This window comes from Lycorma delicatula, chromosome 1, assembly GCF_047948215.1.
Source record: "Lycorma delicatula isolate Av1 chromosome 1, ASM4794821v1, whole genome shotgun sequence".
Classification (NCBI taxonomy): Eukaryota; Metazoa; Arthropoda; class Insecta; order Hemiptera; family Fulgoridae; genus Lycorma; species Lycorma delicatula.
The window spans coordinates 350,921,454-351,065,632 of NC_134455.1; the positions used below are offsets into that span (position 1 = coordinate 350,921,454).

The 144,179-nt window shown below is 32.8% G+C and overlaps 1 protein-coding gene across 1 annotated transcript; it reads right to left on the bottom strand.

Annotated features, from left to right (window-relative positions):
• Window positions 1–1,061: 1,061 nt before the first annotated feature.
• LOC142318416 (RNA-binding E3 ubiquitin-protein ligase MEX3C) lies at window positions 1,062–83,999 on the bottom strand. The gene is made up of 2 exons (XM_075355000.1): window positions 83,918–83,999; window positions 1,062–2,550 (listed from the first exon to the last, which is right to left on the bottom strand). The coding sequence occupies exons 1-2, from the start codon at window positions 83,976–83,978 to the stop codon at window positions 1,526–1,528; spliced, it is 1,086 nt and encodes a 361-aa protein (XP_075211115.1). The 5' UTR covers window positions 83,979–83,999; the 3' UTR covers window positions 1,062–1,525.
• Window positions 84,000–144,179: the final 60,180 nt, after the last annotated feature.

A 144,179-nucleotide genomic window follows, 5' to 3' on the forward strand; every position in this document is an offset into this window, starting at 1 on the left:
TAATAAAATATAGATATATATATATATTTATGTATATAAGAAATGTATTTATTTACAATTGTCAGCTATTTAATTCTATTTTTTTTTTTTTAGTATAACAATAATAAAAATAATAGTAACATGCAGAGCATTTTTGGAACAATATTTTGTTATATTGAAAAATTGCGTTAATTTTTAAAAATTTTAATTAAATTCATTATTTATAAAACTGATAATTTTTTTTTAATTAATTTTTACAGGTAATTGCTATTATAAGAAAAATGAGGGGTAAATGAAAATAAAATTTAAAAAAATAGAAAAATAACTTTGGTTATATTTAATGAAGAAAGAATTAAATAAAACTACTTTACACATATCAGCGATTCCCAAACCGTGCGCCGCGGCGTCCCTGGGAGCCGCGGCCTCTTCATAGGGGCGCCGCGAAATATTGTCTAAAAGCTCCATAATTAATTGAACCAAGACATTTATAATTATTAATTTAATGTTAATAAAGCAAAAAAAAGAAAAGATATAAGTGTTTTATTTATTTTTAACTCTTACTTACAAGTAGTCATAATTTACTTAGGGTAGGGCGCCATTGAAATATTTTCATTGAAAAAAGTGCCGCGTCTCGGAAAAGTTTGGGAACCACTGCATTATATTTTATACAAAAAAGCATACTGAAGTTAAATTAATTGAAAATATGCATATATATATATATATATACATATATATTGTGGTAGTGTAGTGGCTAGGAATCTCACAGAATATCGCACCATTTTTTTTTTTTTTTTTTTTTTTTTTTTTTATTTAAATGCGCTAATCATGAGCAATGTATCATTATTATAAATACAAATTATGAATTATTAAACAATAATTAATACCTAAAAAAAAATTACTGAAATAATGATAAAACTATTCGCAGACACACATAATACAATAAAATTATTAAAAAAAATATATATATATGATAAACCAAATCTTAATAAAAAAGAAAAAATAATAATAAATGTACAAAAATATAAAAACAATATCAATCATTTATTTATAAACTAAAAAGAAAACAATAATATAAATCCAACATCAATAAAAATAATAATACACACGAATAATTTAATAAATGTCGTTGTAAACAGAGATAATATATGAATAATAATAAAAGATAAATCTTTCAATCTTACATTACGAATGGGGGGAACTGGCCACATTCTGTGAGGAGGATATTAATATAATATAAATTTATATATTAATAAAATTATTTTTATCAGCTTCGACTTTTGATTCGTTTCCATTCGTTATTTACATACTTTGGTTAGGCGATATATAATAATAATAACACTGCAATGAAAAAACAAATCCTTATGAAAGATAATCACCAGAAGTTCTGTCCATTATTTATTCATTAAATTTAACAAGAGGTATTTATATAAAAAATGAGGTCTGAACGTCGTACTTTAAATATAAACTTCTAATGATTACTAACAATTAAAAACACGACATGGAAACGTCCAAAAGTCGAAAGGACTACGACTGACGCGTAAGAAAATTAAGAGATGATTCGTATCGCCTGACAAACCGGCATCGTGCAGACAGGGCAAGTCGGTTCAGACGCTTGACAAAGACGTTCACCGCAATCCATACAGAAAAAATTATGACCGCAGGGTACTAGAGCGGCTGTAACTTCACGTTCACCGCAAACGACGCATTCTCTTTTACCTCCAGTAATAGATTCAGCAGGCGATGCGCTCTGAGGCGGCGAAGGCCTAGTCGTAGACGGGAACGACCAGATGCTCGAAGATGCCGTTGCGGTTTCGAACGACGGAGATTCACCGATCCCTTCGTCCCTATCGAGTGACATACTCCAAATAGAACCGAGATCGGCAAGTCCTGTTGTACCCGATGCGGAAGAACTAGAAGAGGCCGAGCTGCAACCCGAACTACCAGCAGAGAAGTCCGACGAGGAAGACAAACCGCCAACGGTGGTATTGTCGGTCAAAAGATTATCCATGTAACTGAACAGACTTCCGATGCCAGATTTGTAAAGATCGTTCAATAGATTTTGCGGCGTATTACTCAAGAAAGATGAAGCGTCGGCTGCAAACAAGGAATCCGGAACCGTACCGGTTCCGGTCCTTACGGCGATATGGGCTTCTATCTCTCTTTTAGCGGCTTCGACGCTCTCTGGTAATCCGGTGACATCGAATACCGGTTCCTTATCTCGGGATGGAGTCACTATGTAAGTATGAGTCTGATGCTGAATTCTCTTGATGGTAGCTCCTTTAGGCCCGACAACCAACCCGACGACTCTGTACGGAACTCGTACCTGGATGGTAACGTGTCCGGGTACGTTAGCGGGCGGCCCGGGAGGAGACAACGATCCTGGTCCTCCGGATAGATTGTTCTTTCTCGACGCACGAATCTGTGAAAAGTGTTCGGCTGCAGATAATATTTCCCTTTTTGCTTTGGCTACGTCTTCTTTCCTACCGGTTACCACAAAAACCGGCTCTTCCCCTCGTACCGGTGTCTTTATGTACGTATTAGTCTTTGCTCTTAAAGCCTTGATCTTGCAACCTGCAACAAAAAAATAAAAGGAAATCTTAGAGCGGTTAAAATAATAAAATTAAAATAATACTTTAGTTTATAAAATAACAAATCTAAGATGATTTTGATTATCGTGTTGTGCGATTCGAAAAATACAAAATAATTATAATAAACAGTTCTATTTCAAGAAACAGCAGAAGAAAAAATGAGGCAGACGTACAATTTTTGTTTTACGAGACAAAAATAAATATAAGTCGTATCTATATGATTTTTTAAATTTAATATTACTAAACGTTAAATTAATAATATTAAATATCTTCCTCAATGAATTATGAAGCTTTTACAATATTTCGCGGGGCCACTGCAGAGGCCGCGGCGCAGCTTGGGAATCACAGTTTTAACTTTTTAAAGACTGAAAAGAATTCAAATATCTAGGAAGAATTATAGGATGGAACGACCTAGTCTTAACACAAAACATATACAAGAAAAAAGCCTATCTACAAATCCAAAATTATGCCGTTCGATCGAAAAAATTACTCAAATTCATACAGATGTTCAACAATGATCAAAATATTTTTTTTTTCAAAAGAAACCTAAAAATGCAAAAACGTTTAAGGAAAATCCTCTTAAAGAACGACACACTTAATATAAACTCGTCTCCCTCCCCTCCGGAAAATGCTAAACTAGGACAAAAAATGTATAAGGACTTTCAAAAGACACATTTTAAGGGCGTGTGATAAAAGACTTAAGAAAATCCTCCTGCCAGCCTCCGTGGCGCGAGTGGTAGCGTCTCGGCCTTTCATTCGAAGGTCCCGGGTTCGAATCCCGGTCAGGCATGGCATTTTTTACACACGCCTATCATAGAGTTTATGATATTCCCTATGTAAATACATTAAGATATTAAATACCGGCTGATTCAAACAGTACTTCACAACTTAAAAACGCATAAAAAATTTAATTTAAATAACCTCTACTGATTCGGTTGAGGTGTGTCATTTCATAGCAAAACATACCAAGATTTGACTCTTGTAGTTCATTAGTACATAATTCAGCTACCAGCGCTGTCAGCAATGTTGTTAAAATGGATACATTTACTGGTGCGGAACCTTCTGTTGGCTTTGCAATCGATAACTGCAGCAACGTAATTTTCGTAGCGTACGGTATTAGGCGTAAAATTTGTTCTGGACACCAAACCTTCGTTGACAGAGTTTGTTCTGTAAACCATACAAAATCTCCCGGACGCCCACGCGGCCCTGAAGCTGCTGGGTAACAACTCAAGAGAAAGTTCTGCACGTAGTTCAAAGAAATCAACTCGACGTGTCAAGTGAGACTGGTATTCCACTAACGACTTTTTGGAGCGTATCATGAATTGCTCTTGAAGACGTACAAAATAACCTGGTTCAACACTATATTTTACGATAAAGTTGTTCGGCTGCAGTCATCTGTAGAAATGATGGCTAGAATTGCAGACGATACATTTTTACACTACGTAATTTGAGGTTATGAGTCAAAAATTTCACATCAGTGGCAAGGTGAACACCCGTAACTGCCGAATAGGGTAGCGAAAATCCTCATAAAACTTTCGAGCTCATTTGTGATAGCCGTAAGGTCAATTTTTTTATGCCCTAAGCAAACAGACCCTACTGCACGTTTTTTTTTCAAGAGACAACCGTAAACGGTATCGTTTATCTGGATATGCTTCAAAATTCCTTAATTCTTCAGTTAAACGATGATGACTAGGATGGGCGCTACTACTGTCGGCAAGACGGGGTACCACCTTTCTTTTTCCTGTTTAGTCCGATAATTACCGTTCAGATAACACTTCAGAGGAGAAATAGGATGATATGTACGAGTGAAAAATGAAGTGTAGTCTTGTACAGTCTCAGGTCGACCGTTCCTGAAATGTGTGGTTAATTGAAACCCAACCACCAAAGAACACCGGTGTCCACGATTTAGTATTCAAATCCGTGTAAAAATAACCGACTTTACTAGGACTTGAACGCTGGCTGTCGACTTCCAAATCAGCTGATTTGGGAAAACGCGTTCACCAATAGACCGACCCAGTGGCTTACTTCAGTACCAGCTAGAAATCAAGAGATTTTCTTGATACTAGATTCCCAGGTCGGTGGTTCGGTCGTGAAAATCCAATCACACAGCCAGCTAACTCCCCACATTTGAACCAGCTAGATATTTTCTTGTGGTGGTTCATTAAAAATCAATTTTATGTACCGATTTGCCTGCCGATCTTGTTGTGCTAACACTTCGAATTAACGCCGCAGCTGCATTGACAACGCCAGATTTTCCGATTATAGTCTGGAATGGAATCAACTTCAGGTGGGATGTATGAAGCATTAAGCATGGAGCCATATCCAACCAAAGTGAATGTTGCGGGAAAAACTTGATGTATTTCTGTATGAAATAAGAACTCAACCGAATCTTTAAATTACTCAATAAATTTTTATATGCTTTTAAATTTGTAAAGTCCTTTTTGAATCACCCGGTATAACTACAAATACTCGTAATCCAGGAGTTAATAAAAAAATATTTGAGCACACATGCAAGTTGAACTAGATGCATAAAAATTGGGATTCTTTGATAATTTCTTAAGGAGTATTATTTAAAAATTTCATTGGCAAAATTTCTGTAAAAGAAAATCTTTTATTTAATTTTAAATATATTTGAGGAATTTTTTTTTAATTCTTCGATAGATAATTTTTTAAAAATGGCAATAAAAGCATCATTATAAGACTACAAAGAGTAGCGTTAAACGAAATCTTTTTTTTTTTTTGACACTATAATACTTACGGGCGTTAAGCAATATACGGCCAGAATAGATTTACCCATATTAACATGAATTAAAATTACCGGAGTTTGTATAATTTAATTCTTTTTAATGTGACCAGCACTTTCGGATATTTATAGCTAATGAATTCCTAAATAAAATGATTTTACATAGACGACCTGATCTTAATCAAATTTTTGCAATAGTCTAATTAAGTAACAAAAATATAAATAAATAAATAAAGATAATCGGCTCGGTGCAGTTTTTCATCGACAGAATAATGTTGCATTTAATAAACCCAGTCCAACCGATACATGTTTTTTGCTTCGTATTCTTAGTCTGTCTGGTATAAAATACCCCCACTACACAACCGACAGAAAGAAAGCAACAACACGCGTTGTTGTGCGCGGCTCACCTCGCCCCGTTCAACCTCTCGACATTGTCCGTCCGTCGATCTATCCGTCGGATCCATCCGGTCCGAGGTCCCTTCCATGCCAGACGAAGAAAACGCGCCAGGAATGTGCACAGCGCACTTCTCCCACCATAATATATCCACCTAACCGTGGTGGTATACTACGCACGCACGCAAACACGCGTAAACTAATGGAATTATTTATAATCCTTTGTCCTTTCTATAACTAAACTACCTTAAACAACATCTAATACAAAAAAGTACAAAATTATTAATCAGAACAATGGAGTACGATTTTGCAAGTTTCTTATTTTTTATAAAGCGTTATAAAAATGTACCTCTACATCGATCACTATGTATATATATATATTTTTTAACGTTATATTAATTTCAACAAAGAATCTTATAGAAATATTTTTCGAGATGAGATTTGTAATATTTTTTTTTCAATTTATTTTTTTTATTTATCCGGTTATTTATTTAAAAGTGTATACGGGAAAATATTATACTAATAGTTAACATTTTCACGATCGATAGTTTTAAAAGAAATTAATTTTTCATGACTAATTAAAAAAAAAAAACTTGTTAAGATGTATAAACATCATTTGGCCTTTTTTTGCTTAACATCTACAAAACTGGGTGAACAGATTTGGATTAAATTTTGATATATTAATTTCTGTATATAAAGAAATTTATAGTTTTAATTTTGGTAACGATGCCCGTGGGTGGACAAAGAGATAAGACCTAATTGGTCTCGTATCTCAAAATTTACACAAAACTATTGGTAAACTGCATTTGCGTAGTAATTTAAATACGTCCTTGGTAGCTTAAGATGCTTTCTGATGGTGTTCAGTCTCATTTAAAATCTCTCCAAAGGTATAGAGAAAACCCCTTTTTTTCTGTTTTTTTTTTTTTTTTTGTATTTTCTTAAAGCCACATACATTTTTGTACTAATTAGACGATTCCCTTTTAGTAGTATAGTATAATAATTATACATTTGGGTAATTTCATTCTAACTCAATTTATTAATTTTTGATGGCTTTCTTGTCAATATTTTTCCTTATATCATCAGAATGGATTTTCAGACTTACATGAAACTTTGAAAGATTTCTGATTGGGGGTACATCGGTCATTTATTTATTTTTAACCTCTGGGAGCTTCAAAGAATGAGATGAATAATTTGTAGCATGTGTGAAAATGCCATGCCTGACCGGGATTCGAACCCGGGACACCTCCGGATGAAAGGCAGAGACGCTACCACTCGCGTCACGGAAACCGGATGTCATTTAAATATTATATGTTTATTTATTTTAATCTCCGGGACCACCGTTAGGTATTGCTTCAGAGGATGAGATGAATGATTTGTAGCGCAGGTGAAAATGCCATGCCCGACCGGGATGCGAACCCGGGACTTCCGGATGAAACGCTACCACTCGCGCCACGGAAGCTGGCTATCATCTAAATATTAGATTACAATTGGTTAACGAGTGAAAGATACCTCACCTTGGGTGCAGTACATTAAAAAAAATTTTTTGATATATTTACTTTTCTTATTTAATAGCTAAAATTAATTACATTTTTATGAATTTAAAAAAAAACGAACAAAAAAACGTGAATTTATTTATTCAAATCTATATATTACAGGAGTGTTGAGGTAGTGTTGCATACTTAGGGATACAATTAAAAATATCTGACAGTACGTCAAACTCTTAATTTATAAATTTTACACATTTAATAGGGTGTTAAAAAATGTACAGATTGAACCGGGAAATGTATTCAAGTCGTCAGTCTTTACTACATAATTTTAAAAAAGAATAAAGGACAACGAAAAACTGATAAATACGAGAAAAACAAAAAAGGAAAGGATGTAGGGGTTGGTAGTTTTATTAAATATGAAGTATTTAATAATCTAAAAAGAAAAGAAAATAAGAAATAATTAATTAAAACTTACTTAGGGGAATAAAGAGATTGTTAATTTATTGTTTAAACGTAAAAATGTTTATCTGGTATGTACGTTTAACAAATTAAAAATAGTAATTTTTTTTAATCTTTGTACCTCAAGAAATGGCATCGTTTAAATATAAGTAAGAAAAAGTTCTTTTACGCTGACGTCAATAAAGAAACAAGGCGTACGACAATACTGGTAAACACAGAAGGATGAAACATTTATATTTTGTTCTTTAATGTTACCTGTGTTGCGATAAAACAAAATATTTTAATATAATATATTTAAAATTAAATTCTAAGTTAAAATACTTAAAAAACAAAAAAAAAACAACACGACAAATTCACCGAGTACACAAGGTTAAGTTCACAGTAATTTAGAGTTCATTAATCTATACCGGCCGCACCACACGCATAGCTTTAGTTGAAGTTATATTATACAAAATAGCCTTGAAATGAAGAAAGAGTAAAACGAGCAAGCGAGATGGAATCACAGTGAGGAGGGTGACGTTCCCACGACTGAGAAACAACAAACAAGCCGGGCGTATCATTAGATAGACAGTTTTTAATAAACATTTAAATACGTAACAAGTAATCAATTAATGCCCTTCAATAATATTTTAATTAAATAAAACTTTATTTTTCTTTTTCAAAAAAAAGTAGATTACGAAAGCGCCCGTTAAACTTTTTGAAAAAAGAAAATTGGATTATAAAATTTTAACAACAAAAGAAGCCGGCAAAGTTACGTAACTTTCCCTACAAAGCCGGGTATATTTATGCTACTTTCCTGACTCGAAACAGAAAAAGTAATGTCTCCTCCTCTCATCTGTTCACCCCACTACTTTTTTAAAAAAAGATATAAATGCTTTTTGCTTCCCGAAGTATAAGTGTAATATTACTTTTCTATTGCAGTGTGTAACAGCAGTATAAATTTCTTACATACAGAAAAAACTAATTCTCAAATATCAATACGAAATGAAATAAAATAGTTTAGAAAATTCGTTCTCAAAGTGAGCGATACCGCTCCCTCGTAGGCGCTGGAGGCCTTAGGGTGGGGGGGGGGTTTAGAGGACCACAGAAGATTGGGGGGGGGGGGTTTCAAGTGGTCCAGGATAGCTGTGGCTGATTAAAAAAGAAGGCAAGAAATATGTTTTCCTGATATTTCAAAATAAAATTAAATACCTACTACACTAGTACAAAAAATTAAAAGGACACCTATATTTTATGATAAAAAGTGATAGTATTCAAACTACTTTAACTTTGCAATCAAGAGGCATAGAGCGGAATAAAAAAAATTAAAACTTGAATAATCTATTTTTTCACAGTATACTTCAGATCTCAAAAATCAAAATTTAAAAAAAAAATCAGTAAGAAGAAAGGGTTTTACAAATTCGATTTTTTCTTCGTGTTTGATCGAGCGCATTGGGGAAACTAGATTTTTTCAGTAAACTGCATTAAAATAGTTTAAAAGCTTAAGACATTACCTTTAATTTCTTGTTTTATTTGTCTCTCTACGATTTTTCTGAACTGAAATATCCCATTTTAAAGAGAAAAGATCACTTTTGTCTTAAATGCTGTCTATCTACCGATCTAAGCAACGTATTAATACAAATAAATATAAAAGTTAAAGGGTTTTGAAATAGGAAATAGGATATGCAACGTTTAAAAACAATAACTGCAATAACTGTTTTTAACAACGCATCTTAAAAACAGCAATTGCAACTGAAACGCCTATAGGTGCTGGAATTGGGGGATTGAGTGGCTCTTAAGTTGGTTCAGTATCACATATGTGATTAGAACCTTTCGACGCCTTGATGAGGAGCCTAGCCTATCTTCTTATCATTTATCTCTAAGGTGCTTGTTACGTTACTTATTTATCTTTGTCTATTGCTTAATGATGCTGTCAATTTTTGTTTTTTTTTTTTCATTAGATCTACGCGATCACTTGAATTTTTGTGGTCTTATTTAGTGCATGTGTTTTTATGTATATGTACGTTTTATTGACGGTTGTCGCTGAATACCCATCTTAGTTTTTTGAAATAGGATTTACTTCTGGTTCCTTACTCGGAATAGATGATAAATACTTTCCCTAACAAACTTGAAACAATGTTTAACAGATAAAAAAAAGCGGAAATGCGTCTAAGTTAGCCCATCCGAAATCAGCATGAAGATCGATGATTTTCTACAATGTAGTACCTCTACTGATGAAACCTTTCTTTTTCCTGTTTAGCCTCCGGTAATTACCTTTCAGATAACACTTCAGAGGATGAACGAGGATGATATGTGCGAGTGTAAAGGAAGTGTAGTCTTGTACAGTCTCAGTTCGACCAGTCCTGAGATGTGTGATTAATTGAAACCCAACCACCGAAACACACCGGTATTCACGATCTAGTATTCTAATCTGTGTAAAAATAACCGACTTTACTAGGACTTGAACGCTGGAACTCTCCACTTTCAAATCAGTTGGTTTGGGAAGACGCGTTCACCACTAGACCAATCCGGTCGGGTGGGTTCTACTGATGAAACCTGGGTACATCACTTTTAACTCTGAAAATAAAGAGCATTGACGCAGTTATGATTAAAACATGATAAAATGGTTACTTCAGAAGGAAAATCTATTATTTTGGGATATAAAATGTCCTTTAAAACGTAATTTAAAAAAAAGGAATCTCCAATTTATTAAACGGCAAGGTAAAAACAGACAGACAGCTGTCCTATAGATAATTTAAAAAGCCGAGTCACCACTCATGACCATGGTAAAATTCAAAAACAAAAGTGGAGTATCCTCTTAATAGTCCTCATCTCAATCAATCAGATTTCAATGAGTTCAGAGCTTAATTAAGTTTCTAAGAGAAAAAGTTTCATTGTACTAAAGAAATCATCAATAAATTTAAGAAGTACATTTATTCGCCACAGTTTTTTCTCAAAGAATGGAAGACAGATAATACTACCACGGGTATTCAAAATAAGATTCAATATTAATAACTTTCACTTCTTTTTTTTGTGTGTGCTATGCTGTTGAATAATTATAATCGCTCCTGATATGATAAATCACAAAAAATAATAATAATAATAATAATAAAAGGTATGACTGGATATAAATGGGAAACTCAGGGCAAACAAAACAGTTAAATTATTAGATTGAAAAGGAGAATCTGTTTTAAAGAACACTTCATGACAATGAATTCTGGAAGATTTACTAAAAATGTTTTGAAAATTTGTAACAAGAAAATACAAGAGTGAAATGATTAAAGAGGGCACTACATTGACTTCCTTGTACGCCTTAAATTACATACCCTTTTTTTTTGAAAATTGACATATAAAATTCTATTTTTTTGTGCTTGATATCGCCACACAAGCTTGAAGCTTGTGCATGGGATATGGAAATGGAATTTTTTAGTGTATGAAAATGCCATGCCTGACCGGGATTCGAACTTGGGACCTCCCGGATGAAAGGCAGAGACGCTGCCACTAGCTCCATGGAGGCCGGAATTATTATTATTAAAACGCGGCGTTATTTCATAAATTATTTATGATATTTTTTCTTTTTTATTGTTATTGTTGAATTATTATTTATCGATTTTTTTTTTTTTACATTTAGAGGTTAATTAATAAATCGATATATTTAAATAAATAAATAAAGAGTTAAAAAAAACGGAGAAGTCTGATTCGAACAGATGTGACTTCCCCCTTATAAGATCCAAATATTTCATTAATTAAACCTTTACTTGTCTATAACTAAAACCAAAATAAGTACCTCTTATGATATATTGTTGAAAAGTTCTCAATAAGGGCTTAACTGCAGTTAAGAAAAAATCCAAATCAATTTTTTGGGGGGAGGCTTTTTTTGAACACTTTGTTCTGTCGATTGCAATCAAAAGGGGAGGTTGCACAACTAGATGTTACAACAGTCCTAAACCCAAAATTGCAACATCCTACGGCTAGGTTAATCGTTTTTTAGTTTGTAAGATACAGATGTACGTACGCCGAAACTAGTCAAAACGGATTCAGGGATGATTAAAATGGATATTTCCTTTGAAACCTGAAAACCAAAATTTTACGCAATCACAATACTTCGTACCAGGAAGTAAAAATGTAATTAATACTGGATAGTAAAACTTTAAGCAAAAGAAAAAAAATTATGATGAGGTAACCAAAGAAAAAAACCAAAAATATCAGGACCCACCTGCATATAAGAAAAAATAAAGAGCTAGATAATAATGAAAGTGAGAAAGAAAATTTAACAAAATAAAATTGAGTTGCATTTCCCGTGGTCCAGTTGGCCAATTTCGGGGGGAGGGAAATTAATAAATAAATAAAGGCCTAATTGATATCTATATTCAAGGATTTATTAAAAAATTATATTCAAGGATTTATTAAAAAATATGTTTTCTTTTTCTTTAATGAATAAGAAATTTAAAGCGCAGAGTAGCTAATAATTTTAAATTGAATATCAAAGTTTTGGATTCACAAATTTTGTTTGACTACGTGGTAAATTTAAAATAAAATTTTAAAAAATAGGAAAATTATTTTACACATAAATAAGAAATTAAAAACGCGCCTGTCTTAAAATCAGATAAATAAAGTTTATTACGAGGGAGTGTAAATTAAGAAGACATTGAAAAAGAAAGAGAAGGAAGGGTCTGGGCCTGTCTGACAGTCTAGCAGTAGACGTTTCATTCATTAAACCGGTGAGATCACCCAACTATTCACTAACGACAAACAATACAAAGTCACGTGTATAGTTGTTATAAGGAGTCAAGTCATTCATTCTAAAACATACATCGCTAGACTAATACCACAATCGACTGTTAAACACGTCTATCAAAACGTATTTACTATTCAATATAGTTATCGCGTCGTAATAATACGCGCTTCAAATAAAACACGAGTAATCTTGTTAATACAGAATATGCACATACATTTTTAAAACCAAAGTCTACAGAACGATAAAAAAAATTTCATGTACCAAAAACGCCGACAACAAATACTTTCCTGGCATTGGTTAATTGTTCCTATATAGTGGAGAAATGATACATCAAAACAGTTAACTAAGACTTCTTTTTTGGGGTGGAAAGAATTTATGATTAAATTTTACAGTAAAATCATTATATCTTTAAATAAAAATAAAAAAGTTGAAAAATAAGAGAAAAAATCGTTATTTTATCCAAAATCACCTTCCAAGAATTTTTTTTTTTTCTATGCTTGTTAAGTTAAATAGTAAGAACTAAAAAAAAATTCCACTGAAAAATGTATGACCAATAAAAAAACTACGTATAATTTCTTTTTTGGTGGTAGGGAGTTAAGTATCAATTTTATTGTAATATAATTAAACATTCATTTATTTAAACTTTTAATTGTGTAAAGTTTAAATAAATAAATTAAAAAATTAAGAAAAAACTTTTTAAATTTTGATTGCCCCCCCCCCCCCAACCTGATGCTGCAAAGTATTTTTGTTGGTTCACGTCCACTTCTTTATTATGCCTAGGAAGATACGAAAAAATAAAATAAAATGAGTTGAAAAATACGCAATAAATAAAGACAGCCGTTTTAAATTTTTGGGGAACGGAAGGAATTTTGGAATATTTTTTTTTACTAATATAAGCATGGACACATGCACGTACAGAGCTTAATATCAAGTGGCGTAATGTTTGCAAAATTTTGAGAAAATTGACCCCATCCCTGGATATACTGACGTCAAAATTGAGATAACATATTTTCCAATATACATAAGCTGAAGTTTTTTACCCTTCCCCAACTGTTGTGTCTAGATACTAATCTGTTGTGTTTGCAATTTATATCCAAATGCGTTATTAGTAACCTGATGATATCATCTGGTTAGATAGTAGAACAAATCTCGCTAACCCGTCACGGCAAGGGCCAGATCACAGTTCGGTTGGCAGACAGGTGGGAAACCTTCACAGCTCACTCAGTGTACACCAAATTCTGTACAATTTTCAACAAAATTGGTATAACCAGGCTTCAAACACCTCAACACACGTACATATGAACATTATCCTTATTTCTTTTTTTGAAGGGAGAGTCCACGGGTAATGAATGTCGAGAGATGAAAAAACCCAACCCGTACCCCATTTTTTGACTGAAAACCACACATTCTTGCAGCGTAAGTCTAGAGTTATAAACAACGAACATTAGGAAAGTATAAACAACGAATTAAAAATAAAAAACACCTTATCGTAACGCAAGAAACGAAAACCATTTAATTTGTTTATGGTTTATCCTAACCACAAACGAAAAATAAAATACACCGGGAGTTAATACTGTAAAGTATGACAACGATAAAATACGTTTAAAAATTAAATAAAGCAAATTTTACCGCCAAACGATCTATTTCTTCAGTAGGAAAACCCACCAAAAGTATTCATGAGGATCCAAGTCACAAATTCTAAATGCAAACAGTAAATGGGTTTTGACATACCCTTTTAAAAAACAAGGAAAAAATAAAATTTTGATAAAAATGTACAAGCATCCTCAATCCTAACAATTATGGTACACCATTTAATAACATTTCACATCTGGTTTCATAACTGAACTACAGTACAGCTGAAGTACTCTCACACCGAAAAATAAACAATTTTCAGATAGGCGCAACCGCCAATTTTTTTTCAAGTATTTTTTTTTTTAACGTTGAAATATTATTTTGTTCTTAAAGGTCTTTTTTTATAACCTTCGCGACCACCGTTAGAATTCAAAGGATGAGATTAATGATTTGAAGCGTGTGAAAATCTCATGCCTGAACGGGATTGGAACCCGTACACCTCCGGATAAAGAAAATTAATCTTAATGGTCATTGAAATTGTGTATCATAACTTTACTCTTTTAACATTGGGACACATTAAAAATATATCATTTTAAGAGTAGGAACATTTGATTAATATCATTCTTCTACGGTCAACGGTTGATAAGCTGTAAATAATGAGAGTACTCATACGTTGGTTAACAGAATATATTTTATTTCTTAGGTAGCAAAATGATGAGATCGATATTTTATTTTTGTATTTTGTTTTTATTTTTAACAAGATAGTTATAACGTCATGTTTGTTTATTAAGCATACACTAGTTCTAATTCCACGAAATCTGTCTGGTAAACGGGCAGGAAATTTGCGTGATGAGTTTACAGGATGTGATGACTAGTAGTACAGTCAATTTGTATTTTTATTTGAAAATCCTTACCTACCGATTGATGTTTTTTTCCATATGTTAGGGGTGATGAGGGAAGCTTAACTGCAGATTTTTAACATCCCCTACCATAGATTTTTGAAAAACTAAAAAAATGTTTGAAATACGTTTTTCTCTGAATCTATGGATTTAAGAGAAAAGTTTTTCAAACAAAAAATGTTGTAAATTGGGCACGTGTTCGAAACCGGTCTAGTCGTTTACAACGTGTTTTAACAACTTCAGCGCCACATAGCATTTCAATTTCAAATTATACTGCATAACTTCAAAGACATTAATTGTAAAGGAGAATGTCCTCTATATCTTTTGTTTGAAAAACTTTTCTCTAAAATGCATAGATTCAGAGAAAAACGCATTCAAAAACTTTTTTAGTTTTTCGAGTTTTTCAAAAATCTATGGGAACGGATGTTAAAAATCTGGAGTTAAGCTTCCCTCATCATCCCTAACGCATGGACAAAAGATCAATCGGTAGGTAAGGATTTTCAAATACAGCCTATTTTGACGACAAATTGCCTGTACTAAATATTATATTTAATTTCTTAGGTAGGAAACATGATGAGATCGCTATTTTATTTTTGTATTTGGTTTTAATTTTTAACAAGAATTATAGCGTCATGTTTGTTTATTTCATAACATACACTAGTTCTAATTCCATGAAATCTGTCTGGTAAACGGGCAGGAAATTTGCGTGATGAGTTTACAGGATGTGACGAATAGCGACAACTCCAGAGTGGTCTAATCACTCGTCCTTACTGTTTTTGTTTTTTTTTTTAACCGCCCTAATAAAACGTTTGAGGATTGTCTTTATTATAAAATATGTATTACTACAAAAAAGCGGGCCTATGGCCCGCCCCGAAAATGTCATATGTTTTATATTTCATTACACATGATTTTGTAAAATGTTTTTGCCAACTAAATAACGATTAGAAGCTTTTGAAATGTGGTGCTATAGGAGAATGTTAAAAATCAGATGGGTGGATAAAGTGACAAATGAAGAGGTATTGCGGCAAATAGATGAAGAAAGAAGCATTTGGAAAAATATAGTTAAAAGAAGAGACAGACTTATAGGCCACATACTAAGGCATCCTGGAATAGTCGCTATAATATTGGAAGGACAGGTAGAAGGGAAAAATTGTGTAAGCGGGCCACGTTTGGAATATGTAAAACAAATTGTTAGGGATGTAGGATGTAGAGAGTATACTGAAATGAAACGACTAGCACTAGATAAGGAATCTTGGAGAGCTGCATCAAACCAGTCAAATGACTGAAGACCAAAAAAAAAATAACGATCATTAATTTAGCATACTAAAAACAAAAAAAAAAATCTTTTACAACGAAAAGCGTCAATATTCTGTAACATTTTTAACCGTTTCTTGAGTAGTGATTTTTAAAAAACCTCTAACCGCAATGTTTTCCTTTCTTCTCCCCAAAACACAAATATATTTAGGTAAATCTTTCGTATCAATTAAGTATAAACTGTTCGTGCACTACGTTCAGCCGCCCGGCGCACCATCCACACCATTGGGTCCGCTTTGCGCCAGTAGAAACTTAAATAAAAATGTGAACACATACAAACAAAACCCACGCACCATTCTTTTTTTACGGGAAAGATGCTTACGTCTTATTATATTCAAAATATGATACCTTTTTCAGCTCTCGATACAAAAAATAATGAAAATAAAAATAAACTGATCGTTAGATCATGAATCACACAGATCGATATACGAAAAAATTAAACATGTCAACACTTATACTTTAGTTACATTTATAAATCTGCGATTGTTGGTTAATAAATAAAATAGACCAGTATTCTTACATTTTTTGTTTATTTTGATTCCGGAACCACCGTTAGAGGTATTGTTTCCGAGAATTAGATAAAATGAAAATTTTTTACCGTGTGAAAATGCCATACCTGGCCGGAATTCGAACCCGGGAACTCAGGATGAAAGGCTACCATTCATCCCACGGAGACCGGCATACTACCAATGTCTACCTCTAATAAACCACACAAAAGAATTTTTTTCTTTTTCTGTTTAGCCTCCGGAACCACCGTAAGATATTACTTCAAAGGATATCTTACTTTGTAAGATATTACTTCAATGAATGTATGTTAGTCTTGTACAACCTCACGTCGACCATTCCTGAGATGTATAAGGTTAATTGATATCCATCTACCAAACAACACCGATATCCACGATCTAGTATTTAAATCCGTATATAATTAACTGTCTTTACTGGTATTTGAACCTTAGAACTCTCGACTTCGATTCAGCTGATATACGATGAGTTCACCACTAGACCAACACGGTGAGTTAAAAAGAACTCATTTTCATATACTTCCACTTATTAATGTTACCAATATTAATAAATTACCCAGCTATTTAAAATTTTTTTTTAAAAGAAACAATGTTAACGGAAAAAACCGTGAATTTTCTGTATCCTATTCTCCAATATCTATTTAAAAAGTGCTTAAATAATTTAAATAGTTATTTTTATATATTTAGTACTTTCATTTATTTACTTCGTTTATTTACGTTTATTTACAAAATAATAATGGTCTTTATATTGCTATTGTGATCGTGGTTACGATCACATGAAACGTTAACCACGGTTTCCCTTGATCTATCCACGCAAATGCTGAGCAGTTTCCATTTTTTAATCTATGAAGTAACATACCTACTACTTATTTATGATATGTTCACATATAATGAATTATGCCCAAATAGAATAAAAAGATTTATTTATGCCCTGGATCCTCTTAAAATTTATATGTTGCCCTTCTAATTTCCCTACTATGAGAATATATATTAAATCCAGTCTGTTCTGGTAAAGAGTACTCTTAATTTTTGTGGCATTATCTACAAATCTATCTTTATATAGATGAAAGAAGTTACAAAAATATTTATTTTATGTCCGTTAGTTTTTTTTTAAATCCTACTTACAAAGAAATATTTTTAAGATTCTTAAACTGAACGTAATAGATTTTTAGAATTGAAGATTGTTTAAATACAAATTTATCTGTATTTTCATATATATATATATATATATATATTTCCCCACCACCACAAAGAAACTAAAAAAAATATATACATTCATATGAAATAAAATTAAATTAAATTTCTATCACCCTGCAATCACCTCGTTTAAACCAGAAAAAAACTGTGCAGAAGTATTAAAGTTTTAATTCTTAAAGTACGAGGATAAATAAAAATGCAAGACACAAAAAATCACAAGCTATAAATAAATCACGGAAATGCTACTAGATACAAGTTACAATAATCTTCTTCTACGAATGACTAAACATCCACGCATTGAGATTTTTCTATTCTCTAATCTTATATTATAAATTCTAACAATTAAATGTTAGTATAATAAACATCCTTTTTATTTTTCTGGTTTCAATAAACAAACAAAAAAAGAAATTAAAACATCAAATAACCTAAGGCACAATCAACCCGTAATGTGAACGACATCGGGGATACTGAGAGCGCATGCGTTAAAAAAAGATCATGAAACAAACGCTATGTAAGAGACCACTGGCCTAATGCCCAACATGGTATTCTATATTCGCATATGTCTGACACCATCGTAACGTCACAGTGAAGGTGGGGAAAAGTATGTTAATATAAGTTTAAAATCCACATGGTCGTTTTAAATATATATCTATCACATCAAGTTGTTCATGTCTATCGATTTGGAAAAAAATTGTCCCGTGATTTCTTGTATATGGGAATCGATGCCGTTCAATTATAGTCACAATTTATCAAAGAACAACGAGATACAGAACACCTTACGTACCATATTTGTATATCAATGGTAAATATATTCGCAAAATTTAATGCCTCTTAGGTAGGTAATATATTTCTTTTGTCTCCATCTTAAATCCCTTTTAAGATGGATCTTAAATCCCTTTTAAGATGGAGACAAAAGAACTTTTTTTCTCTTTTGTTGTTTCTGTACTACATACAAAATTCTTCAACTAATCACAAATTAATGATTTCATTACAGGCATGTCTCCCTTCCAGGTCATTTTATTCAGGAAGGAAGATAGCATATTTTTTTTCTCCATAACTCGGGGTTTTAATTGCATACTAGATATATATTTTCAAACTTTTTATTTTTAACGTTTTACGTTCTTGAAAATTACAACTGAATAACATTTTAAATAATTTTGTACGACGACATTCGAGAATATAGCGTACTGAAGCTTCTAATTTTGTTTATAATTGGTCAAAGGGAATGAAAAGGTAAGTAACACCATAGGTCCCATAAGTCACCATGAGTCCTGTATCTCACTTTTACTCTAGTACGATGTTTTTTTTTTCTTTTGAGCAATTCCTTACTTACGCACTTTGAAGATATATATCGGGTGACCAAGATTTCAAGAAAGAATGCAATTTTTATGTTTCAGTACTTAGAAGTGTTTTATTAGTACTATTAAAGCTACAACATTTAGGTTTTAGTTTACAGTCTTCAGCACCAGCCGCGTTAGACTGTTTCATACGCCAAGCTTTTATGAGTCCAGGCTTAAATATAATGTCGTCACTGCAAGAAGACAGCACAATGTGTGTACCGGTTCGCAGAAAGGTTAAAATCATTAAAATCAGGGTCGTATATACTCAAGTCAGTCGTAGAAATTCTCCAAGTGACAAAGAATACGTAAATTGTACGAACAGTTTTTGGAAACCGGAAGGAGTTTTGAAAATGACACTCGCTGGATAGGCCTAAGACACAAGAGAGCCCCTCGAAGAGGGGTTCGACTATCTTTCCAAACTTTTTGGATTAAAACGTTTAGTTCGTAGTAACAGTGGTAAAGTAAATATTCAAAAAGAAAGCACTGTCCAAGGCGTTATTCGCAACTAATAAAACACTTCGTAGTTATAAACTATAGCTACAACACGTAACGATAAGCCAGAGTACAATTTTTTTTAAGACCACGTTAGACTTCATTTCTGCTGATGAAAACAACGCACTTTATTATCTGATGACGTAGCATTTCACGTTCATGGAATCGCTGAGAAGCCGTAATTGTCGAGTGAAAAGCTCAGAAAATCTACACGAATCTGTAGAATTCCTCCACAATTGTTCGAAATTGAATTATAACGGAAATCATCAGAATAACATTTTTGAGCCACTCTTCACGAGCATAGTATATTCTGACTTATACATTTCCGTAGCCTGAAAATACGAAAGGCCTTACTTTTAAAACAGGATGAAGCCCCTCCACATCAACCAAAACTTGTGCAGATTGCGCTCAACTACAGGTTCCCAGAAAACTGGATAGGCAGAAAAAAGCTTCCATCGTTCGGCCAACGCAAAATCCCGATTTGATTCTTCTTTCTGAGACTATGTAAAATACATAGTATATGAAAAAAAAATCTAGTCACTTGAGCATTTGCGCCAAAGAACAGCAGCAGCCATGGAAACGATTCTACTCGCCAGAATGTGAATTGATTTGACTTCAGCAGGGCTGTAACTCAAGTTTTAATATGTAGCTACATTAAAAGATTAAAAAAAAACTTATTTTGTACTTTCAAGAAATAAAACATATATTTGTAATTTTAAATGTAACAGAGTGAACTTAATTTAAACCCACGAGTTCTTGCCGAACACACACACACACACACACACACACACACACACACACATATATATATATATATATATATATATATATATATATATATATATATATATATATATATAAAGAAGTAAAATTGTGTACGTAGAAGTGACAGTCATTAATATCAAATAAAACAAGGAACAAATAATTTCATTATTAAAATGAAGTGAACTAGGACATCTAAAAGCAGCAATTAAGTTTTATTAAAAAGTTATAAGGAAGAATTGTAGAGTGTTTTATATTATAAGTTGTGTGTGTGTGTGTTTTTGACCTTGGAACTAAGAATAGCGCGTCGTGGCGCTCCAGCAACGAGCGTCGAACGACTAGCCCGGAGGCACTTACACAAAATGCACGATTGTATAATAGATATGACACTGCTGGGATTCATCGCGTATGTTATAACTTATTTTAAAACAGTCTAATATAAATTTGTCACTAAATTTCCTCCTAGCGGAGTATATAAATCGCACAATAGAAATTTTATTGTTATTTTGCCACTTCGTTTTTTTTATTATTATTATTTACTATTAAGGTATGTAAGTATATAAATAAAGGAATTACGTTTAAAACATTGTTCTACTTTTGAATAAAAGTTGAGATTCGGTAACATTAACCCCGAATGTCCCTCCCGTTCACTTGACAACTTGTGATAAAAATTAAATCCCATCATGACCCATATTACAGACGTAATCATCAAACTCAATTTCATTAGAATCAGTTTTATCTAGTCTGAAAATAAAACAGAACTATAAGGAACTGTGAGGAAAGAGGGAAATGAAATTTAGCTTATTGTTGCATCCTCAAAATGAAAATTCCTAAACATATAACAAAAATGACAATGTAAAAGAATCGTTTAATTTGCATAAAGGATGCAACGGAGGTTTTCGTCAGAAAGTACAAAAAATGTTTCTTGCCCCTCATCTTCGTATTTCCCTTTCTTCATGAGCAAGACCAAAATTTAATTCCATAATGTACAGAAATCATTGCCGAATTTCATCCAAATCAGTCGAACCATTAAAAGGAAATCAAGCAAATAACAGACCCAATGTATGTAAAAACATTCCAGAATTTTTCAGTGCTAAATTAGTGTTTTATGATAAGAAATCAATTCGGTTAACACAGTCAAAAGATATTAAGCAAAACTATAATCGAGAAAAGAAAAAACATAACTTATCTTTCACACCTAAACGTTTTACAACATGCGTAATAAAACTGACTATTAATCTAATGAAGTAATGCAATTATTACAAGGACGTAAATTGCAATTCGGAGAACACAAAAAAGAAAGTGTTTTCCTCCCCCTCCGTAAACCTTTTTAAAAGAATCTGAGCAAGACCAAATAGAATCAGAAAATGCATTAAAAGTTACCAGGGGCATGGAATCAAATTTTGAGTTGGGGACATCATAAGGTTCGTATAAGCCATACCCAGTGATCGATTGTGATGAACAATTAAATACTATCAATAAGAAATATGGAAAAAAACAAGGTAATATATATTATATAACATCGTTTCGAATTTTTCAATGCTGTTTGAAGACGGTCATAAGAGGAATAAGGGCTCAAAAATCCCAAATATGCAAAACTTTGATCTGATTATCCTACTTTTCCTAATATATAGTTATACTGACTCTATACAGTATAAACTGGATAAGAAAAGATTAATATTTTTCCCCCGGAAGGGGAGGGGGGTTGTTTTGTTTGATATAATAATTGTATATAAATATTTTAAAATGTTGAGATGATTAAACAGACACAATGGAAGAAAAGGAGGAGCGAGACTTCGGAGGTCAATAGTAGGGGCAAAGCATTGTATAACACTAGAGCACAAGTCATATATAAAAACAAGACAGCACTAAGGATGGATCTAAGTAACTTCATTAGAATGTACGTGCTGGCACACGCCGTACCTCTATCCTAGGTCAAGGCCTTTTGACTGTTCTTTATAACCTATCGTCATACTTATCAATATAATATCATACTTAAAGAGCAGTAATTAATTGTTCACTAAGCTCAAATAATTGTTAGTACTCTTTGTTTTATCTAAACAAAAGTTACTACTAGTGTCTAATAGCCTACTACAATCATTTATTACAAGTGTTGTGTAAAAAAAAAATCTGATTTGGAAAACACATGACTTCCTTGTACGCATATTAAATTATTTACACATTTTTTTAAAATGAAAAGCACGTAAAATTTTAATTAATTAAAAACTTATGATATTTTATTTTATTACTGAATTATTCATCTTAGAACGTTTTATTTTACAATTAGAGGATAATAATTATTAATAAATCAATATATTAACATAAAAAAAGGAGATGAACTCTGATTCGAACCGATCTCTGTCATCCCTTTGTAGGACACAAATATTTCATTAATTACAATTTTATTTGGCTATAGCTCTGGAACCAATTAAAATAAGTACAACTTATGTTGAAAAGCTCTCAATGAGAGCTTATTACTGCGGTTTAAAAAAAGCCAAATACCCCCCAAAAAAAAATTGATTTCGGGATTTTTTTTTGGACACTTGGTTCAGTCCACTGCAATCAAAAGGAGGTGTACAACTAGATGCTACAACAGTCCTAAATCCAAAAATTTTAACGTACTACGGCTAATCGTTTTTTAGTTAAGCGAGATATATACGTACGCACAGATGTCATGCCGGAACTAGTCAAAATGGATTCAGGGATAGTGAAAATGGATATTTCCGTTCAAATCTGAAAACCAAAATTTCTCGCGATCACAATACTTCCATTACTTCGTACATGGGAGTAAAAAAAAATAGGTACCAGATAGATAATTTTTTTTTTATAAAATGCCGGATATTACATAATTGAAGTACGATAAAGGAAAGTGTTTACAAAAAAAGGTGTAAAAGTAAAGAAGGGCAAAAGATAAGATGCATAAGTTTGGCTAATAATATATTAATTCTATACTACTATAGAATTACATGCGATTCAAAGATTGCTAACGGCCGTACAGGAAGAAATGAAAATAAATACAGGAAAACGTAAAGTAAAGGAGTAAATAACAAAGATCTAGTGATAAGGACATATGAAGGAAGAATAGAAAAAGTTTAAAATTACAAATATTTGGGAATAACGGTAAAAAAGAAGTGAAAGAGCCCAATGGAAATAAAAAGGAAAAACAGCGAAAACAAAGGAAGCCTTCAGTAAGAAGAGGAAATTACTAAAGTAATAAAAGTTTGTATTTTAGAGTTAAGGAAGAGGTTAGACATAATGCTACTATGTCTTTTTGAAGTGAAACGTAGTTGACAGAATGGGAAAGAAGAGGAACTGGTCTGAGGCTTTTGAGATGTGGATATAGTGAAAGATGGATTGACGAAGTAAGGAATAAGGAAGTAATTAACAGGATTAAAGGGGAAAAAATGATGTGGGAAATATAAATAAGAAGGAAATTGGTTTAGACAAATGGTTACAGCAAGTGGAATCTTGACGACTGCATAGAAAGGATTAATAAGAAGCTGAAAGAAATCGAGGAAGAGAAAGATGAAGTTAATAGATGACATGAAGATTGTAAACCAGAAGGGGACGAAGGTTCTTTCGTCTTCAAATAGCCTGGCTTGGACAGATATAGATTTTATAAGACGATGGCGTAAGGGACATGAATGTAAATGAAGTTCTTGTACAGCTTCAGGTCGACCGTTCCTGCTGACATGTGTGGTTGACTGGAACCCAACCGAAAAAAAACACCGGTATCTAAATCCGTATGAAAGTAAATCTATCTTTTATTGGGATTTGAACCTTAGAGCTCTTAACTTCGACATCGGCTGGTTTGCGATGACGAGTTCACCACTTTACCAACCCGGTGGATGCGCAAGGGACCTGTCGTCAGGCAGAACACCAAATATTTACGACAGATTATAAAAAAATAAAAATTTCCTCAATGGAATTTCTCAATTTTACCTTTGGAAAAGCAAACCATATCTTTTTTGTTATACACATCAAGCGAATAGTTTTTAAACTGTCACCGTTTGGTGCCCTTAAGAATGAATTTAATAGATTAATAGAAGGTAAATAAAAATGTTGTATTTATCAAAGTATTTCTATTTATAAGATTACAATCTTTTCTAAAAATAATAACTCTAAAAAAAATATATAATTTTACTACTTCTATCAAACCAGTTACAAGAAATATTTTTGTAAAACTAAAAAACACTTCCGACAGTTTTTTTAGTTTTTGTTTGTGTGTCTGCATTCTATATTTTTATCTTTAAAATCTTCTTCTTTTTAAGCGTTTTGGTAGCTATCTTCCTGTAGTTTCCTTGGTCAGAGTTCATTAGTTAATATGATTTTGTGAATTCTCATTAAGTGTCCGTGTAACGCAAGTCAGAGTTTCCTAATCGCATGTGTTGTTTACGTTCTGGTTAAAAATCACTTTTTTGTCATTTCTAATTATCTTCTACTTTTCTGGATCATATTTTCCTTTCTATACTTTCACTTTGTGTATTTTTCACAGTGGTTAGACCCAGAGTCTTACCCACTGTAGTTTAATATCTAGTTTCCTCGTCCTTTAGATTTCTTTCTTGTTACGTATATTTTTCGTCACTCCATAAGTTTTTGTTAGTTTTGTTTTGTGATCCCTGTGAATGTTCGTGTATTCCTTGTTCATAGTATTTGATGCTGTCAGCTATCTTGATTAAACCATATTTTGAGTTTGGGTACTTTTTTTATGTTCCTTTCGAAAAATATTTCTTAAGAAATTTTTGAACCACTTCCTTCTTTGTTTTGATTTATTTACAGGCTGAATTAAATCATATTCTGGAATTGTTAGATCGTCTAAAAATGTAATCTATCCAGAAGCCTTTAATCCTTTCTGATCCTAACCTTACTTCTTCAAATTTTTTCCCCCTGTTTTTACTGGTAATTAATTTTTCATTTTTATAAATCATTTTTTTTATTTTTGTCATTAATTGTAGTTTTGTGATACCGCTATTATCAACATTTCAACACACAGTTTCCATTTAACCATCCCGATAAATGCTACGGATGCTTAATTTTTAAATCGGCTACTGATGCGATCTTTTTATTATTATGTAGCAATAAGATTGAACTATCTTGTTATTACCAATTCATATGTGTTAACCGATCAAAATGTTACGCAAGTTTTTGCTAAATACTACTAAAAATTTTAAAGTAAAATTAATATATAAATAAATTTTAATAAATTAAATTTTTTACCTAATAAATTAATAATTAAAAACGAAATAATATTCCAAATAAAATCGAGATAAAAAAACTCGATAATATTGTTGAAATCGATTGACGTTACGAAACAAGATTATCTCGCGCATAATGAATAATTAAATAGGTAGAAAGTAAATAGGTATACAACGTGAAAAATATTTACATCTGAAATTAAATTCAAAATAGATAAATCCACCCAAACTATACGAAAAGTAATTTCGTAAACAACTCTAACGTCTTATCTTCTACAGATATGGAAAAGTATATATTTTGTGCAGGCTTGTGAATAGCCAAAATTCCTTTTAAAAATTACTTCATAAAAATAAAAAATAAAAACTTATATAAATTATACGTCATAATTAATTTAGAAATCTTGCTGTTGAATTTGTTCGTTTTTTTTAACAGACGTCAATGGAAGTAACATTACTATAAAAAAAAACCTCTTAAGATAGGTTAATAACCTAATGTATAAGTTAATAAGATAAACAGTACGCATTAGTTGCAACGTAGTTAGCCTCCTGGATAATGTAATAGCAAAGTCAAGGTCAACGGCGTGAGAAAAAAATAATAGAAGACAGAAAATGTAATGAGTAAAAAAATTAATACTACAACCAACAAACAAACGAACGAACGATCAAACAAACACACACAGAGAGAGAGGGAGAGAGAAAATATAGATTTGCTTAATAAACAAATCTTTATATTTAAATATTACATGCTTACATTCTTAAATTTTATTTAGGGAAGCAATTACAAAATTCGTATGTTACGAATGTTAAATATATGTTAAATACGTATGTTAAATATGTTACGCTAGAATTTAATTAAACATCAATTATTTAAAATATATTAACAATAAAATGTTGTTTATTATTTATAAATTACAAATAGTTTGCCTGGACGGATTAACGAAAACTATAATTAAGCTATAAATCAGAGTAGCATCATCAAAAAAAAAAATACAAAATATACAGGTTGAAAGAAGTTAACAACAAAACTGACATCACAGTTTTAGGACTACTTTTTTCTGATGCACGGCTTACTAGACACAACTTAATTTAAAATATTTATAATTTTAGTTAAATATATTTTTTGTACAGTTAAACGCCACTGCTACACTAGCTTTTCTTGCGACGACAGGAGGTATTGACGCAGTAAACTCTCTTAGCCACTAGTTCAGAGCATTTTTTTAGGGTGGGGGTGCGATTGTGAAAATAGTTCTTTGCAACTATTTTGTTTTTTTTTTTTTTTTAATTGTTAACAAGTGTGCCTAAGAAAAGACAGTCGAAATGTCGAAATCACGAAATGCAGACGGTAACCTTGTTAACGTTAGGTGATATGTTAACGTATTTAATTCTAAAAATATTGATCTATATGATTAACATACTTAAATAATGGGGTGAAAAAAGATTAGACAGCCATATTCTCGTGTCTTGAAAACTGGTTCTGATTTTATGAGGGAACCTCAAACGAAAATATTATACTTTACAGAGTAGAGTAATAAAGTTTTCAATAATGACCATGTTAACGTTTTATTAAGCGCTGCAAATCGAATTTGAAAGCTATTTGTTATATATAAAATACAACGATCTATCAATTATTAATAAAAATTCATTCGGGTTTTAAGATAACCTTGTTTTGTTTCAATAATGAAGTATTACTCATCAAAACTTTGTAAGTTCAATTGACGCGCCGCGCCGGGTGAAGATAGATTGCTAGACCTATCTTAGTATCTCTAACCCTCCATAATATTACCAGCGAGTATAAACCAAATCAGACGCCTGCGCAGAAGGTAGAACTATTGCGCATGACAAGTAAAGCTTTGATTAATGATGCTTGCTACGTGACTGGCCAAGTTATCCCGGAAAAATGTTAAACCCCTAACCAAATAAGTCAAATAATTTGCGCCCACAGGACTAATGACAAAAAAACCATCCACAGAAAAACAGGTATCTTTTTTTTAGTAGAATAAATCCAACGACAAATGTTTTTAACTTACGCTGTAAATCGTCTCTTAAATGATAATCGAATATATAAAGGGGAAAGCTTTATTCTACATAATCATAAAAAAATTGTAATTCACCAAATATTCGTTCCCCTCTTACACGTTAAATATAAATACAATACAATCAATTTATTGGCCAAACTAAAATTTATACAATACATAATATGAAGTATATTACAATAAAAGATAAATTTCCAACAAAATAAAGAATAATATATAATGAAATCTTTATATGGTTAAATATAAACTGCAATACGATTATAATATAATCAAGATAACTAAATAATACAAATAAGATTTTCCGAAAATATAACATTATTATATTATTAGAAGTCATACCTAAATTTACAAAATAAACTAATAATTCATTTAAACAAAAAATATTTATACGAAAACAAATTTTCCTGTCGACCAAAACTTACGGTTTTGTTTTATACGGAATAATAAGATCATCTCATCCGCCTGACCTAGATAAGTAACTGCTTCAGAATTAAGTAATAGCACGATTAAGAGATTGCAAATACTACACATTCAAGCACAGTTCAAAACGTCGATAAACCATTTTCCAATTATATACAACCTTATTTTTATCCTGTACGGTGCGGTCTGTACCGAAAAGATTGTGAGCGACCAGATGTAAGGCAAAAAGATATTTTCCATTGTTGTCCGCAAACAATAAAGATATTAAGAGAAAATGATTTACTAGTTAAGAGATTTAATGGATATACGGTAAATAAAACAATACAATTAATAAGTTTTACCATTTATAATATTTTGGCGAAATTATGTGTAGAAAATGTAAATTAAAAAGCAAACAAATTGTAGGGGAAACATTTGGTAGCAATGTAAACAAGTATTGCTATTTTTCGTGTAGCAATCAACTTGTTAAAAATATATTTAATTCTTTTGTATGCGCGCGCGTGTGTATATATTTTATTTCATTATAGAAAAGAAAATCTATTTTTACACCTCAAGTTTTTTCCCGAATAAGTTGACCGATACATGGTATTACACTTTTTTTTTTTAATTCTATCCATTATTGAAAAACTAATATATAATCACTAGCCGGAACCTAGACCATCAGACCCTAGGTTGCCCAGGCGAACCTCGGCGCCAACTCAGGGGCTCCTCGGGGTTTCACGGGGCCTACCCCAGGGACCGCAGAGCTCGCCATTCCTGTGTTGCAGGGGAACGACGCCTTGGACACGCGCAGAGCTCGCCATTCACGTCTAACCCAAAGGGCTCCGCCCCCTGGATCACCGTACTGTTCGTTATCCCCATGATTGTAAAAATAATACTGATAAATAACCATTAAAGCATTTAAGGCTTTATAAAAACCTGAAAAAGAAACTTAATTGCAAAAGATAAAATAGTATTATTCTAAATAAACGCACATCTTTGACGACGAAATACTCTATTTCCGAAACTTAAGAAGAGATAATAATGAAGTAAAAGAATTAATTTAATCTCCTTAATGCATAACTTCACCCTCCTTGGGGGCGAAGGTGAAGAAATAATGAATATTTTTAATCTTTTAACCTTTAAGGGAGCTAGGACCTCGTTGTTTGGCTTAAAAACCACTGATGCCATGGTATACAAAAATATCCTGAAAATTTGTAACTAATCGATCGGTTGGTTCTTCGAGATTTTTAGAGATGAAATATATAAAAAAAAACCTCAATTATGCCAAGAAACACGGGTAAAAATTTAGATGCGATTGATCGAGTGGTTTTTTCTTTATCCCGAAAAAAACAAAAACTTTCTTTGTCATTATAAAATAGAATAAGTTGTTTGTCACATATTGGATTATTTTAATAATTTAAAATGTAATTTCAACGGTCAATAATCAGTGATTAATACCAATATTTTTATATTAAATCGCACGCGCGCGCACTTCCCCTCTCATTAAAAGCGTTAATCACACCCATGCGCGCGTGTCTGAACATTGTGCGTGTGTTGAATTTAATGTGTGCTAGCACAACCTACTTAAATCTTTTTATTTTAAAAAACAAAAATTACATACCAAATTACCAGATAAAAACTACAAAAAAAAATTCTTCCACGTGTAAAGCATACATAAAAAAAATAAAGGGGGCCACCAATAGATGGTCGAATACTTCTTTGTTTAATGGTGACACAAACAAAGAAATTTCTTTGTTCTTTAAGAAAAGAAAAAAATAAGTTGAGCAAGGCAAGTGTAGAATTACCGCTGCTGTCTGCTCTGCTCGATCTAGTCTATTGTTGAGTGGGATCGGGCGGGGGAAGGAGAGGAAGACATTTCAAGCGGGAATATCTTAACAAGGAAAAAACAAGTATGTGACAACTAAAGGTTTTTTTTTAGCCAAATTCGGATCAATATGCATTCCTATCAAATAACAATGATCCATCCTGTCTTCTAAGTACGCCGGCAGTTTTTAACAGACTTGACCACCACACACATATAGTAATTTAGTACGAGGGCATATATATATATATATAAACGCCCTTGAACGTCAAAACAGTTCAGCCTCCAAAATAATAATAATAAACAATGGAGGACAATAGAAAAATAAACTTAAACATTTATAATTTAAAAGCATTTAGAAAATTTATTACCTCAATAAATTAATTATTCCATTCAAAGATTTATTCATTTTTTTATTAAATGTGGAAAAAATAGAGATTTCGCTTTGATAACAATTTAATAAGGCTACTGCGAAATAGCTTAATGGATGGATGGTTAAACAAAAATTTAAAATAGACCTTCACAATTGAATATATAAATAATACTCGTAAAATAAATAACCTGTCAATGTTATAACAATTCTACTCGTTTAGATTATTATACACAATAATCTATTCATAAAAAATTATCTGTGATTGTTAATTCATAAAATAAAAATATAGAAAACTACCATTTTAACATAACAGCTAAATAATTCTGTCGGGTTCTGTTATTGATCTGGTCAGACCACTTTGGGAGAGCTCTTGCTTTATAGTACTAGTATGAATACTACTACTTTAGTCACAACCCAATTCCCTACGCACATGACACCCCTCTTTCAAACGAATCGGTTAAACTCGTACGGCTTACAACTGCGTATAGATTACATCATATAACTTCACACCAAAGTTAAAATATAACGAAAAAATGGCTTCACTAGATACAAAAGAATAACCGATTAATCTTTTATTTGGATTGGAACACGATAATACGTTACAAAGATCACATCATGAACGGATATATATATACACACATACACACTACTCCCCGGCATTTGCCTAGATGAATAAAAGGAAACCGCAGTCAAATCAATTTATTACAAAATATATTTTATAAATTAAAAAAATGATGTACTTAAAATTCATGTTATTTCAAATATTAATATATGAAATAACAGGATGCATAAAACGACAACTGAAATAAAATGAATATAACAAAAAATAGCTTATTATCCCCCACTAAGGAATGAAATTATCTAAATACACAACCAAAGTGACTTACTAATGTAATGGAATCATCTAATTAATAAACCTTCGAATCCAGAAATTACAAAATAGTAAAAAATGTTTATTGTTCCAACCTTTATGTTTATTGTTCCTTTGTGGAAGTTTGAATAAGACCAAATGTATTCTGTCAATGTCAGAATATATCGTTTACGGAATATTTATATTAGTTTTGCAAAAATACATTAAATAATATACCACTGTGGCAAATAGGTTATTAGTTGTAAGTTTTGCTTTTTCTTTAATATCGATCGGTATTAAGACATCTCTTTATCAGAAGCAAACATAATTAAAAAAATAGATAAAGAGTGTAATACAGAAACTTAGTTACACAACAAACCATATTAATTGTTTAAAATAAGAGTATAACATAAACAATGTTAAAGTAAATACATGATGATCTAAATATACAAATCATTTCACACAATTCAGAAAGTTAATGAAAATTATTTGAGACCATTAAAATTTTCTTAACAATTTGAATTGGATGCAAACAAAATTAGGATTTTTTTAAATTTTAATAAGTATTATTTAAAAGCGGTTGAAGTATTGTTACTACAGAAAAAAAATCTCTTTCGGCACGCCGGAAGACGGAGGTAGATTTCACCGGTGCTAAGTAGAGGACAAAAAAGATTTCTACCTTAAAGTAAAAAAACTTCAAATTTGCTCGATACGACAATGGTTGCATGTGAAAAAAATTTCACATGTTTAGCAACCAAGCCCCCATCTTCTTACAATTCCAGCAACATTTTTGTTATCCCTTGCCGTAAGAGTGTCATATCAAAAAAAAATTTCAGAGTTTTTAGGTAATACTTAGAGAATTAGTGATCACTTTAAACAGATTCGATACTGTGCCCTTAAGGGAGGAATGATTATTTTTTTGTCTCACAAACCCCATTTTTCCACTTGCTGGGCCAATGGTTGGTGATATCAAAAACCGTTACTTAGATAAGTTTTAGGCTCTTATCCAAAGAATAGTAGGAAGTTTAAACGGATTCGATATTTTACTTAATAAGAACGTTATAGCGATATTTTGTTTTTCGAAAAAGCCCTATGGTTTGATTTTGCCCATTAACGAAATCTACCTAAATTTTGGATTGTTATATTTTACGTATCAATTTAAAAGTGATTGGCGCAAAATTACGGCAGTTAGAGTCCACAAACAAGTGAAATATATATATATATAAACCTTTAAACGGACGGTGGGATTTTGGGGTCTGGGGGATGTGATACGAAGATACATCGAAATTTTCCGAATAAAGTCAAATCATGGAACCCATTACACTAAAATCTTTCTTCTTTAGACGAGAACATATTTAAGACATGAATTTTCTGTTCCCATTCGACGAGTAAAAAAATATATGCTTAAATTAACGTCTTCTGATTTGGTTTTTTTAAACTATTTTTTGTATTCATTTTAATATTATTTGATGTAATTATATATTGTGCATAATTAATATGGATTTTAATCAAATTAATTTTTTAATATTATAATCAACTGTCTATTGTGTCATGCTATTATGATCAATATTATTACAATTTTTCCCCCTGATCCAAACACGTAAATACTTGAACAGCTTTTTTTTTTTATCCTTTAATAATTCTGTTCATTTCTGATGTATTTCTATAATATATAGTTATACCAGAGTAAAAGACTTATTTATTATCATAATATCTTTTTAACGATAAAGGGTTTGTGATAGAAAAATAACTCTTTTTTTTTTCTTTTCATTTTGAAATTTATGATCCTAATACAAGGAGTCATACTATTAAAAAGATTCTGTCTAAATAACATTCTATATATATATACGAAAGAATCAGAAATATAAACAACCAGGGTTAAGTGGAAGAACTGAATCTTGTCTAGTTGACAAGACGAGAGAAGCAACGGTGTCAGTCTCTATAGAAAATACAACTGGTGCAGTATCGCCAAAGAGCTTAGTTGATAAAAGTGGTACCTTGCTCACTCCACTCTACTACAGACTGCATTATTGATTGCTGCTTGCAGCAGTATGGGTAAAGAGTGGTATGGTGTATCTGCTCAGTCAACCCCTCGTTCAGGAGAGTTGGCGTATATATATATGTATTTCTCCTCGGTTTACTTCCACCTCTATTCGTTATACTCCTACGTTTCACCCTTGGCGTATACAAAACAACCCTCTCCTTTTTTATCACATGACACGTGGCTGTCCTAAGCAGCAATCAAATATAAAAAATATATATTTTTTTTAAACTACGTTTGCTTTCCTATTCCAAAATATGTAAACATAATAATTGTATTACTTATTTATTCATAAATTCTATCTCACAAGCAATTTTAATTTCACACTTAATTAAATTTCCGGACATATAAATAAAATAAAAATAAAAATTCAACCAATTTTTCTTTAAAAAAAAAAATAATAAAACTAAACTTCTTTTTCATAAGTCGTTCTTTCTTCTCTTAAAACACAAAAAGTCGTTGCCTTCGTAAACAACATGCTAAATATAATTATTAGATAAGCAACTACGACAGATATATAATTTTTAGGAAAAAATGTATAGTTTAAAAATAAAAAACAAAGTACCTCTATAAAATATTACAATTAAGAATTACTTGTGAAGTATCTACATTAAATGTCCGTAAAATAATGGTGAGGTTTTTAAGTGTCAAATAGTTTTAGAATAAAAGCACGCTAGAATATCAGAATTATACATCAAAATTAAGAAAAACTTCAAGATTTTGTTACGTAAACAATTTCTAAAATCAGCACACTTCAAAGAACTATCAGAAGGAAAATAATATTTGCCGATGCGACAAACTCAGAGGAACAAGCAGCCCGACTGAAGCGGTCCCGTCCAATGCGACTATCAATATGTATAGAGTTGTTGAATCCATGTGAGCAAGTTATTTGCCAAGTTAGGGAACCCTAGCCCACCAGAATTAGCCCGATAAAACTCATCACCGTAAATCAGCTGATTTCGAAGTCGAAAGTTCTTAAGGTTCAAATCCTAGTAAAGAGGGATACGGATTTAATACTAGACCGTGGATTCCAGTGTTCTTTGGTGATTGGGTTTCAATCAACCACAAATCACAGGAATGGTCGGCCGGAGACTGTACAAGACTACATCATTACATTTACATTCATACATATCATCCACATTTAAGTGGAACTACCGTATGTTATTATTACATACGGTAGTTCCAGAGGCTAAAAGGAAAAAAAGAAAAAAGGGAAAAAAATTACGACTTAACGTTTTTAAAGTACTGCTATTAGTTATATGAAATTTATCCGCAAAATAGAAGTAAACTGGTCTATTTTCAGTAATGAGAAATTTTTCATGATTTGGGACAAGTATATTTCCAATTTGTCAGAGAAAACGAAAATACTGAACCTCCACCATGTCAATGTGGAACATCAAAAGTGACAAATTAAAACTGTGTTGCGCGCATTCAGTCACAGACGTAAAAAGTGGCTTCTTTTTGTTGGTAACATTTTAACTGGATAAAAATTCCTGGATATGGTATAAAGATGTGCAGTGTCCCGAATACCGGAAGAATTTCATTGTTGAGTAAAATTAAATAGAGGTATCTCAAATTTGACGCATAAACCACATAAATAACTAAACGAAAAATTTTCTAAACGTTGGATTCGGTCGAAAAGGATCATATTTTAGTTTCCGGGGTGTCCAGATCTTACTCCTATGGATTTTTATTTGTGGAGCATGTAAACTGTTCCCTGTTCAAAAAGAAACAGATCATTGAAGCCATTCGTCTATTACACCAGTTGTTCTCCCTTGTGTATGGTAAGAGGTTAAATAAACGTTTCTAGGATTTTTGGAAGTTTCTCTTTATTTTGACGTATACTCCAAGTCTGTCAAAATTTGTTGCAAAACCATGAATATTTGAAACCCTGCCATTTTTTATGCAGCCCCTCCATCCCTCGCCCTTCCACCCTAACTCTTTCTTTCTATGTGCTCACGCGGAAATAAAGATAAAGTAGTATATTAAACAAATTAAAATGTAAAAGAAATATAGCAAGCCAAAATCAAAATATAAATTCGTAACTAGAAATATTATACAATTCACAGAAACTAGTACAAAAAATTGAATGAATTAACACAACCCAAGATTTAAAAAACCAGTCAAAGATTTAAGTTGAGTCCAACCCTTTTTTTTTGTCTTCAGTCATTTGACTGGTTTGATGCAGCTCTCCAAGATTCCCTATCTAGTGCTAGTCGTTTCATTTCAGTATACCCTCTACATCCTACATCCCTAACAATTTGTTTTACATATTCCAAACGTGGTCTGCCTACACAAATTTTCCCTTCTACCTGTCCTTCCAATATTAAAGCGACTATTCCAGGATGCCTTAGTATGTGGCCTATAAGTCTGTCTCTTCTTTTAACTATATTTTTCCAAATGTTTCTTTCTTCATCTATTTGCCACAATACCTCTTCATTTGTCACTTTATCCACCCAGATGGGTGGATAAAGTGACAAATAGTCCAACCCTATAAAATAAAATTAACAATTTTTTTAGTGATTTCTATTATACGGAACGTGCTCTTTTTAATTGTGTAATTATTTTTTTCTCCGTTGATCACAAAAATTTTAATTAAATTATACGCCTATTTCCATGACAATATCTATTTTCTCCGTGTAAATACGAAATTCAATACCTTGTATCTCACGAGTGAAAAATGATATATAATGAATATTTCGCTATTTTAAACCTAGTTTTTTATTATATTTAGTTCACATTTCATCCTACAGGTTACGCCACTTTCAAGTTCATGGGACATTGTTAAAACCATGCGATACAATCGGCAGGTGCTATGGTATATTGTAATCATTAATCTATGTTTTTCGAAAACTTTAATTTCTGTTTCGTTAAAAATAAAAAAACACATAACTTTAGTTTTAAATGTGATAACTGCATGAATTTTTTTTTTACATTGTACAGAAAATGTTTGTCCAGATGTATGTGTATGCATGTGATAGATAATCCTCTTGTATACGAGAAGGGGTTGAAATTAAAATGGGAATTTTTCTTTAAATATTTTTAACAAAAATTCAACAAGATGGTATTTTTTGTGTATACACAAGGCGATAGACACTTATTTTCTCTATATTTTGGTGTTTTGTTTTTGTTAAGTTTTTATCTTTAGTAACAAACGGGATAAATTTTTTCTTGTAGAGAACTGTTTTATCAACCGAACCCCTATTTTAGGGGTTGCAATGAATGTAATTCTATGAAAATTTACGAAAGTACCCCTCACTGTAAACTAAATAAACTGACCAAGTGTAAACTTCCTACTCCCAGTTCTATAGAAAAAAATATTTGAGTAGTCTCCCGCTCAAGACACAAAAATAAAGGTAAATTTTATCCTGTGTATAAAATATAAACAACCTGTTTTACTCAACTGTATATGATAAAAAAGAGTCCGGTAATCCTGGTTCGTTAAGCATTCAGGTAGCAGTGTACAGCCTAAGATTCACCGTACTAAGATGTGACTGTAATTAGAATCTAATAAAAGATAGATAGTCTACATACAAACAGAACAGAAAACGTGACACTAGATATAAGATTTTATAGCATTTCAAATAGAAAAAAATAATCATCTACCAACCGCTATACTACCAAATGAATTTTTTTTGGTTTAATTTTACTTTTCTACCCTATATTATACTCAAGAACTCGATATTATTAATAATTCAATTGTTATCTCGGTAAGCGTTTGGATATATAAAAAAAGGTTGGCGAAGTAATGCTGGTACCAGTAACTCTGGAGGGTTTCGTCTTCGGGATGATTACTACTTAAGAGGAAAATTATTAAAGCTTTTTATACTTTCGTAAAATCGCTTGGCATATTTTTTGACTAATTTTATTACGTATTCTAGATGCCACAAATTAGTCCGATTAATTGAAAAACCCAACCACCACCAAAGAACATCGGTATACACGCTCTAGTACTCAAATTCGAATAAAAGTAACTGCCTTTACTATGATTTGAACCTTCAACTCTCGACTTCGAAATTAGCGGACTTGCGATTACGAATTCACCACTAGACCAACCCGTGGATCAGCCAAATTTCACCCAAATTTGTCCATCCTATCTAGATGTTAAGAAAAAGAAAAAAAAGATCAACATATGCACTGGTATTCTGCCTTTTAAGATCGACAAAAACCCTACCACTTAACCAGTTTAGCATAATTTTAACTTGCTAATGTACGGTAAAAATTGTTCAATTCCCCCAGGCTTAAATAAATCATTTTTTAGTAATTTTTTTTAATCTGACGAAGTGTAACTTCCTCTTCCCAGTTCTAAAGAACAACATATTTTGTAATTTTAATTTCTTGTATATCAAAATATTTAATCAGTCTTTCTAAAGGAGAAAAAAATTTGAAGAAACACAAAATGGAGAACGCAAGTTGAAAATTATCTAATTGCATGCAAATAATTAATAATACTACAAAACAATTACTTACGTAAAAAGAGCCGGGTTTTACTCACTAATATAGATTAAATTCTCAAGTACATCTTTTAAAATTACCAGTTACTTTAAACGTTGAGATAATAACTGTTTTATCAAGAAAATCGTTCGTACATTCCTAAATCGTATCGCATAAAATTCTGAATTTGGTTAAAAATTTAGAACCATTTATTTTTAACAGTTTATTAAGTGTTTTTTTACGGTAGTATTTAGCAAGTTACGTTTTCAATTTTGAAATACAAGTAACTTTAAAAATAAATAAAATAAAAACCTAATTCTAAATATTACTACAACAAAATGGGAGCTGTCGTTTAAAATAAAGAAAAAGTAATAGTAAATGACGATAGAAATATTTTAGTAGCGGTTTTATTAGAAACAGAGAGAGGGTTGATAGCAGAGGAAAACCGGCAGGGTACGAAGCTAGACGCTAAAAGGGTGAGAAGAACATAAAGAGAGGGGAGGAATATGACCTACAGATCAATATAGCGTCATCGACCTGACGATAGGCTGTGTTAAATGCGAGCGTATACGCAAGAACGTATATCTGCGCCATCAGACGTACAAGTAAACACGCACAAAAAATATAAACCGAAGTCAACCTACTGTTTTACAAACAAATTCTCCCTACCACTTCTCTACACTCACCATTCTGGTAAAATTAATAACTCCTTTACTAAACAGGAAAGAAACTGAAGAAAATTTAATGGTATCAAGAATAAACGAGAAATGTTTTCTCTTTAGATAATTAAAACAAAAATTTGATGTGTACAGTTCATGACTTCCTTAAATTACCTATTAATATAATAAATTACATATACACAATTTTTTCAGCACTTCATTTAAACTTATGTCATTTGAAAGCGAGATACGATCCTCCAGTACTTTAATAATCCGGCCTACGTGGCGCAAGTGGTAGCGTCTCGCCCTTTCATCCAGAGGTCCCGGATTCGAATCCCGGTTAGGCATGCCATTTTCACACACGCTATAAATCATTTATCTCATCCTCTGAAGCCAACACCTAACGGTGGTTCCGTTAGTAAAAAAAGTGGACTGTTACACAATTTCATTGTAGTAGACACCAATTAGCAAACACTTTGTGGTGTCCGTATCAGCATATTTTATTAATTTTGTTTCACGTCGCTCAAGTAGTTATGTGGTGTAAGTGAGACCACTGTGTAGTAATGTGGTGTAAGTGAGACCACTATGTAGTATTTACGTGGTGTCAGCTCCGAAACAATGCACTGTGTAGTAATGTGGTGTAAGTGAGACCACTATGTAGTATTTACGTGGTGTCAGCTCCGAAACAATGCACTGTGTTTGTAAATACTCGCATCATGCGAGATCAAACCTCGATAGTTTGCTTTCAAATTTTCAGGATACATTCCTGTTATCCTAAGGAAACGTTTGAGCCCTACCGAAGTTGTCAATTAAAGATATTTATTACAGAAAAAAATAAAATTAATTTTCATCATGACAACAGAAATAAGTTGTAAACTTTCCAAAGTTTACAACTTATTTCAGACCTTTGATGAGGGATCATCAAAGGTCTGTGTAGTATAATTACCATAGTTACTATTGTCTTTAATAGTCAATTTTCTTTTTGAGATTTCTGTGAAGCCTGAATTACTTTTATTTGTTATTTATCAGCATGCTTCTCACAACCATGAGGCTAACGAACACTGCGCGGGTCCTGACTAGACGGGAATGGCGAGCGAAGAGAGCTCTGCAGCCATGCGGTCGGCCGGAGGGTTCGCCTGTCCTGTGTCGACCTTTGTCACGGGGTCCAGGGGATGGGAACTGAATCGTAACATGGATTCTATTATAATAATGTTAAATCAAATTGAAATTATGGTTTATTATAGTCATATGACGGTCGTATATTCAAAACTATGGAATAAAAAAACTTTCAATGAGGGCTTACTACTTAAGTAGAAAAAAGTCCCAATTTTCTTTTTTTTTGGGGGGGGATTTTGGCAACTAATGTTACAATAATCGTTTTTGAGTTATCCGAGATACGTACAGACGTCAAGCCGAAACTAGTCAAAAGGAAGTCAAAGGGTGGTCAAGATTGATATTGCCATTGAAATCTGAAAACCGAAATTTTTGCCTTTACTTCCAACAAGAAAGAAAAACGGAAAGTTCTGTCATGGTTACATGCATTATGTATCTACAATTTTTTTTTATTCTACTATGAACTTAAATCGTGCTTTATTTCTTACATTGGTACGTATATCCAATTGAAACTATCCCTTAAATGAACAAGACAACACAGCCGTTCCAGGCAGGCCTTTTAAATTCATAAATATTCAAATATACATCTATTATGCATCTCCATCATTTCACATTGATTTTTCAATTTGTTATATCAGAACTCACAACCCGTTTACGATCGTAACTATACTAAATTTATAACAAAACGGTGTCAAAATAGTGAATTCGGGAAAGCGAACCGAACTGTTCAATTAGCAAATGTTATGGTCATCGTCTTTTGTGGCACTCATAGCATAATCTTCATTAACTTTATGGATAAGAAAACGAAAAAGGATGCATATTTGCTGGATCGTTCATACCAGGCAATAAAAGAAATATTACCACATTTCATGAAAGAAGAAACTCTATTTTGCCTAGAGACAACGCACCGATTCTCTCTTTTGCCATGGGGGGAGAGGCAATAACGCTAAAAAATTGGTCCGTATCGCCCCTAAACGCTAAACTTAGCACAACTGAGGTTTTATTATATGTTTCTTAAGACGAAAAAGAAGACTGCTCGAAAGCGATTTACGCGAAATATTATTTCCAACAAATCTATCAGCATTTTTAAAGATTTAATTAAATCACACTGTAAGGGCAGGAAAAGAAAAACTTTAGCTTCTTTGGACTGAGAGTTAGGCTTCAAAGATGGTTATCATTACATACAAACAAAAAATGTTTGTAAGGAAACTTGCGCATTTATTTTGCACCAATTTATCAAACGCCTCATATATTTTAAGACAATTTAAAAGAAAAATAATTTCAATTTAATAAAGATGGTGGTGTTGAACGATTAATTATAATTTTTGTAATAATTAGAAAACTAATATTCTTCGTGTTGTTTTGAATGAAGCCAGAAGAAAGAAATTTTGTAATAGGATATATATATATACATATACACACACACACGTATTATAAACATGAATAATAACATCATCTTAAGTGATCAAATTACAACAATGTTTATATGCACAAGATTAAGGCCTACTGAATGAAATTGCAACGTATGAAATATGAGCTATTATCATCAGTTATCTACTGTGAAAAACAAACATAAAATTATTACACGAGCCTACATGTAAATTAAAACTTAACACTGATCACAAACATAGGAATGTGCTAAATTATCGTAATGCAAAACTCTCTCTCACACACACACACACACACTCTCACTCACTCTCTCTCACTCTCTCACCCTCTCTCTCTCAATCCCTCTCATTCTCTCTCTCTCTCACTCTAAATGTGTGTGTGTGTTCGTAAACTTCCACTAATATATCGCGTAAACATTCATTCAGCATTAAGACATTGTTTATATCATGCCCGCATATAAAAAATATAAAATATCTAGGAGGTGTGTGTTAAAAGATTCCCACGATCGACAGTGGCGACACGCAACACATACACTATACTCTTACTTTGTATTATTACAAATAAAGCAGTAAAATACACCCACTACCCAGCTGACACCCAGGAATTAAATATAAATGATGAACACAAAGTTTGCAACAATGTTACAGCCAATGCTAGCACAATTAATTGATATCTGTTTAGCAAAAATGTCTCTTTTAACGCCCACATCTAATATAAACGTGATATATAACATGTATCATTGTAACAGAAGAAAATTTATAGTATATACATTTTTTTTAGTTTTATTTAATCGAATAAGAAATAAAAACCTTGAGTTTATGCAGTATTAATAAGTTTATTTAAATAATTCAATAAATGATTGCATGAATAGTATATTTATATATAATAGAATTATCTTACAAATATATTTGCAATAAATAAACGGTAGCACAAAAAATTATTTCTTTAAATTTTATAGATCGGGAAAAAATCCGAAGATTTCTACAAAATAATTTTATTATCACATATCGATAAATAAACAATTTTATTTTGATGGGTACAAACAATACATTTATTAATTATATAAGAATAAGCCGACGGTTAGAAAAACTGTTCCAATATTTGCCTGATGGATCAATGGAAACCGTGGTAAAACCCATGATTCAGAGCGGCATTATAAAATAAATAAAATAAAAAAGAGAACAACATATATGCGGATTGTTTCTGACGCACGACTTACACACATTAAACTAAAACATACAACTTCATTTAAAATATTTATAATTTTATTTAAAATATAAATAATTTTTTTTTTTCATTTATTTAATTCGATGATTCGAACTAAAGCGCAAGCGAATACCGTATTTAATTCGCACGTGTGTGGCGGTACTAGCAGCAACGGTCGGCATAACTTAACTAATGTAATTTTAGAACTTGCATAGAACAAATGTTGCGTGTACGGTCGGCAGACTGGCACGGCTTAACACACCAGATACCGAGTCGACCGGGCGATCAACTACGAGACCTAGGCGGACCGAGTTACTTTTTTACACTTTAAATATTTATTATTTATGTAATTCTACCTCTCACTTGTAACGTCACAACATAGCAGAAGATTACAACAGAATTTTTTTGCAAATATTGATATTTTGTAATTAACAAATGTACCTAAGTAAAATATGAGCTTAATTATACAAAGTCTTGAAATACTGGAGGTGACCTTGGTCCTATAACCTTTCCCCCTTGGCCTTTTACAATGAAAATGTAATAGCATAAATGGCCCATGTATAGAAGTAATCTACGCAAATTTGGTCATAATCGGTCCAGTAGTTCTAGAGATATAAGGTGAATTAGAGGCGGACAAAGAAAACATACACGTACATACGAACATTAACATTCGGAAAATTTCCATTCAGTTTTCTGGGTTTCTTAGGTGTCAAAAAGTCAAGATCCAGTGAAAACCGCATATGCCCAAACGGGACCGATTAAAATACTTTCCGTTCTAGAGGTATAGTGCTATCTACATGAGAATGTAAGTTTCTAATTACAAAAGAAAATTCACCATTCAGAAAGAATTAAAACACAAAATGTATAAATTTAACAAAGTGCTGAAGATTCAAAGATTTTTTATTAATATTTTATCGATAGAGTAACACATTTTCTGTAAAAATAAAATCGTTTTAATTGTATTTTAAATTGTGAAAAGATTTTTTTTTTATTTTGTGTAATTATTAAAAATTCCACCGCAAGCACAATATAGATTTTTCTCGTGTTATTTTAATTGTTATTGTTTATAATTAAATATAAACAAACTATAACTTTTTTAATTTTTTTTATTAATATCGGTCGACTCGATTCATATTTGTCGGGCTGATCGATGATCTGACAATCCTATATTTTTATACGTAAGCAGACGTAAGGAGACGTAAGCAATCACATAAGAATTCTATGCTGTTATATGAAAAAAATTAAATTCCTTGTAGTTACAAATTAAGAGGAGATAAGAAATTGTATGGATGATAAAACATAATAAATCCAAAAACGGAGAGTTTTCCATCCACCCGACCACCTCAAAATCATTTTATCTCATATGAAAACCAAACTCGTAATATCATCGTTTGAAATATACTGAACCCTTCGCAAAGATGTGTACTCAAATATCTTTATGAGGAAGAGGAATTGCAGTTTTTAAATTCCATACTTAGTGGAAATGAAAAATAATATATTATCTATTAAGTAATCTTTCAATAGTTAAAGAAAAATGAAATTAACCAAATACTTCTACCTCGAAAAAAGTTATTTTTCGATATCAGACACGAAATCCCAAGCACCAGACAGGGCTTCACGGATGGGTAACTCAAAACTTAAATATGATAAAGAGTAGGATGGGTAAGAGATATCCTCTCAAAATTATTTTGAAAAACAAAAATGTCGCTTAAAAACCATCCTGCTACGACAATCTACCAAAAATGACAGCCATTTAAAATTTGAGGTTTAGTTTCTCACACGTTATCCTCAATACTTCTTAAAAATACTACCTCATCTGTAAAACATTACTTTTGAAAAAAAGGGGGGAGAAAGGAATTTAACAATACTATATCTCTTTTTTGGCGGAGGAACAGTTATTTTCTAGTGTATTGTAGGCGCCACTTGATACAGTTGTAGAAGCATTTTTTCCTTAATTCCCTTTAAAATGATTTCCACTTAATTTTTTAGTAACCTTCCTCATTGGGAGTGGACATAAGGGATCCTTAATGTTCTCAAACTGAAAAATAGATAGTTTCGAGGTTAAGGCGACTTGCTAAATATTTTTTTTCTAGGGTGTACAGTGAAAAGTTTATCTAAGGTTTCCATACCTGACTACTATATATATAATTTATTGTAACCAGACCTGTATAACGGACCTGAGTAACGGATTCCTACAAATTAAAAAGATAATAGAAAATATAATAACGGGAGAAATCCGGATAGGGACTAAAAGAAACCCTTTTAGTAGAGGTAACAGGTCAGTTTAACAAAGGTCCTTTGAAATACTGCCTACTGACGCACCTAAACAAATGTTAGTTCCGCGAGGACAGAACTGCAAAATAAGTCTATGCAAGACGTTATGATGTCAGTCTGCGAAATGAGAGTCCGCGAGATGTCAGTCAGAAGAGTATTATGCTAGGTCAGTGAAGAAACGAATTTCTAGTTTAGGTTCGACCACAATTACGATTACGTTACTCCAGTACATAAAAACAAGAAATGGTTCCGGTGAGTTACTGTTAAGACTGTAAGTGAACGAGATAATTAAATTTCATTCATAAACTATTAGGGTTAATTTTATTTGCGAACGGCAAAGGTATTTGTAGTTGAAGAACTATCTATTGTACTGTTGTTAATACAAGACTAGTGGTTAAAAGTGTTAAAACTAGCAGTCATGCAATGTCTTCTGTCGATGGGACTGAATTCTTGTTTTTATTATTTATCTACCTGTGAATAAATCTTGATTACTTTAAATTCTGTTTTGTATGTAATCTATTACTATTACTGACACTTATGATTGTTATTGACATTTACGATTATTATTGTTTTCTGTTGCCGTTATTGTCATCATTCTAATTATTATTGTGGTAGTTATTAGTACACATTTTTTTATTTGTTTTATTATTGTCGTTTACTATTATTTTTATTACCATTGACAATAATGTCTTGTTTTACTTGTTTTTAAACCATAAATTCTAATTATACGAACATGTTCAACTGTCAGTCTCTCAATATCCTGATCGAGCCGCGAACCCGCGAAATGTGTGAGTGCGAGTGGGAGGTGCATATATAAAAAACTTCGTTCAAGTTAAAAAGTACTAACTTTTGGAGTGCGCGTGTTCATAAAATTGGTAGTTATCAAATTTATATAAGGCTAACGTAACAGTATTAAATAAGTTTTTATGGTAATTAAAAAAAAAATGAAAAAAGTTAATTACACGTATTACAAAGACCGGGTTTTTTTTTAATATGAAATAACCGGTGTGAAAGTGTAAATAAAAACGTCAAAAATATCAATATTTGTAAAAATTAAACGATAAGGATGCATCAACTATATAATCAGAATTAATAAATTGACGGTCGTATATTTTACCTACAAAATGCTACGTACAGTATAAAATAAAACACTGTATGAGTTTGCAACGGTTGTTTTACTGTACCCCCTCTACAATTTATTTCTCACCCCTTCAATCTTTCCAGTTGTACGCAGTGCGGCTGAGTTGACTCACACCCAAAGCAGTTTCTTGTAACCATAGTAACAAACAAACGTCGCTTCCACTGCCGTTCGAGCTTAGTCAGTCCACCGACGACAGACTCCATCCATTAGACTCATCATGAACCCTGTTACTGAGCGAACCTTTTTTTACAATAATATTTTTATTTTAGTCATTTACATTTCAACCCTAAAATTCCATTAATGTGCCATTTTGCGCGAGCTGGGCGTATAATTATTAACGAAAATCAATTTTAAAAAATTCAACGCCAACAACAGGAAAATCCTATACGCATTCCTCATACGTTACAACAGCCTAAAAGTGTGATCAACGGGAATAAAATAAAATTGATGAAAACATTTCATTCTTCTCCCACTGACAGAGATATAAAATTACTAAAACATTTCATATATATCTGTGTGTGTGTGTGTTCGGGCGCGTGCACGACTTATCCATTGAAATTATCACTTTAAACAATCACAAAAATGTTATTTAAAAGCTATTGCATAAAAAATAACTCACAATTTAAAAACAATACGAAGTAGGAAAATGGAACAATATATTTTCCAACAACCCCTATTAGAAATATAATAAACATTTCTCGAAGATTTCTCGCTAAGTTCGCGGAGTTTACTGTCGTAATGAGACACAAGACAGTATAGAATTTAGAAAAGTGCTAAATTTAAAAAACTGGTAGTTATTTATGTAAACATGAAAATATTACAGCTGTAATATTTGAAAGCGCCCATGAAATCCCAGGTTTTACAAATGCAAACAGTTTCACAACATGAACGATCTCAAAGAGTTACCAAAATCGCATTTACATAAAAATTTTCGATAATTACAAAGCATAAATGACGCATACATTGCAGCCACCACTACATCATGTTCAATGGTACGAGTTTGTCGACAGGTAAATGACTGGAAATGAAATCAAGTAACCCCCATGTTTAAACAAAATTATTCATATGGTACGATTTCCAACCGCATGGATAGATTCATGAATAAACAAAACTTTCGAATACGGGACTCCAAAAACAGTAAAATAAGAATGGCGAGCGAGGTATCAGTGGTGATAACAAGTGAATGGTATTGCTTTTAGATAGTGTGATCTCCTTATTTTTATTGTAAAACAATGAAAGTGCTGCGGTTATAAACAATGGAAAGCGCTAATATACTATGACATAACAGATCTTTTGGTCTACATCGGATGAAGGGGCGAAGATTGCTTCCAGCAGAATGGCCGCTACGAGTCAAACGATTGTGTTATTGCGCGATAAATTCAAAGATAGGTAAAGAGAAAAAAAAATACGAAAAAAATTAGGCTTATACACGCCAACCCCGAATAAAATTTTCAGCAAACGTAACCAAACATACAAACATAATGGAATCATCGAACTGATACAAGAATGTGATTTTGAATCTAGAAACTATTAAAAAAAAAAACTTTTGCCGCAACACTATATGCGGATTTTGAAAAGAATCTAACAGCAAAATCTAGGATTATTCTCCCTACCGGGGGTAGGTCTAGTGGTGAACGGGTCTTCGCAAATCAGCTGATTTCGAAGTCGAGAGTTCCAGCGTTCAAGTCCTAGGTAAAGACAGTTACTTTTATACGGATTTCAATACTAGATCGTGGATCCGGTGTTGTTTGGTGGTTGGGTTTCAATTAACCACACATCTCAGGAATGGTCGACCTTAGACTGCACAAAACTACACTTCATTTACTACACTCACTCATAAATATCCACACATTCATCCTCTGAAGTAATTCTGAAGGTGATTCAGGATTATAAACAAAAAAAGAAAAAGAAAATCTAGGCCTCACATCACTGAACACAAAACTCAAGCGACACATTAATGTAACGGAATAAGCGAATTAATAAAAGAATGTGATTTTGAGCCCAAAAACGACGACGTTTGGTCCAAAAAAAGACCAAATAAATACCATAGAAAATATCTTAGCAAATTAGGAGGCATTAAATTATGCGAAATGTTTCGCAACTCTGAATAAAAACCGTTGAAGGAGTCAATACTCACATTGACCGAAATCAAATAGCATCAATATCCTAATCTACCGGTGTTTGGTCTAGTGGTCATTCCAAATCGGCTGATTTCGAATTCGAAAGTTCTAAGGTTCAAATCCTAGTAAAGGCATTTCGGACTAATACGGATTTGAATACTAGGTCGTACATACACCGGTGGTTCTTTGGTGGTTGGGTTTCAAATAACATCAGGAATGACTGACCTGAGATTGTACAAGGCTACACTTCATTTACATTCATGAATATTATCTTCAACATCTTCTGAAGTAACACTTTACGGTGGTTAGAAAAAGAGGCATAAAAATCCTACATATATGAATCACAGTGTCAAATAATATTAAATTCTAGTCAAAATTATAGGTCCCAAACTTTGAAAAATCGAGCCTGGAAATATAAAAAATACGAAAAGTCCTACATACTTGTACATAAATCCTTCCAGAATTTTTTCAATGCCAAAACCCCATTTTAAGAAATTCCTTTCGGCACGCCGGAAGGCGGAAGTAGATTTAACCGAAGCTAAGTAGAGGGAAAAAAAGATTTCCACCTAGAACTTAAGAAAAACTTCAAATTTACTTAATACAATGGTTGCATGTGAAAAACGTTTCACATGTTTACCATACGAAAAGCCCCATCTTCTTACAATTCCAACATTTTGGTCATCCCTTGCCGTAAGGGTTGGTCATATCAAAAGTTGTTTAACAAAAAAGTTTCAGGAAATATTTAGAGTACTAACGACCACTTTAAAGCGGTCTGATACAGTGCTTATTAGAAGTATGATCATTTTGTCTTCGAACCCCATTTTTTCGATCCCCTGGGCCCAATGGTTGATGATATCCAAAAACTTTACTTAGATAGGTTTTACGCCCTCATCTAAAGAATAGTAGGAACTTTTAAACGAATTCAATATTTTACTTAATAGGAATGTTAGTGAAATTATTTTTTCGAAACAGTCCTCCCATTTCCACCCACCCCAATGATCCGATTTTGCCCATTAACGAAATCGACCGAGATTTTGGGTCGTTATATTTTATGCATAAGTTTTAAAGTGATTGGCGGAAAATTACGGCAGTTATCGTATCCACAAGAAAATGTAATAGGTATATAAATTTTTGAACTGACGGTGGTTTTGGTGTCTGGAGGTGTGAAAAGCGAAGATGTCTAAATTTTCCGAAAGTCGAATCATGGTACCCATTGCAATACGTAGCTTTCTTATGAAATCTACCTAAAATCAAGACCGGAAAAAATATCGTATGTATATAAAAAAAAAGGTAGTTGGGCAATAAAATCAGCTAAAGTAATAGTAAATATGTCATAATCAACAGATTCAAGAAAATACAACAAAATACTTTACAACTTAGGCTCTATTCAGAGTATCTCTTTTACTAAGCTAGTATGAATACAAAAACAATGCACCTAAAAGAGTGAAATATTGAGAAATTCCTATCGCAAAGTATAATTACAAGAAGGAATAATGAATTTATTATTTATTCAAGTTCAGTGCCAAGTATTTCGAGAATATACTAATATTTTACAAGTAACAATAAATTTAAATAAGGTAAATCCCATGCTATAACAAATGGTCCATCGTAATATCTATAATCATGTAAAATATATTCAGTAACTACTCATAGTAATTAACCAATTGTTTATTGGGGAATGACATTAAATCTCGACTTAAGTCATTATCTACAACAAGAAAACATAGTGATTATCTACAAGAAAATATTACTGCAACAGATATAACTAATTTCATTTTACTCTGTGTGTATATGTACACACGCGCACACACACAATTACACAAGACGTCTCTTGAAGAAACAGAAAGAAATTTCAGAACATTGTTCTAAAAGTGAAAATAAAGAAAAAAATTACAAAAAGTAGGACGAACCAATACTGAAATACTCCTAACTTGAATTAAGGAGTAATTTTGATGACATGAATAATTCAATAAACCAGGACTTAAGAATCTAACGAATTAACTATGATGTTTGTCATGTATGAATGTATTGCGAAGTTTTATAAGCATGCGTAGTTACCTATCTATGGTGATCGAATAAAGCAAGAAAATTGCATTTTCTGAAAAATAGATAAAATGGAAATCGAACTGTTATAAACTGCTTCGGTTTTAAAGTTTTTACTAATAAAAATAAATTTGAAAACGTTGGTATTTTCAGTGATTTTTAAAAGGATACAAAATTCGATTGCAGTTATAATTTTTGTTTACAAAACTTTAACGTTAAAAAATGTCTCAATTTACTGAATAATGGCATCATTTCTTTTAACAGGAATGTTCTCAAATTTAGTAAATGCTCATATGACAAAACTAACTATGCGTGATTTTTAATACAGTAAAGACTATTTATTAGAAAACTATAAAATCTCAGAACTGAAAAGGAGGAGTAAAAAAATTTAAGGGTTTACTACCCTTAAAGTTTTACATCAAATTTAAAAATTTTAACTTTCACACCTTCTGTGGAGGCTGGGCTAAGCCGAATTTTTTTTTTCCTTTTAAAACCATTTACTAAATGTTATTTTTTCATGGTAAACGGTTTTTTAACAGAGTGTGCGTGCACGCACTTCAAAGATCAGACAGTCAATTGTTCTCAAAATTAAACGTAATGACCAATTTGAAACTACGTGTACAGAGTGAAATATGTAACGTGCAAGACTTTAAATATAAATTGTTTAACTCCATAACAAAAATTATTTATCTCCTCAATGTTTTAAAATAAAATTTATGTAAATTTTTTTATTTACCAGTAAGCAACCAGTTTTAAATCTGAAAAGTTTAATATTGCAGAAACGTACTCGCTCCATTTAACAATCCTCCAAATAAATAAACGCCGGTTCAACTATTAAACCCCTTCTATAAACTGAATAAACGCATAAGTAAAATACTTCAAAACGTAAACTGCATTGATAAGCAAATGCCGATATTAAAGAAATTTTAAATGTTTTCTTTTGAAAAAACAAAATATACAATTATATAATTATATAATATATAACACTTTTTTTGTTTTTTTTTTTTAGAAGACAAAATATATAAACAAGTTGACACGCAACACGTATCAACCGCATCTATCAAGACAATTAATTTTAACGATCCTATACGCGTCATGCCTTTATAGACAACAAGAAACAAGATACATTTGGAAAGTAGTTGACGTTTATTTTTCACTTTTAAATAATCTTAACAATTGAAAATTAATTATAATTTTGTCAACTAATTGTTAAAAAAAAAAAGAAGGCAACAAAACGTATTACCCCCACCATCAACATATCGCGCTGCCTCCCCCTCGACCACCACTTCACCTTCCGACGGTATGAATGAAACGAATTACATGACCTTGATAAACTAAGCTCTTTAACTAACAGTTGTCTTGCGTAGTGCTTCGCATATCATAAACTACTAAATAGAAAGATGATAGGAATTATTATCTCATCAAAGCGCGTACCTTACGCATTCATTCACTGTTATTAATAAAATAAAATAAACGGTAATACTTCTCTATTTTATAAAACACCATATTTTTTCTAAATAAGGTCGTAAAATTAGGTAGAAAAATTTCAAATTTGTAAAATTACCAGAAATCCCTGTGCCATATAAAATCTTATTTAATTGGTTTTTTTTTTTTGGTTCTTAAATAAACTTAAATTATAATGATTTTTTTTTTTATTAAAGTATTTTTTCTTAATTTTTTTTTTCATTGACAGCCCTCTCGGCCAGTTGAAAATGAAAAACGCAAGAGTCGCATAATTTTCCCGTCAAAGCTAGACCCACGGTCACCGTATTTTCCCACTCTATTGACACATTGTAACCAAAATTAAATGACATCAATGATCCTCTCTTTTTTGCTGTTTAGCCTCCGGTAACTACCGTTTAGATAATTCTTCAGAGGATGATATGTATGAGTGTAAATGACGTGTAGTCTTGTACATTCCCAGTTCAACCATTCCTGACATTTGTGGTTAATTGAAAATCCAACTACCAAAGAACACCGGTATCCACGATCATAGTATTCAAATCCGTGTAAAAATAACTGGCTTTACTACGACTTGAACGCTGTAACTCTCGACTTCCAAATCAGCTGATTTGGGAAGACGCGTTAACCACTAGACCAACCGGTGGGTTGACATCAATGATCCTGTATTCAGAAAAATATACAAAATGTTAAATTCAAATTAGTACAAAAAGTACTAGTTCCAAAATAAAAACAAAAGAAATAAGTTCTTTGACCTCAACTTATACGGAATTTACATAACATTAAACATCATAAGAAAGTATCTTTTATAAATAAGGGACATTAAATTAAGAGAGAAAAAATAGCTACTTTCGTAAAGTTTGCGATAGGGGAGCATCACGGCTAAGGTCCGTATTACCATGTCTCCTTGACAGATTGTGACCGAAATTAAAATGAAATCAATGCCCCCCCATTCATATTCAAAAATCATCGTACAAATATCCACCCAAATCTGTTAATCCAGTCTTAAAACATCAAGCAAAAAAAGCCAAACTATATGCATCATTGTGAAATGTGTATTTATTTAACGTAAAAATGGTTTTTACAATCAGAAGTTAATAATTATTAATAAATCTAAATCTAAATCTAAATTTAAAAAAAGATGTTCGATTCGAACAGATGTGCCTTCTCCTTGTAAGATCCAAATATTTCATTAATTAAAATTTTATTTCGCTATAACTCTGGAACCAATGAAAATAAGTACCACTTATGATATATCGTTCAAAATCTCCCAATGAGAACTTATTCCAGCAGTTAAGAAAAAGTCCAAAATCATATTTTTTGGGGATTTTCGGCTTTTAGGACACTTTTGGTTCAGCAGATTAAAATCAAAAGGGGAGGTGCATAACTAGATGTTACAACAATGCTAAATCCAAAATTTCGACATCCTACGGCTAATTGTATTAGTTTTGCGAGATACTACGCACATACGTCCGTACAAGTCAAGCCGAAACTAGCGAAAATGGTTTCAAGGATGGCCTAAATGGATATTTTCGTTCAAATCTGAAAAACGAAATTTTTCGAGGTAACAATATACTTCGTACAACGAAGTAAAAATCTTACGCACTTCTACGCAAAAAGACAGACTTTTTCGTTATTTTGTTTTGTTTCAGCGTTCCTTTGACGTTAAATTGACCGCAATTCTCAAGAACGAATTCGACTGATCATCAAATTTTCAAATGCACAACTTTCAGATACACTAGTATAGCATATCTAATTTCAATTAAATTTATCTAGCAGTTTTGTAGATTTTCGAGCCACATAATTTATACATACCCCTATAAATAAATCTACATGGAAACCACAATTCAAGTGAATGGTATTTTCGTTCTCCTACTCATACCTCAAAAACCTAAAGAAGATTAATTTTACTACCCATTCCCACCATTCGACCGAAAATAATACCGTACCTTTCTTCGAAAAGTCGAAATATACAATCCCCTAGAGCAAACGCTAAATGCTTTATATATATATATATAGACTTTTTATTTTTAATTAAGTGTATATGCAAAATAAAATCCATATTTAAATCATAAGAGATAATTTAATCAGCAAAATTTTGCATTTAAATATGCGGCTTCAACAAATTTACACAAAAATATTTTTCACAGAATAATTAATTTGTTACCGCAATTATTTGTTATACATTTTAAAAAACAAAAACCATGAGAACTTATAAGCGGGGGCGAGTAATATTATCAACGGAAATAACGAAAGCAAGAACAAAATAAAACAAAAAAGAAAGAGAGAATTTACATGAATAGAGAACTTAAAATCAAGGCCAGTTCGCTACTTAAAACAGAAGACGGGTGGAAAGAACAGAGGGCAACGTTTGATTTGGCGGGAAGCATGGTTACGTCATGTCCTGCGAGGCCATGCGGTCGAAGCACTACTGCCGCTGCTGCTACTCAATCGTGCCACATATCAAAGCAGACAATAATAATTAGAAGCAGGTATAATTAATATAAAAGAGAAGAAAAAGCGAATAAATATAGCCAGCATTATAATAAAATTGTTAAAAAAATAACAGCTAATAAATAGTCGGGAGTAATGAAAAATAAAACTATTTATAACCACCGCGTTGTTATAAAACAAAGAAACTAAACAGAAAGTTAATGTTACGTTACGTACAACTTTACAAAGAACATCGATTATAATATAACATCGAAACCGCGTAAACTGTATTAGAAGATAAAAACTAGAAACCGAGTTCGATTCCCGTTATACAGTACAATTGTTTTTGTTTTATAGTCCCATTAATACTTTATACACAAAATATGAAATAAATGAAGGGGCACACACATATTTATGGTCTACTACGTAAGCACGAGTTAGGTCAAAGTAATGAAATGCAGTGAACAAATACTGAAAATACCTTTTTAAACAGCGATCCTACCCCTCCTTTATTGAACTAAATAAAAACCTAACACGCACTACGGTTAAGCAGATATAAAATGTCCATATACAATATAATTGTTTTTCCGATAATGAGAATTCTATAGAGAAACTTTTATTAATATTAAATTTTATTATAGATTTTAAAATTAAAATCTTTGAAAAAATTTTCAATCGTAAACAAACATAAAATCTGAAACAGTTGTAGGACTTTCCCATCATGCAGCTTTTTTCTGATGCAAGACGAGCGCGCACGCGTACACACACACACACACAAACTTCTGAGAAAAAATGGTCATATTCTTTTTAGTCTAAATAAAACATTTTACATCGTATAGACCTCGTTCAAATTGTGTAATAAAACTGATTCCTTGGTGAATATAACACAAAATAACCAACTTAGATACCATATAAAATGATTTTGTAACAGCGTTTTGAAACGCCGTACAAAGCCAGTTTAATGGCTATTGATCAGGAAAGGTTTAGATTCCTACTATTCTTTGGGAAAGAGCCAAACGGTGGAAAAACGGGATTTCAAGGACAAAAAAATTACAGCTCCATCAGTAGAGACAGGCTCGAATCCGTTTAAAGTGATCTGTAGTTCTCTAAATATTACCTAAAAACTTTGAAACGATTTCAACCCTTACGGGGTTGAAATATGACCAACCCTTATGGCAGGGGATGACAAAAATGTTCCTGGAATTGTAAGATGGGGCTTGTCGTATGCTAAACACTTGACACTTTTTTTCACATGCAACCGTTGTACCGAGTAAATTTGAAGTTTTTGTTAACTAAGGTGAAAATATTTTTTATCCCCAACTTATCACCGGTGACCTCCGCCTTCGGGCTTGCCGGAAGGGATATTTTTTATATGTAACTACATCCAGTTTTTTCTTCTTTTTTTTTATTAATTATGTATCATTTTAATGATGCTATTTTTATCAAGGTTTTAGTTTTACAACGATTACCCTTTATCCATCTAAATCCTGGGCCAGTTCCTATACTTTATCTTGAAGTATCATCAAATCTGCTACCACTCAAACCGTGATTTATACAGATAGTTTCTAAAATGGTGGGCTGGCTATACTTTTTGGGATTCTACTTGTAAAACTAAAAAAATATTCTTACGAAAAATGACAATTTCTCCTTCGTTATCCCACTCTGTACGCAATTGTTATTTTTATGAAGATTTATATCTCAAGTTCGGATAGACGATCGCATTAATATTTGGTAAGCGTCTTTGTAATGAATTTTTAAAATTAGAAAAAAATCGGGACTTAAATAACTTCGCAAATAAAAAAAATGGTGACGTTTATTTTTTAATGTGTAATATCTTCATAAATATTAGTTTTATCAAAATTTATGTTATTTGCTCAAATTAAGCCTTTTATTTTGAATAACGTGACTTTTTATTTTTTTAAATCGGTTAACAAATAGTCGAGTTATGTCAGAAAATTGATTCTGTAATTATGTGTCTGTTTTCATCTCCACCATCTTACGTTCAATTCGTCCAAACTGAGTCACATAACTTTTTTTTAGCCAATTATCATCTAGATCGCCCATGAGGACGATCTAGTGATTTTTCGAAGTCTAAGGATCTTAAATTCAAATGCTAGTATAAATTAGTTGTATTTATTTGGTTTTGGATAATAGACCCATGTAGTTCGATGGTTATGGTTCAATTAACTAGTCTCAGGAATGGTCCACCTTCTTTTCTTTTTTCTTTATCTGTTTAGCCTCCGAGAATTACCCGTTCTGGTATTACTTGAGGATGATATGAGCGAGTGTAAATGAGGTGTAGTCATGTACATTCTCAGTTCGACCATTCCTGAGATGTGTGGTTAATTAAAACCCAACCACCAAAGAACACCGGTATCCACGATCTAGTATTCAGATCCGTATAAAAGTTAATTGCCTTTACTAGAACTTGAACGGTGGAACTCTCGACTTCCAAATCAGCTGATTTGGGAAGACGCGTTCACCACTAGACCAACCAGGTAGGAATGGTCCACCCTATCTTTGTACAAATTACACCTGATTTATTACATGTCATACTTATCATCCTCATCTCATTGGGCCATGGGAGAGGGGCATATTGTTCACTAGATGGAACAGATTACAACGTATACATCAGGAAAGGGGGAAAAAGTAGAATAATACATTACGAAAAACTATTTGTTCCTTATTAAATTCGATTTGAAATTGTAATAGTCGAATTCTTAATGAACTGGGAAAAATGTTTGGGCAATTTAAAAATAATTAATTTGTATACAATAGAGTTAAAAAATAAGGGTTAGTTGAAAATGTTATATCAAATTTATACCGTCGTTGAGAATTTTTTTTGTAGCTCTAAATTTTAGCTTTCCGATATTTCTTTAAAACTGTTTTTTTTTTTCTTGAGATTACAGGCACCAACTCACTGCTATTAGCCCATTATTTTTTTTCACACCAATAAAAATAAAAAGTGAAACAAAACTTCCGTCTTATTTTACAGATTTTATGTAAAACTGACTGGCGATTCTAATTAGGTAATTAAAACTTATCTTTTTTTTTTTTTGTTAGTAATAGAATAAAACGACATCGTTAACAAAGTTAAATGGCTCTTTGTATAACATACAGAATAATACAATAACGGGTAAATGAAGAAATACGTAAATAAAATTTATAAAATAATAAAAAGGCAAAAAGAATTTGAACTTTTGTTAATAAGAATAATATGTAAACTTGGCTATAAAATTAAAAAATAATGAATATCAATCAAAACAATAAAACAAACTAATTAAATTGTAATTAAAACCCGGAACAGTATTTTTTTTTTTTTTTTTTTAATTTCATATAAAACATAACTGAACAGTTAAAAATGTTAATAACAAAATTATTTTAAAAATTAACAAAGAATACATTTACACAATTAAGTATACATCGATATCGAAACCGGGAATTTGCTTTAACTACTTATAGGTACTTAAGTAATGCGTTGTCAACAAACTGTTCAGTTTTAAATAATAAAATCTGTAATCTATCTTTATGCATTCATTAACAAACATCCTTGAACAAATCGTAAAAACTGATTTCATGCCGTAACATTATCAACAAATACACGCACGCACAGTATTTCTCTTTTAAAATAAACTTAAATCTGAAAGCAACATAAATACATAACGCCACGTAAACTGTACTAAACTGCGCCGTGTTACGATTCTTTAAATTTTATAACGTTTAATATATATATATATATATATATATATATATATATATATATATATATATATATATTTTTAGATCAATTTTAAAAAGAATTAAATATAAAAGTGCAACATATAAATATGATGTAAAACTAAACAGAAAAAAATTGGAAAATATTCTAACACATGACTATAACAGACACGTGGATATAATATCTATTTTTAGTAGTAAAAATACGACGCGTTAAAAGAAAACCTGCTGTGAGGGCTGCAATGGCCTAGTAGTGGTGGTGTGTTATCACACTTAAGTAGGAAAAATGCTCTTTCTTTCAGACATTCTGACACTACCTCTCCGTCGATCGCTAGCGCTCTCTCTCTCTCTCTCTCTCTCTCTCTCTCATTACTGCACGTGATAGAAAGTACTTTAACTCGACATAACCTAACCCAGTAATAACTAAGCAGACACGGTGAATTAAAAAAAATATAAGAGTATGTTATATAAATACAACAAATTACACACGTTTCTTACCTAGCTAGTACATTACAAACACATGTCAAAAAAAAACAGAACCACGTTTGACGTTTATTTAAAAAATCCCTAACAATTAGAATAGCGGTATCCCATTTAAAATTTTAAATAAATTATTCTGATCGGAACAGGAACATAATAGTAAATTTTATATTTATATATATATATATATTCACACAAAAAAAGTTAAGATTTCCTAACTGCTCTATTATTATTAAAATCCATCTGTCAGAGAATGCGTGTACCATGGATCGAAAAATTGAAAAAATTTGGGATTTTTAGTTTTTTATTCTAAAATGTAGTTTAAAATGTCCTCTTTCCAATGCAAATTGAATCATCTTTTTTCTTTCTTTTTCATGTTTAGCCTCCGGGAATTACCGTTCAAAGGATGAATGAGGATGACATGTATGAGTGTAAATGAAATGTGGTCTTGTACAGTCTCAGTTCGACCATTCGCGAGATGGATATGTGGTTAATTGAAACCCAACCATCAAAGAACACCAAGTATCCACGACTTGAATGTGACTTGAATAGTATTGAAGTTCACATAAAAGTTGTATATGCATTTACTAGGACTTGGAACGCTGGAACTCTCAACTTTCAAATCAGCTGATTTGTGTTGTTTATATTTGTGTTCACTTATCTGTTGTATATAAAAAGTTATGATTTTTTTTGTCAACACATATTTTTAATTTTATCACAATATGTCGACGTTCAGCTGTTTTCGTTTATTTTATTATTTTTCCCTTTATTATTTTTATGTTTTACTTACCGTATTTGTTTTTCAAGTTAGTAACTTTACTTTTCGCTAGTTTATAACATAACCTTATTGAGTTTAGTAGAATATTCCGTTGTTGCAATCTTACTTGTTTGTTTTCTTAAAAGTGTTTTGTTATAGATATTATTTATTATCAAAGGGGATTGATATTGTTATCGTTCTTTATAGTGTAAATAGTTGTACTTGCTAATATGTCTAGACTGAATCTTCGTTTTAAAAAATCTGATGTGGATAACCATGACTTCCTCGTATGCCTAGCCTATCAAATTAAATACAAACTTTTTTTAAAAAAATAAAGTTATAAAATTTTATTTCATTAAAAAACTTTCATTTTTTTGCCATTGAATTATTCATCGTAAAAATTTGTTTACAATGAGAGGTTAATCATCATTATTAATAAATCAATATATTTAAATTAAAATAAAATGCTAAAAAAAGGAGATTAAGTCCGATTTGATCCGATGTGCCGTCCCCTTCTAAGATCCAAATATTTTATTAATTAAAATTTAATTTGGCTGTTCAACTCCGGGATGAATTAAAATAGTTACCACTTATTACATATAGTTGAAAAGCTCTCAATGAGGGCTTATTACTGCACGTAAGAAAAACTCCAAAAAATGTTTTTTGTATTTTGGGTTTTTTTTTTAACACTTTTGGATTAGCCGATTGCAATCAAAAGGGGAGGATTACAACTAGATGTTACAACACCCATAAATCCAAAACTTCAACATCCTACGACTAATCGTTTTTGAGTTATGCGTGTTTTTGTTATACGTAAGTACATACGTCACGGCCGAAACTAGTCAAAATGGATTCAGGAATAGCCATTTCCGTTGAAATCTGGAAACCGAAATTTTTCGCGATCAGAATACTTCCTATACTTCGTACAAGGAAGTAAAAACGAAAAGGTTGTTTCAATTACACGACTCCAAAACAACCCAAAACATTTCTCCTGTTTTCTCTTTGGTAAATACTACTATTTCTACGTGGAGGGAAGTAACGAAGTACGTGAATGCTGAAAGAAGTAAAATACCTTACGACCATAATCAGCACTTTCATTTGAATAAAATAATCATGGATGAAATTAAGCCAATTTTCAAGAATTTTATCTAATAGTTTATTGCTAAAATTATTTATCTGGCAAAAATGTCAATGAATACTTGAACAATACGATTTGGTCGAAAATACCAAAAAGAACTTTTGTTGGTACTAAAGCTCTTCATTTTGGAATATACGATGCTATTTGCAAGTTTAATGACTGCAATATAGCAAAAGTTTTTGGCTTTAGAAGAAATGAAGTTAGATCCAGGCAAATACACACTTTATGAAATGAAAAACTAGCTGAGGAGCGAGTGAGATATAGTGAGCGAGACGAGACGTCTAACATCTATAGAATCTAACAATCTAGAGATTAGGCAGAAAAGGAATCTCAGGAGAAGAAAATTAAGAGGATAATTACGAACAGCAGGAAAACCAGGAAACACCATTTTATAGCGGTGGACAGTAACTAAAAGTATGTTTTCTGTTTATAAAATCTTTAGATGCAGTTTTACGAAACTTGTTTTTTTATAATTAGGTACGCTTTTCTTAGAGGTACTATAAAAGAGAGAAACTTGAAATTTTTTGAGGATGTTTAACTCGCTTTGCTCTTTCAACTGAATGTAGTTTTAAATATTTTTGAGGAAAAAAATTATTTTTTAATTACCAAAATTTTATTTCTACACTAAATGTGAAGTTGTAAATTCAAAATATGTAAAACATATCGACCTTTAAAAAAAATAAAAAATTAGGTATATACCCTATTTGGTTCAAGAGAAAAGTGTACCAACGTTAACACTGGTTAGATACGGATCAACGGTGCCCTGAAAAATAAAAACCGCAGTAAACCTAACACAAAATTCACAATAACATAAAAAAATTTGATGAGTTCATTATTAATCATTAGAAATACAATCACTAGAAATAATGGTAAAGGAAATGGCCATATTAATTATTTTATTCAAACACTGGAAATAATCCGATACTGATGATACCAAATATTAAAAAATAACTACAAAATAATTTAACAATTCAAAGGCAAAATGAAAATTTTGAAGGCATACTTATATATACACATTAAACGGGAGAACAAACATATTTTTTTTAAATTAATTATTTAAAAATTCAACAACAGAATAATAGTACTTCTGCAAAAGAAACGTTTAAATTGTCTTTTAAATAAATTGATTGAGAAATTTTTAAAAGGTTCGGTAATTTACAAACAATGTTTATATTTCAATTAATAATATATTTATAATTTATAGCTTAATTTATTTAAATATAATTTATTATATATATATATATATATATATATATATATATATATATATTTAAATTATAAACTAGTATAATTATAATTTGTTATAATTTATTTAATTTATAATATATTTATTAATTATAATAATAAAAGTAATTTTCTCACAAACCGAGAAATTGATGTTTGAGTTATATATGAACAATCCCGTTTACACAAAACAGATGATTTTAACATTATTAATTTTCTAAATATCTGTTTATAATTCACACGAACAGATGCCAATCAATATCTGGAAGCCCTTTATATATCTTGGACACTCTTATGATTTGTTTAGGGAGTCCCTTACCGTGAAATTATATTTTAGATGTAATTATACATCTAAATATAACAGGCATAATAAATATTAAATAATTATGACAAGCTTTGCGTTTTATTAGGGCTCTTCAGGGCAAAATAGTACCGATTTGTGTTTTTTACAAACGAAATCAATTTCATCCCAAGACAATCTAATATTTTTACCGGTAACCGTAAATTCATTAAACGTGTATGACCAATGAAATACTTTAAAACCTTTTTTTATATAACACAAAAGACAAACGGAATTAAGTAAATACGGCTGTCCGATCAAACAGTTTGTCACAACCTAACTCATTTTTAAGATCACAAATATAAATACTATATAATAGGTAGTCTAAAAACTACAGAGCGCTTTTTACGCAATAGATAGCGTTAGCGATTCTGCCAAAAATCTAGAAAGACCGTCATGTAAGCAATCATGACATCGACAGTGATCAAAGCATCCATCAAAAAACAGCAAAACCATTTGGAGAAAGCTGGCTCCAAAAAAAAGCTCGACGTTTGGGCGCCGTATGATCTAGCTCATAAAATTTACTCTTAATTTTTATCTGCCAATCTCTACTGAAACTCGTAACGAAATCGAACAATTTCTAAGGCGGTTGATCACGAGTGATAAATGAATAACGTACAATGAAAGTGCGAAAAGATCGTTGTCAACGCGAGAAGAAGCTCCACGTGTGGTAAGGCGTGCCACAGTAATACCCAGCAGGAAGGTTATGCTGTGCGTTTGGTGAGATCGGAAGGGCATCACGAGCTGCTACCGCCAGGCAGAATAACTCAGACCTTTACTGTGGACAACAATTAGCGCGACTGCAGCTAGCAATTCAAAAGAAACGACATGAACTGGTTACAGAAAAAGTATCGTATATCACGCTGATAACGCTATACAGCATCCATTCTTTAAGGATCCGTCTGAAAACGAGAAAGTTAACTGGAAGGTTTTAATGCATCTACCGTATAACCTGGACCTGGCACAATCGGATTATTTGTTAATCTGTAGAACTCCCTGAATGGTGTTAAGTTAATTTCAAGAAAGGCCTGTGAAAACTGTCACAATTTTTTACCAGATTCTATAACGACGGGGTTATGGTTTTCGGAATTTGGCAGACGGTCATCGAAACAAATTGTGCATAAGTGGTCTAATAATGTTATTTTCCAATAACAATAAATGTATTCTCAATTTTTTGTGTGCGCGCGCACGCACACACCACACACACGGGCACAAATTCAGAAACAAAAAATAAGCCCGTAAAAAATTATCAGACGCTAATTATAACGTAGTATATATATATATATATATATCTCCTCTCGGTTCTCACCCCTCCTAAAATCTCTCACACTCGCATACACACACTCTTCCTTTTGTGTGTCTGCAACCTCACAATTGTAATGTTAGGCTTTTAGCTCCCCTAACATGAGGAGGATGACTGTCGTACAGCAGCAGGCTGTTACAATACATCCGCAGTTCCTCCCACGAATCACTTCCTCCTATCATACTCTACATATATACAGAGACATACACACAACTGTTGTTGAGAGTTATATACAACTATATACTGATATAAAGGAACGTTTATTTAAATTTGCAATTAAAAAATGAACGACAAAAAATAAAAGACAGAAAATTCAAGCCTTTTATACGATTTTTTTTTAATTTAAAATTACGTAAAAAAATATTTAGCTAAATAGATAATAAAATTTGGATAAAAATGGAAAAATCAACGCAGTTTAGGTTTCACGCTTCATTTGTACCTATTTGATTCATATACATCTCTTAACAAGGGACAAAGAAACACTGCAGTAAGGAGGAAAACAGGTAGAATTAAAGGCAATCGCCTCATGTAAAAAAGGTCGCGCGCGCGTGTGCGTGTAACTTCAAGACAACTTATGTAGCGCCGATAAAAACCCATAAAATCGATGACGCAATCATTTTACTAATAACTGAAGACAAAGAACCGACTAACACAAAGGGAACGAGTATATTTGTGTGCACACGCGCGCAAGTGTGTGGGAATGTACAGGTATCGGAGGTAGGTAGGTAGGTATGAAGTATCACCGAAGGTGATGCGATGGTTCTAGTTTTGAGTTTTAATTGGAAGGAAGGTCATAAGATAGGTCGGTCGCCCTCTTCGGCTCGACGACTCGGAGAACTTAAGATCGCGGCTGCGGCTCTGCCCGTGAATGTATGCGGTGTGCGCATTCTTGTGAGACAAAGATAGCTCTCCTCCACACGACGTCCTTGACGTACTAGTTCAATGGCCGGCACGCTTGAGGCGTGGAAGCCGCGGATTTCCTCCCTACCCCTTCCCACTGTCATCGGACATGTCCTGCTGCCCCGGCCACTACAAGGCTCGGCGGACCAGACCGGCCCGGCTAACAGAAAGGGAATGTAGACTTGACCTAGCCTAATGCCTAAGTCATACCATCTCGCCCGTAACAACATAAGCGAACGGATCGCAAAGTATTATTAAACGCGTGGACACAACATTAAAATTGCAGATTCGATGTCGCATCGATCGAATAATTTTCGTATAAATAGTTGTACAGATCCTTGACCCTTCCGGTTCATCAAAATCATTTGTTGTTTTATAATCGCCTGGATTTTATATCTAACGATGGGCGACACATTTTAAGTTTCTTGATAACGTTAATAATCTAGCAAATATTTTTAAAAAAGTAAGCGATAAATATATATCTCGATAACAGTGACAGAAATTAAGTTACGCTGGAAAATACTTTTCTTTTTAATAGTTTCAATTTCACATTTTATCTAATTTATAAAGAATACATTTAATATATATTACTGTACCTATATCATCTTAACACTATACTCCATATAAGAGTATATAACTTACAAATATTATGCAAAGTGGCTGGCCTACGATTACGACAGAGTTGTGTATACAAGGATAATAGAGCAAACGGCACTACTGCACTTATAATTTTTTTATCTAAAGAAATTTTCAAAAAAATAGTCAATAACTGAACAATATTTTATTTAACGTAAGTAATGCTAATCAGCTTAAGTTTTGTACGTCAGGATTTTTGCAATCTTTACGTTTCAAGATCTGCTCAAACTAAAATCACAATTTTGGCATTGAAAAATGTCGAAATTATATATATATACGTATTTCTTAGTGTGATATCTCCAGGCTGCATGGACCAGATTTAAATGAAATTTGAAACCTCCTTCTACCACGCTCGCACATTCAATCTCTTTCTTTTTGTTTTATCCTGCGGAACCAGCGTTAATGTATTAACTTTAAAGGATGATACGTACAAATATAAAATGAAATGTAGTTTCGTACAGTCCCAGGTCGACCATTTCTGAAGTGTGTAGTTAATTGAAACCCAACCACCAAAGAACACCGGTAACTACGATCTAGTATTCAAATCCGTACAAAAGTAAACAACTATCTTTTCAAGAATTTCAACCTTACAACTCTCGACTTCGACATCGGCTGATTTGCGATGACACGTTCACCACTAGACCAACCCGGTCGTGATTTCTGTATGAGATATTGCTATCGTTTAACTTCAGTCTGAATTCGTCGACAAGTAAATCCGGGTTTAATAGTTCCTATGCCTCAAAATTTTATTTAAGGGTCGGTGTAATTTTTTCACGTAATTTAAAATCCCTCAGGTAGATAAGGTACCTTTTAATTTTTTCAAACCATATATAAAGGGGCGAGACAAAACAATCGTATTTTTTTGTCTTCAAGAACTCAGTCAAACGGTTACAGTAATGAGATTGTTGTTCCATTATGTTAGTGTCGATTCGAATATGTATTTAGTTAATTTCAATAAATTTATTAATTTTGGTTACAATAGATTAAGTGGGAGAAGACCGTGGAAGCTCATCACATCGTGGATCTCATACCTCAAAATTTAACACAAAGCGAAAAGTATTATTTTACATTATCTTTACTCGCAAATTTACAACTCGCTTTAATGTTCTCGCTTACATTCTGCCCTCGGTACTTGATCACTTTTTTCTAAAATATTTTCTATGAAAAAATTAATGGAAAATTCTAAAAACAAATCGAAACGGCCACTGACCAATAAGGCAATAATAAAATATCGGCTATTTACAGATTCTGGTCAACTTCATGTAAAAATCAAGAGACCTACATAAGATCCATACTTTGAATCATATGTCAAGGTCACATATGCAAGGATGACATCATAAAACGATGAATTCTTTGATCTAAAGACCGGCTAATTTAGAAAGGCCGGTCGGTATGTATGCAAACTTTATTCTCATTCAGACACTGTATATTTTGACATAAAAATGTAACCGTCATCTAGAGGACTTCATATATCACAATTTTATCACCGGTCGTAGAACGTTATATAATATTACATAGATTATATAGCATAACATTAATTGCAATGGTCATATAAAATATTTTTATTTTTTTTTACAAAGGAAGTCCATGATAAAATTCTGACTAATGTCATATTCTCGGAATTTATCTATTTATTTTATTAATTACTATTAGTATTATTATAAAGAACTCAAGAACAAAGAATAGTATAACAAAATCTGTTATTTAGCGAGGCTATTAACAACAAACTAACAAATCTTAAGTTTTTAAAGAAATAAATTCGGGTTGTTAGTTGATTGTTTGGTGCCCATAAATTAGATGTTTATAAATTTAAAAACATTAACTGACTTTTAATATTTATGTATGTAACCTTGCTAAATTAAAAAATCACCCTATATCGTAAAAAAAAAAATTAACAATATCGACCTAAACAAAATAACAGAATTGTTAAAACAGTACTTCAAATCACAAGAAAACGAAAACACCTCGTCAAAAGATTTTCTTTTATAAACACAATATTAGATGTCAGTGAATTTTTATATAATAATTACAGTGATTTTTTAGTTTTGTTACCCAATTGTAAATGTCTGGTAATTTTTTTTCTAAGAAAGGGAAATTTTGTTTTGGTAGCGCTACTCAACCGGTATAGATACGGCAGTGTGAGCTGATTCTCTTGAGCTGTGTAAACGTCTGTGCAGTTTCCGGTCGTGTTACGAACAGAATGTCTTTTACCATAGAACAACGAGTTTTCATTCTTGAACAATATTTTGCTACGAAATCGTACGCGAGTGTAAAAGAATCATTTCAAATTAAATTTTTTGGTGTTCCTCCGCAAGAAAAAATGTCAATTTCTAGGATAGCAAACCGATATCGACACAGGAGGTAGAGACAGGTGGTAGTGCTTGCAACAGAAAACGTAGTGCTCAACTAATTCGCTTGACAGATGACGTTTTAGAGAATGTGAAAACAAGATTGCTCAATTCTCCACGGAAAAGTTTACGAAAACTTTCAACGCAAGTCGGTTTGTCATATTCGAGGGTTCAGAAAGCTGCTAAAAATTTAAAATTGTATCCGTATCGCGTACGATTAGTCCAAGAGCATCAGCCTCGAGATTTAAACAAGCGATTGCAATATTGCCGTTTGTTTAGGTCTCTCGTAAATGATAACGGGAATCGAATTTTTAAACACAGTGTTCTTTAGCGATGAAGCTTGGTTCCATCTCGACGGTTATGTGAACAGTCAAAACTGTCGAATTTGGGCGGTTGAAAATCCTAACGCTTTACAATACAAATCTTTGCATCATGAAAAAATTGGTGTCTGGGTGCGATATCTCGTCATCGTATAGTCGGACCCACATTATTCGAATAGACAGTAAATGGTGAAGTATACAGGAATATTGAGCGCCAATTTGAGTCCCTCTTGGAACCTCAAGAACGGTATTGCTGGTTTCAGCAAGACGGCGCTACATGCCACACGTCTCGAGAAACCGTGGATTTTCTGCAAGAGTTCTTTGATGATCGAATAATAAGCAACGGCTTATTGGTCTCCAAGGTCCCCAGACCTCACATCTCCTGACTACTTTTTGTGGGGCTATATTAAGTCCGAGGCCTTCAAAAACAATCCTCACATTATTGATGAACTTAAAAGTCAATATTACAGACTTAATCACGAATATTTCCAATGCAACTCTTAAAATGGTTTCTGCTAATATGCTGAAAAGAGTCCGTGCGTGTATAACCGCAAGGGGTGGGCATTTTCAGCATATTCTTTAACAATTATGTAAGTAATAGCTTTTTATTAAATCTCTTTTGTAAGTAACAAATATATTTTTTTATTCCACCTAAATGTCCCTTTCTTAAATTACATTTACAATTGGGTAACAGGACTTAATCACTCTGTTTAAGCAATCTGAATTTATTGCATCCCGTACAACTTTCAATAATCAATATGACCTAAATAAGTTTTATTAACACCTTATAAAATGTGAATTATTTTTAACATTTACTTCAAGCATTTAACTTAACGATAAAGGGATTTTACTTTCCTGGTAGCATAGCTGTACATTTTTATACGGATTTGAATACTAGTTCGTGGATACCAGTGTTCTTTGGTGGTTGGGTTTCAATTAACTACACATCTCAGGAATGGTCGAACTGAGACTATAAAAGACTACATTTACACACACTCCTACACATCATCCTCATATGTAATATCTTAACGTTAGCTAAACACGAAATAGAAAAAGCATAGTTCTACAGTAGCGATCATCAAACTTTTTGATCACATTCCCCCCTAAAGACGAAGATAATTATAGGTTGTACCTCATATGAAATATATATTTATGTATGTATGTATTTATGCGTGCGTGGGTATTGCCAAAAATTAAAATTATTTATTCTATTTCTTTGGCGTACCCAAGTATTTAATTTGCATACCCCCTAGGGTACACGTACCCCATTTTTTAGACAACTGCTTTAGAGTTATGCTGTAAAAAGGAAAAGATAAAATTATGCGGTAAGAAGGTAATCAGTCAAAAAATTTGGAAAGGGTTTTGCATTTCTAGACTTTTCATGACCAAGGGATCACAAAAAAATGGGGGGAAATGTTTGTACGTAAGTATAAAATGTATCCAATTATGTTGGCATGTTTAAAACTTAATAACGTTTGACTGGATAAACCGATCTTGAATATCTCCGATTCAGAAACTGATTAATATGGGGGGATCAATTTCTTGGTGAAAGTCTGGGGTTAATAGTTCAAAGGATTGGGTCAGAGAGTTTCTTTGCGTACACGCTTATCTTACCATTTAAAAAATATATACTTGCCTCAAAATTCACCCGATCTCCAAAAAAATCGAAAAACCTTATCTATTTATTTACCATTTTTTTTTAATGTCTTCCTAAGCTTATTAACAATCCATGTGGCCCAAAATAAATACTTTGGGAACAATGGCGGTGGAATGCCCATCAAAATTTAAAAATATAGATTTTTGGATTTTTAATTTGTTTTTTATTATGTATCATTTTTTCACTATACAAGAAATGCCAGGGAAAGATTAACAAGTTTGTTGTCAATCTTTTTTTAAATTTAATTAGATATTTTTAATTTTAAAATTATATATTTTATGATACTAGTCTGATCAAGATTTTCACACAGTTTCCCCAAATATATCCAGACAACAAATTCTGGACAATTTTATTATCTACAGAACTGAACAGGTTTAACTAACTGAAATTGTCAACAAGGCTGATTTGGTACAACCGAACGATTTTACTTGAGTTTTATTTTATATAAATTGCAGTAAACTTTCAAAGATTAAAAGGGAAATATGAAAAATGTATTATCTTTACTTAAATAACAAAACCGAGAGGGAGCGCGTCTTTGTGTAGCAACTGTATTAAAAATTATATAATAATTCTACTGACTAGGTATAAAATACGGGCCTGCTCTGGCACCATATGATGCTTGAAACAAACATCTGAACGTTACATAGACACACGATGGCAGTTGTTTTTACCCCGCTATCATTCCGTCTCACTCGCTTCTCTTCCGGCCAGCTGGTCTTGTCAACGTTCTTTGTCTGCTGCACTTACACGGCCCGCAGCATAGCACAGCATAGCCCATAGCTCGCTCTCTTCTGGGACTTCCAGACCTACGTATGTATCTAAACGGCGCTTGTTATACAACACCTTCATCGACATATCATTTCTCACACAGTACGATCAACTAACAGTTCACAACATAGACTAAGCGATTATATACATCCCCCGATAACACCGCTTATTTTTTTATAAAAACCACAACGAGAGAAATTATTGTTATACAGCCGGCATAATCTTAAACTTAAGTACTAAATTACTATCTAGGTATATTCTTTCCAATAAATTTTAAAATAAAGTGTGTGTATGTGTGTCGAAGAAAAAGAGATTATAAAGAGGACATGTTCTACAAATAACAAAAAAAAAACAGAAAAAATTTATATAAGCATGGAACCCAAAACACTTTTCTAGTTATAGTTTTCTTATTCAAGGATACAATAAACATATGTACTAAAATTCTTACAATTTAAATTAAGACGTAGATTTAATCATTTCATATAGTTTTTGATTTAAAAAATTGAATAAATGAGGTCTCAGAACTGTTGTTCATAGTAATTTTAAAAAATTAAAAAAATTGACAAAAAAACTTTGTGTTTTGGGTTTGAAAAAACCTTTTTTGGGTTTGACAACTTCGTTAATTGCGGTAAACAAATTAAAATTTTCCAACAAAATTTAAAAGGAATTTATGATAAAATCGAAGTAATTAGTATAATGTACAAAAGTTTATGAAATTTACCTTTTATTAAAAACAACAGACCGAAACAAAAAAAGATACCGGCGATACAGAGGCGTGTGGCGATTAATGTAGCAGCCTGCTATAGAACAGCGTCTAAGAACGCAATTGAAGTAATTACAGGTATTCCTGCAGTGAAACTGAGGGCTCAGATGCTATCACGTTTATATAATGGGATGCCTAAGACTGAGGCTAAACGTATCTTACTTGATGAGTGGCAAGACGAGTAGAGTGCCTCCGCAACGGGAGAATGGAAGAGGCGAATAATTCCACGGGTACATGACTGGGTGAAGATAAGCTTTGGCGAGGTGAGCTTCTACCTTTCCCAGCTTTTGACTGGACATGAGGATTTTGAGGCCTACCTCCATCGCTTTAATATTATATTAACACTGAGAATCCCTGAGTGCAGGACACACCTGAACATACTATCTTCTATCTGTGTAATAGGTGGGACCGTTACCTTAAAGTCTGGGGTTGAGTTGGCTCACCCCTGAATTAACTTGTGAGATTATACTTAATGGAAGGAGACAGTGGGAGTCAGTCATGAATTTAGCAACAAACATCCTCAAAACTAAAGATCGGGATGCTAGGGAGTGGGCGGCGTATGATAGGTAGGACTTTGAGGACAGCCTTGCGCAGGAGAAGGCAGGTCGCTGAGGCGGGTCACCTTTGATGAGTGACCGAGGACCCCTCTTGGCTCTGGGGAAATAAAAACCGTAGTCCCGACTGGAACCCTCTCACCGGAGGGCACCGGTTAGAAGCAAAGCAATGCAGAGACCGGAGTCCCGCCCCACCCTCTTGGGAGGGGGCTCCAACCACCAAAGAACACCGGTGTCCACAATCTAGTATTTAAATCCGTATAAAAGTAATTGCCATTACTTGAACGCTGGAACTCTCGACTTCTAAATCAGCTGATTTGGGAAGATACGTTCACCACTAGACCAACCCGGCGGGTTGGGTCATAAACTATGAAAAAATTGGTTAACGGTTATCGTTTTGAAACCTAGGAATATTTAACAGTAAAACTTGGTTTTTTAAATGTCCTTAAAATGATGTCGCATCTTATACCTTTCATTTAAAATTCTTACGTTGCCCCTACCATATTAAAAGCCCTCTGAAAACTTGGAAAAATCTATTTAAGGCCTGCCATCTTTTGTTGAAAAAATAATTGCATGACAAATAAAAAAATTTGCTATACAGAAGAGTTGGGTATCGTTTGTTTAAGTACTATATTATCTATTAGAATTTATGTTAATTAGAAAAACGGCGGGCCGCCGCAAAAATGTTACATGGACAAATAAAAAAATTTGCTATACAGAAGAGTTGGGTATCGTTTGTTTAAGTACTATATTATCTATTAGAATTTATGTTAATTAGAAAAACGGCGGGCCGCCGCAAAAATGTTACATGGTTTATGTTTTATTAAACATGATTTTATTAAATGTGTTTGCAAACTGTAACTTAATAAACATCATGAATTTAGCGTACTAACAACAAAAAACTTTTACAACGAAAAGCTTTAAAATTCTCAACAATTTTAGCTGTTTCTTGAGTTGTGATATTTTAACACAGCTCTAACCCCAAAGTTTTCTTTTTTTACTCTCAAACATAATTTTACATAAATCGTTAGAACAAATGAATCGTTCGAGAAATATAAATCGTGCGCCACGCGCAACTGCTCGGCGCATCACGTGGTCCATTCTGCGCCAATAGCAGCTAAAAAAAAAAAATGTGAGCACAAACAAAAAGCAGACAAACCCACGCACCATCCTTTTTTATGGGAAACATATTAACATTTTAATGATTAAATAAAAACTGAATGAAAATAATTTCCTTATTTTCATTAATTGATGGTTGTTTTCTTAATTTGAAGTTATTTTTCATAACAACTACGGTAAATAGTAATTTTTTGTTAACCGCGTAACTTTGGTTTATTTCTTAAAAAGACTTAAAAATTCCTATATTGCCGCGCATAATTTTCATTCAAAATACATGAAAGGAAGAATACAAAATATATGTATATATTGTATTACAAAATAAAATTATTTTTTGTTAATAAGCTGTTTTTGTAACATTTTGGCGAATTTTTTGTAACAGCTGGCGAAATTATTGCTGCTCATATACGTTGTCGGCGTTCCGTTATTGATGTCGATACGATGTTTCGTTGTTAGTTGATGTATGCACACCTGCGTCATCTGTAAGCATGTTATAACTTAACGTATTCATCGAATGACACTTATTACGCAACGTGTTTTGTTCTACTTCAGTAATTCTGATGAACTATTTCTCTATTGTTACATCAAACAACAATTGAATACTATAGACGTCCTACGGATTGCGTATATATATATATATATATATACACACACGATTAATCCTTTTTTTCTTTTTTTTTTACATTTAATATTATATATACTAGATTAATAATACAGCCAGCTTAATTTTTGCATATTTTTTTTTTGTATTTTGATAAATAATTTTTGATTACAGTAGTAATCAATTTCATCAGTGGGAATAAAATGATCCGGACGGAAGTATTTACATTTTTTGGTTATTATTTTCTTGATATTTTCTGATTGCATAGACCGAATCAGTTGAAATTTGGCATGAAGATATCTGTATATTCGTATCGATGCCTTTAATCAAGGAAAAGGGGAAATAATAGAGAGACCTTATGGATTCCGTAACTTATATTGTTTGAAGTTATTCGAATAGTAAATTTTTCAAGTAATTTAATGCCTCTTACTTAGTTTGAGATATTTCTCAATTGTCTCAATCAAATGCCAATAAACGGGTTGAGGACAAAGAATTCTTTCATTTTTGTAGTTTCTGAACTAGTCAAATTTTTATAGTAATCAGATAATCCATTATATTTGTATGTCACTGGTCAATTTCATTCGCTGGTAGAATGATAAAACGAATTTTTTTAAGTTTCTTAAACCGGTTAAGGTTTTGCTTAATATGTACTGACTGGATCACCAAATTTTAATGAAATTTTCTACGATGACTTCTGAATATAAAGTTACGATGCCATTTACAATTTAACACGCTAACTATGGGATCAGCATCTCGAGTAGAATAATTTTTTCTCCGGCTCGGTCTAATTTTATTTTTGACAGCTCTTCAAATCATCCTCGTTAACTTTGTACTTAACAAATTCTGATGTGGCGATTTATATCTATACAAATATTTTAAGCTGGGAGCGTTATCTCCATACAGGTTCTGAACCAATAACCCACCGGGTTGGTCTAGTGGTGACCGCGTCTTCGCAAATTAGCTGATTTCGAAGTCGAGATTTCCAACGTTCAGTAAAGGCAGTTAGTTACTTTTATACGGATTTAAATACTAGATTGTGGACACCGCAGTGTTTTTTGGTGGTTGGGTTTCAATTAACCACACTTCTCAGGAGTGGTCGACCTGAGATTGTACAACACTACATTCACATTCATACAACATCCTCATTCATCCTCTGAAGTAATACCTTACGGTGGTTCCGGAGGCTAAACAGAAAAAGGAGAGGGAGGTTCTGAACCAATAAAACTATATATATATATATATTAAAAATAAGAAAATTTCGGAATATTATACATACTACAAATTAAAACTTTTAATGAAAATATTTGTTGTAAAAATCTTATAAAACAGCCGAAAAGAAAAGTAACAAAAAAATAAATTTGAAATTTTACTGGGATTATGTCCGTTAGCAGTTAATTTTTTCTGTCGACTGTTCAATGGCATTAATTCTATACACAAAAATTTAATTCTGCAATGATCCTACCTCGAAACGATCTGCATTCGTTCAAATAACAAGTTTCCTATATTTGAACGATTTAGTTTTTCAGTTCCGGGAAAGTATACGAAATCCGTCGTATGTTAAACGGCATTAATTCTATTTAGCCAATGTTTATACTACACCAGTTCCCATCTTGCAATTGAGCCACTTTTATCTTGAAAACAGTTTATATAAAGTATCTTCACGGGCTCTATATATATATATATATAGAACCCCATTTTATATGATTATAGAATGTTATAGTTAAGAGAGATATATTTTTGGGTTGGGAAATGAATGCTAGATTTTTGATTTTTTTTTTTGTATAAGGTATAGCAGTCCTCTTGTATTTCTGTGACTGGCGCCTGTTTTGCCTTAAGGGTATGCCTGCCGCAACCTATGTAAGGGGATCGAGGTCGAGGTTGTTAGAAATAATCAAAAGGGACCGCACTCTTTCCGCCTTTTCTTGCCTGGCCTTCTAAGAAACCCGAAACGGTATGTGACCTGACAAGTTCGGTTGTCGATTATCTACAGTTTTTTTTTTTGCAGAATCTTTCCGTGTAGTACATATTTTCTCATTATTAGGTACAAACTAAACCATTCGTCCTTGAATCACAATATTATCTTTTCAATAATCGAATGTTTTTAGTCGTAGTAAAAAAGAAGGTCCGACTAATTTTTTTACTTTTTAAGAATAAATTTACGAAAATACATAACAAGGCATAAGAGTACAGTCCAAGACGCAAGCAGAAATTACGCCTCATATTAAAATATTTTTTTTCCAGGGTAATGACAATTCCTTTGTGCATTGTCCTATAATACATACATACACACATATATATATATAGAAAGAGAAAGAGAAGAGAGAGAGAGAGAGAGAGAGAGAGAGAGAGAGAGAGAGAGAGAGAGAGAGAGAGAGAGAGAGAGAGAGAGAGAGAGTGAGTGGAGGGGGGAGAGAGTACTATTTACGTGGTTGCCTCACTATAAAATATTGTACTTTATAGTGAGGCAACCCAAAATAACTTTTCAAAAGTTAAACATAAAAAAATTAAATTTAACAAATCTCTGGACAGGAAAATATAACGAAACAAGTCAATAGTTTTTTCGGTATGATATCACCACAATTTAAATAATCAGGGAACCCAGCCCTGCAGGAAGGAAAGTAAAGATTTAAAATAAATAGAGGGTCCTGCACTACTAGATTGTTTCAAAAATGGTTGAAACTAGATGAGAAGGTATTTGCGAGAAACTAACTTTGAAAAATAATAAATGATCGACATTTTGGTTCAACTTATCATAATTAAGTGTTTTGTTTTTTTTTACAAATTTTTGATTTTCATTTTAGTTCTGAATAATACGTCACATTTTTACCTTTTCTGTTTAAAGTTTCTTAATGGATCCCCCACCAAGGAGGCCTCGTTGATCCTTGGGGTGAGATGATCTGTCTCTTTATCCGTTTAGCCTCCTGAACCACCGTAAGGTATTACTTCAGAGGAGAGTCTAAGGTCGACCGTTACCGAGATGTAAATTAATTGAAATACCAAATAACTACTAAAAAACACTGGTATCGACGATCTACTATTCAAATTCGTATAACTGCCTTTACTATGATTTGAACCTTAGATCTTTCGACTTCGAAATCAGCTGATTAGCGATGACAAGATTTTAACCACTGGACCAATCTCCGATGGGTTGAGATCTCTCCGAAAAAAATAGTTTTGAAGTAGAAGCATTTTTTAAATTACATTTTTCTAAGTTTGATGGTTGAAATATTATTTATTTCGTCGCCATACATTTATATGCACTGTAAGCTCAACGAAGAAACGTGAAATTTTTGTTATTATATAGCTAAGATATATTTAGTAGAAAAAATGAAATATATATAGAGAAAATCCGAATATAATAAAATTAAAAACGTATATTAATGTTTAATGCAATTAAATATATAAACTACAGGCTTTGCATTTTTATTAAATCGTAACTTTTTATTAGCAAATTCACATCAGTATGTGTATACACACACACACACATATATATATATATATATATATATATATATATATTATCAATATTAACTACCTTAAATCCATTATCCTAGAAATACAGACTAAAAATGTTAATACCTAACACACCTTGTCGACATAATAGTGAACAAGATAAAAAAAGAAATACAGCGTTACCGAACGAATTACGACCGTGCGCGGGCGTTCGTGCATTTATGTGTGTGGTATGTATGTATGTATGAATGCGTACGGGATATACATTAAGCGGAGAAAGAGAGAACTCTTGTTATCAGTCGCAACAGGAAACCGAATATAACCACAGCTTCGTTTACACAAATTATATTTATTTTATTTAAGTTATTTTTTCTTCTCTAGATCTTGTTCGTAGTTTTGCCCTTACTAAAATATTTATGATAATAAACGATAAGCGTTACTTTGAGAGAAGGAAGCCATCAAAAAACTTGCACTCTATTTCCCTAACAGGTCGTTGTGTTACTCTTAAACATTTTTTTCTTCTTTGAAGTTATAATATATAATAGAATATAATAGGCATTTTAAAACTAAAGATTCTTTTATTTCCTAATAAAAGAAAAATACATTATATTTTAGGCGGAATGAAGAAAAAAATTTTTAATAATTTCATTATACTAAAAATTCTACCAGAGTGTATATAAAAATTAATAATTAAATTCACTAAACGAAATCAAAGAAATGAGCGTCACAACACACCAAAATTATATGAAGAATTAAGCGGTAAAGAATTTTATAATTTTGGATACAGAAGGCTTTACCCTCGGTAGAATATTAATAACAAGCCCTTAACTTTTGAATTCACGCTTTAACATACTTATTAATTTCAACAGTATAAAACTTCAATGTTGTAGGAAAAATCTATATTGTAATATACAATGTACGAGGTCTGTTCAGAAAATAACAGATTATTTTTAATTACTCCCTAACAAAAATATTTAGTGACGTGCAGTTGGCAGCAATGTGTTCCGCATAACCTTCTCTTTTAACACATGTTCTTGGATAGTTTATATAATTTAGTTTTCTTGTTACTGTTATTTGAGCGCAACGTGTTTAAGTGTAGTAGCATTTTTATGCGTGATTTTCGGGAAAAACTATACAACATAAAATGGAACCAATGAAAATAAGTATCTCTTATCGTATATTCTTGAAAAGCTCTCAATGAGGGCTTATTACTGCAGTTAAGAAAAAAACCAAATTTTTGGGCTTTTCTTGGCCACTTGATTCAGTCGATTGCAATCAAATGGGAAGGTGGAAAACTAGATGTTACAACAGTCCTAAATCCAAAATTTCAACCTACTACGGATAATCATTCTGAGTTATGCGAAATACGTACACACACGTACGTACATCCCAACTCCGTAGGGGAAGACTGCCTAGTAAACGGTAGCCCCCCCTCCACTAATTCACAGCCATGAAACGGGAGTCGTCTATCGCCCTCTGACTTTGTACACCTCATAGTAATAAGCCTAGCCTCGTACACACATACGTACTGACGTCACGCCGAAACTAGTCAAAATGGATTCAGGGATGGTCAAAATGGATATTTCCGTTGAAATCTGAAAACCGAAATTTTTCGCCATCACAATACTTCGTACATGGAAGTAAAACAAGATAAAGGATCAAAACAAAAATTAGACATCCATCAACCATGAATGCTCAAAGGAGCATCCATGCATCAATATTAGGATTGAGCATCCATGCTCAATCCTAATACTAATACAAATGATTTCTATAAGAACGCGACAGTCAAGAAATAACCAAAAAAATTATTTACGAGAGGTTTGAAATAAAACCCACAAAGCTACTTTAGCTAATTTCTTACAAAGCTATTTAAGGAGTATTCATGTTAAACAAAAAATGTATATACTACTTTTCTGAGTAAAATTTTGAGATACTACACCCATAAGATCCGTTATCTTTCAGCCGTTGTAGTGACTAATTTTAACGAAAATAAGTTTTTGTCCCAAGAGGCATATATATCGATACATCGAACTTTTTTTAAGTTTCAATTTTTACAACGGGAGAATGAAATAAAATTTTACAAACATTTTCAGTTTTTGAAAGGTGTGGGTCTGATTTTTTTACGTCAAAATACAGGATATTTGATTATTATCTATGATAAGAATGATAATGATATTAATAACAATAAAAAAAAACCCCTGATAATGGGTAGTTGCAAGTTTGAATAAGAGGTAAATTTTACTAACATGAGTACTACATTTGAATATAAAATTATAATAGGCATACACGATTCTAGTTCAACGAGCGTAAAAACCATCTCGATGAATGCGGCGCGAGAGAACGAACCCTATCTATTTCTTTGTCTAAAATACTATATACCTTCCTGCATGTCTACTGACAACGTATAAGCGCCATTCTTTTCGAGTTGAGCGCCAGCTGTCAACCACACATAAATCATACGCACGCACATACACATACACATAAAACAGCGTAGATGTAGACTATACAGAACGGAAGCACTTATCATATGCCCTAGTTATTTATTATTAACAGCATATTTAAAAAAAATTAAAATTGAAAAAAAAATTATTTAACACTGATAAAAAAATTACTCTTCCTTCTTTAATTCAGCTTCGTGTCGCTCAAATAAATTTTTTCGTGATGAATTCGTAGTCAGATATTCCATTAAAACAGTAAAATAATTTATAAACATTAAACAAACCTTCGATTCTGAACAATACATAATAAACACACATATAAATATATATATATGACATATTTTACTTTAAAATATTAACTTTAATCTCTTGAGTTAACCAATCAACTCTAAACAAACACATACATTTTAAGTTACAAACTTATTAAAGTGAATTTAATTTCTAAGTTTGTATAGTTGATTGGTTAACCAAAGAGATTAATAAAGATAATATTTTTAAGTAAAATGTCTTACTATATTTAATTCTATCCAATCAAGAGGAAAATAAACTTAAATTACATTTAAATTAATTTTATATATATATATATCATATACGGAATAGATAAATATGCTACTCCAGGAATAACAAAAAAAAAAACATGAACTGCTCAATAATTATCTAGATTGACAAAGAGAAAAACTATTAATCAGGATTAAGTCCATATTAATTATCTAAAATATAAGCACATGACTATTAAGTAAATAAATATACGAAGAAGTTAAATGCATTTAACATTTAAAAGAGCTTATGGAAAATCATTATTTAAAGATAAAATGTATACAACAAGAATTTAAACTGGTGGAATAAGACTGGGTACTAAAGGACTAAAGATTAACTGTAACTTACGCTAAATACTAAATAATATAAAAAATAAATCAATTCGGTAGACGTTAATAAAAATTATTTGAACACGTACTTACACCCAAGACGAACCGGAAACAGGAAATTCAGGGTATTTTAAATCTCTTTATTTTAAAATTGATCGACACAGTATTATCGTTCTTATAAAGACAAACATTTTATTTTAAATAAATTTGTAGATCAATTGAACGGTTCGATAATCAACTAAAAAACTGCAACGGAAGTATATTAAAGTCCTTCCTCCGAATTATACTACAGTTCTCTTATCTGGTTTGATAAGAAGTGGATATTGCATTGGTTAAGAATAATTTGTAACATTGAGCAAAAAGATTGCACACGTCCTTATAAATACTAACATACAGTTAAATTAACTTACTTCTCTCAAAATCGGTTTACACGGTTGAATCGAGAGTTCTCGGGTTCGAATCCTAATAAAGGTAGTCGGACTTGAATTCTATATCGTGGATACCGGTATTATTTGACAGTTGGATTTCAATCAACCACACGTCTCAGGTACGGTAGGCCTGAATTTGTAGACTACTCACACTTGACGCGACCGCCAAAGACCCAGAATCCAGAAAGCTTTATCCAATATAAGCAGGCTTCCGGAATAAGAAAATACTAGATTCATAAGAACTAACGGGGCACCATATTTTCATAGCTTGAAAAGTTGGTTTGACTTTTTCAGGGAGCCCTCTTTTATATAATTTTTTTTAAATTGAAGCTACGCAAGCATTTTTTAAAATAATAAATCAATCTACTACTTTTCTTCTTTTGTTATTATCGATTTCTTTTACACGTTAATTTTATAACCTTAACATAATTACATTCTTATATTATTTAACTAGCTTATGAAATTTATATATATTTAATTTAGATTTTGGGGGAGGGGGGGGGGGTAGATGACGGACATAAGATTGCTTCGGTGATTTAGCTTTACGAGACTGAGAATCTGTAGCGAAAATTCTTAGTTCTTTTTCGGAATCAGACGGCTACTTTATTTTTATTCAATTCTTTTCTTCCAAATCGGTGGGAATTTACAGAGAAATTATAAATATCTAATGAAACTTAACCTACGTTCGCTTCGCACGCTAACTTATTTTTTCATTTCTAGTCATCGATTTTATTCAAATATGGGTCTTCCAAATATACCCGAGAGATGTCCATATAAGTATTACGTTTATAATTATAATTTAATCTACCGCTCATTTCGTTCACTAACCTAACAAGCGAGCATAGGTTAAGTTTGACTAGATTATAATTTCTCTGCAAATGCCTCCAAATACCCACTGATTTGGAAGAAAAAATTGAAAAAAAAGTGGCTGTCTGATTCCGAAAAAGTACCAAACTTTATCAAACAATTTATTACAATTTTAAAAAATTAGAACAAATATAATCGATAAACATAAAAATGGAGTCATAATTTATTAGAAATATGCAGTTTTTAAATGCAGATGTAAAAAGTAAATAAAGAATCTAATAAACAGACATCATTATTATTCGGCCTACATATTCCATATGTACAGTAAAAGCGTACTACGATGCAAGATAACTTTAAACATAAGATTTACTTTATTAGCAAATGTTAATAACAGTACACCGCGGAAATATAATTGTTTTTAATGAGCTTATCAATTTCCGTATTACAGATAATTTAATCAAAATTTATAACTAAATTATCTTTACAAATTTTTAGACGGAAATAAACTGATGATTTTTGTACGCGTATATTCTGATCAATCCAAAATGGTAATACATTATATAAATCACGTCAGAAATTGGTAGATAATAAAATTAAAAAATAAGGAGGTCCTCTGAAGGACTTGCATGGATGGTAAAGGGAATCCTTAAGATTAAAAGGGATTTAAAAAAGCAATTAAAACAAAATAATTCAAAACAAGTTAATTGAAATTTTTTATAGTCGCTCATTTGCGAACACGCTGGACGAGATGCAAAAAAGTTTTTATCATCTTTCAAAATTAGTATTATATAAAAATCCGTAAATAGTAACATTATTTTTTGAGAAAAATAAAATCTATCGGATTGTATTTTAAATATATCAATAAATGGTTCGGTAATCTATTAAAAATGACAACGGAAAGATCACAAGCTTTATCTTGTAAGTTTTGTTGACATATGAAAACAGTCAAGTCCATTGTGTTTAGTTTTTAAGTAAAAATATTGTTTTCTTTAAATATTGGTGACCAATCTTTTAGCAAATATTATATAACATTTAAATATAAAAATACAGGGCCAAGTTAAAACTTTTAATTTTACGACCCAACAAAAATTCACATTTATGGACGCCAGATAATGATTTCATAACATTAAAAACTCGTTATGCTTTTGCAGTCCAAGAAAGGAACTTATGTAGGTAGATATAACATATATTAAATAATGAATAAATGCTCAGAGTTTAAAAAATATATATTTATATATATTAAGGTAAAGGCAGTACGGATTTGAATATTAGATCGTGGATACCGGTGTCTAGGTGGTTGACATTTTTTTCCGGCCCCCGTGGCGCTAGTGGTAGCGTCTCTGCCTTTCATCCGGAGGTCCTGGATTCGAATCCCGGTCAGGCATGGCATTTTCACAGCTACTTGTCATTCATCTCATCCTCTGAAGCAATATCTAACGGTGGTCCCGGAGGTTAAAAATAAAATAAAAGTGGTTGGGTTTCAATTAATCATTCAGCTCAGAAATGGTCGACCAGAGACTGTTCAAGACTACACACTTCATTTATATTCATACATAAATCATCCTGATTCATCCTCTGAAGTTTAGCCTTTACGCTGAACAACCGTAAAATTAAAAAAGAATGTTTTAAAGAGCATGTATTGCTTACCCGCTAAACATAAAAAGAAAAAGGGGGAAATTCAAAAGGTGTTAATGAAAATTATTTAAGCAAATATTTATGTACACGATGAACGGGGTGCAAAATGTTTCTTTATTTTTTTATATTATTTAAAAATTTATCTAGAATAATATATTGTACTTTCTATAAAAGAAAAACTAATAAATTTTAAATAACTTCGTGGGAAGATTTTTTTTTAATCTTCAAGTGGCAGGCGGAAATATAATAAATAAGCCTACGTATAATAGTAGGCCCTTTCTCGTAATCTTAATTAAAAACAAATGAATTATACATTTTAAATCGATTTAATTTATAACTGGAAGAAATGGAAAATTAAAAAAAAATTCTTCCCAGAAAATCGAAACTGTCGAAAAAAATAGTTCTTAAAATAGATTACTAGATGGGATTTTTACCGTAATTATTTTTTCCTTTTTTTTAATAATTTACTTACTAACATTAATTTTTATTAACTGGAAACGAATTTTTTTTAAATCGAATACTTTAATGGCAAAATTTCTGGGGGGAAAACAGCTTTTAACAAAATAAGAATGGAAAAGTTAGTAACAAAATGTTTATAATTCGATGGCTGCTTAAAACAAGCGCGCATACATTTTCTGTTACTTTTAATATTCAAGGTACATTTCACAAAAATTATAAACAAAATAAATTTTTAAACAAAAAGGCATAAAATTTTAATGAGAAAAATTCACTGGAGTTTAATAGTTTATTTATTATGGAAACGCATATAAGCTGAGTATCCAAACCACTAAACATTTATCGATCAAAATGAATTTTTAATGTAATATCATGACCGATCAGGACTCGAACCCGAACCTATGAATGAAATCCAGACTATACCATTACGCCTTAGTGATCTAAACAGATTGAGATTTTTATCAATATTAGAATAACTACGTTGATAAAGACATTAATTATAAAATTTTCAAATATTAACTGAAAAATAAATCATTTACACTCTTAAACTTTTATCTATTTAACCGATAATCAGATAATACTATAATTATAATTAATATTAAGGCAGAGTAAAAATTTGTTTCTATCATATAATAATAAGTAATTATTTGATAATTTCCTTCCCAAAACTTATCTAATTGAATATATTATCTAAAAACAATCGACAATCTACGTGACATGACATTTCTTGAATTAAATACGCAAATAATTAAATACAAGTAATTTCTTAAAAATATAATTAAAATGTAAGATAGCTTCATAAATTTACAACAAAAATTACAGTGGACTTGAATATTCAATTATTTAATTTAAAATAAATAGCACTTTGTAAAAGTACTTCTTTAAAAAAAAATAAAAGTCCCTCGAAAATTTATTGTTAATGAAATAAATAATTAAATTTGACCGTTAAATCTTATTTGTATTAAACCTACAGCAAAAATTCATGCCGTTTCAAAAATACCTGTCAAATGAATTTCATACATTTAAGTAGTAGTAATAGATAAAAACAAAGTTGAAGAAAAAAAATGTTTAGACAATTAAATTTACTTAACGAACATTACGGTTCACTGACATTTACTACGGCAATATAAATAGACAATGACAACCAGACAACGTATTTTAACAATTCAAAAGCAAAAATCATCCACACTGTATATTAAAATGCATGCAACTACAGTTAAAAATATATATATATTTAAGTAGATACGAGAAAACCTAAACTTAATTATACAGTAACTTTTTTTTTCTTATAATTATTTCAGTTAAAATTACGCTTTTTGATAATAAACAGTAGTTTATAAAAAAAAAAAATAAAAAAAAAAATAGTAATAACTTTTTTCCTGTTTCGATATTTGTATAATTGCGTATAATAATTTATCAGATGAAAAAACTAGCGGGTACATTTAACTATAGTATAATCGATTTTTTCACCTATTTGCCACCAAAATGTAAAAACTTATTTACAAGCCACAAAAAAAATTTCAAGATTAAATATTTTTATGTTCAGTGTTTCAGGAATGAGTAATTTTAAATTTAATATTATAAATGTTCAGTTTTCATGAAATAAATTAAGAGTAATTTTAAATTTAATATTAAAAATTAATAAGCGAATTTGATAAAATAAATTCGTACAGACATTAGTTGCAAAATGAAAAAATATTATCGAAACTACACCGTAAAATACGTAATTTTTTTTTATACGTAAAAAAATTAAATCATACCTTGTCTCCCAACAATTTCAGCGACATGTTCTGAGCTAGGTACAGGAACACATTCTGTCATATTTTGGCTTTTCTTGCTCCTAGTTTCATCAGGAACAACGAAAGTAGTCGGCAGGATAGACGGAGGCTCCGGATCTGATGGTGTAGCAGGATTTGAAGTGGGATCTGTAAGTCCGAGCATAGATAATTCGAATGCTAACTGTAGCGCTCTTTGATCTTCAAAACCGTTACCGCCGCCCCCAGTATTCGTCTGTCCGGGTCCGGTACCCCGAGAAACCGGGCTCTCCATATCGCAAAACAGACTCGCAGGCATCACAGTTTGATCAGACGGCGAACAAAAATTAACTAACACCGTTAACAAACGAAAAACAGCGGTATACTTTTGAACGAATTCCTTAAATATTAAAATTTATTTACGATACCGCAAATTTACTTACTACGGTACAGAACGCTATTTATTATTAATAAAGACGATCTAATCGAGTCACGAAGTATAAAAATGTTCAACACTGTACAAAAATATAGTATTAAATGACCGGCTAGTATTGTTACAATTATTAATAAAATAGAACTGTTGGACGACCGCACACTCCTTTTAAACAAACCACTCTCCCAAAGCCGGCAGAAGCGACTGAGACTAAACGAGTAGACACGGTTCGACCACGAGGCATGTGCTTTACGCGCTTAGTCGCGCCAACTTCAAATCCGGCTGCGCTATTGGTCGATATCGTATCCCCACCGAAAACATCAGTAAGTAGTGGGAGAAGTCGGGTACCGACCGCGACCGGATGGAGGGAGAAAATGTGTTCCAAAATAGCTCACCATATCGGCCTACCGTATGAAATAACCACCGCACAGACCTGTCCTCTCGCACAAAGGATTTTCAGTGAAACACGTGTTTGTTCCGACCATGCTACATAACCTATACGTAGTTCTCAGCCGTCTTATAAAACAATTAAATCGAATCGCAATAGAGGGGGTTTCGTCTCTTTAATAATAATTTTAAAAAAAATATCATTTTAATTCCCATTTCCGTGTTTGATACTTCTTTTTTTTTGGTCTACTGTTAAAGGTTTGCAAAATTAATATACTGATGTATGAATATTTGAAAACTAAGTTAAAATATTTTTTTAAACTATATCTATGAAGGGTTCGACCGCTTTGAAAAATAAAAGTAAGGATATGATTATATCTTTTAAATCGATTGATAAAATAATTTATTCATAAAGAAAAATTACTATATACATCTATCAATCCAGAGTACAGATTTGCTGTCTGTAACTCACAATAGGCTTACGAGAAGCACCTCAATATGTTTCCATTGTAATTTTAAAAAATTATTGAACCAATAAAAAATTATCTTGGCCAAATTTTTGAATGCAAGATACAATTTCTTTTGTAGAAAGAATTACTCAGTTAATGATTTTCATTAAACGTAATTAATTAAAAAAATCCCTCAACTTTCTGCATATTTTTACTTTCTTGTACGAAGTAAAGGAGTATTGTAACCGCGAAAAATTTCGGTTTTCAGAATTCAACTGAAATATCCATTTTGACCGTCCCTGAATCCATTTTGCATAGTTTCGGCATGACGTATGTATGTACGTATATGCATACGTACGTATTTATCTCGCATAACTCAAAAACGATTACCCGTAGAATGTTGAAATTTTGGATTTAGGACTGTTATAACATCTAGTTGTGCACATACCCTTTTGATTGCAATCGACTGGACTAAAAGTATCCAAAAAACGCCCAAAATTCTTAAGAATTGTGTTTTTGATTTTTTTATAATGCAATAATAAACTCTCATTGAGGGCTTTTCAACGATATATCATAAGTGGTACTTATTTTCATTGTTTCCAGAGCTATAGCCTAATAAAAATTTAATTAATGAAATATTTGGTCTTACAAGGAGAAGGCACAACGGTTCAAATCACACCATCTTTTTTTAATTTAAATACATTGATTTATTAACAATTATTAACCACTGATTGTAAAAAAAAGTTTTACAATAAATAATAATTCAAGAACAACAAAAAAGATATGAAAAAATATCAGAAGTTATTAATGAAATAAAATTGTACGTACTTTTCATTTTAAAAAAATGTGTATGTAATTTAATAGGCGTACAAGGTTGTCATGTGGTGCCCACATCATATATTTTAAGTAAGGTTTTTTGTGTTAAATATATACATATGTGTATATGTGCTTCTTCTGCATGCATAACTTTCGTTAACGCGATTCTGAACTGTAAATTATTTTGTAGTTATTTCTTTATATTTAGTATCTTCTTGTATTTATCATATTTTAAATAATTACTATGGACATTAATCACATCTATCTATCCGGCTACATAGTTTATACACATTATTGCTTATCAAATCAAATCAGATTTTATGTCGAGGGTTTTGCAGATCTTGAAGTTTCATGATCATCCTTACTATAAAATATATTTTAAAATTAAAAAATTCCGCTAGGTTTTTACCTAGCGGCAAAAACTGTTGGCTTCTTTTCGGTAGATATCATAAGAAAGTTACCTCTTGTAATTGATACCATGATTCGACTTCCGGAAAATTTCGACATGTCTTCGCGATTCACATCCCCCAGACCCCAAAACCACCGTCAGTTCAAAAGTTTTAATATATATTTCACTTTCTTGTGGACACGATAACTGCCATAATTTTGCACCAATCACTTTCAAATTGTTCGTTAAAAATAAATCGTCCCAAAATCTCGGTCGAGTTCGTTAACGGCTAAAATCGGACCATGGGAGGGTTTTTTCGGAAAAAAATATATCGCTATAACTTTCTTATTAAGTAAAATATCGAACTCGTTTAAAATTCCTACTATTCTTAAGAAAAGGACCTAAAACTTATATAAGTAAAGTTTTTTTACATCACCAACCATTGACCTAGGGGGTGGAAAAATTGGGGTTTCGAAGAGAAAAAAAATCACACCTCCCTTAATAGGCATACTATCGAATCGGTTTAAAGCGGTCGTTAGTCCTTTAAAAACATTACCTAAACCTTTTGTCTGAAACAACTTTTGATATAATCAATCCTTACGGCAAGGGATGACCAAAATGTTGCTGGAATTGTAACAAGTTGGGGCTTGTCCTATGCTAAATATGTGAAACTTTTTTTCACATGCAACCATTGTTGTATTGAGTAAATTTGAATTTTTTCTTAACTATAAGATGGAAATCTTATTTATCAACTACTTAGCACCGGTGAAATCTAACTCCGCCTTCCGGCGTACCGAAAGAAATTTTTTTGTTAGATATTTCCAGGTTGGATGGATCAATTATTATTAATTTTGGCGTGATTATTTCTGTATATCTGACATTGACATCATTTAATTTTGGTCATAAGTGCTCAAGGATGCAGGGAAATACGGAACTTGTATGTCCCGTATCTCAAAATTTTACTAAAAAGTTATAAAATGTTTTCACATGATTTAATGCTACTACTTAACTAAAATAATATCTGATGTTTGTTCTTATCAAAACTCCCATACAGGAGTGAGAGCAGAAAACCAATTTTTTTTTGGACAGAAACCACAAAAATAATAAGAATTATTTAAAATGTTTATCGATTACGTTATTCCAATCTAATATACTGCCACTTGATACCATTTAATTTTGGCTACAATGATCAAGCGGGTGGGGAAAAAATTTCACCATGTGTCCGGTATCTGAAAATTTTAATTTAAGAATAGAACATTTTTCTCATTTAGTCTTTTTATGTGGATACTTAAATTTATACAGAGTGTTTCTAAAATGGTGGACTGGCTATACTTTTTCGGATTCTACTTGTAAAACTAAACAAAAAATATCCTTACGAAAACTGGCAATTTTTCCTTCGTTCATCCTCTATTTGCCATTTTGTTATTTTTATATAACATATAACTCAAGTTCTGAAAAACTAATTACATTACATATTTGGTAAGCAACTTAGTAATAAAGTTTTAAAATTATAAATAATCAGAACTTAAATACCTTTGCTAATTACAAAATGGCAGCCATGTTTATTATTCAATTTGTTATGTCTCAATAAATATTAGTTTTATCGAAATTAGTTTGTTTTTTTTTTGTACAACATGAAATTTTACTTTTTTAAATCGGTTAACAAATAACCGAGTTATGGCAGAAAATTGATGTAATTATTTGTCTGTTTTCATGTCCTCCACTTAAACTTTCAATTCGATGAAACATTTATTAATTGTTTTTATTTATTGCTAATTCTAATATTGTAAATTAGTATCAAAATAAGTAATAATTTTCTCATTATAACAGACCTAATAATTATGACACAAAATTTTAACTTTTTTATTTTCATTGGTTCCAGAGTTATAGTTAAAAAAAATTTAATTAATGAAATATTTGGATCTTAGAAGGGGATGGCATATCGGTTCGAATCAACTTCATCTCCTTTTTTTTAATTTAAATATATTGATTTATTAATTAAGTATTAACCTCTGATTGTAAACATTTTTTACGATATATAATAATTCAGTATTAACAATAAAGAATATGAAAAAATATCAGAAGTTATTAATGTAATCAAATTTTACTTATTTTTCATTTAAAAAAAAAAATGTGTATATGTAATTTAATAGGCATACAAGGAAGTCATGTGCTGTACACCTATTTTTATGTTCGTTCTTAGTCCTTTCTGTTTTCCGAGAAGGAGCCCTTTGCTTAGTAAAATTCGGACTCTCGGACTTAGTAAAATTCTATTTATTTTTAGTTAAATTTTAAATATATATAAAAAAAGTAAATTATAAATATTTTATAATTTTGAAAAACGTTTTAGCTCTGATATTAGTTGTAAGTTTTTTGTTTAATTTTTTAGACTGTTTCTAGTTAGGTTTTTTTATAAAATCTTTTTATTCCGGCCGATGATAATGCTAAAGCGTTTTTAGCCCTCCAGAAAAAAAAACAAACAAGCCTCATAAATTAACTGGTCGCCGTAATATTCGTGTGTGAAAGAAACTGCTCAGTGGAGTGGTATATCTACCCATTCCTGGCGCGATCTATTTGTTACGCGTGCTATGTGTACCGATCAGAATAATAGATTTATTTATTTAATGAACCTTCGCTTACGTCCTTTAGTAATTCTCTATTAAAATAAAATAAAGAAAAAACGTAAGACAGTATACTCACCGTATAGAGTTTCTTTAAAAATTATTTTTCTACCTGACGATAACTTCTTTCATTCTTTTCCTGTTTAGCCTCCGGTAACTACCGTTCAGATAATACTTCAGAGGATGAATGTGGATGATATGTATGAGTGTAAATGAAGTGTAGTCTAGTACATTCTCAGTTCAACCATTCCTGAGATATGTGGTTAATTGAACCCCAACCACCAAAGAACACCGGTATCCACAATCTAGTATTCAAATCCGTGTAAAAATAACTGGCTTTACTAGGACTTAACGCTAGAACTCTTGACTTCTAAATCAGCTGATTTGGGAAGACGCGTTCACCACTAGACCAACCCGGTGGGTTTTGATTTGTAGTTAACATAAATAAAACAGTGGGAAGATTTTTCAAACGGTTCGAGAAAAAAAAGGCAAAGGATCCTTTCTAAGGCTACGTACACATGAAAGCGATTACAACCGCGCGATTGCAGTAGCGCGGTAGTGTAAATGAAGTGTAGTCATGTACATTCTCAGTTCGACCATTCCTGAAATGTGTGGTTAATTGAACCCCAACCACCAAAGAACACCGGTATCCACAATCTAGTATTCAAATCCGTGTAAAAATAACTGGCTTTACTAGGACTTGAACGCTAGAACTCTTGACTTCCAAATCAGTTGATTTGGGAAGAACCCGACGATAACTAAAAGTAAATTACTGCTTGCAATAAAAATAGTGTCACTCTAAATGGATATATTTGTCAATATATCTATATCTGAAGATAATTATTTAAAAGGAATTGAAAATTCTACGATAACATTACAAAAAATTATTCATGCTTCGATTTTAATCATCTAACTTTATATATAGATAAAACCACTGCATTATGCTCCTCGGAGTTGAGTATCGTCGCGTGAGTAAAATTTCCATGAATGATGACGATGGTATTTTTGTTGCCCGTAAAGCGAAATTTCTGGTTGTTTTATTGGATAATAAGTTCTCTTGGAATGTGAAATCAGTTTCGTTTGTAACAAAATCAAGCCGTACTATTTCTTTTCTGAAACACCTTAATAAACGTTAAGTTTAGCGTCATTATTACGACTGCATCTACTCCCTTATAATGAAAGTGTAATCATTTGAATTTTCCTTCAAAAGTCAGATCGAGTTTTTAAAATACAAAAATTGGCTTTAATATCATTATTTGGCGCCTGTGAGTTTGACGTGTAAAATTTCAAAATTCTAAGTTTTCCTTGTGTTTATATCAGGGTAAATGTACATTCTTTCCTAAAAGGAATATTCACTTATTGTTAAAAAAAATAACGACATCCACCTTTAACCAAAACAGACGACAACGGAACTTTCTTTATTAATTTTTCTGTTTAGCCTCAGGAACCACCGTAAGGTATTACTTCAGAGGATGAATGAGGATGTAAATGAAGCGTAGTCTTATACAGTCTTCAGGTCGACTGAAGACTTCTCAGGTTCCTGAGAAGTGCGGTTAATTAAAACCCAACCACCAAAGAACACCGGTATCCACAATCCAGTATTGAAATCGGTATAAAATTAATTGCCATTACTAGGACTTGAACCTTAGATCTCTCAACTTCGAAATCAGCTGATTTGAGATGACGAGTTAACCACTAGACCAGCCCGGCGGGCTAGACGACAACGGAAGTGTTTTCATACAACTCAACTCAATACCTCAACTTAAGAAAAAGCGTCTTAGGGCTCGTACACATGAGGCGACTGTTGCCACGTTAACCGCGCGACTAGAAAATAAGACGTGCATACACATTCAAGCGTAAATCGCGCGATTGCGGAATAGTACTGTAGCTGTCCACAGTTGGGAATTTCATGTCATTTTTAAATAAAAATGGAAGTTGAAGAGGTTGTGAGTTTGAAGCTCTGTTACCAGCGATACCGTAATTCGCAGGCAAAGACAGAGGCAACATTGGGTGCATCTAGTTTTAAGAGATAAACTGACGCATAGTTTATTCGTAATACTGTATCCAAAATTACGTGAATACAAACCTAAATTCTTCTATAACTTCCGAATGTCCACAAAAACCTTTGATGCTTTATTAAACTTGATAGAAGACGATATTTCACCGAGTATGAATTCTGTGAGACATGCAATTGGAGCTGAAGAAAAACTCGTAATAACTTTGAGGTAAGTCATTTACTTTATTAATATTTAAGATATTATTTTAATTAATATTGTACAAAAACGAAATGATTCTGAATATAAATAATAAGAATACAATTATTATAAAAATTATTAAAATACAAAAAAAAATTAATATACCTGATCACGCCCGAATGAAAACAAACATTCTTGTAGTCGTGGGTAAAATGAAAGAGGAATAAGAAAAATATGAAATAGAAAAAAATGTTATCTTGAAATACGAAATAAACTTACAGTAATACTAGTAACTAACACTAAAACAATAAATTCTCATTATTGTAGTGAGAGTTGAGTTAATTATACATATATTTTAATTGTATAGATCTATTTCAGAACTAAGATTAGAAATTACGCTTTCTGCTGGTGACGGTATTGGTGCAGCAGCAACTGGATTAGTGCTTGTAACGTCGGTAATTATTTGACTACATTGTATAGGTGTGTACTGTGTAGATGAGTTGGAAAAATTGGATGGAAATGTTGTATACCCTTGACTGTACAGATGATTGGGATTTTGATTGGAATTGTTTGAGTAGCATGGATGAATGATGGGTGACTGATTGGGGGGCGGATTATAGAAATCCTGCGCTCGTTGTAAGACTTCCATTAGCTGTATTTTCGTTCTCATTCGGGCACGATCAGGAACCTTTTTAAGTTCTTTAAACAGACATACAAAATAGCTTATCATCATCCAGATTATTCAGTTGTTCTTCCCGTTTTTTCCTTACTGCGACACTCCTCGCCAAAATATCTGCGAAGTGCTTGTCCACAGGGTTCATTTTGATTTTCTTATTTTTTGGAACAGGAAAAACATCTGAGTTACAACCTTCATTTACATGACGTTCAGTGTCGGTCGGAAGAGTTTCAGCTGTGTCGTCGTCTAGATTACTAATTGTTTCCTTATTGTTAACAGAGTTTTCAAGAAAACATAAACGAGTAAAGCAAACGTAAGGATTAAAGACGTAAGGAGTTTTAAGACGTAAGGAGTAAAGCAAACGTAGCTGCGGACCCTGTCTTGCCCTTTTTTCTTGTTTTTTTCAATTCCCTGTCAAAACAGTGTCTAATATTTTTCCATTTTTTTTTTTTTTTTGTAAATGAGAACCTGAAAATAATAAATGCATATAGAAAAATAACTTTACTAATATTCAGTAATCAGAAAGACATCTGTTTAAGGAACAAATTTGAACGTCCTGAAACAATTGAAAATTGAAGTCGTGAAAACAATGAAAACCTATTTTATAGCCTTTTAAATTAAAATTTATTACATAATTATACATAAAGATTTCATAGAAGTTATTCACTTACCGAGAACTTTCTTGTGTTCTATAGAATCGCCATCTTCACTGAACAGTTCCACCAATTCTTCCCAAAATTTACTTTTTTTTTTCTCTGTTTTTATACACTTTGTAAGTCCCAGAGAGCTGGCTGGCCTTTTCTCCATTTCGTCTATGAAACGTTCTGTATCAAATCGCTCTGTGTCCATTTTGTATGCAACAATGAAATAAAATAATATAAATGGATGACAAAAATTAAAAACTACTATCGTGCCATCAAACCGCGCGATCACATGTACAAAGCAATATACCACAGTGTACTTGAGAACGCGCGGTAGTCGAGCGGCAACAGCTACAGAACTTCGAGTCGTGCAACAGAACGGGCTATCGGCAAAAACGTGCGATTGAATGTGTACGCCTCATGCAATTCGGTGTACCTCACTACCGCGCTACTGCAATCGCGCGGTTGTAATCGCTTTTATGTGTACGTAGCCTTAGAAAGAATCCTTTGCCTTTTTTTTCTCGAACCGTTTGAAAAATCTTCCCACCGTTTTATTTATGTTAACTACAAGTCAAAACCCACCGGGTTGGTCTAGTGGTGAACGCGTCTTCCCAAATCAGCTGATCTAAAAGTCGAGAGTTCCAGCGTTCGAGTCCTAGTAAAGTCGGTTATTTTTACGCGGATTTGAATACTAGATCGTGGATACCGGTGTTCTTTGGTGGTTGGGTTTCAATTAACCACACATCCCAGGAATGGTCGAACTGAGACGGTACAAGACTACACTTCATTTACACTCACACACATCATCCTTGTTCACGCTCGGAAGTATTACCTGAAAGGTAATTACCGGATGTTTAACAGGAAAAAGAAAAAAAATTTATTTTTGTTCATGAATTTTTATGTAATACTAAATAAAAACAAAACAAAAAAAACATGGTTATGTGCATCGCGTTTAACAAGTATATAATAAATATTTCTTTAAAATTATTTTCAATCTTCTAAACTGTGAACTTCTTTATAGTAATTGGTACTGACGTATTAGCTTGTCGACCATAACCATAACGATAAGTTCCCGTAACTTTGATGTATTTTCAAAGTTACGGGAACATTAACATATTTTACATTTTTAAAATATAAGTATTATTGCTTATAATTATAGATATAAATTAACCAAACCTAACTTAAGCTCGCTAACTTCAATTAATTAACAGTAATGTTCTCATTATTTAAATAATAAATAATTGCAATAATTACTGAATTTATTATTTAAATACTCAAAACATAACTGTGTTAATTAGTCAAAGTTAGCGAGCTTAGGTTAAGTTTGGTTAAATTTTATTTATAAAAGAAAAAAATATAAATTATAATAAAAATGGTAATATAATGGTTATATGGGGTGATATTAACAATAACCCAAATGTTTGCAATTTATTGGTCGAAGGGCAATACGTAGGTACCTCTCTCACACTCTCACTCTCTCTTTCCTGTTTAGCCTCCGGGAATTACCGTTCAGGTATTACTTCAGAGGATGATATGTATGAGAGTAAATGAAGTATACTTCATTTACACAGTCTTGTACATTCTCAGTTCAACCATACCTGAGATGTGTGGTTAACTGAAACCCAACCACCAAAGAACACCGGCATCCACTATCTAGTATTCAAATCCGTGTAAAAATAACTGACTTTACTAGGACTTAAACGCTGGAACTCTCGACTTCTAAATCAGCTGATTTGGGACGACCCGTTCACCACTAGACCAAGCCGTTGGGTTAATACGTAAGTATCTAGTAATCTTTATATTTACTTGCTTTATTTCAAATCACAATGTTTTTTTGCAATTTTCAATTTTTTTTCATGTTTGTCCTTAAATCTTGCATTCTTAACTTAACATACTTCCTGACATTGGCGTTTGATGTAATTCTTTTATTAAGGTCGGGTGACAATACAATTTTCACCATTACTTTTGCAATCATCCCCCAGTAAGGGGGTAAATTAAGAGTGCGGGTGTAAAAAATTGCAAAATCTGCAAAACGGCTAGGCGGGGTTTTAAATCCAAATTAACCTAATAATTAAACCCAAGCAATGTATGGTAATAATTTTAGAAATGTATGACTAAAAATATAAAGCAAGTTTTTAAAAATCATTAAACATTTTTGTAATATTATTTTTTTTTCTCTCCAACTCCCCTGGGCCGGACATACAATTAAGTAAAGCTCGATTCTATGTCCGGGCCAGAGGAGTAGGGGAGAGAAAAAATATATATTACTAAACAATTATTATCTAAATACTAAATAATATTACTTAATAGATAGATAATATTATTTATTTACCTTAACATTATTTCACTTTAAACATGTAGTTTTCCTTTCTTTGTATCATAACTCCACAGTTATGCTGCAAGAAGGAAAGTATGGTATCCTAAAAAAATGGGGTACGAGTTTGTTTTGCAATTCGACGTTTCTTGGCACAAGACCAAAAAATAAATTAAATAAAAAGGATAGATATTTGTACGTACGAATGAGTAAGATTCATGATTTGGAACATTTTTTTTAATTTCTGATTTTGAATTTTCTTTATGATTTTGACTTTAGTGATTTCTCTTTAAATAATTACAATGGACCGCAGCCCATTATTGTGTCTTCTTGTGCGACAGCAAATGCAAATCTTTTGCTCGACCTGTTCAATTTTCAAAAGCATTGAAAACACAACAAGCACACCCACACGCTAAACAGCGGAATCGTATGAAAGCTATAGTCACGGTTACGTACCGTGATAGTCCTCCTCCCACGCTACAACTAGTTACCACAATAAAAAATTGAAGTGCTAGAGCGAATAAACAAGAAACGCGTATCACAAGTAAAGATATAATAAAGTATTGATAAGCAAAAATGTTTTATATGTCCATGTAGAAATAAAGAAGACACAATTTTTCGGAAAAAATATTTCTACTACTCAGTATAAATTTATATATTTAATACAACCGATGTTCACGTTTATCGATGCTGTCCTTGTAGTATGGTTTATACAAGCGTTCAAAATAGACAAATATTTCGGCAATAACTTCATCATTTCGCGTGAATCTCTTTCCAGCAAAGCGATTTCTTTATATTTGAGAACAGACAATAGTTCAACGCTGCTAAGTCTGAATTTAGGAGGTATACAGGCAAATTTCGTAGCCTAATTTAAATAATTTTACCGCTAAAATCGCAGCAGAGTTAGTTGGTTAGTCATTTTTTTTTTCATTTACTCATTTAGACGTTCCAGCAAATATGTTCATATCACCCGGTCACCGGTCAGTATCACCCGATTATCGTTTTATCTTCCTTCTGAAGGTCGCCGGTTAATATCACCCGATTATCGTTTTATCTTCCTTCTTAAATTCAATGAAGATTGTAACATGAGCTTGCGAAAAGATAGAGGCCATTACCTTTCTTGAGGATGGAACTAACGGGTTTCCCTTTCTTTGAAACGAATTCATCCTGACAGGCAATCCACTGTTTTTACCGTATCTCGGTTTCAGATTCCAGTGATCTTAATCCCTACATAAATTCGATTATCATAAGTTTCATCATCTGTTAATGAATCGAATTATAATGGTTCTCGATTATGTTGAAAGTGCCAAAAAGTTGCATAGAAATGTTTGTTCACGCTTTTGATAGATTGTGGTACCCATCTTGCGGAAAGTGTTTGAATATAATCGTATAAAATAAGATCCATCAGTTCGTTTGAGATATCTATCGAATCAACGCAGTTTCGATATTCTATCTTCCATTAGCATACCTTGAATTTTTCTAATGTCTTCTGTAGTTAATATCTTAAGAGGCCGTCCGGAACATTCAGCGTCGCGTCGTTTATACCCATATGATCAACTGAACCGCATGTAAAATGTTGTAATCGATGTAGCCGACTCTCCAAAACACATCGGTGAGAAGTCGATTATCCGAAGGCCGATTTTTAGCTGTTAAATTCTAAAAAAAATAATACACTAATAAAAAAATTAAAAATATTATTCAATTCAAATAAACCTTTGCTTCAACAGGAAATGTCTTTTTATCGATGTTTGTTTTTACTGGATGTTTAATTGACTTTTTTACAATTCATATATAGCAGTTTGAGTTCTGAAATATATATTTTTTTTAATATTTTCATATTTTTATTAAGTACGATACCCATTAAACATTAGAATTACATGTCCAGTATTTATGATAAACATTTTTACTTTCCCATCTAGATGACGCTGTAGAAGAGCTATAGTTGTAGAAAGGAAAGTATTGTAATCGGTCAAATTTGGGCATATGCGGTTCTCACCGGATCTTGACATTTTGACACATAAGGAACCCAAGAAACTGGATGGAAAATTCCGAATGTTAATGTTCGTATGTACTTGTGTTCCGTGTTGGCCTCTAAATCACCTTACATGTCCAAATCTACAGGGGTGATTTTGACCAAACTTGATCCGACTACTTCTATATATGATGCATTGATGCTATTAAATTTTCAACTTAAAATGTCAAGGAGGTGAGGCAGTAGAGCAAGGTCACCCTCAGTATCTCGAGATTTCGTCTAATTAAGGTCATATTTTTCTTAAGGGCACATTTGTTAAAAATGAAAAAATTAAATATTTTCAAAAAAAAGTTTTGCAAAATCGCACCTCTTCACCAAAACTCTAAAACTACTATTATGTTGTGACGTCACTGGTAAGCGGTAGAATGGTTTCTAGTTACCCGCGAAGTTCGTAGAGTAACCCCTGCTGTATTATTACCAGTGCCAGCACTATTTCAGACATCTCCGATAGAACTACTTCTTTCTTTTTCCTGTTTAGCTTCCGGTAATTACCGTTGGATAATACTTCAGAGGATGAATGAGGATGATATGTTTGAGTGTAAATGTAGTCTTGTACAGCCTCAGTTCGACCATTCCTGAGATGTGTGATTAATTGAAACCCAACCACCAAAGAACACCGGTATCCACGATCTAGTATTCAAATCCAAGTAAAAATAACTGACTTTACTAGGACTTGAACGCTGGAACTATCGACTTCGAAATCAGCTGATTTGGGAAGATGCGTTCACCACTAAACCAACCCGATGGTTTCCGATAGAACTACAAATCATCTAAGTGTTTACGTTTTGTAAACGCTTACGAGTAATTGATCAGTGGTGTTTAAAAATACAGAATAACTGAAAAATTACGAGATAGGTTAAATTATTTATTTACCTTTTACTTCCTTGTACGAATTATTTTGATCGCGAAAAATTTCGGTTTTCAGATTTCAACGGAAATATCCATTTTGACCAACCCTGAATTCATTTTGATTAGTTTCGGAGTGACGTCTGCGTTTATGTATCTCGCATAACTGAAAAAGGATTAGCCGTAGGATGCTGAAATTTTGGATTTAAGACTGTTGTAACATCTAGTTGTCCATCTCCCTTGTAAGTGTACAAAAACCCAAAAATCAACAAAAAAAAAATGAATTTTGGACTTTTTCTAACTGCAGTAATAAATTTTTATTCAGAGCTTTTCAACAATAGTGGTATATATAAGTGGTACTTATTTTCAATGGTTCCTGAGTTACAGTCAAATAAAATTTTAATTAATGAAATATTTCGATCGTACAAGGGGACATCGGTTCAAATTCGACTTCATTTCCTTTTTTTATTAATTTAAATATATTGATTTATTAATAATTATTAACATATAATTATACATATTTTTTACAATAAATAATTCAAAATAACAATAAAAAAAAGAATAACAGAAGTTATTAATAAAATAAAATTTTATGTACTTTTAAAAATGTATATGTAATTTAATAGGAGTACAAAGATGTTATGTGGAGTCCACATCAAATTTTTTTAAATTCATCTACAGTCGATTGCCTGCTTTTTTTTAGATCATTAATAAATCTTTCGTATTCATATTGTTTATGAAAATCTTTTATTTATTTTTTTTAATGTACTAAACAAGATTTTTTTTTTAAATTATTGAATTATTTTATGTTGTTATATTCACAAACTGCTCAGTCGTCTTCATCCGATTCTTCACTTTAGATGAAGAAGCGATGCTTCAAAAATGTCTTCCTGAGTGAGTTGCCCCGATAGTAATAAATTCAACTATTGCCTTCCATTCTTCGTACACGTCTTTTATCAAATTTCTTCAAAGAATTTTTCTATAATTACACCGGAAACATAATTCTGAGAACAGTAACCCAAGTGGGCGATTCCAATAAACAGAGTATTATATTTAGACTATTTTTACATCCGGTCGGATTTAAATAACGTAGATAGTTCAATAATATTTTCCATGATTACATTAAGTGGCGACGACTGTACATATCAATGGTCTATGAAATAAAATGATTCAAAATTCTATTTTATTAATTTTAATAAATTATATTAACATTTTATCTTCTATTGATTTAAAATTTAAATGACTTATTTATTATAATTAATGAATGATTTGTGCTTAACAAAATTGTATTATAATGATTCGGTAGTTAAATCAAGGAGTAACATGTTCATATCAGTACGCGAACAAAAACATTTCCTAATAAAATTGAATAACAGGAAAAGTAGAATAATAGTATTACTTGATATATAATTGATAACAACTTAATTAGATTTATATAAATAGATAATAATATCAGAAAAACCAATTATTCTAATAAGTAATACATTAATTCGAAGGAAATTTATGTTAACAAAAGAATGCAGAATATAGTTGACGAAAAAGTAAGCTATTTACAATATAAATTATTTAGTGATATAAGTTATTTAATATTTTTAATTTTAAAATAAAATATATAAACGGGAGAACCATGCGAATCTTTTCTAATCACAAAAGTGTTAAGACTAGGTGATGGATTATAAATGATCCCGTTCGACTTCTTTTGGACAAAATAACGAACTCCTTTTGGCAGATAAATGATACGGGTGCAGTGATCGGATCCAAAAACCGAAACGTCAAAATAGGATACCTAGCCTTTGCCACGACCTGGCTCTTTTAGCTGAATGAAGGAAAATACAGTAGTAAAAATAGAAAAATTAATAGGAATAATCCAAAAAGCAGTCGTACAGGTATACGAAAATCATGACAAACATCAAATCATTCACACAAAAGACAATAGGGACTAAATAAGGAAAAATAAATGTCACCAATAACTCTTAAGCACGTAGGAGATATTATAAGCAGAACAGTAATAGGTAAACCGTCACCTGAAAATAGAATATTAAAACTGAAGAAACTTAGATATCTCTTTTTTTACGTTTTAGCCTCCGGAACCACCGTAAGGTATTACTTCAGATGATGAATGAGGATGATATGTATGAATGTAAATGAAATTTTGTCTTGTACAGTCTCAGGCCGACCATTCCTGATATGTGCGGTTAATTGAAACCCAACCACCAAAGAACATCCACGATGTATTATTCAAATCTATATAAACTGCCTTTACTAGGATTTGAACCGTAGAACCTTTGACTTCAAAATCAGCTGATTTGCGAAAACACGTTAACCAATAGTCCAACCCGATGGGTTAAGCTTAGATACCTACCTATTATAAGAACGCTACAAGATCGCGAAATTAGGCCATTATACAAATATAACTGCAGCAAGACCGGTAATCTTATATGGCGCTGAAAAATTACATTAACCGATCTTGAAAAATTGTTTAAAATTGAAAAAAGCTTACTAAGGTAAATCCACGATCCAAACGTAACAGAGGAAGGATACAGACTGAAATCTACCGAAATCAAGAAGACGTAGAAACAACGGTAAGGCAAAATAGGATAATAGGAAATAAATAGGATAAGGAAAAATAGGTACGATCAGGATGACTCCCAACAGATTAATAAACAATTCTTTGACAAGCTGTGGAATACGAAAAGTAATCGAATTTTTGAAACGGATGGAAGACGGAAATGTTGCAATAGAGATAACTTCCGAAGAATAATTTAGAATATAAAACTTCTTGTTGCAGAAAAGAAGTGATCCTGACACCACAAGACTTTCTTGTACGCCTATTAAATTATATACACATTTTTTTTAAATGGAAGGAACATAAAATTTAATTTCATTATAACTTTTAATAATTTGTTTTGTTTGTTATTGAATTATTATTTATTGTAAAAGTTTTTTAATAATTTTTAATAAATATTTAAATTTATTATTAATAAATCAATATATTTAATTTTTAAAAAAGTTAAAAAAGGAAATGAAATCGGATTGAACCGATGTGTCTCCCCTTCTAAGATGAAAATATTTTATTAATAAAAATTTCATTTGTCTATAACTCTGGAACCCATGAAAATAAGTACCACTTATGTCATACTGTCGAAAAGCTCTCAATGAGGGCTTATTACTGAAGTTAACAAAAAAGTCCAAAATCAAATTTTTTTTGGATTTCAGGCTATTTTGGACATTTTTGGTAAAGTGGATTGCAATCAAAAGGGGAGGTGCACAATTAGATGTTACAACAGTCCCCTACAGTTAATTGTTTTTTATTTATGCGAGATACCTAAATACATACTTTCGTATGTACAGACGTCACGCCGAAACTAGACAAAATGGATTCAGAGATGGTCAAAATGGATATTTCCTTTGAAATTTGAAAATCGAAATTTTTTGCGATTACAAAATACTTCCATTAGTTCGTATAAGGAAGTAAAAAGGACAGGAAGAAAATGGACAAATGAGCAGAGACGAAACCAAAGGGAACGAAACGAAACAAAAAGGAAAAAGTGAGAAACGCATAGAAGAAGAGTAAAAACACTAGAAGTAATTTTATTTGCGTGGACTGCCTGTTTCCATAAATTAAAAATAAATAAATAAAACTTTTATAATGTATTACGTGTGCGATCAGTATGCAATAATAAATTATCGCGAGAGGAATGAGTAGATATGAAACACCGTTATAAAAAAGGGTAAATCCTGATAGATCAAGAAAAATCATGGTAAAGCCTTGATCAGAGCAGCATCACAAAATATAAAATTTATAATAAAATAAAAAATAGATATGATTTAAGTATAAGTTGATTATTTAAAATATAAACACATGAAATAATATTATTGAGATAAGCGTATGAAAATACTAACTATAAAAAGTAACTATAACGTAATTCACCATTTAGAAATCGTTAATAAAAAATAATTTTAATACATGTATACACGTTGAACGGGATGTAGAAAATTATTTATTTTTAAAAATTAATATTATTTTAAAATTCACCGATATTGTTTCTATAAAACAAAGTTTTACTTTCCCAGCCGTAGTTATATCGCTACTGCAGCAGCAAAAGATGTGTAAGCGAAAATATAGCGATCGGAAAATACTTTGGATATCGGAGTTTATCCAAATCTCGACCTGTCAAGACGCTCTGAGTATAAAAACATAAAAAGGTTATGGAAATTTCCGGAAGATATGTACTTACAGTGTATATTTCCCTGTATTTTGATTATTATCTCTGGACTTTTTTTTTCTCGGTTAGTCCACCAGTGGGACCGACTGATTTAATATGAACACAGCCCTGAGGGAGAATCAGGGGGAATTATTAATACCTGCACTTCTTCCCCCAACTTCGTAGTGATAATCTTGATCGACATCGTAGTCACCACGTGCACAGCCGTTCGGTCCGCAGCGTACTCTTATGATGTTATGTGTTAAAAGCACAACGAATTTTTTCCAGCATGTTTCCTTATGCTGAATCGATCGTACACGAACACAGAATCTTCTGCGGGTCTGAATGTCCGTGCGCACAGTTATACGATTTAAAACACCTGCAACCGGTAAAGAACTGGGTCAATTCATACCCCAGTTCTCCGTGTATGCGGTCCATCAATCTCTGGTCCGGGAACAGACTGTAAGTCCATCTGCCCTCCATCGACTGATCTCAATATCTCCGAATATAAGTACTTCGAAAACTGTTAAAAAAATTCTATAGGGGTACTGATGCAATTAGATTTTGAACAAAATTAAAAAGGGGGAGTAATTTTCGCGATTTCTAATTGTTTTTTTCGTACATAAGTATGACAGAAAAGTTACCGTACCCCTGAGTTAACGAAAATATAAATCAGGATGTGTGTTTACAATATACGGTAGTTTCGTTGGGGTCGGTTGGCAACAGTGTTTTACAACGTCACACACTGATTAAAAGACAGTTAAGCTAAAATGGCTGAGACAAGTTGTCACAGCGTCGAGGAGCGGTTAGGGACAAGTATATGGGTTCATGAACGACAACACACAAATCAAACAATGAAGCTGATCAGTGATATGTTTCGGCAACGTTTTAATAAGCCGCCACTACGAAAAGCAACAATGTTGGTTTGGGGAAAACGTGCGTTTGAATTAGGCAGTGTTAAAGATGGGCTGCGGAGTGACGAAAGTTGACGCGATTGGAAACATGTCTTGCTGTTGCAGTCTCCATTGAACAATCTCCGATGAAATCAACTCAGCTAAATAAGGGATAAAAAAGATTTCCACCTTAAAGTTAAGAAAAGCTTCAAATTTACTCAATACGAGAATGGTTGCATGTGAAAAAAAATTTCACATGTTTAGCATACGACAAACCCCATCTTCTTATAATTCCAGCATTATTTTGATCATCCCTTGCCGTACGGGTTGGTCATATCAAAAATTATTACAGGCAAAAGATATAAGTAATGTTTAGAGGACTAACGATCATATTAATCCGATTTGTTACTGTCTCTATTAAGGGAGGTATGATTTTTTTTTGCCTTCGTAACCCCAGTTTTTCCACACCCTGGGCAGGGGTTGGTGATATCAATAAACTTTGCTTATGTAAGTTTTAGGCCATTAACCAAAGAATTGTAGGAACTTTAAACGAATTCGATATTTTAATTAATAAAAAAGTTATAGCGATATTTTGTTTTTTTCGAAAAAGCCCTCCCTTTTCCATCCCCATAGTCCTATTTTGGCCGTTAACCAACTAGACCGAGATTTTGAGACGAGTTATTTTTAATGAACAATTTGAAAGTGATTGGTGCAAAATTACGGCAGTTATTGTGTCCACAAGAAAGTCAAATATATAAACTTTTGAGCTGACGGTGATTTTGGGGTCTGGGGACGTCAAACGAGAAGATATGTTGAAATTTTCCGGAAGTCGAATCATGGTATCAATTACAATAGGTAGCTTTCTTATGAAATCTGCCTAAAAAGTGTTACATCTATAATGTCTTCTTTTTCATTTATAAAAGCCAAAAAACGATTTGAAACATTCCACACTTCAATTTTACGAAAATAGTATCGTGGATCCGATGCATTTCTGTTATTTTGTATGGGTGTAGTTTTAAATATTCACTCACTGCTTTGTGCGTACTACTCCTTAAGATTTTTTCTGGTATGAATTTTCTTATAGAAAAATTTCCCTTCTACAGCTACAGCTGTAACCTCAACTTTTCCAGTTTTTCACCACATTATAAGGAACTAATTGTTTCTTAACTGTCACTTTCCTATCTTCCAAACACCATAAATAAGACATATCACCATGGTTTATCGAACTTGTGAAAATGTTAAACTTCGTGCCCGTAATCAGAATTCTAAACTACCATGTCTTTACATTCCTTCAATTATCGGTTTTTAAGAAAATCAAAGTACAAAGGTATGAATCATGTGGAACAATATTTATAAAATTAAAAATGTACACTTATCCTTGTGTTTATATTTTATAAATATACAATCTTGGCTAAAAGTATTGGTTACAGATTTAAAAAAAATAAAAGTTGATCTCCTTGGGGGAGCGGTAGCATCTCGGCCTTTCATGTAGGGGTTTCGCGTTCGAATCCAATATTATACCGATGAATTCTTAAATGTAGTATTTAAAAAAATGAAATATAAAAACCCCAGATTTCTCTCCATCCTATTTATATTTGTACATAAATATGTGTTCAAATAATTTTCATTGTTGTGCTCGGAGTTGTGATTTATTTAATATCTTTACCTTAATATTATTTCATTTGTATATATTTTAAATAATTAATATAAGTTTTATAGAATTGGCCCAAACTTAAGATGTTGACATTGAAGAAAGGCAGATCTGGAATACTCTCATACGCTGTGCAAGGGCTGTGCCCAACCACGACATTGACTGCGATCGTGAATATCTGACCAGTATCAGATGAGTAGGTAGGTGAGCGCAAACGAGTCAAGCCAGTAAACTTTGAACGACATCGACAACTCAGTAAGGAGATCCGCTGTCGCCTGAAATAAGAGCGGGAGGCATACTGGAACCAAGTGGCGACTGACTTGGAGGAAGCAGCCTCGAAACATCACACACTCTACCGAACTCTCCGAAAATTGAGTGGAAAGGCCAAGTCATCAAAAAACAACATCCGATAAGATGATGGAACTTTTGTTAGATCAACAAAAGCGCCTTCAGCGCCGGAGGCAGTTCTTTGTAAGACTTACAACCACGACTCACCAGAAAGACCATCAATTGAGCCACCGCATGTTGAACCATTTGAGTTCCAAATGTCTGATGCCTAACCAACTATTAAGGAGGTGAAAACAACCATCCATCCCTTGAAAGATGGAAAAGCGCCTGTGAAAGATCACCGCAGATTCCATCAAGGCCGGAGGTATTGTTCTGCTTCAGCGACTTCATGTGCTCCTTCAAACCATCTGGCGCATGGGAAAGGTACCAGCTACCTGAAAAAGGGCTGTCATCATTCCAATCCACAAGAAGGCGATAGTTAAGACTGCAAGAACTACCACCGCATAAATCTTCTATCAATTGTTGGCAAAGTTTTCATGAAGGTCATCCAGTCACTCACCCCTGGAGAAATTTCGTGAGCAACAAGCCGCGAGGAACAAACCGAGGATGCTGTGACCAGATATTCGCCATTCGTCAACTAATGGTACAAAGAATTCGATGTGGTAAACGAGCAGTTAACGTCTTCAACGATTTTCAATCTCCCTTTGACTGTACACATTGACCAGCACTTTGGGAAGACATTGGAGACAAGAGCTTATCCCTTCAAAAGTTATAAAGCTTATCCAGGAGAGCTACAATGGATCATCAAGTCAGATACGCATTCGAAGTGTGAGCTATCTGAGGACTTTTCTATCCGGACAAGAGTCCGCCTGGGAGACGTTGTCTCCCCACTCCTTTTTTATATCGTAATTGAATCCTTAATGCGACAAGTTTTCCAGGGTAGAAAAGGAATTCAGTTTGGGGAGGATGGTTTTTTGACTGAGTTGATGTTTGCCGATGATGGCGTGTTAATCGACAGTGATGCTGAGGCCACTGATATTCACAATATTTCCCGCATTCCCCTTCCCCTCTCTAATCTTATGGCCTGAAAATAAATGCGGAGAAGACATATTTACTAACAAAAGACGGCTCACGCGTCATCGTCCAATTGGATGGTATGCAAATTAAATAGTGCAAGAGTTCAAATATCTGGGGTCATTGGTCCAAGAGAAAAAAGTAGAAACTACGGCGGAAATTCACAGTCGAATCGGACAAGCAACCGCAGCATTTGCTTCCCTAAAGTGGTGCTTATGGAAACAAAGCAATATCTCGCTGAAGACCCGAGTTCGTATTTACCGGATCCTGATCCTGCCAATTTTATTGTATGGAGGAGAAACATGGATACTATTTAACACGAACCTGAACAAACTTGAAGTGTTCCAAATGCGATGCCTACGCCAGATTATCAGTCTTACTTCGCGATCACATCCGAAATAAAAACATCCACCATCGCTGCGATCAACAGCCAACAATCGAGGAACAGATTCAAAAACGAAAACTGCGATGGTTTGGCCATGTCTGCAGAATGAGTGGAAACAGATTACCATACCAACTCCTCTAGCATGAACGACCCGCCATTTGGACAGTCCAACGAACAACTCCAAAGAAAACATGGATCAATCTGAATCGATGATGATATAAAAACCCGAAGGCTAAACCTTAATAACAACGGCCATAGATCGCCATGCATGGCGATGGTGGTCTTGTTGATGAAATCAGACAACCAGTGGCACCCACAGCAGCGGATCGGCTTACGAGTCGATCCAGTCCAAATGCCAGCTAAGGATCAGGAAGAAGAAGAAGAAGAAAATAGATTTTAATCGTATTTACTTTTGATTTAAAAAGTAATTGCGTATTTTTATGATGCTGCTCTGATTAATGATTTTCCTATAGCGTTTCCCTTGATTATCCAGATAAATGTTCGAGAAGTTCCTTTTTTGTTATCTTTGGAATAATAACATTCTTGGATCTTATCTACCCATCTATATAATGTATACCGAACAAAATAAAATATTTATTTACAGATAAAAAGGAAATAATTTGATAAATTTTATAAGAAATTAACTTCTCGATCATACCAAGAAAGGAAGTAAAAAAAAACGTACGATTAGCAATAAGTTTGTTAATAATTGAATGTGGATAAAACATTATTTATATTTGCAGGAGTATAACAGCGTTTAACTACGCAGAAAAAAATTATAAAAAAAATATAAACCACAACAAATATATCAATTTCGCAGAAATAGTTGGATAAAAAAAGTAGTTTTTAGACCACATAATCATTAAGAACAGAACACTACTGCTTAACATATTATATGCTTATTTAATCGATAACAACTCATCTGCCCACGTATAGAACACACAACGGAGAAATCACTACGTCAGTGTTTTTCATTAGGATGAAATCATCATCAGTGTTAGCAAAATAGTGGGAAAGAAATCGCTACAAGAGTCTGGCGCCTTCATGTCCGTCGTTTATCTTAAAAGTTTACGTGACTTTACGCGATGACAAAATAAGACTAATATCGGGTATATAATTACATTATTAGAATTTTTATCTTAAAAATGTTTTATAAAAATAATATATACTAATTACATTATGCAGTATGTTTTATCCAAATACGTAGAAAATGTTATTAATTATTTTTTATAAAACCAATCGCTTAATTACTTGTTTTAGTTCTCATACAAAATTTAAATTCTATGAATCGTTGAAGGTTATTTTTGTAATATCAACTGGCATTAATATTTAAATTTATATTTATTTACGCAATAATCGATTGGAATTATTCATGAATCATCTTACATCTTTTTACAGATACGCATTTTTATTCTTATTATTAAATTTTTACCGTATGCTCGTACTATACGACAGTGTTTCTCAACCTGTGGGGCGCGCCCCTTCAGGGGAACGTGACAATATTAAATGGGGGAGCGCAAACATATCGAAAAGAATATATTATTAAAAAAATGTATTAATTTACTGAAAGGAAAGCAAAACAAAATACATTCTGACATAATTTTTTTTTTTGTCTTCAGTCATTTGACTGGTTTGATGCAGCTCTCCAAGATTCCCTATCTAGTGCTAGTCGTTTCATTTCAGTTACCTTCTACATCCTACATCCCTAACAATTTGTTTTACATATTCCAAACGTGGCCTGCCTACACAATTTTTCCCTTCTACCTGTCCTTCCAATATTAAAGCGACTATTCCAAGATGCCTTAGTATGTGGCCTATAAGTCTGTCTCTTCTTTTAACTATATTTTTCCAAATGCTTCTTTTTTCATCTATTTGCCGCAATACCTCTTCATTTGTCACTTTATCCAGCCATCTGATTTTTAACATTCTCCTATAGCACCGCATTTCAAAAGCTTCTAATCTTTTCTTCTCAGATACTCCGATCGTCCAAGTTTCACTTCCATATAAAGCGACACTCCAAACATACACTTTCAAAAATCTTTTCCTGACATTTAAATTAATTTTTGATGTAAACAAATTATATTTCTTACTGAAGGCTCGTTTAGCTTGTGCTATTCGGCATTTTATATCGCTCCTGCTTCGTCCATCTTTAGTAATTCTACTTCCCAAATAACAAAATTCTTCTACCTCCATAATCTTTTCTCCTCCTATTTTCACATTCAGTGGTCCATCTTTGTTATTTCTACTACATTTCATTACTTTTGTTTTGTTCTTGTTTATTTTAATGCGATAGTTCTTGCGTAGGACTTCATCTATGCCGTTCATTGTTTCTTCTAAATCCTTTTTACTCTCGGCTAGAATTACTATATCATCAGCAAATCGTAGCATCTTTATCTTTTCACCTTGTACTGTTACTCCGAATCTAAATTGTTCTTTAACATCATTAACTGCTAGTTCCATGTAAAGATTAAAAAGTAACGGAGATAGGGAACATCCTTGTCGGACTCCCTTTCTTATTACGGCTTCTTTCTTATGTTCTTCAATTGTTACTGTTGCTGTTTGGTTCCTGTACATGTTAGCAATTGTTCTTCTATCTCTGTATTTGAACCCTAATTTTTTTAAAATGCTGAACATTATATTCCAGTCTACGTTATCGAATGCCTTTTCTAGGTCTATAAACGCCAACTATGTTGGTTTGTTTTTCTTTAATCTTCCTTCTACTATTAATCTGAGGCCTAAAATTGCTTCCCTTGTCCCTATACTTTTCCTGAAACCAAATTGGTCTTCTCCTAACACTTCTTCCACTCTCCTCTCAATTCTTCTGCATAGAATTCTAGTAAAGATTTTTGATGCATGACTAGTTAAACTAATTGTTCTGCATTCTTCACATTTATCTGCCCCTGCTTTCTTTGGTATCATGACTATAACACTTTTTTTGAAGTCTGACGGAAATTCCCCTTTTTCATAATAAAATACCTCCTCCGACATAATAAAATACACATTTTCACTGATATAATACACTTATAAATAGGATTGTATCAGTACTACACAATGTATAATAATTTACTTATCAATACTAAATTAAAAACAAGTTCAATAATTATTAGTGACTCTCTTGGGCCTATTTTGCAGGCAAAGTTTTTCAAAGGAAGGTTTAATATTATAGACACTATTGAATTCTTTTTCTATATTTAGCTGAGATCTATATTTTGTCTTAAAGCAGCCACTGCAGAAAATTCGGTTTCGCAAAGGTAGGATATTGTAAACGGCAATAGTATACGAAATTCTCTTGTTTTCAGAGCAGAAAACTCAACATCCACCTCTGCCGAAAATTAAAAGAGTGATTTTATTATTAAATTGTCTTTTAATTTCGCCACTTGCCATGAAGTCTATGAAGATTTCTTCTTCGGCAGTTGAGAGCCCTTCGGGAGTATTTTAAAATGGATCCCAAACCCAATCGTAACTTGCTACCAAGTTATCATCAGCAAGAAAATACTTTTTAAAATTCTTTGGTAGCATAGCTAAATGATTTTCAACGGTTAAAAAACAACTTTCACATGTTGTTTATCAGCCTTGTAAATTTTAATACATTCATCCACATTTGCAAACATTTCCAGGTTTTTTCTTTAAATTTCTGCTCCACAATTCCAATTTTCTACAAAAATCATTAACTTTATCACTAGTATCCAACATATGTGTATTTTCTCCTTGGAGCTGAAGATTCAAGGTATTCAATTTCTTGAATATGTCGACCAATTCACTCAATTCCAGCACAAATAAACCATCTCGAAACTTCTCGGCTTCCGGTGGGTTTTCCTCTTCTAGAAAAATGGTGATTTCCTCGCTTTATTTATAAACACTTTGCAAAAAATTCCCACATAATAACCATCTAACCTCGCAATAAAATAGTAACACTGAATGTACTGCACCCATGTCAACTCAATTTACCTATTTCGGGTAAGTAGTTTCAGTTCCTTCACTTGTTAGTTTTTCAGTCTTGTTTAAGACTTGAGACTTTGTTTGTTAGAGTTCTTAGTTAATAGTACACCGATGTGAATGTTGTAGCATTCGCATCAGTGGCATCCTAGCTGAGGTTAAGATTAGATGTCATAACCGAGGTATTGAGGATGACCTCCGGTAAAGCCCATAAGTGCTAGGTACAGAGGGGGTGGCTTGGCGTCCGTAACCGTCACATGAAGGGTGTCTTCACCTACGGGGTCTACATGTACTGCATCCATGTCTTTACGAAGTGCAGAAACGTTTCTTGATTTTAGGGGGTCTCATTTTTATATAATTTACTACGGTTAAAACCATCGTTAGCACAATAATTAGGTCATGACTCAGTTCTTTGGAAGCTTCTCTGTGGATCATGCAATATGTCCAGACACAGAGTGGAGATTTTTGTTTCACAAGTGCTTGTGTACCTAGGAATCTTCCAGACATTGAACGAGTACCATCGAGTGCATATTCCGACGGAATTTTTCCACTCTATGTTACCTGGTTTATAAAGTTATTAAAGATAGCAAATAATGCGAGTGCTGTTGCTTTGAGTTCTATTGGTTTGCAGAAAACTAGTTCTTTTACTCCTGACATACCATCACAAAATCGAATATAGGCGATGAAAAGTTATCTGGTCTTTACTGCTATCTGTTGCCTCATCACACTGAACTGAAAACAATTTGTCACGTAACTTCCCAAAAAGCTGTAAATCTTCAGCTATATCACCAATTCGACGGGCAACAGTATCATTTGATACACGTATCGATTGAAATTGTTTGGTAAAACTATCTCCAAACATAGTTTCTACAGCCTCAATTGCAGCCGGAAAGATAAGCTCTTCACCACTGGTATGAGACTTTTTACATGTGGCTATTTTATATGAAACTTTGTAAGAGGCAAGTAAAGCTTTTTCATTTACAAAGTTTTTTTTTAAATGATTTGTTTTGCATATGATTTTAATTCGAAGAATTCTGGGGGTTTGTTAATGTACTCACTATGAAGCGTTTCCAAATATCGTTTAAATTTATTAGGTTTCATGCTGTCTGTTGTCAAAAGTTTTGAGCAAATGACACGCAGGGGCCTTTCTTCTTCATTTACTTCAATATTGATAAACCCAAACTTTAAGTATTCACGAGAATATTTTCTTGCTTTTATTTTCGGAACCACACTCGTCTGTGCACTTGTTGATGCTTCACTATCATCTAATGCTCGCTTAAGTCCACTTAAAAATTTATCCGTGATTCTGTATAAATTTACTGCCGTGAATATTTAATACCTTGAATTCCAATTAATACATAAATTTAACCGATAGATTCGATAGCGATAGAACTATCGACTCAGAGAGCAATAGAGAGGCATTGATTCTGGTTTTATCATTGCAGCGGATCGGTGTTGCGAAATATCAATAAATTTACTTATTCTTGATAATTTGTACGGTTTGTAATTAAGTTCGTAGTGTAGCTTTAGCATCAAAATACGTTATCATTGTATACATTATTATTGTATGAGAGCGGGGTCGCGATGAAAATTATGATAGAAAATTGGTCACAAATACTGAAAAGGTTGAGAAACGCTGCCATACGGTATACTCGTACTATATAGTACGATATAGAAAGCATGCTGATCGGGTCAAATTTTTGCATGTCGAAGTTTTTTCGGATATTGATGTTTAATGACCTCCCTGTAGCAAAAAACACAATTTTAGTATTGAAAGATTTCGGATGATATGTACGTACGTATATGTATGTATAATGGTCTGTTTTTTGTTTGATATTGCTAGACTAGATGGACCGAATCATATGAGATTTGTTTCTGTGATTTTTGTCTGATGCAAATTAATTTTGATTACAGTTGACCGAGGGTGCGTGGGGAAACGAAACTTCTAGGTTATGTATCTAGCGGGATTTAGGGCCGATACCACCTGCTGAAAGGAAGAGGCAGACTGGAATGCTGATGGACGAACTTATGAAATCGTGGCAGCGGCGTTGGGATGGTGATGATAAGGGACGGCGGACGCACCGTTTGGTGTGAGATATCAGGAAATGGTGCGATCGATCCCATGGCTCGCTTGATTATTATTTGACTCAGTTCCTGATAGGCCGTGGGATATACAGATCCTACCTATTTAAATTTGGGCTGGACTATTATGATTCTTGTCCGGTTTGTGACATGGAGGAGACTCCTTTGCATATGTTTTTCTCCTGCCCCAGATTTGAGGATGCGAGAGTGGAATTGCTGAGTAACATCCATAAAGAAACTACGTTCATGCCTGAGGAGGTTCAGGCTGTGCTATTAGAATCGGAGAGTAACTGAAAGGCGATGTTTGGATTTACAAACAAGGTCATGGAAGAACTAAGGACCTGGGAGGAGTCTCGCTCGAGAACGAGGCGTCGGAGTGTACGGGGGCGGGCAGGTCCTCAACTGGGCGCCTAGGAGGTTCCCCGTGCATGTAGGGATCGCCTGGGTGCGATGAGGCTGGGGGCACTCCGCCCGTGTACTCGATGTTGGCCTGTGGTAAGTAGTATGAAAGACTTGTGTGCTTGATGTGTATGATACGTGTTTGTTGATCTGTTGTCGTGTGCTTGTGGCGTGATATTTTTGATTCTGTTTTCCTTGATCTGTGCATTTGGTGTATCTCTGTGTGTGAGGGCGTATCACCCTCCCCTCTTCTTGATGAAATGCTTCCTTAAGCTGTTCCAGGAATGGTGGGTAGTCACTGGTGGAAGTTTAGTCGGTAGTGCGCAGGTATACATACGCACTTAATAACACCTTGCGGAACCTGTCAGAGAGCCCGACACTGCGCCCGTAAATCGGGTTCCTAAAAAAAAAAAAAAAAAAAAAATTCTGTATATCTGTATTTTACTGAAAGGGTAGGTAAAACACATAATCACATAATTTTATGCCCATTAGATAGCTTAATGTATTTACTGTATCTGGTCTTACTCAAGAACTCATAAAGGGATGGGAGACAAAAAATTACTATTTTCTTTTTTTGTCGTTTCTGGACTCAAATTCAAAACCTTGTGTTGAGTAGATGATTCCATTACTTAATTTATGTCACTTGAGTTATATATTCGGGCAATTTTATAGAGGGGAGGGGAGTCATAAGCCTATTTTTTCGGTTATCATTTTGTTTGGTATGTTCAGATTGAAATTTTCTTGAAATTATGTACGACGCTGTCTTAATATTGATTAAGGGGGAATTATCTAAACGGTAGTTACCGGAGGCTAAACAGGAAAGAAAGAAGAGTCAGTCAAATGACTGAAGACAAAAAAAAAATTAAATCTTTAGTAAAATTTATGAAGGTGTTCAATATTTTAATTTTGATTCAGTAAAAACTTAAATTATATAGTTAATGGAAATATTGTTTTTTTTTTTATTTAATAACTTTATCAGATTCAGTGAAATGATACTACTTAGAGTATATGTTAAGATATCAGACCATTAATTTAATATTTGTACAAAAACTAATTAAAATGATAAAATAAAAATAATAATGGATATTTGTTCTTCCCTAGTCTGCCATTATCGGATAAATATTAATTATTAAATACAAAATTAATAAATAAATTACTTTAACAATAAATAAATAATATAACATTACTTTATTTAAACACATGTTTTGTGTTAGGAATCCTAAATAAATTTCATTAGAAAATTTAATTATATTATATGAATAAGTATTTCTTTAATTATTCCCATCAATAGTCAAAAAACAAATAACGTATTTTCTTTAATCAATTGAAAATAGACGAATGTAAATATGATATGTTCTGTTTTGTCCGGTCACGATTTTTACATATAAAGTTGTAGTTTAATTCGCAACCCCCTCGGTGGTCGCGATCCCCAGGTTGAGAAACGCTGCAAGACAGAAAAACATTCTTGCTCCATAAATTCATAAATGAAGCATCTCAGTTATTTTCGTTTCATTACCAACTTATTCAGATATTCCTATCATTTGATGCTTATGAAATAAGAGTGACATCCAGATATTTAAATATTTTTTAGTTTTTACAGTATATTTTTAATAATAATTATAATATCCCTTCCGACCCGTCAATTAACTCCGTATCATTTTGATACAGGTCTAATTAATTACATTGTCTGAGTATATCCTCCAATTTATATTTAAATATTCGCTAAAAAAAATAAAATAGGAGATATATAGCGGAACAACATTTTAGCGTGCGTGTGGGTTTTATAACATATTCACTGGACTGCACCCAAGAGCATATTTAAAATACCTGTGGGGTTTAATCGAGCCAAAAATTTAAGCGTTCCCTGTTTAATAAAGGTTATTCTTAACTCGATCCTTTTGGCTACTGGTGATTCATATATTGTTATCACAAAAAAAGTTTAACTATTCCTTAGTTGTCTGATACCATTGTGAAAACATTAAAGAACCATATTCAAATAGATCAACTTTATACATAAGATTATAATACATAAAGTCGCGCAACCGAAGTATAAAACAAAGTATATTTATTTAATGACACGAGTAATTTAATTATTTGATGCAGGAAACTAAGTAGAATTAATTTTTAATTTTTCTGCTTATTTACCATAGTGTCAACCTTGAGGTTTGACGCAAGCATTAAATTATTTTTTCATGTTCAATGCAACTTTCCTTACAGTTACTGTTCTGATGTTCATCCAAAATGCGCGGGGTTGTCCTTGAAAACAGTACCTTTCAGACGACTACATAAATAAAAATTTGGTGAGAAATCTGGAAACCGTGAAAGCCATAATCCGTGAAAAGTTTTACATTCATTAAAAATTTAGATAACAAATGTATTATTAAATCGACAGCGCAGTATATATGTAATTGAAGTTTCACTCTTGAATTCAACCTAGGATACGAAATTTATAACGATAATTTCTGAATAACGTACTGAAAAAATGGATCCGACTAGTCTTCGCTGTGAAATTGCACACCAAACATGAGAATGCATATTTTTTTAAAACAAATGTGAGGATTCTCAGAACTTCACACTCTGTTATTTTGCTTTCATAAAGATGAGATCATGCTTCATTTGAATAAAATATGTTGTCCGAAACACGCATATCAACTCGAATGAAACCATTTCAGCCACCTTCGTAGAGTTATGAAGTGATCTGTTAAAAATCAGAAGGTTCTCCAAGTCCTTGAGCTACTCGAATTCATTAGGGTATAACTTGAGTTTTTTTTTGTAGGGTAATACACGATCTCACCCAAAAGCTAAGTCTATCGGGAAACTTTCCAAAATGATTTTCCTGGAGAACATAAAAGCGATATGAGTATCATGCAAATTGATGTCATCGTGCAACATTGATGGCGACCGTTACTTTCATGAGCGGCTACATTTCCTGTCGAAAGGCATGGTAAAAGCATTGAACGCTTTACTAACGTCGAAAAGTGCGCCAAAGACGTCGAAGAGGAAATTGGTAGTGTCAACAATAACATCGTCAATCTTATATGCAGCACCAGTGTGGGGGACATCCTTACGCATAAAAAAGAATTTGACTTGAGTTAACAGAGTACACAGGAGAGCCCTAATACGAGTAGTTTTCGCCTACCGCACGGTATCGTACGAGGCCCTCTGTGTTCTCGCTTCAGTTCCGCCAGCCAACCTTCAAGTGGGAGAAAGCTGGCTATAGCTCATGGCTCGAGCAGGAGAGACGCTAGAGAACGTATGGTGACCGTATGGAAGAACAGGTGGCGCGCAAGAAGGGTGGCACAGTGGACCAAGCGAAGTATACATGACCTAGACCCGTGGAACGGTAGGAAGTTTGGTGAAGTAAACTTCTACATAGTGCAGATATTAACGAGGCATAGTAATTTTCAAGATTACCTGCATAGAATAGACAAACGCGCGTCACCGTCATGTATGTTTTGCGATGACGAGGACTCAGTTGAACAAACAGTCTTCAAATGCCGAAAGTGGGAAAATACAACGGAATAGGGCGGGTATCACACAGTGCACACCAGATACCCTTGTGAACTACGTGTTACAAAGCTAGGAACATTGGAGGAGAGTCAATACATATGCCACGGAGGTAACCAGGAGTAAAAATCGAGAGGAACGACGCCGGGGCTATTAGTATAGTGACTGGAGGACAGCCCCAGAGGTGAGGGCTAGCATGCCCGGTGTGCCAGTGCTTATGATCCTCTGGGGACTCCAGAGGATAGTAGGCACAGTAAAAGAGAAAAGACCCGGCGCTGTGTTTTGGGCAGATATGTCCCGACACGGCGTCAAGAAAGGGCACAATAAAGACTCCTCAAAAGAGCTGACTGGCGAGCCGACCTACCATGCCGGATATACAGCCGGTTGGTGGGAAGGCTCGTTAGAGTAACCAGACACTCCTCTGGGTGGAGTTATACCCAACAGTTCGGACCGACCTATAGGAGTAGAGGAAAAAAAATTCCAGTACCACGAGATTACATATTAAATAAATTCGATTTATTTAGTACTGCACTATTTTGAAAATTATGTACAAAAATAATCTGGCATTCTCAATACACCGAGAGGTTAAATACAGAAGTTTCATAAAAGAATGGTGAGGTTTTGAACACTGATTAAATGAAAACAAAAATACAGTCGATGTTGTTTATTTATCGAATTTGTCATCTCAAACAGTTATTTTTAAATAAATAATAAATTTCCACATGTGCACCATTAGTCTCTCGGCAAATGTCCAGTCGATACTCAGTTTCTGTTCGTACCCGAATTAACATATTTTCTGTTATGGTTACAATAGCTTCATTAACCCTTCCTTAATGACGTAGGACGCATATTTTTTTGCGAAAAATGGTTTTTTATATACCCCCACAAGAAAAAAATCGCAAAGTCAGGTCTGGACTCCTTGGAAGCCAGGGTATAGATCCTTGTCGGCCTATCCATCGACGTCCACATTTTACGTTCAAAGCCTGGTTGACGAATGGATTAAAGTGCAGGGGTGCGCTATCTTGTTGGAAATAATTCGATGTATGTTTTTGAGTTCATCCAGTTAAGGAAAGCAATAATTGTTAGACATATTGAGAATAACATTTCTATTAATAATCTTTTCAGCGAAGAAAAATGGCCTGATTACACGATTTTTCATCACACCACACCAAACTTTAACTTTAGATGTGTAGCATCGGTGGGTAAATTACACCCACAATATAACGTGTAATATTTAATTTGGGATTTTTAATGGGTGTAACACACATTAATATGGAATCTAGCTTCCTCCGTAAAAGTTTTATAGTCTAAAAATAATACGTTTTCATTCATTTTTTTAGAAAACTTCAACAGCGAAATTAAAAGTGTTTTTCTCAGTCAGGTTTCAGTTGCTGCAGTAGCTGGATTTTATATGCATGTAATTTCAATGTTTTGTCTAAAACTTTGTGAATTGTTGTTTTCGGAATATCTAACTAGACACTTCGACGAGAGACGGATGGATATGTTAGGACTTCTGATTGAAGATTGTCTAATTCTTTCATCAGTTTCGTCTGACACTCGAGGTCTGCCGGTTGATTTTCCTTGAGAACAGATCCAGTTTATTCGAACTGTTTGAACGGACGTCGTATATCAATTTCATGTGGTGGCTCTTTCAAACCACTCCATTCTTTTTATGAAGATCTTGTATTATTCTACACTAAACATAATCTGGGCTTATGAAAAAGCCATACTTGTGGTATCGCTCGAAAATACCAACACAGGACACAGGAATGACGAGTAACGTAATTTATGCTTTTATATCTTGTTTATATTAGACTCGGTAAAATATCTTCCATACAAAAACCTTGTAAAAAAATTTTTAAGTGCAGATTCGGGGTCCTATCATAATTGAATATGATCCTGTGTAAATATTCCCATATACCAGGTACTATCGCATCATGATACGAATAAAAAGATGTAGATTCCGACCTTAAGAATTACTTCTGTTTTATTTTCTCCACATAATAAATATATTTAACTTGACTTAATAAATAAAAATTACATGTAGTAAATAATTTAAATGATGATGATATGAGAAAAAGTGTGCAAATGAGTTTGGTAATCTCAGCATTTTTCTTATCATATAAATGTAGCAAGAATATCAATATTTATACTATGCACATTCTATGACGTGATGTTATTTGATGATAAGCACAACCGTTAATCTTCCAGATTGCACAATATTTAACGTTTGCATGAATACATTTCATCATGTGTTAATAGTTCTGAAAAAAAAAGAAATATTTAGAATTATAATTATCTTTTTTCAGAGTAAATAAATTAAAAATTTTACATGTAATTTTTTTTTTTGTTTAGCCTCCTAAATTATTACTAAGGTATTCAGGATTAATGAGGATGATATGTATGAATATAAATGAAGTACAGTCTTGTACCGGCTTAGGTCGACCATTCCTGAGATGTGTAGTTAATTAAAACCCAATCCCCAAACAACTCATCAGGTTGGTCTACTAGTGAACGCGTCTTCGCAAATCAACTGATGTCGAAGTCGAGGTTCCAACGTTCAAATCCTAGTAAAAGTATCTACTTTTATACGGATTTGAATACTAGATCGTGGATACCGGTGTTCTTTGGTTGTTGGGTTTCAATTAACCACACATCTCAGAAATGGTCGACCTGAGACTGTACAAGACTACACTTCATTTACACTCATACACATCATCCTCATTCACCCTCTGAGGTAATACCTGACGGTGATTCCCGGAGGCTAAACAGAGAAAAAATCTCCAAAGAACACCGATATCCACGATCCAGTATTCAAATCCGTATAATAGTAACTGCCTTTACAAGGATTTGAACCTTAGAACTCTCGACTTCGAAATCAGCTGATTTGCGGTGATGAATTCACCACTAGACCAACCCGGTGGGTTTGGCTAGCCGAACTTAGATCGGCGAATCGCGTACTCTTGTACCATTTTTTTAAATACACATTAAATTAAAAAATAACGATCTTTTTCCGAGAAAGGTTTTCTTAAAAATGGTTCGATATGAATGACGAACACCTCGAAATAACACAATTTGTGTTTATTTACGCTTTCCTCAGGTGCACCAAATTTAATGAATTCCTTCAGCTTTTTAGATTCAGTACGAAAATGCTGTCTCAGTATTTTAATCCTAGCCTTCACCAAATTTAAATCCACATTTGGGATTATTTCGCGAAACATGAGTAAAAGAAAATTTAATACCTTGTTACCCCTTATTCTGTCTTTGCATTAATCACTTTTAACAATTATGGGTAATAGCTACAATAAAATCCGTGAGGAAATATGAATTCATAAAAGCTAAGTTGACTGAAATTGTAAAATTCACCGTTCAGAGGGCGCAATGACTGATTCGTGAAGAACTATGGTTCGATCCCTATACATACGCGAACACGATCCACCCGACTAACGTTATCGATAAATCGAACAGAAATTATTTCAACTTGATGGAACACCAATTTCGTTCATTAATTCTGATCATTAGTATCCACACTCGGGGAAATAAAAGGGAATCTCTTTCGAACAAACAAAATTCGACGAACCAAGTTGCGATGCATACAGCCCTCTGTACATTCGATCAATTTTACAATTATTGTAAAACTTAACCTCGTACTTCTCTATTTTATATAAGTGATTTTAATCATTAAGCATATATATATATATGGAGATTATATATATGTATATTATATATACATATATATAATCTCCACACATATATATATATATGTGGAGATTTGCCGGTTGAAGCTCAAAATTTAATGACTGAATTAATGAATTGTGAGTCTTTATCACTGTGTGAGCTAGGTTTGAACTGAATGATTCGAATCAATCGAATGAATAACATTATAAAAATAACAGAATTAAATTTACGTTAAATAAAATAAAACAAATTAAAAAATCTCTCTTTATCAATAATGGGCTTCCCGTGCGTGAGAGGCTAGACTCTAATGGACTGCGTGAGAGGCTAGACTGCTAAAATAATAAGCACCTCGTGGGAGGCTGGACCAATCATCACCATCAACTGGTAACAAACGGAGTGCCCCTGGGGCGCTGTTTTGGGAGGTGCAATGGGGTGCTCTTATAATAGCTCTTCAAATACTCTCCCATTTTCAAACTCCAAACGGAGTATTTGTTAGTAGGTTGAAGGCCCCGAAGCTGGTGTAGCCGATTGGTGTAAGGCGAGAGTCAGCCGCATGCAGTAGGTTGAAGGCTAACTTTTGTACGGATCAGGTACACTCTTGATCTAACAGATCATGGTTATTCGGAAATGTTGTTATATCTTCGTAATCAATCTTCCGATTTTCAGAGTATTCTGAAATTCAAACGGGGTATTTGCCAGTACATATATTTAAAAACATTAAACATTAGTTCCGTTATCCTATTTAATGTGGACCGTAAGCTAATCAGATTACAGAAAAACCTCAGATTACTTGAAACATAATAAATAAAGTTATTAATTTATTAAGCTTCTAACATTACAAAAAGCGAGCTTAATTAATGTAGTACTAAATTATATTTCTAATCTGTTTAATAGTAATAGGCTACACTAAATTACGTAAAATTAGGCTACACTAAAATAACTCAGGTTTTTTTTAAACATAAAAAAACAACTATTTAGTTTTCTATTTGGAAGTACACGGTTTCTTTGCTACAAAATGACTCTATCTTCAAAGAAATAAAATTTTAATTGGTGTCGTTTCGGGCTCCTGTTCTACGTGGTATAGAACAGTTTCCAAAAACATGAATTAGACACTTTTTGTTGGCTGTCTGTCACCTTCGCTTTTCTTCCCACTATCCGCATAGGTTAGTCCTTGGTGGTCTATCGTTCTTATTACGTCGTCGTCAGTAATTTCTTCTTTGTTATCAGAATTTAGTCGTTCATTTATTTTTATCTTTAGACATAATGATTTTTTCCGTATCTCTTTTAAGCTTTTATTTTAATTTCACATCGAGTAATCGTTATCCAATAAAAACATCTTTTACATTAATTTGTTCAAAAACTGTTCGGTGTGCTCGGTTTGAAGATAGTTTGTTTGATAGATTTTAGAACTATTTAATTTTCTTTATTTTTATTTTTACTCCCTTTTACGTAGTAAATGAAGTATTATGATCGTGAAAAATTTCGGTTTTCACATTTTAACGAAAATATTCATTTTGACCATCCCTGAATCCATTTTGACTAGTTGTCTGTACGTACGATGTATCTTGCATAACTCAAAAACGATTAACCGTAGGATGTTGAAATTTTGGATTTAGGAATGTGTAACATCTAGTTGTGCACCTTCCCTTTCGATTGCAATCGACTGAACCAGAAGTGTCCAAAAAAGCCCAAAATCCAATAAAATTTGCATTTTGGATTTTTTCTTAACTGCAGTAATAAGCCCTAATCGAGAGCTTTTCAACGATATGTCATAAGTGGTACTTATTTTCATTGGTTCCAGAGTTAGAGCCAAATAAGATTTTAATTAATGAAACATTTGGATCTTACAAGGAGAAGCGCATCGGTTCAATCCGACTTCATCTCCCTTTTGTTTTAATTTATATACATTGATTTATTAATAATTATTAAACTCCGACGGTAGAAAGATGTTTACAATAAATAATAATTCAATAATAAGAATAAGTTATTAATGGAGTAAAATTTTATGTACTTTTAAAATTGTGTATATGTAATTAATTAGGCGTATAAGGAAGTCATATGGTGTCCACATCAGACTTTTTTAATTAAATTAAAAATTTTTTCAATGTAAATTTTTTTCAAATTAAATCTATAATTTTTTTTCAACGACCTAAATTTTTTCTGATTTATCATGTCACGTTTGAAGTATTTATGACTCCTTGAAAAACTTGACCTCGCAAATGAAAAGCTAATGAACTTTTATAAAATATAATTAATCCGTTGCTTCTGAAAAGCATTAAAAAATTTTTTTATAAAAAAAAAGAAAATATTTCATTGAATTATATAATTGAATAGTCATTTATATAAAACATCTTGTTAATTAATTAATATACCAAAGTATTTGACTATACAATAAAAATGTACAATTGTTAGACTATTAGAATGCATAGTCCAACCAAATTACAATTAGAGAAAAAAAATTGTTATCTGGACTTTTATAAGTGGAAATGGTAAAGGAGCTTACAATAAACGTAAAAAGTGTAAATGCATGAACGGAGGTGGTGGAGGAGTAATTTAGGGGGTTGGAGGTTGAAAAAAACGTTTTCCAATGCAAAAGTTGTAGATCATGCAAAAATCTACAACTTTTGTTGGGAGGGGGGTGTTACTTTTTAATATAACCTCAAAATTTCCGAGAAAAAATGCGAAAAGTTTTGTTGTTTTTCGTTTTTTATTTTTCATTTCCGCAGAAAATAATTTAAATTTGACGAAACTTTGGAAAGTATACCTTTCTGTGTCTTAACCACAAATTTTTTGACGTCAACTTTAGCCGGAAATCGCAATACCATTTTTCACTCGTTTTCAACCCTCCACCACCCCAGATCACGCATTTATTATTTTTTTTAAGTTTATTATAAGCTCCATTACCATTTCCACTTATAAAAATCCAGGTAACAATTTTTTCCCCTTTAAATAATTTATTTCGATCGGTTTAACAGTGTTTTCAGCAAATCGTAATTCGCTCATCTCCGCGGAAGGCAAAAATTCGGCAAAGTATAATTTGAAAATTTTCTTGTTGAGGACGGATTCTAGTGAAACTAATTAGAACATAAAAAAATTGTAGTAAATAAAATTCGATTTTTAACCTTTGAATGAACCTTTTTTCATTTGAACATGTTCTGCAGGCTAATGGCAATGCGTATTTTAAAACATTAAACGAAAAATAAAACAACTGAAAAAATATTCCTCAGAAAATTTATGAGTTACGTTGGGGTCATTTACGTATTAAGGTACTTCGAAATAATAGTCAAACTAACGTACAGAATTTTAGACAACTCATAAGAGAACTCTGTCCCTCTGAAGAGGATTCTTGAAATTGTTATTTATTCAATGGAAGAGATAAGAAAAAAAGCTCAGAGATACAACTTAAATCAAACAAAAATTAAAATAGATTTCGTAGGAAACATCTTTACACTGTCTGCAAATTATTTTTAATTAAAAATAAATAAACTTTTATTATGATCGGCAGATTATAACTCATTATATAGATCACTTAAAGGAGTAAGTAACACAGTTGTTTATAATGCACGGTTTACACTCACAACTTAATTTAAAATATTTATCATTTTATTTAAACATAATATTTCTTTATTTATTTAATTCAATGATTCTAATTAGAGCGCGCGCGCAAGCCGTATTTAATTCTTCGCGAGGGTGTGGCGGTACTATCGGCGACGGTCGGCACTAACTAAACTAGTATAATTTCACAATATATGTAGAATAAATTTCGCCTGTACGCTCGGCAGACTGGTGTGATCGCGAGTCCTCTAGGACTAGGCCAATCGGGCGATCGAGTTCGAGACCCAGCCAGACCTTTTTTTTCCTGTTTAGCCTCCGGTAACTACCGTTTAGATAATTCTTCAGAGGATGATATGTATGAGTATAAATGAAGTATAGTCTTGTACTTTCTCAGTTCGACCATTCCTGAGATGTGTGGTTAATTGAAACCCAACCACCAAAGAACACCGGTATCCACGATCTAGTATTCAAATCCGAGTAAAAATAACTGGCTTTTTACTAGGACTTGAACGCTGGAACTCTCGGCTTCCAATTCAGCTGATTTGGGAAGACGCGTTCACCACTAGACCAACCCAGTGGGTTGACCCAGCTAGACCTAGTTTGCCTTTTTACACTTTAAATATTATTCATTTATTTAATTCACCATAGACGGTGACTCCCGGAAGCTAAACAGAAAAAAAGAAAAGTATTCTGACCGGGTGATTCATTTGTTTGTTCTTACCAGTATTAATACTTTATCTTATATTGTGTTTTTGTCTTTTAGTATAACTTCAAATATAGCTGTCATGTAATTAATTCGTAAATAACTCGATTCAGTCGGCGCCAGATGAAAACATCATTCAAATCATACATCAAACATAAAATATCAAAACATATTATTTGTACGCGTCACTTTAAAGACAAGTTTTTTACAATATCATGAGTTTTTTTTACAACAGGATACCTCATAAAATGAATTGAGTACAGAAATTTTTTGAGGTATTTCTGAAAAATTGATGTTGAGCTATTGCGTACGTACATATCTGTTTTGGAAACTCTATAATTTTTTTTTTCTTGTGACTAAGGGGACGTTTATTGAAACGTTGACGTTTGCAAAAACACCGATCCCCAAAATTTTAGCTGTTAGGTATAAGCTTTTCATTTATAGTTATGCTGCTGTAACAGTAATGAGCTGTAACGGAAAAGAAAAAATAATCGTACTTATATAAGAATCATAAGGTTTATAATAATGTAACTTTTTTTTAGTAGAAGAATTGCAATTACGATTTTGAAAAATTAAACGATTTTTAAGATGTGTATTAACACTGATTAAATAGAGGTGTAACTGACTTGACTGATTTAGCAGACTAGATAATACACGATCAGCATATTAGCATTGAACTTGAGACGTCGGCTGTTCTTTTAAATCGAGTTCAATTAATCATTTGAAAATAAGATTAATAATCAATCGATATGCTAGACAAATAGTAGTTTTCGTGTACGGGTGGGGGTCCTACTACTGGAAAGCTGGAACGTTTGTCTGTCAGTCCTACTGTCTGGTTGTGTGTCGTGTGATGTTGTTGTCGGTGCGTCGTTTCTCAGTTTAATATCGGTTGGCAGCCTTGAAAGTTCAAGCACACCTCCTTTGTGATGTACGTTGCCTTGTGCCTTGCTGCCTCACTCGTTCTCTATCTCTTTCTTGTCCCGACTTATTTTGTTTCACTATCTCGCTCGCTTATATTATTTATTTATTTATTTATTAACAATTCGACACAAGGTCTAACTATGAAGATCACTATTGAATATATACGTACAACTTTCTGAGTTCAGACTTCTTTGTTTAAAAACCACCGACTGTCCGGTCTGTATTTTTACGTTCTTTGTTTCAAATTAAAACCGTTCGTGCTTGCTGTTTAATAAGAAAAAGAAATTATTAAAATCGTATCTCATGTATAGCAGGATACCAAGCAGCGATTGTCGCATCAGTCGAAGCATTTATAATTTACATAAATCTGATAAATCAATTTTTTTTTATGTCAACCTAGCTTTTTCAAATATAAATAGATGCAGTATTTTTTTTAGCAATTATGCAAATTTTACGAACTTTTAATGTTATTTTTTTATTATTAATAATAAAAAGCAGTTAACCATTGTTGGCCAAAGGAAAAAAATCTTAACTGATCGATCGATAAGTGACGTTTGATTTTGCTAAATATTACATTTTAACGCATTGTAAATTTCATGCGATAACGATATGCTAAACAAAGAACAGACGATTTTCGTGTAAGTTATTACAATACTTCTATTGTCTTATTCTGACAATAAATCTTTAGTGAACACATAGTAATACTAAAATATGAGCACCATATAAGTAAGCCGGCCTCCGTAGCGCGAGTGGTAGCGTCTCGGCCTTTCATCCGGAGCTCCCGGTTCGAATCCCGGTCAGGCATGGCATTTTCACACATGCTACAAATTATTCATCTTACCCTCTGAAGCAATACCAAACGGTGGTCCTGGAGGTTAAAAAAAATCATATGAGTAACTTAATACCGAACCGATTCAGACTAAATCAAATTTACCCATTCAGTAGTGTCCGATCCTTGGCGACTCCATAGGCGTTGATGTTTTTGCCAACGGAATTTTCCGGGCAGATTTTTACGGATGGTTCGCCATTATCTTACCCATGTGGTTAATTGAAATTCAATCACTAAAGAACACCGGTATCCACAGCCTAGTATTCAGATCCATATAAAATCAACTGCCTTTACAAGGAATCAAACCTTGTAAAGATTTTCGAACTCTCGACTTCGATATCAGCTGATTTTGCGATGATGAGTTTAACCACTAGACTAACCCGGCAGGTTAGTATTTAGTACCGTATTTAGTCAGACCAAATACAGTACCGATAAGTAACATATGTTTGAAATTAAAACATTAAATTAAATTCTGTATTTACGTTAGCAAAATTCTACACATTTATCATATTTTTACAAAAGATGATCGAAATGAACCCCTCTGCAGCGATCCATGTTAATCCTTGAATGATCGTATTGACAATCAGTCAGTCACCTGACCAAAACGTGGTCAATGCCTTCGAATTCTTTTTTGAATGTTCGTTTTAGTTCAACGATAGTATGGGAATTTGATTCATAAACTCTACCTTTCAAAAGCTAAAAAAGAAAACATCACAACCAAACAAATCTTTTCTTTTTCTATTTAGCCTCCGGAACCGCTGTAAGGTATTACTTCAGAACATGAATGAGGATGATATGTATGTATGTAAATGAAGTGTAATTTTGTACAGTCTCAGGTTGACCATTCCTGATTTGTGGTTAATTGAAACCCAACTACCAAAGAATACCGGTGTTCACGAACTAGTATTCAAATTCGAATAAAAGTAACAGCCTTTACTTGGATTTGAACCTTAGTAGTCTCGATTTCGAAATCAGCTGATTTGGTATGACAAGTTCACCGATGGGTAAACCAGACAAACCTGGGAAAGCGTAGGCTACCGCCTTCTACTGGTTTGTTCTGTAACAGCAGCATGAACGCGTGCTTCTAGTGAATCATTTGATGTGCGACACGGTGTTTCATCTTGTTGTAGGAAGAACCGTACTCTTTTTCATCGAGGGAAAAATTCTTCGAAAATTGTACTGTACACTTCTGTATTGACAGTCCGATCAAAAAATATTGGTCCCGTTATACGATTACAGAAAAAACCATACCGTACACCGATTTTCTAATTTTGAAATTGAGGCTGAAATATCGGGTGAAGATTTTCAGTCGTCGATTACCTGGTGTTGTGAGAATTAATACGGCCAAATTAATGAAACGTGCCTAGTCTGAAATGAAATATAGCATTGGGTCTATCTATCCGTCGATAATGTTTTCGAAAAGCCAATCAACATTTCGTTTTATCCCTTCTCTTAAATAATATTACACGATATGGTATCAGATTTAAATCGTTAAGAATTTACTAGATTTGTGTATTTTACACCGCTTTGTTGTGATTACTTACATATAGAGCATTCGTTCTCGAAGTGGGTGATAACGCCCTCTTGTGAGCGCTGGAGGCCTTCCGGAGGGGGAGGGCGGTAGCCGGCCCACAGAAAATTGGGAGCGTTTATACGGTCTAGGAAGACTGATTTTTAAAAAAAGGCAAAAATTATATATGGCTACCAAGAATTCTGGCTGGAAAAGCCAATCCCGTAACTGTACCCTGGATTATGGTCGATTGTTCGACGATTTCTGATAACATTCCCATCGACGTATTTGTCTGAACGTGGATTTAGTGCTGTAGCAACATTGCTAACCAAAAAGATAAATCGGTTACATGTTATTGAACGCGGCGAGTTACGGCTGTTTTCAAGTAAATTCGAGCTTGATATTAACAAACTCGTTAAAGCACATTAGATTCATCCTTCATATTAATATAAGTGTAATTTTTTAATTGAAAGCTTTGTTTTAATTATTGTATTGTTATATTGAATATGCTATCACTATTGTTGTTATATAAATATATAGATACAGTTTTAATTTTTTTTGAAAGCAATTTTAATAAAAATACTTCCAAATATGATTTAATATGCGTTTTAATTGCTCTCATTTAAAATGTAGGTTTCAACTCAGAAATAGGATATGCCAAGTTTAAAAACAATAATTGAAACTGTTTTTAAAAGCGATTTTAAAAACTCCAGTTGCAATTATTATTTTTAACAGATGGTAAGTTTAAATGTTTTGGGAGAAAATTTTTCATTCTCAATGTGGGCGATGGGCGAAAAAGTTTGAGAATCAATGATATAGAGCTTTTCGGATCGACAGAAATTCTTCTTTGAATATCGGTTATGGTCACTGCAGTCCTAACGGAAGGTCGCCTAATTCGTTTTGCGTTTGAAACCGACATAGTTGTAAACCATTTTTCACTCGAATCGTGTATGCTATTCTATGCATTCAAAAATGTGTATATAATCGTATATTTGACTCTTTTCTTGAAAAGATACGGAACCAATAAGCTTTCTTCGAATGAGAAGCAACATACACAACCAATAGTGGAGCTAGTAGTAACAGCAACGGCGGTAAAAGTTGACATTCAAATGTAGTTCGAACCAGCTCGGTTTAGTTTTAAGTTGCTCATTCTGTATATATACAGTATACATGTATACATGTATACTACAGTATACACTACATAAGTAACGGAAGTATGCTAATCTGGTTAAATATGAATGTGAGGGTTTTTCCGGTCTGATGTTCCATGGTACCTTCCTAACAAAGAAAAATATAAGGCACACTTTTTAGGATTAAAACGTCTGCAAAGATTGACCTGTGATTTTAGGTAGATTTCATAAGAAAGCTGTCTATTGTAATGGGTACCATAATTCCAGAAAATTTCGACATATCTTCGCGTTTCACATCCCCCGACCCCAAAACCACCATTAGTTCAAATGTTTATATATATATATATATATATATATATATATATATATACATAAAATATAACGAACCAAAATCTCGGTCGATTTCGTTAATGGGAAAAATCGGATCGTGAGGGTGGAAATAGGGAGATTTTTCGAAAAAAAATATTGCTATAACTTTCTTGTTAAGTAAAATATCCAATTAGTTTAAAGTTCTTAATTACTATTCTTTGGATAAGGGCCTACAACTTATCTAAGTAAGGTTTTTGGATATCACCAACCATTGGCCTAGGGGGTTGAAAAAATGGGGTTTCAAAGACAAAACAGAATCAATCATACCTCCCTTAATATGCACAGTATCGAATCGGTCGTTAGTCCTCTAGATATTACCTAAAACTTCTGTCTGTAACAATTTTTAATATGACCAACCCTTACGGCAAGGAATGACCAAAATGTTGCTGGAATTGTAAGAAGGTGGGGCTTGTCGTATGCTAAATATGTGAAACTTTTTTTTCATGCAACCATTGTCGTATTGAGTAAATTTGAAGTTTTTCTTAACTTTAAGGTGGAAATATTTTTTATCCTTTATTTAGCACCGGTGAAATCTACTGGTGTGCCGAAAGGGATTTTTTCTAACATATCTTCAGATTGCATTGATCGATCTGAATGACATTTTGTACGATGAATCTGTATGTGGATTGATTTCATTTTAATTTTGGTCAATGGGGTAAGGAAATACTGACCTTACGGATTCAAAATTTTACTCAAACGGTACAGGTAAATATTTTTACATAACTAAATGCCCCTTATTCAACTTAAGATATTTTATGTTTATGTTTGGTCTTATTCAAACTTTCATAAAGGGTTACGGGAAAAAAAAATTTTTTTTAATGTGATTTAGAAGCCAACACCGAACACACACACTTACATTAACATCCGTAAAATTTCCATCCGTTTTTAAAAAAAAAAAAACGGAAAAGTTTGCTTAAGAAAATAGTTTTCTTAAGCAAATTTGTTAAGAATTAAAAAAATAACTAAATAATTAAAAATAAATCTTTGCAAAAAATTTATTTTTCAAAATCGCAACCCCACCCCAAAAAGGTTTCTAAATAAACTAGTGGCTAAGTGGGTATACTGCGTCATTAGTCCCCCTCTCATCACAATGAGCGCTAGTGTAGTCCTGACGTACAGTGGTTGTAGTCGACTGCTATGTTGCGACATCACAGGTGACCGGTAAAATTAAATACACGAATAATATTTAAAGTGATCGCTTGTACCGCTACACCCGTACGAATGCAATACGCCGTACGAATGCGCGCGCGCTTTAGTTACAATTATTGAATTAAACAAATAAAAAATATTATATTTAAATAAAATGATAAATATTTTAAATTAAATTGCAAGTGTTAGCCGTGCATCAGAAAAACAATCACGTAACGGGATAGTCCTACAACTGTATTGTCAGCTTTTGTTTAGATCGCATAGTAACTTGTAATAAAACTTGGATTCAACATTTCGAGTCTTAATTCAAACGCTAGTATATGGAATGGGAACATCCTAGTTCGCCCGTCGGGAAAAATATTCAAAATCTGAGTATTCGGAAAAAAGTGAACAAAATTTTGGGACAATAAAGGCCCATTTTATTGCGATTTTTTTGAACAACTTAAAAGATCAAGGGATGAGGTTGTAGAGCAAGGTTATCCCACCCCTACTCTAAAAAATGATCTAACTAGTGACTAAGTAGGCATACTTCGTCAATCGTACCCCTTGTCGCCATAAGGAGCGCTAATGTAGCACTGACATGCTAAATTAAGTTGTGTGTGTATGCGTGTGTAGGCCGCGTGACGGGAAAGTCCTGCAACTGTGTTGTCAGTTTTTTTAATTTAATTTTGTTTTTTATTACATTTATTTTTTTTATTTTACTACTTATTTTATTATTTGTTTTTTAATTATCATGTGTGTTTTATATTGTTTAATAAATATGAAATATTTATTTCTTGTAAAGATATTAGATTTACAATTGTTATATAACCAACTACAATTCTGATATGCATAAATTTACTAAAGAGGCTTTAATTCTACGATAATATAGTTTCTATTAGTTCATCGAAAAGATTATTGTACAGTTGTCGCCACATAAATTCAACCGTATAGAAAATTTGTTGCCCTATCCGCACTTCCCTACACATAATCTTACTTAGAAAAACTCTGATTCAAATGTAGAAAAAAATTAATTGTATTTAAAGCAGAGCGGGAGTAAAATGCGGGAAGCGGAAAACGTTGGTGGTTACCATGACTTAACAGTAACTTTTTATATAGTTTTAGAAATGCTGTCTGTTAACGTAAAACATCTTACACTGGTTTTTATAATAGTGTAATCCATTTCAGTTACGTTTACGTGAAGTAAACAAAGCTGTTTTACCACAAGGTCAGGTTACTACTGTAAAACTAATTCTATTGTAGCAGATAGATTTCTCAACGAATCGCCGCTATCTCCTGATATAACCGGTTGTCAGCAATAATAAAAAAATATATAGATAAACAGGCTTATAAGTAAAAATAAAAAATAAATAAATTAATTAATATTTATAATACACTATTAAATATTACTGGGATGTCCAATGTTAGCACTTTCAACAAGTTCAAGGGCTCGTCGATAATCAGCAGAATGTTTGTTTATATAATTTCCAAATATAACTGAATTGGACTTATATAAGATTTATTTTACAACGATATAATATTATGTTACAATAATATTTGTGTTAATGACATAACTTAGTACTAAGTGAGCAACTTAAAACCTAACTGCTAAACACAATTGCGGCATGTAACATTTTATGAATGAAATTAAATCATAAATTGAATAAAATTCTGTATTTACATTAGCGAAAGTTTACATATTTGTCCAGTGGCGGCTCGTAGTTTTAATTAGTGGGGATACTGCTCAAGAAAATTTTTTTTGGGCCTTTTCAAAGCCATGGTTAAAGTTTTCCGTAAAAAATAAACCGAAAAAAAAAATGAATCAAATAGAATAGTTGGAAGCAGGATAATAATCTAATTGTAAACATTACAATCAAGAATATGGTACACTATTTTTAAGTACATTGTGCTTAAAAACCGTATTCGGTTTAACATAATAAAATGCCAATACAGATAACATTTTTTAGTATTGTTAGATAACAACTTAATAAAATCTCAGCTTAAAAATACTACAGTTCAACGGTGCTTAATTTTAATTTCTAGTACACAGAAACAAATACGTAATTAGTTTTTACTAACTTCTCTTTCGCCTTTCCAGCTTGTTTTTGGATAGATCTGGCAATCAAAGAGCCCTTGCTTTCCGCCATTTTCTGATCACTACTGAAAAAATAACTAAACCGCTTTCATATTCCTTCCACCGTCTGAACTAGAAAAGGGAACAAACAAGGAACGTTCCATATACACGCGGAGTAAAAAAAAACTACCTTCCACCAGCACGCCAGGGTTGGCACTGCGGGAGCGACAGTGCTTTCTCTCCCTCGCATGCAGCTTACCATGTGCGCATGCGCATAACAGCCAAACACCGTGCCGTTGGAACTGTGAAGCTCACAGTTCCATACAAAGATTTTTGTATTCTTTCTCGTAAACTGTGGGATGGCTACTGACATTAATCTTAAGGATTATATATATTAAAAGTATAAAAAAAAGAATTAAAGAAAAAAGGACTCATTATATTAAATGTTATCGATAATATCAAATGGAAATAGGGGGTGCTGCAGTCCACAGTGTCTATACGCGAGCCGCCACTGCAATTGCCATATTTTTACAAAAGATTTTCAATGTGAGCGCCCAACATAGCGATGCACTTTAATGCGCCAGTGATAACATTATGAGTCGCCTAAGGAAAAAAGTTGTGGTCAAATGCTGTCGATATCTAGTTGATTTTTTTCCTTCAATTCAGCGATAGTGTGGGGGTTTTATTCTATTATTCAAATAGTACCAAAGGAAAAAATCGCAACACGACGGCTTTCTCAACGCACAACGGCTCAACACAACGGCTTTCTCTAAATCGCAAATTTAGAGAAAGCCGAAGCCGTAGTTCAACAGTAATTTCTTCAATTAACTATTACTACCAGAAACAGTATGAAATTTTTGCTTGTAGAGAATTATTGATATTTCCAGTCCATATTATGCATGCCGTTTTCTGCCGGGCGAAACGTTAGACCTATGTTTTGTCACTGTTGATGATTCTACCCAAGGAAGCATAATCATTATCGTAACTGGTTTAAACATGTTGATAGACGCCCAAGCGGATTTGTTTTATACAGTGTTGTTATTTTAAGATAAATGTTAAACGAAGTTTATGAAAATTACGTCTATTGTCATGATTACATAAGCAGATCCGTGATTAAGCTGTAGATCATTTTTAACATCCTCCCTCCCATAGATTTTTTAAAAACTCAAAAAGGTTTTGAAATGCGTTTTTCTCTGAATCTATGCATTTTAGAGAAAGGTTTTTCAAACAAAAAATGTAGAGGACATTCTCCTCTACAATTAATGTCTTTGAAGTTATGCCGCATAATTTTAAATTGAAATACTAGGTGGCGCTGAAGTTGTAAAAAACGTGTTTTTTCGGGGTTTTCACCGGAAATAATTGTTTTTCGTCTGTATTGCATTTGTAAAAGTTGTTAATCTCAAAAAAACAGAAAACTTTAATTTAAACAATTTTCTTGTACGACTTACAGTTTTGGAGCTGTAACTTGTGAAAGTGTGAAAATGTTGTGAATTGGGCACGTGTTCGAAACCGGTCTACTCGTTTACAACATTTTTTACAACTTCAGCGCCACCTATTATTTCAATTTCAAATTATACGGCATAACTTCAAAGACATTAATTGTAGAGGAGAATGTCCTCTACATTTTTTGTTTGTAAAACTTTTTTCTAAAATGCATAGATTCAGAGAAAAACGCATTCAAAACCTTTTTGAGTTTTTCGAGTTTTTCAAAAATCTATGGGAGGGGATGTTAAAAATCTGGAGTTAAGCTTCCCTCATTATCCCTAACGCATGGATAAAAGATCAATCGGTAGGTAAGGATTTTCAAATACAGCCTATTTTGATAACAAATTGCCTGAACTATATGTATCGTGTCTTCGATAGAAGTCACGATAAGTCTTCGGTAGATTTTCCCTTAATAAACCTTTGAAAAACCTAAGGTTTTAAAGGTTTATTAGGTCCTAAATTTGTAGTAGTGATGCAAATTATTAGTTATTGTGTATTACCAAAACGTTCGATTTTGTAAACGATCTTTGGTGCAACCCAAATTTATAACCGAAAAGTACATACTGTAATATTAAATGTCTATCCATTTAATTTGTGGATTTTTTAGTTCTGGTAGCATTTGCAGTTTTTTTGAGAATACTAATGCGCCTTGGTAGGATGAATGAGACGATAGCCGCACGGCGCGTCATTACCGCCGCCACCGCACCGTAATTAATTTATTTGCAATATTCCATTCCTCAGAAATTATTCATGCAAGTTGAATCATTAACTGTTGTCATTCATATGTTTTTAGTGTATGTTTATTATTAAATAAAGTTAAAAAAAAACCATTTGTAAACAAAAAATAATAATTAAAAAAATTTAAAGAAAGCAATAACAAGTAATCAATTAAATAATGAATCGTTATTGTTCTGACAATAATCTGCGTTCAACGGGCCAGTCACTGCGTTGTTGCCGACAATATGTACCAATGATGTCATTCCAGCCTATGCCGAGGCGTATTTACACAATTCCCAAAAAAACGCAAATGCTGCCACTCAACGGAAAAGGTCCTAATTTGTAATAGACTTTCTTGAAAGTTATTTGTTATCATGTTTTATCTTTCACTTATGATTTCATTTACGTTTGATGTTTTCATTTGGCGCCGACTGATTCGACGAATCGAGTTATTTACGAGTTAATTACATGACAGCTTTCTTTCTTTTTCTTGTTTAGCCTCCGGTAATTACCTTTCAGACAATACTTCAGAGGATGATATGTATGAATATAAATGAGGTTTAGTCTTGTACAGTCTCAGTTCGACCATTCCTGAGATGTGTGGTTAATTGAATCCAACCACCACCAAAGAACAGCGGTATCCATGATCTAGTATTCAAATCCGTGTAAAAAATAATTGACTTCGCTAGGACTTGAACGCTGGAACTCTCGACTTCCAAATCAACTGATTTGGGAAGACGCATTCACCATTAGACCAACCCGGTGAGTAATAGCGTGGCAGCTATGTTTAAAGTTGTTCACTACTGACAAAAACGCAACAGACGATAAGTATTACATAATTACTGCTGAGGACTAACAAACTGAGTCACCCGGTACATAACTAGCACAATCTAACACATTAATTCTCAATTTTTTTTGCCCACCGCCCGCATTAAGAATCAAAATTTTTCTAGCGCCTCCAAAATTTTAAACTTACCATCTGCTAAAAATAATAATTGCAGTTGTTTTTTTTTGTATATGTCTACGATTTTTCTGAACCGAAATATTCCACTTTAAAGAGAAAAGGACACTTTTGTCTTTAACGCTGCATATCTCCAGATCTTAGCAACGCATTGATACAAATAAATATGGAAATTAAAAGGTTTTGATCTAGCTTTAATGACAAATTGTGAGATCTTTAATGTACCGTTGCAGTTTTTGGCTTTAGTTCATTTTCTGCCGAGGTATTGAAATCTTTAAAGATTGAAAGTGCAACATGTATACCCCTCTCAGCTTAACCCAAGACCATGTTACATTCTCAATCATTAAAGATTTCAATATCTAGGCACAAAATGAACAAAATTCAAAAATTGCAACGCTACGTTACAGACCTCAAAACCTTTTAACTTCCATATTTATTTGTATCAATACGTTGCTTAGATTGGGAGATATGCAGCATTAAATACAAAAGTGCCTTTTCTCTTTAAAGTGAAATATTTCGGTTCAGAAAAATCGTAGACCCATACAAAAAAGGAATTAAAGCTAAAGTTTTAAACTTTTAAACGATTTTAATGCAGTTTATTGAAAAAGTTTCGTTTCCCACATGCGCTCGATGCAACACGAAAAAACGTTCAAATTTTTTAAATCTTTTTCTCATCGATATATTTCTATTTGATGATTTTTGAAATCTGAAGTATACTGCCAAAAATTAAAGTATTCAAACTTTAATTTTTCTTTTATTCTTCCCTTTATGCCTCTTGGTTTCCAAGTTAAACTTGTTTGAATACAATTATTTTTCGTAAAATATAGGTGTCCCTTTAATTTTTTGTATAAAGTGTAGTAGGTATTTAATTTTAGTTTGAAATATCAGAAAAACATAATTTTTGCCTTTTTTTAATCAGCCTTCGCCTTTCTAGACCGCTTGTACGTCCCCAATTTTCTGTGGGCCTTCTACCGCCTCCCCTAAGGCCACCAGTGCCCACAAGGGAGCGTTATCGCCCACTTTGAGAACGAATGATCTAACACAATCACAGTATACAATTAGCACTAACACAGTCAGACAGGCTGCAGTAAAACTTACTACTACAAACAACAGCTAGGATAGTTTTTCCCTGAACATAGGTACCTCCTATTTACAATGGGTAAACTACAAATATGTCGAACAATTGTTTACTATATCATTTACTATGCAAGATGGTTCAGTTGACACGGTAAAAACGAGAAATTACAAGGAGTCTACTTCGAAAATAGTATCATTTTTTTCTTTGATGCTCCTTAAAAATCTACTGGATTCAGTTCCTGCCAAAAATAAAATAAAAAATAAATATTTTCTTTAATAATCATTACATTTATTGTTTGAAATATTATTAGTTAATATCCTTGGAATAATACAACCCGCATGTTCTATACACTTGTACGTAACATACATCTGCTTTCACATTTTTTAAAAGTAGCTTAGTAGTTGAAATGTTCGTAATAGTTCGTCCTTCACACTGGACGTGAATCTTACACTCTCGTCTCGCATCTTTCATTAAGACCTTGGCTAAGTGGTGGTAGTGTCCCCGCTATACCTACTAACTCGGTATAAACTATACGTATTTCGTTTTCCTTTGTCAACACACGTATAAATCATTTGACATCCGTCATTATGTCACAATTGTTTGTCGCCGAATTATTTAAATTTATTTACAAATAAAACAACTATTTTAGTAAATCTTTTCCTTTTTGTTTAAAAAAAAAACTCATTGATTTAAAAAAAAAAAAAAAAACACATTCTTTTCCTCGAAAATATAATAAACATTGGAATGCCGATTATTCGGACTGATATTTGTAAGGCTGATCCAGATATATAGATCGGCCATACAAAAAAGATTTACCATACGTTCTAACGTTTAATTATATCACACTTAATAAAAAGACAATTTTACGACGTAGTTAAAAAATTGATACCTCCCGGTACTTTTTATTTAACCTCCGGGACCACCGTTAGGTATTGCTTCAGAGGATGAGATGAATGATTTATAGCATGTGTGAAAATTCCATGCTTGACCGGTATTCGAACCCGGGACTTCCGGATGAAAGGCCGAGGTGCTACCACTCGCGCCACCCGGTACTTGCTTTTAATTTTCATCTTCATTTAGTTTATTATTAAAATTAACGCCTTTATGTATTATAATTAGTCTATAAATTGGCTCATCAAAGTGATCGCTTTTGAACAAACCACCAAAAAAGAGCTAGATCCACCTCTTCGTTTGTCTTTTTCTTCATTGTATGTCTGGAAAAATTTCATTCTTCTTTTTTGAGTTTACATACATAATTCATAATGGTACCTCCATTTTAGTTAACGTCTAACATTTTTTATATTTCTATGCAATATGCATCAGCTAACGATTTACCCGACAATACGCCAATTTTCACTTTTGACGTGAAACGTCTTTAAAATCACACCGAAACATACGCGTACCAGAACAAAAATTTGTAGCGTAACGAAAAGGTCTATATCGTCCTGCCTTAATAATTCCCTAACTATTAGTCTCAGATACGTAAATACGGTGTCATCTTTTAACTTACATGGTCAGCTCGCCGATACGACATTGAGTTTGCGTCACTGTTGAGCAGGTTGGTGGTGAGGGGGTACAGTCAGATCGGCCAAAACTGGCGCTCTTGCTCATTTCCATTCATTGTAGCTCACGACTTAGACGCGCGGTGATTCGTGTGTTTGTTTTTAGTGTTTGTCGAGATAGATCGATTTAAGTAATAATAAGTGTATTTTGGACAATATTTATGTGTAAAAAATTAAAGTAAACGTGTAAAAAAAGCATAAAAATTCAATGCGCCAGCCTTAGTCCGAAGAAAAGCCAGCCGGAAATATAAATTACGTATTTCGTTGGAAAGGGGAGATTATGGGCCACGCACAGGTACCTCAATGTCCGGTGCCGAGTAAACGAGACTGTTTTGGGAGCGTCGCAAAGTAGGCACGGCGCACTCGGTGAACGACGCCGACGGCGTGAGCATCACTACCGCTGCTTATTACACTTTATCTCTCATAATTCTCATATCAGAGACCGATGTTGAACAAAACTGTCGTCGAAATAAATATCATGCACCATTTAGTGTCTGTTTTATGTTAAAATTAAATTTAGTACGCAGTCACCGTCCCGTTTTTATTTCAATCCGATACACTAAAAGTGACTCGCTGACATACAGACTGACCAATTTATCTGTAGAGTTGGCAAAATGAAGGACTAAAATTTTCCGTTGGAGACTCAGTTTGTTTAAAAAAAATACGATGATGGCTCTCCCATTTAAATTCACAGGTAAATTGGTCGGTCTGTAGCTCGGAGGAACTTCATCCAAGGTCTGAAACGTTTCTCGTTAAACCAACGGCCGTGCGCCCCGACACAGCTCCACCCGACTTTTTCTTTTTCATTAGAGCGCCCGAAAGCGCTCTAATGTAAAGGAAATAAAGTAAAAAAAAGAAAAAAAAAAGAAAGGTAATTCTGTACTTGGCGGATTCAATATATATATATATATATATATATATATATAAAACACGAACGCGTTGAGGGTCTAGGGGGCAGAGCCCCCTGGCTCTGTATATAATACATATATATACATACTAGTATATATATATATATATATATATATATATATATATATCCCCGCTTTGGTATGATTTTCGTTCCCATAGGCAAGTAACAAGGTATTTAAAAACCTTAAATTTCGAAGTATATAATTTTTAAGTTGATGATATTGTCTGACAAATAAACTTAAAGCTAGTGCGTGAGATATGGAAACGACATGTTTTAGCGTATGAAAAATGCCATGCCTGATCGGGATTCGAACCCGGAGCCTGCAGATGAAAGATCGAGCCGCTACCACACCGCATATGGAAATCGGTAATTAATTATATATTTTGTGATGCTGCTCAGTTCAAGGTTTTGCTTAAATGGGTTTCCCTAATCAATCCAATATCAAGGAAAACTTGATCCTGCTGGAAAATTAACTGCTCGAGCAGTTAATTTTTATAATTGAAGGAATAACATATGTCTATTCACTTCTGACGTAATATATGTAATTTATTATACGTAACGATTTAAATAAAAGATTTACTTATGATTTATTTAAAAGATTTACGTCTCATGTTCAAAAAATAAAAAACAAAAAAATACAATCAATACGTTCAATTTGTTTTATTATGGTGTTTTAATGATACTGGTTGAAATCATACTAAGAACTGTAAGGTAAAAAAATCTACAGCCAAGCTGTGGTAAGTCAACAAAAAGTTTAAAAGATTTTCTATATTATTTTTATAATATATATATTTTTTTAAATTACGACACGTACGTATTCCTTATGAGATTATTCCAGTTATATAGGATAATTTATTACATGTTACTGTGAATTAATACAACGAAGTTTTACAGGAGAAAGGGAAGTAACTTGTTTTTGTTTGGTGAAACCCTGTACTTTTCATTACATTGTACAAAATTTAAGAGCACCTGGCTTATTATTAATTCGTATGAATGTCTGCTTGTGTTTGTGTGTGTGTGTGTGATGACGTGCGCGCGTGGACAGTAAGGCCGATCACACCTGCCGGTTTTGCTGCCTGCTAGGTTAGTTAAGACACATCTGCTCGGTCTTAAAGAAGAATAAAAAGAAGTAAAATATATATATATATGTAAGAAGGTGGTTAGAAAAAAATAGGAGAGCATACGGTATGATGAAGGATCTAATATAATTACAATGAAAATTAGTTACGGTGTGATAGTTTAAATTCTTCTGACTTATTCGTGTTACTATTAAACGGACTCATTCGAGTCTTAACATATTATATGACAACCAGAAGACAAGTATGTTTATATTTAAATGTACCTTTACACATTCCTCGCATAAAAAAAAGAATTATTTGACGTTTACAAATTTGTCTGTACACATTATTTCTGATAAATTTTACATACGTTTTTTGCCAGTATATAATAAAGTGTTTCAAAAAGGATTTGCTGTACTTTATAAGTTATTCCACTCATTAAGTTAATTTAACTGTTTATATAAACATACGAGGGTCATTTAATAAAGGTAACAGTGGAAAAACGGTAAAAAATTGAATAGACGATATATCAATTATTTATAGGGCGTTTCATAATGTTCTTCGGAGTTTTGAAAATTCATTAACAAAAAACTATTTCACTCATAAGAATAAAACAAGTACTATACGAAAGAGTACTTCAAATAGTTTTTTTCCACATATGATAGGCAGTTAATAAGCCATTTGCTCGCTAGGCATCGATAGTAGAGAAAATGGCTGCCACGAGAAGCGAGAAGTCGTTTTGTGTGTTAGAATTTCACTTGTCAAAGTCAGTAATTTATGTGCAACGTGCGTTTCTGTTGAAATTTCATAAGGAGCGACCAAGTGACAATTCAATTCGTGCACGGTATAAACTTGCAAGCGAAAATGAACTGGTCGTCCATCAACCTCAGAAGTCAATGTCGAACGTGTGCGTGCAAGTTTCATTTGCAGCCCGTCAAAATCGACTGTGGCTGCAGGTAGAGAATTAGGAATTCCGAAAATAAGAGTGTGGAGAGTTCTCCGTAAACGTTTATTATGCAAACCGTACCGTTTTCAATTAATCCAGCGTCTTTCTGATGGAGATAAAACACGTAGGCTCGATTTTTGTTTACGGTTACAGGAAAAGATGTTGTTAGATGAAGGTTTTCTAAACAAGATAATTTTCAGCGATGAAACTGCTTTCCATATTAGCGGTAAAGTAAACCGTCATAACGTGCGAGTTTGGGGAACTGAAAACCCACACGCTTATGTGGAACACATTCGGGATTCTCCGAAAGTAAACATTTTTTGTGCGATATCTCGTGAGGCAGTGTATGGGCTGTTCTTTTTTATGGAAACGACAGTAACCGGCATGATATACCTGGATATGTTACAATTATGGCTTAGGCCTCAGCTACACAACGACTTCATTTTCCAGCAAGATGGTTGTCCTGCCCGTTTTCATAACGAGCTTCGACAGTACCTTAACACGACATTACCTCGGCGCTGGATAGGACGTGCGTCTGAAGAAGACCAACACATTATGCTGTGGCCACCAAGATCACCAGACCTCACGCCATGTGATTTCTTTCTCTGGGGTTACGTGAAAGATACGGTGTTTATCCCACCGATGCCGCACGATATCGCTGAGCTAAAGGATCGCATTATCAATGCAATCAACTCTATCGAAAATGACATGTTAGAACGAGTTTGGCAAGAGCTAGACTTTCGTGTTGATGTGTGCCGTGCCACCAAAGGAGCACATATTGAACATTTATAGATTTTAACAAAAACTGTTTGAGTCCCTGCATCACCTCTTACAACTTTCATTTAGGTAAGTGAAATACCTTTTTTTGTACTGAATTTTTGTAACTCCTAAGAACATTATGAAACGCTCTGTATAATCAATAATTGAATAATGAAGATGATACAATAACACTGATCAACAATGATTTTGTTAAATGAGAATGAATAATTGATTCTTATAGTATTTTTCATGCTAATTTTTTAGGTAGATTTCATAAGAAAGCTACCTATTGTAACAGGTACCATGATTCGACTTGCGGAAAATTTCGATATATCTTCGCATTTCACATCCCCCAGGGAAACCACCGTCAGCTCAAAAGTTTATATATATATTTCACTTTCTTGTCGACAAGATAACTGCCGTTATTTTGCGCCAATCACTTTCAAATTGTTCCTTAAAAATAACTCGTTCAAAAATCTCGGTCGATTTCGTTAACGGCTAAAATCCGACCATGGGGGTGGAAGGATGGAAATGGAGGCCTTTACGTAAAAAAAAAATCGCTATAACTTTCTTATTAAGTAAAATATGGAATTCGTTTAAAGTTTCTACTATTCTTTGGATAAGGGCCTAAAAGTTATTTAAGTAACGTTTTTTCATATCACCACCATTGGCCCAGGCGGTGGAAAAAATGAGATGTGAAAACAAAAAATCCGTCCCTTAATAGGCACAGTATCGTAAGTGGTCGTTAGTCCTCTAAATATTACCTAAAACTTTTAGCTGAAATAATTTTTGATATGACCAACCCTTATGCCAAGGGATGACCAAAATTTTCCTGGAATTGTAAGATGATGGGGCTTGTCGTATGCTAAACAAGTGAAACTTTTTTTTCACATGCAACCATTGTGGTATTGAGTAAATTTGAAGTTTTACTTAACTTTAAGGTGGAAATCTTTTTTATCCACTTCTTAGCACCGGTAAAATCTTATCTCCGCCTTCGGCGTGCCGAAAGGGGATTTTTTAAATATGAAATCAGAATTCTTCTGTTAGACTTAATTTTTTTGTAACTAACATTCTTATTTTCAGATAGTAGTATCATACATAAACTCCATAAGCATAGCATTTTGTGAACAGATTTTATTGTATTACTTATCAACTAAATAGCATTTGTTTACTTATTACAATCCCTTAATTGTTGTCACATTGATTTGTTAGAAATTAGTCATCTTTACACGGATTTGAATACTAGATCGAGGATACCGGTGTTCTTTGGTGGTTGGGTTTCAATTAACCACACATCTCAGAGAATAGTCGAACCGAGATTGTACAAGACTACACTTCATTTACACTCATACATATCATCCTCTGAAGTAATACCTGACGGTGATTCCTGGAGGCTAAACGGGAAGAAGAAAAAAACGGTAAGGAATATATTATCCTCATTCATCTTCTGAAGTAATACCTAACGGTGGTTCCGGAGGCTAAACAGAAAAAAGAGAGAGAGGTCCAATCTATTGCGGTTTTTTTGGAAGATTTACGTATAGTCAAACGCGAATTCTATTGTGACGAACTAGAAAATGAAAAGTAATGGACTTTTTAAGTCATTTAATTAAACAGTTAAACTGTTGGAAGAACATGTTAGGATAAAAAATTTTCATTTTCTTTGATCTGTTCAAATTTATTATTCAAAAAATTTCCTGAAAAACCATGCTTTTACTTACCCGGCTGCAGCTCTATTACTGCTATCTAGCAGTTATTGCTGTAAAAGCAAGTTTATAGATTCGGTCCAAAATTTTTATTTCGATTTTTTTGCGAATGACGACGTTTCACGAACCACTAAGTCCAAAAAAAATAAAAAGCTGACAAAACTGTCAACTTTATTTAACGTCTTACACTGTGTGTAAGACTTGCGTTTCTGACGCACGTCTTACACACAGAAATTAAATTAAAATATTTATCAATTTATTTTAATACAATACTTTTTCTTTTATTTAATTCAACGATTTCAACAAAAGCGCATACTGTATTTAATTCGCGCGGGTGTCGCGATACAAGCGGCGACGGTCAGCACTTACTAAAATAATTTAATTTCACAACTTACATAGAATAAATTTCGCTACTACGTTCGGCTGACCGGTGTAGCCGCGAGGCATAATCCACCGGGTTACAAGCCAACCGCGCCATCGAGTTCGAGTCCCGGCCAAACAGACTTACTTTTTTCCTTAAAATATTATTCGTTTATTTAATTCTACCGCTCAGTTGAGACGTCACAATATAGCAGACGATTACAACAGAATTTTTTGGGATGGGGTGGATTTTGAAAAGTTTTTTACAAATATTATTATTACTTTAAATTGTTAAAAAATGTGCCAAAGAAAAATAAAACCTTTATTAGGCGAAATCTCGAGATACTGCTGGTGACCCTGCTCTACAGCCTTGCCCCCTTGTCCTTTTAAGTTGAAAATTTAATGGCATCAATCCCCATATACAAAAGTAATGTGACCAAGTTTAGTTGAAACCAGTCCAATACTTCTGGAGATATAAGGTGTGAGACACCGAACACACAAATTTTCCGGATACGAACATCCGGAAAATTTTTAACCGGTTTTTGGGTTCTTAGGTGTCAAAACGTCAAGATCCGGTGGAAACTGCAAATGCCCAAACTGGACCGATTACAATA

Coding starts and splice junctions, on each gene's coding strand:
- LOC142318416 (XM_075355000.1), bottom strand. CDS start 83,978: ATGACAGAATGTGTTCCTGTACCTAGCTCAGAACATGTCGCTGAAATT. Junction 2,551..83,917: donor TGAAATTGTTGGGAGACAAG/GTATGATTTAAT, acceptor TTTTTGTTGCAG/GTTGCAAGATCAAGGCTTTA.